We start from the raw sequence: 144,179 nt of genomic DNA, 5'->3' as shown, positions 1-144,179 counted from the left end.
TGAAAAATATCTTGTGTTCCTTGTTTTGCATGTTTGCCATCATCTTGCACACCAGGTTTTTAAGAAGAGAAGATAATGATACTTTAAAGAACACAAGATATGTACTGGTCATTACTGGTATAAATGACATACCTCAAGTATTAATACTGGAAAGAATAAAGCAAATCCATTATTGACATAGAATAATTTAGGATGGAAAAAACATTTAAGATCATCAAATCCAACTGCTAACCCAGGACTCCCAAGTCCACCAATAGACCACCTCCCTGAGCACCGCATCTATGCGTATTTTAAATATCTCCAGGGATGGTGAATCCACCACCTCCCTGGGCAGCCTGATCCAATGCTTCACCACCATTTCAGTGAAGAAATTTTTCCTAATATCCAGTCTAAACCTCCCCTGGTGCAACTTGAGGCCCTTTCCTCTTGTGCTATCACTTGTTACCTGAGAGAAGAAACCAATCCCCACCTGGCTAGAGCCTCCTTTCAGGTAGTTGTAGAGAGCAATAAGGTCCCCCCTGAGCCTCCCTTTCTCCAGGCTGAACAACCCCAGTTCCCTCAGCTGCTTCTCATAAGACTTGTGCTCCAGACCTTTCACCAGCTTCGTTGTCTTTCTCTGGGTGTCTTCATTTGAGGACTAACCTTCCTATATGGACTTGTACTAGCTCTCCACCTTCATTCCTTACTTAAAATTTACATGTTCTTTTCTCCTTTGTAATTTTTATGTTTGTGTCCTTGATCTTCTCTCTTGCTTTGGCTCTCTTTCTCCACTCCTGCTTTTTCCAAAAGTACTATCCCTTCCCGTTCCTTCTCCCTATTTTTTATCACTCCTGTTTGCCTATGGTGTAACAGTCATTATGATAAGAAACACACAACTGAAGAGCATATAGCATAAATGCCGCTTGTTGTTAGCATTGTTTACTGTATCAGGCTAACACTAAATTCTTTGAATAAAGAAAATTATTTTTTAAAAATAAAAGTACTTGATGAGAAACCTACCTATTCTGGACTATTGTCCAATTCCTTTCTCTTTCCTCATCCCTCTCTCACAAGTCATGAAACCTATTATGTGCTCAATACCTCTAAGCTCTTCTAAGCATCTAATAATGAAAACATGAATAGTAAAAAAATCTAGCTCTTGCAAGATACTGTGTACTTGCAAGGTATTGTGGGAACTGGTGGGGCTTAATTTCTTTAATTTCTTACAGCATTATGTAGAGCGATAATAAAATTATCTCTTATGTTATAAACAAATACTTTCTAGTATAATTTTGCTATGCTGCAGAATTCAGATATATTTCTTAGAAGTTATTGTTTATTAGTTTTCCATTATTTTTTTTTTTTAGTTTCCTATCCAAAATCTGAGATCCAAGTACTAAGAAATGTATAATAAAAGATCAGATTTTTTTTTTTCTTTTTATCTGGATTTACAAGGGCTACCTGAAGCAGACAGTAGATGCTCAGAATTTATTTGACATCATGAAAAATCATGGATGTTAAATTTGCCTGATCACTGAATAGGAATTATAATAGTTGTATTCTCCTGGAAATGTTCTAGACATTGGTGTATTTTTAAAGAAGTACAGTAACTGTTGACTTCAGAAGTAATGACCATTTATCTTAAGGAATACTTGTAACAGTGCTTGAATTGCATTGCCTTTGCATTCTGAAAGTATGTGACAGCATGCTTTTAAGAAATTCTTGTGTGCTGCTGGCCTTAGATCTCTATAATTGATTGAGTGGGTCACTGACATGTATCCACAAGTGTTTTTTTTTTAAAAAGTATACTGATTGTACTAGTCTGACTAATTTTCATCAGCACTTGTTAAGCTCCTGTATTCCAAGTGTCTGATTATCTATTGAGAACAAGACCATTTTCTCATAGAATATTTTCCATTTCCAGTATGCATGCTTTTCACAAACTGTATCCATATATACCTGCTCTAGAAGTGACATAGAGATTAGAACAGAACAGAGGAAAATTGTGTAAAATTGTACATAGTAGGTATTTCCCTATGTGTATTCAAGCATATAAATTAAATTTTGATCTTCCAGTGACTTCTGCAGCTTTGAACAATGAATGTCTCTTTATGTTCTACTTCTAAATGCTTTGTAGAAGCTGTCCCTTTCCAAGGAAAGGTAGCTCCCATCAAAAAAAAAACACAAAACAACTAAATGCAAGGAAGTTTCTTTTTTCATTTTTTCTTAAAAAGGAGTCACACATATTCTATTTTCATATAAATTATTTTAAGGCTTGTATACTTTTGAAATACATAGTGAAAGCAGAAAGCATCAAGTTAAGGTTGTCCTTCATTAAGGTTCAGAAACTCAATCAAATTTTGCCTTTTAGAGAGCTAACTACCTGTTTTATATCACTAAAAAAAAAAAAAAAAAAAAGGAGACAGAGCAACAGAAACAAAATTTTCACTGCATATAAATATATTATTTCTAAGAAACATTAAACAAGCTTCAGGTTTTGTGATGTAAAGCTTTATTGAATTGGATACTTCCCAAAGTTTCCAGTACTTTGGACGCAGTCTCCAGTCTTAATTGAGGCCTGTGTAAACATTTCACACTTTCTTGACAATTAGCTACCGCACACCTTGAGTTTATGTTAATAATATCCAAATTCAAGACACTCACTACCACTTAGATTGTAATACTTAACTTTTTTTTGTGTGATAACCTAACAGCTCTTTCAGGACATTGACATATATAGTAGAAATATTTCAACCTAGTCACTGTGGAACTTTTGATCCCAAGGCTTTTCACCCAGTCTATATTCAGATGTACAGGAAGATATTAATTAAGTTAGAGTTTTGGTCTAAAGTTCAGTCAATTTTGAGTACAGTTTTGATTGTATGCTGCGATGGAGAGACGGGACGCAGCTTGATGCAAGCAAATGTCAATTTATTATACAGAAGCACGAGTTTATATATACTTTCAGAAGCTGCACGTTTTAAACAGATTGGTTCTTTTAAGCTAAGCACTGCGTACTAGGCAATCCCTGACTGGTGTTAACTACCAGCAATTAACAGCAAGGTGTTACCTTTCCTTGGCGCCATCCTTGGCGCCATCCGTCCCCCACTCCCCTATGCTCTCTCAGCATGACTCATCATGTTAATTGTTGTGTCTATTCACACTCCTTGTCCTCCCAGGGTTCGTGACCTACAAACTCCAGCACATTCCCCTCAGCTGATTGCCATGCATGGTCCTAATTTCCAGCCCACTCCTGCAATTGTACAGCTTGGTCAGCATCAGGCGGCATAGTAAATTCCTGTTACATTAGATCTATCACACATTGACTTTGTTTCATGTCCTGAAATAATTAAATATATTTGGGACATACCAGATTCACTCTTGTATGTGTACTAATGTTCTGTGCATGGGCCGTGCTCATTCCCAGGGCTGTAGTAGTGCTGTAGCCCAAACAGCCAGAGCCTCGGTAGATCACTGCTAAAAGAAGCAGGCCTGTGACTAGTATTTTGCACAAGGGCAAGATAAGAAGGTATCATACTATCTTTCTCTCTTTTCCCTTACCACCATCCACCAGCATGCTAGGTTTTTGGTAATTTTGAAAGAAGTAGTAAAAATCTTGGTTTAGGCTTTGCCTGAAAACCACAGTCACCACTTTATCACTCATAACTGCCTGTTCCTCCCTGGAGTAGGGTTGTGCAAGACAGCTTTTGCCTAGTGCAAACCTGAACAATTCTGCTATAGTAAATATTCAAACAATAGCTATTCTTTCAAGAGCTCCTAAAAGCTTCGTTTTACTCTTTTGTGCCTTGCCTGTGATTCTTCTGGCAGCAAACAAGTGTTGGTCTGCAATTTTTTATGTGCTCTGAGGTGACCTTCCCTCTGAGAAGACTTGGATATGGGAGGAAATTCTGTCCTCTAGAATATGCTTCTGTGCTGCTACTTTAACTCCAGAGAGCAATGGTATAATAGTGATAATAACTCATTTTGGAGTTGTGTCTTCTCAGTAATTAAGCAAACATCCCTAATTGACATTATAACCAACAGCGCCATAAATATTAATCCCTAGGAAAGGGGGAACACAAGGACTCCAAATAACTTGTCTATGATCTCACAGCAATTAAAAGAAAGATGCTAGACTAGAACTGCTATTTTGCCTTACAGGTCACTGACAGCATTGTATCTTCAGCCTAGAGGAGAAGTCCCATTATCTAGAACCTGTGCTGTCAAATCAAGTCTGAAAATGAGTCCTGAGTGTTGCAGTGGACAAAGGAGGTCAGGTTAGCCATACATTTAACTTGAATTATATGACAATATACCTAATCGCAGCAACACCTAAATTCATGGATTAAATTCTGAAATTTAATCTCTATTCCCTGGCCATATAATCTAGGTGTGTTTCAGGAAACTGCTCCTTTTCTGGATAAATGCAAAATACTTCTTAGAAATCATAATGGCTTTCAACAGGCTAGTAGAGGAATGTTTTCTCTAAGTAAATAAGTTAATAGTTGAGGCTGCAGTCTAATCAGCTAGATGATGACTTCAAGACCTTGACTCTAGTTAACTTCTACAAAATTAGACCAGGCCTCTGTCCTTTAATATAGAAAGAATTATATTACCTGTTACTTGCAGAAGCACACAGATGTATTTTCTAAGAATGTAAGATGCCCACTGCAGGTTATACCTAAGCCCCAGCTAAGTGTCCCCTCTGTTAATGCAAATGCCCCAGGAAAAAATATACAAATCTGTGCAAGTATGTAGTGATACTCCCTGAGTGCATTCCCAATAACCAGTTATCTGAAATCCAGGGGCTCCTGGTGACAGAAGCAGGATATTCCATTGTTTACATAAAAGGCCATGGATCCTCTTTGGTGAAACTGTCCGACCCCTTTTTGAATCCTTTAGCACTGGAGAAGTTTTGTGACACAGGAGTTCCACAAGTCACCTATGCACAGTGTATGGACAAGTTTTCTGTAGTTTCTTTTGTATCTGCTGATTTGTTTGATGCCCTCTTGCTCTTGGACTAGAAAAAGCAGTGAAAAATATTTATTTTCCCCTTCTTTGCATCAGTCATGGCTTTATTATCTGAGAAACAGCCAGTCAGAACACGAAAGGAAACAAGACATTAAACACTAAACCCTTGAAACTTCCGTAATACTTAATTTATATCAGATATGGATATTTTGTTTTTGGACTTACAAAATTTGTTTTCAGTCTCATCTAACACAACAATTTCATATAGTCTAGCTAAATTTCCAAGACCAAATCAAGAGCTGAAAACACTGCTTTAAAATGGGCTGCAATATTTCTAGCACACAGCAAAAAATACTGAGAAGGCAGTTTGGTTTTACTCTGTGAAGACATCTGACAAGTTTTCTGGTATTTTTTTAGAAGGTTGACATTTGCGTCAAATGGAGAAATCTAGAAAAAAACATTTATACAAAAAGTGAACATAATAAAAGACAGACCATTTATACAAAAAGTGAACATAATAAAAGACAGACACGAGTTGATTGGAAAGAAAACAGTTTAAGCCACCCTTTACCTCACCTTTTACTAGTGTTTTGTTTTATGATGATTTGGCAAAAATATACTTAAGCAGATGGTGTCATTAACTGAGATGTAAATCTTCATGAAACTAGTAACGAAGCCTGACATTTTCCTACAAGGTTAAAACAATGTTACATTGCTGTTTGTCCACTTCTGTGAAAGAAAATGCATTTAAGAAGAATTTGCTGAACACTAGAAGCCACTTTCTTGAGATTACTGAGAGAATGACTTATCACTTTGATTATCAAGCACTTCAGGTCTGCAGTTGTGTAGCAGCGGCAGCAACATTTTGCCTAGACCAATGGACTTTAAAAACTCTGTAGTCACTATGTGGGTGCCTTTTGCTCTCTGTCAGACCTTGCAGCACTTAGCAGCTTTGCAAGAGTTTACTCAGAACACTTGTGAGCATCACGTTTTGGAAGCATTTGGGAAATACCACAAGTCTTAGTTTGCAGGAACTCTACAACAGATAATGAGCAAGATTGATTGGTGTTCAGTGGGAAAAATGACATTTTGACCACTGCATAAGGGGCATTTGCCACACAGGGTTGATGTTACATCTCAGCTTCCACTGACAATTAAGCTACTTCTGCAATAAAAGTCTCATTTAAGGCCAGATGGTGGCATGTTTATCTTTCCAGGTAATGAAATGTAACAATACCTAAGGTGAGAGGGCATGATCTCTTTCCCTTACTGTAATGTCCCATGCCTTGTTTTGATTCCAGCCAAAAGGCACAGAGCACTTCTGACCATGACTGCAGCTAATAGTCTCCTTTAATTTTATCTTTCCTTGTGAACTATACTGTAGAGGTTAACTAAAGTTTACTTTTTATTTTCTTAAATTTTCTGCATAATGTTCTGGACCTTTAATGCAATATTCATCAAGTTGATACATTCCAAAGGCGCCACTCTGTATAATTTTCTGTGCCATTTCTTTTTCCTATGGTAGCATTTATTTCTATTAGCCAGTAAAATGGAATATTTTGATATAGCAACACTGTGGACTGTGGAATTTTTTTGCTGAGTTCAAATATAGTAATTTGTTAACAATCTATGTCAATAAAATTGATCAATAAAAAAAGACAATTCAGTAGAAGATACCTCAACAACAAATTGAAATATGTTTCATACATTCACTGTTATTTAAATTCTCCTTTCCTAACAGTGTTTTACAAGGTGTAGCAATTTTGTTGGAGCAGAAATTTAATTCTCTAGAATACTGAACTTTCAAAATATCCTTATGTACCTGGAAAATTAAAAACATTTAGTCTAAAATCTGGATTACTGGTGTGAATCTGTCACACTGGATACAAATCACAATTCTGTGTAATATTACTGTGGGGCAGTTTCTAAGTTACTCGTGCTTCTTGGTCATTAGATTCAGACTAAAATTAAAACCAGGGACTAAGTCCATTTAATCTGTGATGTAAGGAACAATGTTTCTCTTTATTCCTACTCCTGGCTTTAAAATAGCTTTTATTTTTAACATCTTCTAAAATGTTACATCGTTTATTACTGTTTTTCCCTTTGCAAAAATTATTAGTCTCATATTCACTTTAAGTTTTGGGGAATTTTGTTTATCAGCCTGGAAAACATCACCTTCTTTGAGTAGCTGTCCAGCTTATTTTGGCAAGAGTTTACCTATTTCTGTCAAATCTAGTATCCTCCCAGTGAAACAAGTCTGACCACAGAAATTGTATGTGCCATTGTATCCTCTTCAGTTTGTGACTGTAGCTCATATCATTTCTCTCTAGATGTAATCCATCTTCCCATTTGTAACTGACTTGACATGAATCTCTAATTTTATCTGTTCCACTTTATTTGTTGTTATAAATGCCCATTTCGTCTTCTGGTATCAGTGTATAATTGGGATCACTGTCTTTTTGCTGGCACTTGCAGAAAAATGCTTTGGTATTTAATTCCATTATCTTTTATGTTCATGGTATTCTATGAGTCAAAATTGTCTTCTCAGTAATACTGGGGAAAGAAATGTGCCACCATCTTTGCACTGCCCATGTGCTCTCTGACCTGTCTTGTGTCTCTTCTGGAGCCTGTCTTTCAAGTGCTGAGATTTTTTAGAGAGCTGGAGTACAACAGTAAATCAGTCAATAGGACAGCACAATTTTTTCCCAAGAGTATCTTGAACAGCTTGCTTCACTTAACCCTTTGCTGCCAGACAGTGTCCAGGATGGCAGAAGCCATCATTCCTCTTGTCTTTACCATCTGAATAATTAGGTGGTTGAAACATAAAATATTAAAGGAACTTGGATCTCACTACCACTGATTTTCTGGTCTTCACTTGTCTTTGAAGGTATATGCCTAACTGCTGAGGTAGAACCAAACCTCTTTGAAAGTTTCCAACATGAATGTATTCAGTTTATCTCACTAGATCTTGGTGTTCAATGTGTGTTCTTCTTAGAAACATAGATTTCCTAACAAACTTGTTTCTGGAGCATTTTTTCAGGTTGTTCATCTTAGAAGTACTTTTGACCTTATGTAATGTTAAACTTCAGAATTTAGTTTTAGGATCCTGTCACTACTGCATTTTGAGCTGCAGAAATTAAACAATGTAATAGCAAATTGAATGTCCATATCCTTGAAGTTTGAGAGTATTTCTCTGGCATTTTTGTGGCACTTCAACAATGTTCTGGGTTTTTTCAGTAGGGGACATGGTGAGTGGCAGAGGTGGTGGTGGTGTGGGTGGGAAGGATATTTGTTTTTGTTAAAATGCTGTTTTGTTTTGTTGAAAAATGCTTTTAACATAGTTGGATGACTGGTCTTATATGCTACTGAGTTTCATCAGAAAATCTGTTACTGATGATATATGGTCCATGTTTTGATAGATACTATAATTTTGTTTTACTTCACTATGATTCTGATTCCCAGACTGATTCCCCCCACAGGGAGGGAAAGGAGGAAAGAAATAGGAGCACTGAGATGACTTTTTAAGGGTTTTTTTCAGATCACCTGGAAAAATCTTCTACTGGAAGCACTGGCATTAGCATTGGACAAAATGTAAGCTATTTAGTTTTATCTCATAGTGTATCAAGGATGTACCTAGCTTTCTACACTTCTTCTTGTATGTACAACCCTCTTCCTTTACGGCTATTGCACACTGCAGAATGTGTGCATGACACTTTGTGTTTTTCTGATATAGGGGTCATTTATGTCTCTTTTGCATCTTTTCCCATGTGTAAATGATAATGTTGGATAATGATGGTTTGGTGTGCTCTGCTGACTTTCTCCTGTCAGGAAGTGAATGAGTTCCTTTTCCAGGACAGACTGCAGACACTCACTCAGATATATAATATAGCAAAGCATAAAAACAAGGTTTCATCTCAAGCAATCTTTGTTTTTCTCTAATAATTTATTGTGATAGAAGGCTTTTAGAATTGTCTTAGTTTTAGTAATGAATAATGGATGGTGTAATTACACAGAAAGAGCATTTAATTATGTTTTTTTCTTTGCACATTATGACCTATTGGCTACAGTTATTGAGGCTCATTAAACTACAAGAGACAATAGCACTCGCATAGTGTGTCTTGGACATGCCAGAAACATTTTATACCATTCTGTACTGCTTGACATTGCCTTATTATGTTTGAGTGACTGCAAGAAAATATGAACTCTGTTATAGTTAAAATTAAAAATTCAAAACTAGTTAATATTTGAAATAAATCTTACTTCACAATCCTAGCATTGTTCCTGAATGCTAGCACTTTATGCTCTCTCAGTATAACTTTCTAAGGAAGAAATTCCTTTCTAAAAGGAATAATTATTTCTTAATGGGAAAACATATGAAATGTTAAACACATTTAGCTAATACTACTCATAAGCCATAAACCACCTTTTGCCCCAAATTAACACAACCCTCAAAAAACGTATAGGATAGCAAACAGTTAAAGAAATGTGAAAATGTAAATATGTGAATCAAGGACGATTCAGAGTGACAGGTATCAAAATTGGAAAATTAAAAGGATTTTTTTGTAGAGGGAACAACCATGTGGATATCATTACCACTGTTTCATTTTCACTAATACAGTAAGATTTTGGGAAGTGCATGCATACACACAGGAAGGTGGTTTATCTACTTGTCAAATTATTTAACCCACTAGTTATCAAGGGACCTGATCAAATATAATTAAGAGTTGGTTATATGGTCACATCCAAAAGGTAGTGGTCAATGGCTCAATGTCCAAATGGAGATGAATGATGAGTGGTGTCCCTCAGGGCTATGCATTGGGTCCAGTACTGTTTTATATCTTTATCAGTGTCATAGACAGTGGGATTGAGTACACCCTCAGTAAGCTTGCAAAGAACACCATGGTGAGTGGGGCAGTTGACACACCTGAGGGACAGGATACCACCCAGAGGGACCTGGACAGACTCCAGAAGTAGGCCCATTTGAAGCTCATGAAGTTCAACAAGGCCAAGTGCAAGGTCCTGCACCTGGGTCAGGGCACCCTTGTTATCAACACAGGCTGGGGGATGAAGAGATTGAGAGCAGCCCTGACGAGAAGGACTTGGGGGTTCTGGTGGATGAGAAAATGGATATGAGCCAAAAATGTGTGCTTGCAGCTCAGAAACCCAACTGTATAGTGGGTTGCCTCAAAAGAATCATGGCCAGCAGATTGAGGAAAGTGATTCTCCCTCTACTCTGCTCTAGTAAGACCTCACCTGGAGTACTGCATCCAGCTCTGGAGTCCTCAGTGTGTTGGAGCAGGTCCAGGGGAGGCCCAAAAAATAATCAAAGTGATGGAACACTTCTCCTCTAAGGAAGGGTTGAAAGTTGGGGTTGTTCAGCCTCAAGAAGAGAAGGCTCTGGGGACACCTGATTGTAGTTTTTCAATACTTAAAGGGGGCTTAGAAGAAAGATGGGGACAAGCTTTTTAGTAGGGCCTTTAGTGGTAGGACAAGGCATAATGGTTTTAAACTAAAAGACAGTAGATTTAGCCTAGATATAAGGAAGAAATTTTTACAACAAGGGTGGTAAAACACTGGAACAGGTTGCCCAAAGAGGTGGTAGATGCCCCAAGAGGTGGTAGATGCCCCATCCCTGGAAATGTTCAAGGTCAAGCTGGCCTGTGCTCCGAGCAACCTGATATAGCAGAAGATGTCCCTGCTTATTGTGCAAAGGGTTAGATTAGATGACTATTAAATGTCCCTTCCAACCCAAACTGTTCTATGATTCTATGGCATGAAGAATGAGAGGGGTGGGAGGAACATTCTTGTACTGGTAAATAATAATTCATTCACTCATATCAGTGAAAGTGCTGAAGGACTGATAAAAAAATAAAAAGCCTTCCGGTGAACTGAGGACCTGAAATATAATAAATGGCAAAACTATAGAAAGTCAATGACAATGAAGTGCTATGAGTAATACTCTTCACTGTCTGCCTGAGAGAATCTGATTTGATTTCTGGATTTGTTCTTTTTCCTTATCAAGCCACCAAGTGACTGCAGGATTCTAGCCAACATTCCCTTTCCCTAAAATAAGCCTGTGTCTTTGGATGTTGTCCAGCCTTTGCTGAAAGCATAGTGACAGCTTTATTTTTTAACACAGTTGGTGCCCCTTTAGTATTTAACCCATACATGATAAAATACTGAGTACCTTGAGTGTGAGAAGAGCTACACAGGAACTAAACTATGATTTTTCAGTTACTTATTGGAAAGGATGCTGGACAAAGAAATTCCATTATCAGTTAAGTTTTTATCTAATTTCTATTCTTACATTGTAAAACAAACAAACAAGAAAAAAAAAAAAAGGTGTAAATATCTTGGAGTCTAATCTTCAAATTAGACAACACAGACTGAAATCTTTCATTTGCCACTTGAATTTTTTTCATTACATACCACAGTAGTGATGGGGATAAAACAGACCATTTAGTAGGAAATGCCATTTATGTTAATATGAAACAGTAGTTTAAAGTAGTTGCTTCTAGCACTGCATGTAGATTGCATGGAGAACTACTGTTCTCTAATGTAGTGCTAAGGATATGAAGGCTGAAGGAGGATAAGAATTTCCTCCATTTCCACAAATTTGCAGATATCGAATCAGATAATTATTTTTTTTTACTTCAACATGTTCTCCTTGAGAAATAATGGTTTAAAAGAGCAAGATAGTTGTACTTACTAGTTAATTTTAGGAAAAAGCACTTTAAAAAGCCTAGGAGAATGTCTCATCTGATCACCTTTCTATTTGAAGAGCAACAAACCAAAGTCACTTGTACAAATATTTGGCAGTGATACTGGCTAAGATCATTAGAAGCTTTAAAATCCCAATGAATTCTTGGGGCTTGGCAAGCTGCCAATGTGACTTTCCAAACTCACAAGCCTAATACAGGTTATGTAAGACAAGATACAGACAGAAGACTAGATAATTCCAACTGCTTGACACAATTTACTCATACATTATTCAACTATACTGTCTAAGACACAGTTACTATTTGGGATGCGTTTAGTATGCTGCAGGTGCTTTAGTGCTAAACCACAACCTTCAAGTAATGACAGATATGATGCAATCTGGGATGCAGCAGCTGCTAATAAGTATTAATGTTGCATAGGAAAAGCAGTTCTTTTTCTTGGCCTTTCAGGCTGGATTTCATTAGAGAAATGCAGCAGAAATATTCAATTAAACAGTTCTTTCAGAAAAATGACCTGGTGCACCTTATTCTTTGAGTGTTTCCAGTGTGCAACTGGACCTGTATAATCTCCTGTCAGTCTTGCCAACTCCTGTTGAGTTTTAGCTTTTGTCTTGCTTTCTTTAAATATTTTTCTTTTGCAGGCTTTTTAACAAACTGGATTAATGTGCCATCACCATCAGCGGTGAGTGAATATCCCAGCCACACCACAAGAACCACAGCAGAAGGTAAGGAGACCACACTGGGAGCTGTTGCAGGGATCTACGTACTTTCAGTCAAATTAGTGTTGTCTTCACAGTGTGTACTTGTCTTTCAGTTTTGTGTAATTTTATAAGCAGTGGATGAAATGCCTTGTTATATTGAAGATGTAGCAATGATGACTTATAAATCTCCCCTTCTCCCATCAAGCCTTCACTATATGACTGTATTGCATTTCCTATAAATGAAGAAGGTCTTTTCTAAGGGTCTGAGACATGATGACTGACCTTAGGAACCCAGACTCCTAGTCCAGACACAACAGCTACTGTCAGGCACATTAAGCAGTCCTTTGCCAGCCCCTGCTTGCCAACTCGCTTGGGAAAAGTTCTGAAAGTGCAATTCCAGAGTGACAATACTTCAGAAATTTCTGTTATTGGGTCTTGTGAGTCTATGAGAAGCCTGTCATTTCCTCAGAGGTTTTAAACACATTTAACTCACAGCTTAGTGTCTTGGTTAAAGGAAGATTTCAGGTCAGAGACAAAACAAAACTCAGATCCTTCCTTTCTTCCTTTCTCCATTCAAAATGGAAATAGCTTCCATGTGTGGCATTCTGAAAAAAAATCCTCTGTCAATTAGTATGGCTATTCCTTTTGGAGTCTGAATTTTGTATAATATGTGTATATAACTTGTTTATTTCCTAAATAATATCTTTATCAAAATCACATGAATTATGGAATCATCTATTTTGTTCAGTTTTGCTAGCTTTGCTGAGCATGGTGGGGTGGGTGAAGGATGCTAATTTTAGCAGAGATCAGCTGATGTACATTGTTTGTTACTCCTGGATAAATCTGGTCATGTGCCTAAGCCCTTTCAAGTACTAAACATGATAAGTGATGGTAAAAAACTTGTTCCTTGTGATTTTGTGGCTGTAGAACTACTCTTTTGCTGTGTCTTTCTGCTAAATATTTTTTCTGAATCCTTTACTTACCAGTCTTCTCAGTCAAGGAAGAAAATCTAAAAAGTTGAAAAAAGTGTTCATACCTGTATTGTTTAAGTCCCCCCATATTCAACTGATACGGAGCACAACCTTGTCCAAAGCACTGCAATGTATCTATATATACAAGCAGCATTGTGCATATGGGATGGGCAGAACTAAAGTATCTCACTTTTTTTGCTTCTCTTGTAATTGAAGAGTGCCAAATAGAACACAAATTTTTGGACAGCAATTGTTCGTACCCTTTTCTAGCCAATATATTATAAAATTGGAAAATACTCTTTTTCATTTTTCAGTTACCAAAAGGCTCAGTTACCTGTAGGAGGGGAAAGTAGTAACTTAGAGTGAATCCTTTAGACAGAAGTGTATCCTAGAGGGCCATAAAAATTGGAGACTTGATGTCTTGCCATTAAAAGGTGTCAAGCCTTTTTATCTGAAAACTTTGTTTAATACAAAGTCCAAATTCTTGAATTAAAAAATAAAAAAATAAAAATCTGTCCTTCCTTAAACCTTTTAAATGCAGCTGTCTGTCATGAGATTCATTTGCTGCTAAAACTGGAAACACTTTGAGCCTGAACAGATACCCAGGATGCTCTTTCTTTCAAATGGTCTCTGTAGAGTCCTTAACTGTAGATCAATGTTTCTGAATTTTTATACAGGCTTTAAGGGAAGTATTGAAAGGAAATGCTCTGTTTCCTAGAGCTAGTCATGAGCCGTTCCATTTGGAGAGATTTTAAAAAGTAGTTTCCTTACTGGTTTGTCAGTGTCATTACCTGAATGACCTGTTAGGCTTAAGTTGATGTATCTCATTCTTTCCCATCTGTCCACACTGCTGGACAGGGATAATATCCCCAAATGCTTTGTAAATATGAAAAGAACTCCCAGTGCTAGAAAAACTGCTAGAGAGAGCAAGCAGAGCAGATACAGGTCACCAAAAATGAGGGGATTCTCAATAAAAAACGAGGAGTGTTACAGAATAGGAGGGAGTGTTCTTCATATCGTTTAAGACCACATTTGAAGGGCTTTCTTAAATCAAGGTTGAACCTCATTAGGTATAGAAATGCAAGATTTCATTGAAACTGTCATTTTCATTTTGCTTCTGGCCTGATAATTTCAGGCAAGCAACCTGAAAAAAGGGAATTGGGCAAAATACTTATTTTAGATTTTTCAAGGATTCTGAAAGTCTTAATGCTCCCAATTGTTCAACTATGATCTCATCAACCTGGTTACCAAGAGATTTATTTTCTCTTCCAGTTCTAAGAAATAAACCCTCATTCTTGTAATTTTCTTCGATGTTCTTGGAATGCTAGCATTCCAAAATGTTATTCTAGTAGCACATTACATCTTTCCTTACTGGTTCATACAATCAATTTCTGTAAAATATTTACATAGGAAATCCATAGGATGTATACAGCCAGTTTCTGAAGTCACACATCAGGTTTCAGTTAGCAACATAAATCACTGAGGAAGTTACACAGAATTAAAAACAAAAGCCTGTGTAAACGCAAATTTAAAACAGGATTCTTGAGTACACACCAGTTAAATCAGAGATTCATGCCCACTGACAGCACTGTGTAAATCTTTACCACTGTACTCCCTGATAATTAGTACTAAATTGTAGAAATTAATCTGAATTAAATCGTTGTTACAACATCCTGTCTACAGTTTAAAGTACCTGGGGTTTTGTGTGGGTTTGGCTTTTTTGTTTGTTTGTTTGTGGGTTTTTGTGGATTTTGTTTTGGATTGCTTTTTTCTGTGGGTTTTTTTTTTTTTTTTTTGTAGGTTTGGGTTGGTTATTTTGAGGGGTTTTGTTAGTGCTTCTTTTTTTTTTTTTTTTTTTTTTTTTTTTTTTGTAATATAGGCAACTTTATATTTAGGGTGTACTGAAGTAGAAGTTGATACCCAGACCTTTCTGAACTTCTGTCTTTTGCATACTTACAGCTCTGGGTGTGAATGTAACGGCTTGGGCTGATTTCTATGGCATTGAAATTTGTGAACTAGTAGAATGATTTAATTTCTTTTTATCTTGCATTTTCTTCATCTTTCCTCTCTTTTTCATCCACCTCTCCCAGCAGAAATAGAAAGAAGAAAATGTAGAAAAATATGACAATAACACTTGTGAGTACCTGGTTTTGATGGGGTTTTGCACAGTTTAAACTTCTAGAGGAGGCGTGATCAGTATCCAAAACAGAAATCTGTGTGAAATGGGAACTACAGTGAAATATCACATTACAAATAGGAAGAAATATGGTGAAGTTACTCAAAATTTTATGAGCATGTAGTCTGCTTCATGATGTGATACTTGCTACCAATCTCCAGTGAGCTCCACAGGAGAAAAAATATTTTATTTCCTCTCAAGTCTCAGTATTAACAGACCAATACCCTAATAAAGGAACAACATTCAGTGCTTGTTGTTAAGGGAGCAAGAGAAAATCTGATATGTCCTGCTGTATTGTCGCAACTGAAATCTTCATAAATAATTGCATTTGATCATTAAGAGAAATTAGCTTTGAGATAAGATCAGAGAAGTACAATGTATTTAACTTGTGCTTTAAATGCAAGCACAAATTAGTCAATTGATATTTGTTCATACAAGAAGCTTGGTGCTGACAGTTTTGTTCTGTATGACAAATATAACTGCAGATAAATGACCTTGTTTTACAGCAAAATTAACTGCAATTAAAGAACAACAAAATGTAGAAGTGTGGATCACAGCTCTCTGTTGAGTTATACTGAATAATCTGAATATATCATTACCACTGTTTCATTTTCACTAATACAGTAAGATTTTGGGAAGTGCATGCATACACACAGGAAGGTGGTTTATCTACTTGTCAAATTATTTAACCCACTAGTTATCAAGGGACTTGATCAAATATAATTAAGAAAGAAATCTCATTAGTTACAACAGACAAACAGATACACACATAAGGATGACTAAGAGGGAAATAGTTTTGACCAAGATCTCAGGGAGCTGTTAAAAAGAAAGAGAAAAATTATTTATTCTTTTTTTCTTTTCTTATTTTTGTTCCACAAAGAAGGACATGGAGATTCACTGTGGTGTTCCCAGGCTCAAATTTCCCTTCTACCTGAGCCACACACAGAACTTCAAATCTGTTCTCCTGAATTCCAACAAATGCTCTCTCTAACTTCTACATCTTGGGCTGTTCTGCTTGAATATCTCTAAATAATTAGTCTGAACAAATGGGCAAGAGTTATGTTTTCCAGTCAATTCTTTCCAGTTTAATGAATCAGCTATACACCATTTCTGAGTCTTGTCTTGTCAGCTTCCCTTAATTCTGCCCTGGAAGTACATGAAAGAACAGTTTATTCTCCTGTTAGTAACTTTTGCTAAGTGATCTCACAGGATGCTTAATATGAACAACAGTCATATTTTTTCAGCCTTGATTTACTCTCTGGGTAGATCAGTGAAACACGTTGCTGAACATATTTTCACAGAAGAACAACTTCTAATTGTAATCAGTCTGGATAAGCTTTGAACCAGGTTCTTGAAAAAGGTGAGAAACAGTTGTTCATGACCCGTTGACTGTCTTCACAAAGGGTATCCAAAGATGTCGCAAAGTTACTGTGGATTAGCCTTTCAAGTGGACTAATTAAATTACGTTAAACCTCTGTGTGGTGATGCTTAATCAGAATTACAGGATTTCAGTTCTGTTCAGTTTAGTTTAATGTATTCTGAAGTGAATTACACGAAATCAATTATTCCATTTAAATTTTGAATGAACATGTTTATATGAGTAGTAGATGAGGTTAAGTAATCTATTTCAGACTCTCACCTTTAGTTAAGTAAGTTTTTGACAATGCCCAGGTAGCCTCAGTCAATTTCAGAATTTATGTAGGCAAAAGAAAATTTAGCTCCTTTCTTTTACCTTTCTTTATTTTAGAATATTTTAGAATAACTACAGAGAATGTAGAACTCCTTTTTTTCTGAAATTACTTTCTCCCTCTGACTGCTTCATTAAATCAGATCAAGGAGTTACTGAACATATTTCACAAATTAAGAATTACAGTAATGATGTCTTAGGTGCTTGTTTTTAAAATAACTAAAGAAATATGCTTCTTACTTAGGTAAGTAACATTCACCAAAGTTGATACTCAAGGAAAAAAAACCCACCACCTTATTATTTTCTTTTTTTCCTTGCAGAAGAACTAAGTGTAGAATATTCTCTCAGGAATTTTCTCTTAGCCAAAACCAGTTTTGATTCAGGGAAATGAAATCAGTTTAATTTATTTCTAATTAGCCAACTTTTCATTACTGATTCCTGTGTTGAAAAATAAAAACAAACAAATAAACACTTAGGGTAAACAGCTTCCATCTGGACACATCTCCTCCCTGCTTCCTGGTCTCCAGTGCCCTCACTGCAGGTTACACTTGGTCCCTTTGTGGAGGCGACAGGTGGCACAGGAGATGGGTGTCAGTACATTGTGGTTCCTACTCAGCTGCTACAGCATGAGTTCTCCATCAGCTGCAGTGCATTTGTGTTCATGCGTCTTCCTGGGTCTCCTCTTTGTCCCCACTTTGTCTTTTGCTCCTGCCCTGCTCAGGGTGGTTAGCTTTGCTTTGATGTTTTTCCTGCTTTACTGATCCTCCTGCTCTGGCATTTTCTTGCTTCTCATTTGGCCCTGCCCTGACATTGTCTCTTGCATCTCCTCCATTCTCCAACATCCCTCCTTCAGCATTGTTACCTTGATGTTTACCAATGTTACTTACATCTCTTCATGGAGACACCATCAACTCATCACATTGCTTCAGTTTTGGCACACTGTGTGCCTATGCTCTCTGCTGTGGAGATGCCTGGAAGCAGATGTGTCTGGCTCAGGGCAGCAACTGGCCCCTTCCTACACAGGGTCCCCCTGTCCCTCTTCACTACTAAAACCCTGACAGTTATGTCCAGTGCAGTGATGGGCTCCTAAATTTCTTGTTTGGTTAGACTCAGACAATAAACTTGTCAAGATTGTTCCAGTGAAAGATCTTTAGAGAGCCAAAAGGTGTGCACTGTAAATAACAGATTTCCTGTTATTATTCTGCACCCTTTTATGCCTGAGGCTGTTCTGCTTCTGTCAGTGTCCAGTTTAATAACCCACTGACCATTTTTTATAGCCTTCATCAAGACAAAATTTTCTTGGCTACTAACATGCTGGTGTTTCCAAAGTGACACAGGAATGTCCCCTTACAAACAAATAATAAAGGACTCACCATGTCTGAGACATTTGCTTGCAAAAACATTATCTGCTGGGAAAACCCAGTCTATTAAGATGTCAATACAGAAATCAATTCAGATTTTTTGACTTTTTTGATTTTCACTTAGACCTTGGCAGTCCCCACCCTAAACAAAACCAACAAACAGTTCCTGAGAGGATGGTCATTGCCTACATCAGGCTTTCATTGCGAGTGGATAGTTAGCTGATGAACTAAATCAAGAAGAGAAATTACCTCTTGCATCTCATCCTTAAGTTAAATCACCTGAAATTATCATTTTCCTATTAAAAGGTGGAGGAATATAAAATTAAATTTTGACCCACCAGTCACAGAATACCTGAGTGAAATACCAAGGCAATATGCCTCAATCTTTGCAAGTAACTATCTGGCAAACCTTCTAAAATATGACAGGTCAGTAACTTACTGTGGCTATTGATTGGTAAAAATTGTGCAGGACATCCTAGGTCACTAATTTTTTTCTAGTGACACAATTCCAGCATCTCCAAATATCCTTTCTACACTTATTTAATCTATATATAAACACTTTTTTGATGTTTACTATAATAGTTCACATAGCTGTGTAATCATGAACATTTTATTTCAAATTAAGGAACATGTATGCTTAATTTAAGCATGTTTTTTACTTCACTGCACGCAAGTGCATCCAATATAGTAAGAGCTAGACTAACCGCACTAGGTATTCAGGTTTTTCACAGCTTTCAAAGACCTTTACAAAACCAGTTTTTAAAAGTTGTCTTGCCCTTCTCAGTGAGTGATTCTACCAGTTTGTAGGGCAGCAGCCAAAGACGGTTTTGCAATGAAAGCTTCCAATGTGTGAAGGAAACTAAGTATCATTATGCAGATCATCATTTAGCAGACACTCATATCTGAACAGATGGTGAAATCAATTAAAATGGATATGTAAACATATTTTCAAAGATCACAGCACCCAAAAGGAGAGTGCTAGAATTTATTTATCTTAAACAGTTTTTGATGTCTTAAAATAAGACAGAGATAAGACTACTGAGACAAAAAATTTCACTGATAATTGCCATTTTAGATGTTTAAATCTGAAGTTTAGATCCTTAAAATCTCTTCATAGCTGCAGAGATTCCAGAATTTACAAAATGCCAAATGATAATGCCAAAAGGACCCTTATAAGCTACAATTTCTTACATGGGGCATACTTCTACCTAACTAAATTTGACCGCTCTTTCATGCTTAGTTTACACTGAGGGTCCAGTGACATTCACAGCTTGCTTCAAAGCTGTGACCAGCACTACCTCTGTCTCTCTAGACAAAATTTGAGACAATGCATGCTTTTCTTACAAACTATAATCCACCTACAATCCACCTGGAGAGCTCACCTGGAACATATGAGACTCAAGACTTAACTTGTCCTTTCCTGCACTTCCCTTCTTTTCCCTACCTTTCCTCCTTGTCACCATCTTCTATGATCTTGTTTGCTAAATTCTGATCTTAAAATAATTCACAGGACATTTATGACCGACTGAAATCATAAAACTGTATTTTTCTTATGATGATAGACTTTAATTGTTGCACTCTATTTTGGAGGAAAGCAAGACCTTGGCCTTGTTAAGAACACTCAAGGTAGTTGCATGCAACTACCGTAGAATCATCTTATCATAGTATATACTAAAAATCATGTTTATTATTGCCAAGTACAGCCAGGCTGGAGTTTGATTTAAGGCAGCAGGTTTAAACATTGAATTACCTCTCTGTGTGGTAATAGCAGATGACACAAACCTAAGTCCTGTTTCAGGCTTGTACTTACCCTACTTCACTAAATGTGAAGCCACATCTATTATATCACATTAAGGGCTCTGAAGGTTCAAAGTGATTATCACAGAGGTGAAAAGTTTATAGCTTTGATGAAATCTACTATACATGGAATGAGAGATTTCATTTAGGCTGTTAATTCTTATGAATGAATGAATGAAAAAGAAAATATATTTATTAAAAAAACCCTCTTCTTATTTGAATCTGAATGACCATTAACTATTTCAAGGAATGGGATAGTTGCTCATATTTAACTAATGCTTTACATAAAGAAAAAAACATAAAACAGTATTTTCACTTAGATTTCTTGTTATTCTTGGAGAGTAAAGCAATGACATTTGTTGAAGATAGCTGTCTTGTCACTCGCTCTTGCTGGATTACAACACTTTTTTTTTACTAGTATACCAGGATTTTTGAATTAGAAGTGATGCCATTTATGGTGTGAATACAAGTTCTTACATTCTTTAAAGCCTCAAGGCCACAATATATTTTCCTGAACAAATGAAGACTCCATTCCCCTTCCATTGCTTCACTTCCTAATCCCCAGGTCCTGCCAGAGTGCCTCTGAGAAGTAAGCAAGGACCAGCTTTTATATGTATTCAAACAAAGGCACATTAAAATCATGCACAATGCTTATGTGTCGGTACAGACAATTTAGTGACCGTGAAAGTCTTTTGGAGCATAACCAACTAAAACTTCATTTCATCTGTACAATTTCATTGTCATCTGAAACATGTCTATTTAACAGGAATAGAGGTTATCCTCAAACCCATCTTGTTGTATTCTTTTCAACTCTCATTGAGCCAAGAGTCCCCATGTCAACTCAGAGCACCTTTTTTCTATTCCACCTGCTTTTTTTCCTTACTACCCTATAGTTGCGAGAACAGCAATTCAGAAGTGGGCCATACAGTTTATGTATGGAAAGACAAGGTAGACAAATAAAACCACGTTAAGTAATTTTTCCTCTTGGCAGTGGTCTGTGTCACACACACAGAGACACACAGAGACACACAGAGACACACAGAGACACACAGAGACACACAGAGACACACAGAGACACACAGACACAGACACAGACACAGACACAGACACAGACACAGACACAGACACAGACACAGACACACAGACACACAGACACAGACACAGACACAGACACAGACACAGACACAGACACAGACACAGACACAGACACAGACAGACACACACACAGACACACAGACACAGACACAGACACAGACACAGACACAGACACAGACACAGACACAGACACAGACACAGACACAGACACAGACACACACACACACACACACACACACACACACACACACACACACACACACACACACACACACACACACACACACACACACACACACACACACACACACACACACACACACACACACACACACACACACACACACACACACACACACACACACACACACACACACACACACACACACACACACACACACACACACACACACACACACACACACACACACACACACACACACACACACACACACACACACTTGTTTATATAAATGGACTGTAAACAGAAATCTTAGATTGAAGGAATAATTATGAATTAAAATAACTCAATTTATATGGCAAGTTAAACAATTTACCTTTAAAATATATTGTAGAATAGTCCATTGGAAAGAAAGGTAAACAGTGAAATCATGTTTTTCCTACTGTTCCATTATAATCAAGATTAAAATCAGGCTATACAGTTTTATCGTTTCATTTGTCACAGTATATGTTTACTGCAGTCCTCACTGTACCCTGAGGAGCTTCCAGGAATTTGCTGAGTAATGTAACTGTAATTGTCTAAGGTTAAGACTTCTCTTGATCAGATGATCAAGATGATAGGAAAGATTGCAAAGGATGAAGAATGTTAGGATTCTAGAAAAGTAGTAAGTAGTAATAGCAACTTGAAGGAATAAATCAAGAAGAACCCATTAGCTGTTAAAATCTTCCCAGTCTTAAAAAAGAAAAAGGTTATATTTTAAAGCACACTTTTCTGCTGACTTTTATATTTATTTTTCCTTTTTCTAAAGCTTCCAGGTTTCTTTTGTATCTGATTGGAAAAATGCAAATCTTTCATATCCCATATATCTACTGTAGCTCTAGCAAAGTGCTATTGCAGCTCATCTGAGAGCAGAAAATTACAAAAAAGGAAAAAGTATGTGTCTAAAAAAGAGCACTTTACTGCCTGATGTTGTGGAGAACTTACAATGTGTATTGTGATTATACTACCAAAAAATCTTTCTTTGGCATGTGCAACAATCTGACAAGATAATTATCAACATATATTTTTGGAAAAAAAAAAAAAAAAGCAAATATTTGTACATACAAACAAGAGATGGTTAAATTTTAGTTTGATTTGCCTGTAATAATCAAGGCACAGAAATGCCACTGTAAGTTTACACTTGTAGCCAAAGGCTGGAAGAGAAATAAGATTAACAACAGATAAAACATTGTCTGCTAGTATGTCTTTTTATTAGATTTATATCTGATTGGTTTGATTTCTGAAATCAGATTATGCCAAGATGTGGTGAGATCTTCGCAGCAAAAGGCTAACAGTTTTCACCAAAATAAACCTAATAATCTAAAACCCCAAAGATGTGGAATCCTTGAGACAGACTCCTCACTTACTGTCAGTATGAACTGAGCCACAACATTTGTCATGGAAAAAGGAGAGTATTTAGATGGCAAAACTACTATACAGTAGTTCCCGAACAGCAGAAGTTAAAGGAGTTCTGGTGTATTTCACCTCACCTTGTACAATACAATGAAATTATTTTTGCAATTACTGCAATGCAGCTGGAAAAAAAGTACTGAATTTTTACAGACTGAAAATCTGCTGAAACCAAATGCACTGAAAATGCAGTGAAACTAAGCAATAAATTCAATGTATATTTGAGTAATTGAACTTTGAATGTGCATGGCAGATGATTTCTCTAAATATTATGAAGTTATGTCACATAGCATCAAGACAAGTTTTCTCATTCCTCTTTCCAGTCAAGAAGTTTCTGTCTGCCTACAATTTAAGGAATTGACTTGTCTTATTTGTCTATTTAAGTATGTTCCCTGGAAAACCATAACGTATGGTTTATTTTTTCTATAAAGTTTGATGATTTGTGACAAATTTTTAAATTAGGCAATCTACAGGGATTTGTTAATGGGAAGATACCACTTCTGCTTTTCCAAAACCAGTCAGGGATAAAGTTAGTCATGCCTAGCTAGGAGACAGTAAGGTCACAAAATATTTGTAAATTTGAAGAAAAGGTTAGGATACTTAAAATACATAAACTGTGAACAAAAGGATAACAAGGTGAAGAAAAACTTATTTGTTAGTGTATTTTTGTGTATTTTTTGTTCATGTAAGCACTTTATTCATTTGTATCTTTTTATTTGTGCTGTTAAAACCTGTTGGTAAGTTCAGAAACTTCCTTTAATTGTCACTGAAAAATTACTGGACATTGTCCTGGCCATAATCGTCAGCCATTCTTCCTGACTGTCATTGGACTGAGAAAGTAAGATGGCTCAAGAAACTATGTTAAAGCCTTAAAACAGGTACCTGTACAACCTCGTACCCTTCTGAAACACGCAAAAATGCCATAAAGTTTTAAACAATTTCTATGGATGTGTTTCTTTAATAGAGTAGGCATCTTCATCTGCCTTGATTTAATGTTGATTTTCCCTTCATACTGCAATTATCCAGCTGGCAAACACAGAATGGTCTCCTTAGTTATTCCTCACCTTAAATTTATAGAGATTCTTTCAAACTCAGTCTGGCAACTGAAATGTGAAGCTGCTTTGGAAGATCAGGAAGAAAATAGCTCGTAATACTTCCACCTGTCATTTCTCAATGTGTTTCAAAATAGAACTGCATGTATGAGTAATAATTCATTTACATGAGTGAAATGCAAGTTATGGTGCATGGAGTAAAGCAATCTGGGTGTGTTCATATTGCCTTGTAGCTTGAGCTCCTGAGGAGAACTTTTGAGATCAGATTTGCTGTGCCATCATCTATCTGCACATGCAAGATACTTTCCTAGGCAGAAGTGCATACCATCGTAAATTTCCAGGAAGTAATTTGAGAATGTGAGTAGAAGCAGATTATGTAGCTGTTTCTTGGATCCTAACAAATCTCATTTACGTACTTTTAAAATTCAGTGTCCTGATTAACTAAAATCAAAATGAAAGAAAGTATAACCCTCTACTGACAGTAAACATGATCAGACTTCTTTCTCTTTGGACAATTAAACCATATGATAAAGAGCTCTTGCTTTACCACATTTGAAAGAAAAAACATTCTTGCCAGGAATCATATACTGGCTGTAACTTTTAAAGGTGTTCTGAAAGTGTTTTGATAAAAATAGATCAAAGTGGAGATTCTTAGACAAAAATGTGCTCAGAAAGAAGTACTACTTCTTACATCAGAACATTTTTTGTTGTATTGCATTTTTTCCCTATGTTAGTGAAAATGTTATCTCAGGCTGATTGCTCCATGTCCTGACCTGCAAATGTAAGAAATTTTAATTGAGATTTTTCAGTGTAGACCAAAACCTGTTTTGAATCATCATCATCTACGTGAATACCCCAACTTTTATACTTGAAAGGTGTGCACTTAAAGTATTCAAAGGCTTCTATTTTATTTTGAATCAAAAAATAAAAATAAATCATAAGAAGAATGCAATTATTATCTGCTGTTGTGTTCTATTCACAGAACTTGCAGCTTAAGGCAATGATCTGTATCAGCTTTACAAAGGATTACAGCAGTCACTTGGTGGTTCGTAAGACACCGGAAATTCAAGTGGTTGCTTATTTTCAACTTGTAATAAAAAATGCTCAAGGACCTGCTATTAATATCACTTTATCATTCATGTCACCATTATTAGTCTGCCTTTAACAATATTGTAAGTGCTATTTACCCACAAACTGGTGCTTGAACAGCTTCTATAATATGTGCCTCCCTTAAAAATAAATCACTATTAAAACTTTCATATCCCCAGACATGCAACTATACCGTTAGGAAGTCTGTTTTCCTACACGAGCTTTTTCGATATATTCACAAAGTCTTATTATTCTTGACACCACCAGCATTTAACACCATTTGAAAGATTTCAAAATGAGCATCTGCAGGTGTAATTGCTAAATGAAATCTTGTTCGACTTTTTGTTACCTCCTGGAAGAGCTACATTTTCGTTTTGCAACGGCTATCCTGTAGAAACAGAATATACTGCTCCAGGGTATTTTGCAGACAGATGGCATTTTCTGCACAGTGTTTTTACAAGATGGAATACCCTGATGATTTTGAAACTCTAATGTTACGTTAATATATCTGACAATGTAAGATGCTTTTGCAACCACATGAACATTTGTGGCAAACCTAGATATGTCTTATCATCTCATTTTTCAAGCTACTAAAGGATTCAGAGATAAATTGCCACACATCTTCTGCCCCAGGGACAGTGAACTGTAGGTGTCAAAGCAAAGAAGACTAATCAGTCACCTTTCACTACCTCAAGGTCAGAGGAACAGGGTTTCTGTAGCTTGCATAAAGTGATCATCTATGCTGTTTTATGACAGAATGTCCCTCTCCATCCCCCACACACTACCCCATATCACCAGTATGGACAGCCATGAGGAAAACACTGTGATACTGAAGTTCTATTTTTGCAAAGTGCTTTGGTCATCATCAAGTTTTTGTATTATTATTTCCTTCATGGAATCAGCTGTTCACGTAGTCATCTTTGCTGTGTTTTGGTAAGCGGACAGTTTGCCATTGAAATCTTTATCTTCACATGCATTGTGTTGTGTTTTGGATCATTTTGATGCATGTCAGGATTCTGCAACTTTGAAGGCTATAGTCATCTTGTACTTCTATGCATTTAATGTGCATGTGTGGTAAATGATTGTCCAGCCTTATTCAAACTTTCCTCTTATGATGTCTTTGAAATGGTTTAATGCTACATCAAGGCTGAAAATAAGTTCTTCATAATTTCTAATGCACTGTGTGATGTCTGTTCATTCACAGCTGTTCAAAATTTCACCCAGTGTAAGCTTTATCCCAGTTAACATTACTTTCTTCAAAGTATCCTGTAACAGTCGCATTTTGCACCACTCAGTATTTATGTAGTCACAAGTATTGCTCAAGTAAAAATTTCACAACTTAATAATTAAAAAACCCTCACAGTACCCCTGTAATTGTCACACAACTACAATGCAGAGGCACATATTCTTTTTTAAATGGGTTTATTTTACCTGTGAAAGTACCACATCTCTTCAACCTTGGCCAAGTGATTCAAAACAGATCATCCACAACGATATTATCCTTTAAGAAGGGTAGTTGGGATGAGTATGTTAGATTTTCAAGAGAGAAGGGGCTCCCTCTTGTCCTGTAGGAGAATGAAAGCAAAGTTTTGGCAAATGCTCCAAAAAGACTTCTACTTATTCTGGAATATGGCCAAACCTTATTAATACAGTTCTCAAAAATATCATCATGGAGCCAACACTCCCTTTCATCTATGACATCTGTGAGGTACGTAACAAATTAAACCTACTAGCTGACACCTTCATAATTTTTGGTACTATTTTGTTCTCTCTTCATTTAGTCACTCATACAAACAGTGTCTAAAACCCATCCAAACTGCAGTGTCCAAACCTAAAGTAGTTTAAAAGAAGAATCCAGTAAATCTGTAATTAAGCACAGAAGAAAATGTGAATATGTTATGGATCCATGTTAAATCAAGAAAAGAAAGGAAATTCAGACAGTGATTAAGGATGAGACTGGCTTGGAAACCAAGAATTTAAATAGCTTTTTTCCTAACATGTGGTTAGGATTATTTCATTGTATACTGTGGTTGTAACAAGATTTTGGGACCATCATTCACTCAGTGCATTCGAAACACACATAAAAGCATAGTACATTGTGGACTAAGTAACAGCAAAACTTCTGAATTAATTGCATTTTTTTCCTTTTGCACCTTGAGTCATACAAGGCAAGTGAATTTCATTTGTTCTTTTTAAAATATGGCTTTTTAATGTGACATTATGAAAAGAGACAAAAAATAAAAGAGCTCTATTTTCCTCAGGACTGTGAAAAAGAGAAAATACTTGACTCAAAATGCTGCTTTTATTATTGTCCAACTTCTGAATTCTCTGTAAAAGTTCTGTAAAAGGTGTTGAGGTTTGTTTGGTTGGGTAAGGTTTCTCTGCACTCCTCAAGCAGTCTGTGGCAGACCTGAGCTGTAGAATGAAGAGGTCGATGCCTGTATTGATTAAATTTAAACTGAAATTTTGCCTCTGGGAATGTAAATTAATCAGATCAAATAACTGATTATATATTTCAAGCATTAAAGCTATGCAACTGGCTACAGGATTTTAGCCAAATTGTAGAATAAGCACAGGCTGTAACACATTACTGGTGTATTGACAGTGAATCTGAGAGTCAGGATTTCTAGACTCTGTAGCTGCTCGGTGTTAAATTAGGGACTCTAGACATCCCAGGAAGGATGTTTGGCCAGGAGAGGACCTTCCTGCTCATACCCAGAGTAGGAAGAACCTGAAAACTCTAGACTCTTAATCTCATTCAAGGACACTTAGGAAGACTCAGAGGCCTTGGGACTTCCAAGCACCTTGAGGAGCCTTGGATATTGCAAGAGCTCTGTGGCTATCAAGGCAGAGGAAGGTTGCTTGGCAGGACTCCCTTAGAGCTTGAGAATCTGAATATCTTCAAGTCCTTGTGATCTGCTTGAGAATGCACAGGTTAAAAAAAAGAAGAATCTTTCAGGCCTTTTGTAGTTGGTGTAACTAGGTACCTGCCAGGGAAACAGCGAGCTTTGAAAGAACCAGTACGTCCTGTTTTCAGCTGGGATAGTGTTAATTTTCTACTTAGTAGCTGGTGCAGCGCTGTGTTTTGGATGTGGTGTGAGAACAACATTGACAGCATACTGATGGTTTTGGTTGTTGCTGGGGAATGTTTATACTAAGTCAAGGACTTCTTGGGCCCTGCCAGAAGAGGCCTGGGGGGACACAAGAAATTGGGACACAGCCAGGACAGGTGATCCAAACTGACAAAAGGGATATTCCATACCATATGATGTCATGCTGAGTATATAAACTGTGGGAAGAAGAAGGAAAGGGGGGGATGTCCAGCATTATGGAATTTGTCTTCCCAAGTAACCGTTACACATGATGGAGCCCTGCTCTTCTGGGGATGGACGAACACCTGCCTGCCCATGGGAAGTGGTGAATAAATTCCTTGCTTTGCTTTGCTTGTGTGTGCAGCTTTTGCTTTACCTATTAAATTGCTCTTATCTCAACCTTAGAGTTTTACATTCCTTTCCGATTGTCCTCCCCATCCTCTGGGTGAGGGGGAGTGAGCAAGCTGCTGTGTGATGCTTGGTTGCTGGCCAGGGTTAAACCACAACACAGTATCACCCAACAGAAGTCTGTACCAGCACAGCACATACTAGTACTGGGCCAGCAATTCTTATCACACAGATTGCATGCATATAATGCTTTGACACGCATATTTTTGAAACAGAGCCCAAAAAGCATGCCAATAAGAATGTATTAAAAAAATATGCATTACGTCAACCAAAATCTTGTTCAATGTCCTGTCCCACACAATGAACAAAAGTCAATTAAAGGAGAAAAAGTAATAAGATATTTACCCTCCAGCTTCCCCAGTTCAACCACTTCATGTCACTAATAATTCTGTGGGCTCCCCATCATATCTGGTTGTCAGTAGTCTCTCTCTAAACCTACAGAAGTGATGAAATTTCTTTCAACATACTGTCTATCTTTTGAACCATATTTTTTCATTTTAATGTAATTTTTTGAGATGAGTTGAACAGGACTGTAGGCAGCATGTGAGAACATGCATTCTAAAGAAATTGCCTATTTTGTTCTTTTTTTCTATTCCTGGTCATGGTTAACACATATTTTACCTTTTTGCCTGCTGAAAATTCTGATATTTTCAAAGAGCTACCTACAAAAGCTTCAAGAGATCCTTCATTCATCATAATAAAGCAGAGTCCGTTATTGTGACTGGGTGTTGCTGTTTTTTCTTTTAATAATTACCTTCTATTATCTCATTTGAGTTAATTGAGTTAAACTTTATCTTCCAGTTTCTTGAGGCTTCATCCAAATGTTATAAGGTTCTTCTGCAATACTTCACATTCAGCTTTGACTCTTCTGCATGATTTTGTATTCTCAGCAAACTGTATCACATTGTTGCTCATATAATCTTCAGATTTATCTGTGAACATATTTAACAACAGAGACCCAAAAAGATTTCTCTAAGAAGTCCCTGTAACTGGGAAAACTGACCATCTATTCCCACTTTTTGTTTCTTACCATGGGAAAATCTTATGTAGTATTTCTGATGTCTTAGTTTATTTAAGAACTTTTGTGTAGAATACACTGAAAAACCAAGAATAGTCTATTAACCAAATTACCTTTTATTTTCTTAGCACTTTATTGTTGTCTTCGGGAATTGTAGTGCATGTATTAGACATGTCTTTCTTCTACAAAAGCTGTGATTACTCTTTGTAGCATTGAGTATTTATCTTAGGTCATCTTTTCCTCTTGTTTCTACTGCTTTGCCCACTGCGGAGCTCAGGCTGATGTACAGTTATCCAGATCATTATCCAGCTTTCTTTCACAAGCTGGTATTGCTAATGTCACCTTTTATCCCTCTAGCACCAATTCCAGTTTAAGCAATACCTTTAACTCACTCATAAAAAATAGTTCCAGAAAGGGAACATGCTCACCTTCTCTGTGATGAAAATCAATACACAGAATGCATTTATTTCTTTTTCTAGCAAAACTTTAGTTTTCCTGCATATTGTCTATATATTTTTCTGTATCTGCCTTATGTATATGCCTTATATATCTGCCCTGTCAGGTTTTCATTAAACTGTGAAACAATGGAAATTAAAATGAACATATTCCCCTTTCCCACTACATCATGTATTTCTGATTCTGGAAGTGGTATGAAATCCAATGCTAATCCCATTAAAATTTTAATCTTGTAACTCAGAATGTGAATGTGGCTTGTGGTGGACTTTTTAGGCAAATACAGCATTTCCTTAAATGAAATTAATGATATGTTGATTTGGTTCAGATCTACTGTGGAAATTAAACCTGATCAACAAGACTTTTTAAATTGAAATGGTTTATTTTGCAAGGGTAAAGACAACCTAGCGATGAATTTGGGTCCATTTTTTAAAGTACATTTCAAAGTACATTTAAGGACAGTATCAATTTTATAACGCAATTGTCACCACACAAAAGGATGAGCAGACTGTAACTCTCAAAGCATTCTTGAATTAACTTTTGAATGATCTCAGAAATGTTATCACCTTTAATTTCTCCCTTTCTGTATGGCAGGTGAGTTTCTGAACATTTTGAAAGTAAACTGGTATGATTTATGAAGATTGTTGTTTTATTATTTCCACAAATGCCATCATCTGACTGTTCCTTAGATTAATTACAAAATTTAGGGATTATCTGGAAATTATTTACGTTCCAGCAAGCATGTTCTGATCACAGGCACTTGTGCTTGGTACCTTAATATCATATGCTGTGGACAAAGCACAAAAACCTTTGTGCTTACTTTGCAATTTATCTTTCTTCTTACTTATTAAAGCTTTATGCAGGAGTGGGCTATGAGAACAAAATGACGACTAGAAGGAGCAGCCAAAATGGGCAAGGTGAGCACTAGTGAGGGGCATTGCCTCATGTGCTGCACTAGGCAGCCAGGAAGGACATCTCCAGGAAGGAATGCCTGACGCCCCAAATGTCTCAGGTATGTGGTGTCATATTATATCCCACACCACAAACAGCATAAATGGTATAACAGAACTAGAACTGCAATACTTTCCATAAACCACTAAGAAATCACTTAAAGTATCTCATATAAGCTCACAAGTGCAGCAGTTTGGCAGAGTTCCTCTACAAGTAGTTGAGAGGAAGGAACTATGAGCATTAAACTCGCAGTTTATGTTTTGGGATATCTCTTTTTTTTGTAGTCTTCTTTTGTGATCTCTGTTTAAGCCACAGACTAGACTGATTATAATGTTAAAGCGCAAAATCTAGTTCGCTTGATGGGGAGTAAGCTTGAACTGAGCAGCACCGCTACATCCAGAGAGAGCATCGTAAGCCTAAAATCTCGTGATGCTGGCCTGTGGTATTTTGTTAGTATATGGTGGATTTGCATCCAGAAAGATTCAGGTTGGATAGCATAACTGTTTGTAATAATAGGGTTGCTGAAGCATGGAAAGAAATTGCCCATTGAGACTTTGCTATCTCCTTCACTAAAGAATTTGAGGACTGGCTACACAAACATGTATCAGGAATGGCAAAGATATCTTGCCTTGTGCCAGAGAACTCAGTGACCTCTTGAAGTCCCTCTCAGCTTTATTTTCCTATGATTCTATGAAGATTTGAAAATAAATATAATAAAAGCTTTGAGAACCTCACAGATTGCAGTAAAGGAGCCACATAATGTTTTGAATAGATGACACCAATGCTGTCTTCCTGGGACTTTTGCCAAGTAAGTGACTTTGAACGACATCGTTTCTGAACACTTATACTACTGAATCCCTCAATTTATTTCCAGTGAAGCCTTTATTCGTAAATCCATATAAATAAATAAAGCATCTGAACAGAAGGGAACACATTCTGATTGTTAAGAATTGATCAGTAAGTTATAAATGTTAATACATGTAAATAGCTTTATAAAGAACATTTATCTGATTTAGTCCATTTCCTTTTTGACTTTGGAGACCTCTTTCAATTCTGATTGCTGTGCTGATCATCTGATTAGTAACATGTATGCACAGATCTCAGAGAACTGTGTGAGTCTTTTGGGGCTTTCAAGCTTTTTAATATTGTTAATGGAAAAAGGCAAGTTTTCTGTGGTCAAAAGCTCATTTTGGTATAAATTTTAAAGAATAAATCTAATCAATAGTGTCAATTACTGCAATGTAATTTAGTTATGGTAATACGTATAACATTGAAAATTACCTTTTAAAGTACCTGAAAATATAAATATAATATACATTCAGAAGTTAGGTGTGCTATATGTAAGGTTATTTGTTATCCTAATAATATCCCTTGTTTGTATAACAATAGTACAGACCTTAATTAAATTATCACAATCTGCTTTTTTCCTAAAAAGATTTTTTTTTTCCACAAGAGCAAAGCAATAGCACCATCTAGAAGAAGTATACTTTCAGTTGTGTGTTAGTCTTTTTATATTTATCTTTTTCCTCTTTCTTTCCTGCTGGGCGGAAGATAGCCCTAATGTGCTTCTCAGTGTCTTAATTTAGTCAAGTATTGATAGACCTTTATTACTTTTATTATTTGTATAAAGTATTAGAAAATTAATTTAAATTCAAGTCCTTCTGTTTAAAATAAGATCTCTATAAAACTTTTCAGTGATATAATCATCATAAAGAACTAATTAGCAGAATGTTTTTCCTTTAAATCAGACTGAGAAATAGCTGAACCATTCTTGACATTTTTCTCAAGTATGAAGATAGAAGGCAGAAAAAGCCTGCAAATAGATAAAGCTTAGAAAAGTAAAAGAAACTAAGAATGGACCTTAAAATTGAAATTGCTGAAAAACTTGGGATAAACCTTGATGCACCATACAGGATTTGCGCTCATCAGTAATGCTGGGCCAGTATTAACATGTCACAAGACAACAGTGCAGCTTGTAAAAAATTCTGTCTCATATAATACCATGATAATCCTGGTAAAATTTTCTCCCATAATAAAGATGATAACAAAATTTTATCTGTAGGCAAAGAACAGTCACTCAAGTGTGCAGTATATCAAAAGCAAGTTTCACTGATCCTGGATCAGTGAATGGTCAAATCATTGAATGCTTAAACTCATTCTTTGAGCAGAGAATGACTGACTGAACATCCCTCTCTGGGTATCTGCTGATAATACAAATTAAGGAGCCAAATTCAATAATGATTTTAGTATGGACATGTATGCTTCACATTTGGAGTTTCAGTCTCTATTTCTGCATCTGATCCTACCTAACACATGAGATGAAGAAGCTCCATAGACCGTCCAACACAGTTTTTGTGTTGCGCTAATTACTGTGACTAACTCAATTGAGTATTTGATATCTCATTATCTTCAGTATGCAGTGGAATGATTTGCTTTCTTTTTTTTTTTTTTTTTTGTCTAGCTTGCAAACATTTTATCTTGTATTTTAGAAGGGCTAGGATTTTTTCAGTACAGCAGTTTGATGGAAAAGGGTTGTTTGGTTTTTTTGTAATTAAAATATATTGACTTGTTGGAGTGAAACTTATGGCAAAGAGCTAGTTTCAAGAAAACATATTTTGGGAAAGGTTTCTTGTGTCCAGCATTGTTTTTTCCAGGAAAGTAAGTAAAACTTAAGTAAAAAAAAAAAAAGGCCATGGTCAACATCTTGATAATTACTTAGGGTACAGCACCCCTAGATTAAATCTATAGTCTGAATCAGGAAAATAACAATACTTGAACCAAGGTTTTCCAGATTCAAGATACAGGTTTCCTGTCTAACTCTTTCAAAGTGTGTTAGAAAAGACAAGGTTAAAGAGATGAATGTTGTAGCTGGGAAGAAAGGGGAGTATTTTTCTGTCCTTTCCTTCATAGCGGTGATAAAATCTTCCATCAGTTTCTTAAATTTTATCTGATGCTTTTACAGGCTAGACCTATAATCTACAGCAAACTTTTGATTTTTACTTATTTAATTACTTAATTCTTTTACAAGAAAAGTAAGCCTGTTGTCTATGTCTTCCTTCCTAAAATTTGAATTGATCTTTTAGTTCTCCTGGGCCCTGGCCATAAAGTAGCAACTGAATTTGAAATTATAGGGAAAGTCATGTACCATGGAGAGAGAAGGAGAATCCTAGTCTGTTGTTTTTGTCAAAAATATGTGCCTTTTATGTGCTCTTGCACAAACTGGAATTTTTTCCACATGGGAAGTTTTGTGGTGATACTTATTGCATTACTGCAGTTCAGCTACAAGGTAGGATAAGCATGATAGGCATAAGTGACATGGCAGATCTATGTTGTGCAGATGAACTTTCCACAAAGATACCTGTGCTGATACAACCATGTGGCACATACAGCGTCTTATTCTAGAAAATAAACCATGTTTCTCATGGGCGCCTTGTAGAACAAGCTTCTTCAGGCCATGGTGATTAACTTGATGGAGATTCCTCCTTGGCAGCGAGCAGGATCAGTGCTAGTTTGGGAGCAGCCATGCTATCCACCATGGCACGCTGCAGACATACCTGCTGAGACTTTCACTGCTTGATGGAAAGACAGAATCACCAAATGGGAGACGCTAAAATTGTAGTAGAAACCAAGTTGCCTAAAACTTTAGTTTCTTCACATGTACAGTGCCTTCCTTGTAAATTTCAGACAAGCTGGAGAAGTTGTAAATTAACAAAGCACAGAAAGCACTGCTCGACAGTTTCAGAGGAGAAGTGTTCTGGACCTCCCATCTTCTGTCAACCTATAAGTGGCAATTGTCATAACTGCACAACTGAGGTCTGGCATCTTATGTAATATGAATATGGTGAAAAATGCTATTATGTATCAATTGATTTTCATACTCAGCACAAGTTTGAAGATAAGAGAATCAATAAGAAAAATGGCACAGCATAAATAAGAAATATAGTATATAATTGCTCTAACTTCTGATTTTTTCTTTTGAGTCTGTACAAATAGCAGGAATAGGTATTTGTTATTTTATTTTTATTTTATTATATTTCAACTTACATTTAAAATATATTAAATGTAACTGATTTAGATTCTTTTTACTCTAAGTACAAAGAAGCAGGACAATAGTATTTAGTGTTCTTTTAATTAAAATAACAGTTTATTCTAACCACTAGAATTAATTACTTTTTGAACTGCTTCTCTTCCTTGCTAATAATGTGTGATAGTTTTAAAACAGAATACCTAAACTTATCATAGAATCACAGAATCATATAATCGTTTATGTTGGAGAAGTCCTTTGAGATCACCAAGTCCAACTGCTAACCCAGGACTCCCAAGTCCACCAATAGACCACCTCCCTGAGCACCGCATCTATGTGTATTTTAAATATCTCCAGGGATGGTGAATCCACCACCTCCCTGGGCAGCCTGTTCCAATGCTTCACCACCATTTCAGTGAAGAAATCTTTCCTAATATCCAGTCTAAACCTCCCCTGGTGCAACCTGAGGCTCTTTCCTCTTGTGCTATCACTTGTTATCTGGGAGAAGAGACCAATCCCCACCTGGCTAGAGCCTCCTTTCAGGCAGCTGCAGAGAGCAATAAGGTCCCCATGAGCCTCCTCCTCTCCAGACTAAACAACCCCAGTTCCCTCAGCCACTCCTCACAAGACTTGTGCTCCAGACCCTTCACCAGCTTCACTGCCCTTCTCTGAACACGCTCCAGCACCTCAATGTCCCTCTTGCAGTGAGGGGCCCAGAACTGAACACAACATTCAAGGTGCAGCCTCACTAGTGGCCAAGTACAGGGGGATGATCCGTTCCCTTGTCCTGTTGGCCACACTCTTTCAGATACAAGCCAGGATGCTATTGGCCTTCTTGGCCACCTGGGCACACTGCTGGCTCATGTTCAGCCAGCTGTCAACCCCCACCCCCAGGCCCTTTCCCCCCAGGCAGCTTTCCAGGCACTCTTCACCAGGCCTGTAGCACTGTGTGGAGTTGTTTTGACTCAAGTGCAGGACTCGATACTTCTTGTTGAACCTCATACAATTGGCCCCAGCCCATCGGTCCAACCTGTCCAGATCCTTCTGTAAAAAACCTTCCTGCCCTCCAGCAGATCAACACTCCCATCCACCTTGGTGTTGTCTGCAAACTTACTGAGGGTGCACTTGATCCCCTCATCCAGATCATTGATAAAGATCTTAAACAGAATGAGCCCCAGTACTGAGCCCTGGGGAACACCACTTGTGAACGTTTGCCAGCTGGGTATAACTCCATTTATTATCACTGTTTGGGCTTGACAACCCAGCCAGCTTTTAACCCAGTGTGGAGTACACCCATCCAAGCCATCAGCAGCCAGTTTCTCCAGGAGAATGCTGTGGGAGATGGTGTCAAAGGCTTTACTAAGGTCCAGGTAGACAACATGTACAGCCTTTCCCTCATCCACTAGGTGGGTCATCTTGTCATAGAAGGCGATCAGATTCATCAAGCAGGACCTGCCTTTCCTAACCCCATGCTGGCTAGGCCTGATTCTCTGGGTGTCCTGCACATGCTGTGTGATGGCACTCAGGGTGATCTGCTCCACAACCTTCCCCAGCACTGAGGTCAGGGTGACAGGCCCATAGTTCCCCATATCTTCTTTCCTGCCCTTCTTGTAGATGGGTGTCACGTTGGCTAACCTCCAGTCTTCTGGGATCCCTCCAGTTTGCCAGGACTGTTGATAAATGATAGAGAGTGGCTTGGCAAGCTCCTCTACCAGCTCCATCAGTACCCTCGGGGGATATTATCCAGATCTTATCCAGCCCCATAGACTGTGTGTGCCTAAGTGGAGCAACAGGTCACTAACTCTTTCCTCCTGGACTGCTGGGACTTCATTCTGCTCCTCCTTATCCCTGTTTTCCAGCTCAGGGGGCTGAGTACCCAGAGGGGAGCTGGTCTTGCTATTAAAGACTGAGGCAAAGAAAGTATTAAGTACCTCAGCCTTTTCCTCATCCTTTGATAAGGATATTGTTCATTGTAGAAAGCTGATGCAGACTACACTGAGTAAGCTGAACTGTAATCTAAAATCCTGTCGTGTCCCAGTGCATACTATTTATTTAACCATGAAGACCTCTGTGAAAATTTGCATATGCGCACTGTGAATGAAAGGGAATTCAAAGGATGTACATCAAAGCTAATTTTAACATTATTGACCTAATGATACTAGATTTTGTCCTAGCTATGACTTTAAAGACAGCTGATTATTTTTCCATGAGCCCAACCTTTGGAAAGAAATAGTTTGCATTTTACAGAATATATGTACTGAAAATCTTGGGGTTTAACATATTTTTCTTAACTGTGAAAAAATGTTATAGGACTTAAATGACAGGACTTGCATTTTATACTAGAAATAAAGAAAATTTTTCACCTGGTAACAACTTACTGATGACAATAATAGTCAAGGAAGGACTCTGTATTTATAATTATCTTCTTGGAGAAATTACAACCTTAACACCTATTAACACTTTAACCCAAAGAGTAATACAATCATTTTGCCTCATTTAGAATATTTTGATGCCAGTCACCTGAAACTAAAACCTCCTTTTATGCAGAACAAGAAAAATACCCCAGATAACTTCAGGCATTAATAAAGTAGACTATAAGGCAACTGACTTCTGGAAGCAGTAAAAAGACCTAAGTAGAGGACAGATGTGGCATCAGTGTGCCCTGTGCCATCATAGACAGGGACTGGTCTGAACCACATGCAATACTGTGGTGTTGTAACCCCAGCCCGCAGCTCAGCCCCACTGAAAGCCACTCACTCACTCTCCCCATAGTGGGATGGGAGACACAACTGGAAGAGTCAAAGTGAGAAAACTTGTGGGTTGAGATAGACAGTCTAACAGGTAAATCAAAAGCTGCTTATACAAGGAAAACAAAACAAGGGATTCATTCACCACTTCCCATTGGCAGGCGGGTGTTCAGCCATCCCCAGGAAAACAGAGCTCCAGCACGTGAGTGTTGTGGTTATGTGGGAAGACAAATGCTGTAACTCTGAACATCCCTCCCTTCCTCTTTCTTCTTCCCCACAGTATTTATTGCTCAGCACAATGCCATATGGTAGGGGATGTCCTTTTGGTCAGCTGGGGTCATCTATCCCAGTTGTGTCCCCTCTCAGTTTCTTGTGCCCCCCCAGCCTGCTTGTTGGTGGAGTGGGGTGTGACACAGAAATGCCTTGACTCTGTGTAAGTGCTGCTCAGCGATAACAAAAATATATGTGTGTTATCAACACTGTTTTAGTCACAAATCCAAAACATAGTACCATACAAGCTATTATGAAGAAAATAACTCTATCCCACCCAAAACTAGTACAGATACACAGGCAACAGTCTCCTCCAGACATTCAGAGTGCTAATGAACACTCCCTGCATCAGCAGTTGCCAGCTCCACTTGTGTAGGTGTTGCTGGTAACGTGACTCTTTGGAGTGTTTTTTATGTTCTCCCCAGGTCAACTGTCCCTGTTTGCGGGATGTTACCACTTGAATTTGCTTGTATGGCTGAGGACCTCAGTGTGATTCTTTTTCCACTCACGGTCACTGTGTTTAAACCCAAACACCTCCTGGAGGGTGTAAGCTGGGTGGTATGTATGATCCTGAATGAATCCTACCCTGGTGGAGGTTGCCTCTGAGTACTTCTGTCACATGAACTCAGGTCCTCAGAAATATTTAGGTTTCTACTGACAGATGTTGATCTGATATTTAATAGTGAAGATTCCTAGATTTTTAAGTATTTTTAATTAAGCAGGTTTACGTAAGTTTTACCTATAATGTTATCCATTAATATTCAAGTATCTCCATTAGGAGTATGTCACACTTACCTTTATATATGTACTCTTCCCATCCCCTGCCAACCTTACCTTTTCTCCCCACCTGAAGATGAAAAATAGAACAATACAATGAAAGTTAATATATGTGTTAATCTAGAAGTAATTAAAATAGGACTTCATTTGGACTGATAAATGTATATACATCTTCAGTGAAATTCTGTTGATTTACACCTGTTGACCAAGCTAGGCTTCTGTTTCTAATTCAGTGTACCTGTATAACTCTTCCTTTTTTACTGTCATCTCAATCTAGTTTTCAGTACATCATTTATTTACTTGTAATTTTGCTGTATGCTACATATATAACTCATACTAGATATAGAAAAGATGCTGACTTGACAGTTAGCAAATTGCATGCAGCTTTCAAATTCCTTTTCTCTAAAAGATTATAAATAAGTGCCCTTTTTGAACTAGGTCTACAGTAATGAATATTTTCATCTTATCTAACAATAACTAATTTGAATCCAAAAATGTGTGACATGCCACTGCCTCTCTCACAATCTGACAAGGATGAAAAGTTTGGTAAGATGGCACAATTCATGCTCTTCTTTCCATGGCACGATCTTACAAAAATGCCACTTAAAAAATAAAGATGACCTACCCTGCCTCCCTAGTGTAAAAAAGAGTATTTGTCTTAAAATGTAAATTGAGTCTTATTAACAATCCCCTGGAAAAATGCATTTAATCAGTGTTCCACTGGAACACTAATGAAATAAAAATCAGTTGAACTTCCTAACTAATCCTTTTAAGATTCCATACTATTAGGTAGGAGAAACAGTGCTGTTTTGTCTTAATAAGGAGGTAATTTCTTTTGTCAGTGCCAAAGAGAATATTTAATGAGCTTCAGGAAAACATGCAAGTATCTTTATAACTAAATTAAATTTTTCTTTAAGGTGCCATGAAGAACAAGTACATACAGTCCCTACATATGTCACATTATTTTTAAATACAGTTTTCAGGTGGGACCTCCATTTAGTATTTGGATACATTTACCCTAAATACAGCTATAGGAAAAGGAGCACAGGGAAAGCTGCAATGGGGTTGCTCAGCATAAGTGCAGGTGAATTAGCTAATAGCTGATGTCGCCAGAACAAGGCTATACAGTCTACTTCATCTGCATATTGTGCTAAGGTCCCAATGGCATCGATCATTAGGCTATAATTTATTACCACAATACTTGTCTACCTTATTTCCAGACATTTTCTATTCATGCATGGCAGACTAACAGGCAAATGAATGGTCTGTTATTGTATCTGCATATGACTAAAGATGATACAAGAGGAATTTTCTATTCTCCTGTGACTCAAAAGGGAAAGTTCTTCAGAAAAGCAACAGAAGCAAGGCCCAGAACTGTCTCACTTGTGTGAGCAGAAACTTCCTGCAGTTCATCAGCAACTTCTGTTGGCTGTCTACGGGCACTGGACTCCTCCTATGGAGTATGCAGTCACTTGATTTTATTGAGAAAACCATCCTACAACTCACAATTCACTCCTCCACTTTGGAGCCTTGCAGTTTATCAGATGCTTTCATTTTGGATTTACATTTTCTTCAGATAACATCATGTAGGGAAGATTTTTTCCCTCCTTTTTAGGATTAAGCAAAATTTCTGCATGTAACTCCTTTTAATTCCAGTAAATATGGAAATTAATGCTCTGACTTGTGTAAGTATTCATACTTGCAGTGGCATAGTTCAAAAAAGATGAAGTTAGAAACCTCAAAGTTGACTTATTTCTAACCTTCATTACACAAGATAAAGCAGTGCTGTTATGAATACCAAGTTCTGAAATTCTGCACATGCATGTTTATGCATATATGTAACATTTGATTTTAGAAAGCTTTGAAAGTGAAAATACAGTTTAGGATATAAAAGTGAAAGCATAGATATTTTACATTTGAGAGATTCACAAACTTTTGTTTGTGTAAGTATGAATCATAGGACAGTATATTTTCCCATCCAAGGGATTACTTTCAGGATTTAAAGACAGGTATATGAGCATTTTGAACTGTTCTCAATAATTCTTTAAATCCTTTAATATTATATTGTTCTTGAATGTAACAGTCTTTCTTAGTATTACATTGCTGATTTAATAATAAAGTAATTACAGAAGAACGGTTAAAATATTTACCATAAATACATAATGCTGTATTTGTAATTTATTACTTCATAATAGATTTCAGATAGTTTTAATTCTTTAATGCATTTGCCCAATGTAACGTTCTGATGAAAACAGTGTTGTGTTTGATTTTGCAATAGATCTTAATTTATTATACTGATTAATGATTGTATGGTGGTTATCAAGTTTGAAGGGTCACCCCTAACTGTAATATCAAGATCTGAGTCTTCTATCTCAAACATGGACCAGTCAATATTATGTGGTACCCAAATCTAGTAGCATTTTCTTCCTATAATATTAATGATTTGATTTACACTGATCTAAGTAAAACAGATTTTGTCTTTCATGCAACATGCCCATTGTGTGGAAACTAGCTGGAAGTTATCCTTTAGAAAAAAATGCAAGTAACAAGTTCTAAATAAGTTTTCATTGTGTGGTAACTTAGAGAAATTACCTATTTTAAAATTAATTTTAGCTTCTGCCAGTTTGGTTTTCAATTTTCCATTGAGGATATTCCAATGGTTTATCTTCCACGGTTCTCTAGAAATTCTTAGTTTGTGATGGATGATTCAGAATATAACATTGGGAAGGGTTTACCATGAGATTCCTGTACTCTTGCAGTTGTTTCTTTGAAAACTGATTATTTCTCATTTTTTCGTGTTCATTCTTTTTTGTTTGTTTTGGGGGTTTTTGTTTTTGTTTGGGGTTTTTTGTTTGTTTAAATAGCATTAGTGATTTTGACCAGAGAGTAGTAATCACAAAATTCCTACTGGATGATTTGGAAAGAAGAAAATATTTTCAATTATTTCTGCTTAACATCTTCCTTCCAGAATATGCCAATAATAAGCATGGAATTTCTTCACCTCTTTCAGATAGCAACGTCTATGTTTAATTCATAAACCAACTCACCAACATGTGAATTACAAAAAAAAAAAAAAAAAAAAAAAAAATCCCATAGCTGGTACTAAGAAATTCCATTTGGAATTACCCTTATTCTTGAGGTGGTAAAATCAAAGGTTCTTGAAACCCTTAATTTAAATGCCAAATATATCTAAGACTAAAAATTGGAATACTGGCTAGCACTTTGCAAGAATCATTTGCTCCAGAGAGGACAGTTGGCAGTGGTTTTCTTGGTCAGTGGTCTCCAAACTTTTTGGATTGTGAGCCCATTTCAGTAAAAGATTTTTAAGCATGCACTCCCAAATATATGTATATGTATTTATTTATAAATTATACACATGTACTATTGAATTAGTTTATTTTGTACATTATAAAACCTATACAAAAACTCAAAACTAAAAAGAATGAGATAAAGGTGAAATAAACACTATTTTAAAAATATTTGTACGTTGCAGCACTCTCCAAATTAGCTGGCTGCAACAAGGTCTTTTACAATCTCATACCATTACACTCTTCATACCAGTCCCTCTGCTGCTTTCTCCTAATCTCTCCTCACCTAGGGCACTCATTATCTCTGCTTCTTCCTCCTCTCTCTTCCCCAGCTGCTCCCTCTTCATTGGCTGCCCAACCCCTTAACAGAACCAGCCACAGCTGCACCTTACCTACATCGGCCAACCCACCACCCCTGAAGCCAACCCACAGCTGCATATTATCAATGATAATTAACCTAGCTTCATTCTTCTACATTTATATTTTGTTTATTAATGGTACAAAAAATATTGTCTTCCTAACATGCCAATGGGTTGTGTTGTGCTACCTATGAGTGCACAGTCTCCCCCCATTTTGGAGTCCACTGTTCTAGATAAAGCAAAGAAAAGTGAGTACAGCAGGCAACCTTGCCAATTCCTGTACTGTGCAACAAATATTTTTTTAATTCATTCCATTTCAGAGTAAGACTAATCAAACAGGAAGAGGGGGAGAAAAAAAAAAAAAAAAAAGGTAAGCATCCTGTAGAGTAGTCTGTTATCTTATTGACATTGTCAGATATCATGTAAATCAAAACTGCACTTAGTAAATTTTAGGCTAGTTATAAGTAACTCTGCAGATCAGATTTTCCTTCTTGTTTAATCTTCTTCTTTCTCATATTTAGGTATCGCCACCCTGACTGGCTTGTAGAAGGGAAACAAACTTCAGTTTCCAAGTAAAGTTTGTGAGAAGAGGTGTTCTAACCCTGCTGTGCTCAGGAAAGCCTTTGCTGGAAGAGTGCAGACCCAGAGTCCTCCTGCACTTAGAGGACAGAAGTCTGCAACTGACCAGAAAATGGATAATGAGAGAACAGATTTTATTTTTAGCAACCAAAAGGTGCCATTATCCTGATATCAAGTAGGGATATATATATTATGGCTCTCAGTAGGTGTTTCATCACAAAAAGAATGGAGTATATTTCAGTTTCTCTTATTTCAGCCTCTATCTCAGTTGAAAGAAATATTGGGTAAGTCCACATTAATAAGTAACTCAGTGCAAAAGGAGCTTATCTGAAAGGTGAAATGGTTGGTACTGAGATCTCCATGTCTTCTCTGTATCTGATTTAAGATATGTTTGAAGATACTCTGTATCTGTTTTATGGGGTATTTATTCAGCATTAGTTTTACTCTGTTCCTGTGGTCTGCATGGCCTTTAGAAGTTGGAAAACAGGCTCTGCTTCTGGAACACATCTCTCAGCTTAGTTTCATCCATAAGTAAAACAGCTCACACACTCAAAGACTGCTCCAATTTGCAACCAAAAATGTGTGAAGTGCGGGCAATTGGCAGCTTCACTTCAAAACCGCATTCCTAATCTGAACTAAAACACAAACGTAGATGTGCTGATAGGCTTGGTGATTCATTTCAGTGATTCCAAATGTCACGCTGTGTATAGCTATATTATTCCGAGCTTCTGGTTTGGATTCGCTACATCCAAGCAAGAAAAACCATTCACAAAGAGATTGTGAGAGAAAGTACATCTACGATAATATACGTCAGCACAGACTTCACACTGTTTTTAAAGACAGTGTAGAGAAGTGAAATATCACTCTGTTATTTCTTTTTTCCCACCCTCAGATGGGTAGACTGTGCTACATGTATCAGGAAGCCAATGTCTCCTCCATTTCATAACTTCACTGCTTCTTTCAGTTCAAGGAGTCTTTTGGTAGGGATGTTGGAGTAACTCATGGCTACTTTGAATCCTTTGAGTCTTTTATCCATACAAAGAGGAATTAATTCACTTAGTTATTAAGGGGCAGAGCAGGGATAGGACAAGACTATCCAAAATGGCCAAGAAAAGGTATAAATGCTGGACAGATTTTGTTTTTACAAGAAAGATTTAAATTGAGAAAGGTACAGGGACAATTTACCTAGGATGCCTCCATGTTGGGGAATTTTTAACTAAGGCTGAATAATCTCCTCTGCTTCAAGGAGAAAATAATGCAGATATATTGCTTAATTCTATTCTATGTTACAAAAGAAAGCAAACTAATTCAGACCTGAATATGAAAGAGTTTCTTTCTCTCACTAACCATCAAAAGAAAACTGTTCCCCTCTTTGATGCTCCATTGTCCCCCATTGCTTACCAAATCACAGAATCATGGAATGGCTGAGGTGGGAAGGGTCCTCTGGATGTCATCCGATCCAACACCCCAGTTCAGGCAGGGCCACCTTACAGGCAAGTTGCCCAGGACTTACCTTCTGCTATTTGTCATATAGACACACAGACTAACCACAGAAGGGGAAAAACAAGGCAGACTTTTTTTTTTTTCCTTTTCTTGTGTTTGAAACACCAGTATAGCACAGTTCAGAGGCAAAAGCCTTTCTTCTGTCTGTTAAAGTGTCCGCTCCTTCACTTAGGTCTCAATAGGAGACTGTACACTACTGTTTCTGACAAAACTGTTAGGAATAGTTTTGTACTTATTTGCCTTTTTTCATTTTTTAGTCTCCATTTGACAGTGTTCCATAGTGTTTAAATCAGTCTCCAAATGGCTGATCTCCTTTCTGCCATGCTAACCATCCTCAGGCTGATCAATGTCTTAGGTTAGCCTAAAGACATTAGACCACAGGAAGGGAGCGTCTCATATCTTGCTAAATAAAATATTCTGGGTTCAAACAGACTCCCATAAAAATCAATAGAAAAACTCTGCTGTGAAAGTGAAAGAAAGAATCTGACAGAATGTGCTATATGAAGAGATTACGATGTAATGGGTGGTTTAAAACAACAAAACATAACGTTGTGTGTACTGAATCAAAGAACATGATTGTGTTTCGTTGTTCTTGCTTATTTTTAAAAATAAGATTTCAGCTGACATCCAATAAAGAACTAATAAAATTACTTTTATAATCTAAAAGTGTAGCTGTCATTCCATGTAATAAAATAAGGCAATGTTCTTACTCTAAGGAGAATGCAAAACTTAAAACTTCCAAAAAACTTAAACCCATTTAAAAATCGATAGGATCCTTACTAAGTAAAATTCTAAGGATTCCAAACAATACTAAGATGTCATCTGAGACAATCACTTAAAGTCATTGGTTTTTTCCATTGTTGGTTTTTGGGTTGTTTTTTTTTTAACATTTCATGTTTTATTAAATATGAATCTCTTTCTCCCTTTTTTGGTTTACAGCCTAGTAGAAGTATAAGGGTATAGTTATTGGCTAATAAAGGATGTAAAAGATACATGTTAAGTGTATAAATATTTACCCATACAAAACCAGGGTAGTGAAAGGTGCGTGCTGGCTGGTGATCTACTGGCTTTGTAGAAAGAGTACTTACCAAAACTCATATAAAGAGATTTTGGAACACAATGAGACATGAGCGAAAAAAAGACAGTGATGAAGACTTCAGTAGTTGTATGAAGTTCAAAATTTCAGGCCTTCTACGGGAGGGAGATCTAATGAGGTAGAAAGTGATTTTGGCCAGTCTCTAACTTAGAACCCTGTGTGATTGCTTATAAACCTATTTGAAGCAATTTTTAGCATCCAGCTATGTAGATCCTGAGATATCCTCTTAAGGTCTCAGTAGCAGGACATGCAAGGGACACTGTGGCCATTTCTGAGTTATTTTGTGGATGTCTCACTCCACAATGATGGTGACTGATTACATTTTAACATATCTTAAACAAATCTGGTTTGTTTACATTGTACCAAATGCTATTTGTCAATATTATTGCAATGGTGTCCTTAAAATTAAGAGTGCCAATCAAAAGAGATCAAAGATCTTTAACAATGAAAACAGCCTATTTCAGAAAAGGGAAAATGTTGAACATCACTGTTACATGATGTGACACAGCACATTTTCCCAGAACAGCAAAATCAGCTGTTTTGTGCCTACTTGTTCTATAACCTTTTTTTTTTTTTTTAAGTAACTATAGATTGAAACTTAGCCATATGGATGTCTGCATCATCCTGCAGGAGAAAAGTCTGACTGTCTACAAACACTCCTGTGACTGTTTTCAACACTAGTCTTTTTTGGTTACTATACTGTTGCTTGACTAAGGCAGAATGCACATCTGTATTACAGAAGTTTATCCTGTGGATAAATCAGGTGACTTTCTATTACTGCAGAAATAAAATTCTTTAACTTGAAGCGGGAGAGAATAGGGAAGGTCACAGAAAGTGCTGAGAGGGTTAGAAAGCACAGTAGGACAGTTTATTAGATTAACAGCTGCTTGCTTGATGTTGCTAATGGCAAGACAGATTACACAAAATATAGGTGAATACTTTCATGAAGTTTTTCTATATTCCTTATTACAAGGAGCTTACTGCAGAACCCTGTAGCTGAATCCCATTCCCTTCTGACCCAGCAGGATTTTTAAATGCTTAAAGTCAGGCTGGCTGGGGTGATGGCTGGCCGACTTGTTGAATTCTGCTAGCCCAGATCACCTCGGGTTTACCCTAATGGGCATGCCGCTATTGCTGACTGCATTCACAAGCATCGATGGCAGATGCATTACTGCTTTCAGAGTACAGACTGGACAATTCACAGGCTAAAAAAAGTCCTGAGATTCTTTTTTAGAACACAGCGATTTACCGAAAAAAACAGAAGAGTCTCCCTCGTCAGTCACCTGGAACAGCAGCTGTGCCGTTCAGTGCATCCCAAAGGGAATAAAGGTACCCGCCTCATTAAAAAGCTGCCCTAAAACCAACAGGTCACCCGACTACCTTATTGTTGCCCACCAGGCAGCCGGCAGACCCCGGGCCGGGGGGGGAAAGGCCCCGAGCTGGGGGACCTCCCCGCGCCCGGCCACGGGGGCCGCCTGCAAACGGCGATCGCTGCCGTCTGAACCGCGCTCACCCCCCGCTCGCCTTTCCTCATCCGCGCAAAGGTGGATCCTGGACCGCATTTTATTTTTAATTGATTTACAGCCTCCTCCCCAACACCCTTCAGACACACACCCCCACCCCGCCCCAGCTGCGCGCGTCCAGATACACTTTTCTGTTTGCAAACGGCGAGAGCATCAGGTGCGGGCAAGGAGGAGCGGGGCCACTCCTGCCTCCGAGGTGCGGGCTGCGGCGTGGGGAGATGGGGCAGGGAAGGGGCTGGGTGTGCCCCGGGTCCCCAGGCTCTGTCCCCAACCCCCGCAGGGGACGGCGGCGGCTCTCCCGCGCCGGCTCTTCCCCAGCCTCGCCGCCGCAGCAGCGGTGCAGAGGGGGCGGGGGATCCCATCCTGCTCCCCTCGCACTCCTGTGGCACAGACCTTCCCTTCTCCTCACCCCCCGCGGCCCCAGCGGTGCGCTCCCCCCATCCCCCCCGCCGCCCTCCCCTCGCCCGGGCCGGGGGGGCCGGGGCGCGGCGCTGCGGGAGGCAGCTGCCGGCTGCCGCGGCCCTGCAGAGCCAGCTCCCGGGGCCAGTGGGGGACACTGCCCGTTCTGCGTTCTGGTCACCCACGCCTCCTTCTCTCTTGTTTTTCTCTGAGATAGTTTTAGCTTCTCTCAGTACTCTTATTATTAATATGTTTTCCCTGCTCTGCGCTCCCCCCTCCCTTCCCGCCCTGGCCACTAGCCCTCTGCAACCTCGTCAAAGGGATGGGCGTTTGGGGTGGCATGTAGCTGTTGAGGGAGATAAGCCTGGGGGAGCGAAAGGGAGAGATTTTGCTGTCGTCTGTGGGCTGATTGAAAGAGGCAATCATTGCATCTGCGGCCGGAGGATTAGCAGCTAAACTTTTATTGCTCCCTTTTGTGCGTGTGTGTCTGTGTGTGGATGTGTAAATGGAAAAGTCACCTCTCAAAGGGGGAAATCTTTTAAATTTCCCTTTGGCAGGTGCAGTTCAAGGAAGAACTCGTGAGCATTTTGTCTGATCCATGAACTGATTAGGGGAGGGGAAAAAGATCCCTCTCCCCTTACTCTTCCTTTCCCAGTTTTGAAATCCTTCTTTCCCCCGCACCGCCACCCTCCCGCCCTTCCCCTCCCCTTCCCCTGCACTGAATGAATGGAAGAGTCTCCAGGGTTTTCTTCTGCTTCTCGCCCCGGACTGGAGAAGTGAGGGGACATCTCTCTATCCTAATCCACCTCTGTCTCGCTCCGTCCATTACCGAGAGGATTTCAGACGGTGCAATGTGTTTTCAGCCTCTTGCCGCTGCTACCACTTGATATCATGCTTACGCGCAGAGAGACGGTTTTGCAAAAATGGATTTGTTCGATTTTAAAGGATTTCTTCTCTAATAAGGATCGCATTGCACACAAATATGACTAAATCCCCTATTTGGTAAATCTTTCTTTCCCCACCCCTCCTCTTTGGGTTCCCTCCCGCCCGCCCCCACTCCTTCAGAGGAGCAAGCACAGGGAGCTGATGACGGACCCATTAATCCCTTCTTCAATGCATCAAAAGAAGCCGAAGGGCTGGAAGTCGCTGGGCTCGGAGTCCTGCAGGAAATGCTTCGATCTGCTTTTGGTTTTGTATGAAACTGGTGACTAGGGGCTCGGCTCGGCTCGCCCCGCCGCCGCCTCCCGCCGGCACCTGGATGCGCGGGCCGCCGCCGCCTTGCCCGCCGCCGCGATGCAACGCTCATGGTGGTGCTGGTGATAGCTCGGGTGTGATGGGATTGAGCCGGCGGTGATTATTTGAAGGCGGTGAGGGAGAGCGAGTGAGAGGAAGGGCTGCTCCGCTCTGCTGTGTGTGGGCTTCAGGATATTTTTTTTTTCTTCTTCTTCTTTTCCTACTTCCATCCTCTCCCCGCCACTGGAAGTCCTCCCGTATCTAAATGGAATTAGTGGAGACCGAAGCCCCTTGTGTAAGGAACAGACATGACCCATGGGCGCAGCTTCTTTCACAGTGAGTATCTCCTCCTTCCCGCCGCCCCCCCGGCCGAGCTCCGCCGCCGCGCACGGGCTCCTGCCCTCCGCTGCCTCCACAACTAGCGCAACGGGACGCCCAGACCTCCGCGGGGCGGGGGCGAGCTGCCCCCCAGCACACACAACACCCCCTTCCCCACCACTCTGCGGTGCAGCGGAGGGGAGCCGCTGTCTGTTCGGCGCTGCGGGGCGGGGGGGGTACGCTCCTGCGGACTGGAGGTTTTCACCTGGGCGCGACGCATCTGATTGCTTTCGGCGTGCCGGGGGAGAGAGGGGAGACGGCTCCCACCGCCCGCGGCGGTGCGGTGCAGCCCCCAGACGGGGCTCGAACCGGCGGCAGACGGGCGAGGGGGCGCGGGGCAGTGCCGAGCGCCGCGGCGGCGGGGAGGCACCATGGGCGCGGACTCCGGAGGGCTGCGGGGCGGGGGCGGCTCCCTCGGGCGAAATCCTCGAGGAGCAGCAGGGAGGAACTGAAATGTAACAATTACTCGTCGAAGACCCACAGGGGCTTCAGGCTGCGTGGATGAGACCGCCTCTCCCGCCTCAGTTTTGCTGAGGGTCCGCTCTGCTGAAGGGCTTGACTGGCCACAGTTCCTCCAGCACCTCTCTGTGCCCACACCTGTAAAGCAGCAGCGCTATGGCCAGGCATTGCTGGTCCAACAACTCTTTTGCTAGGCTAAGCCATGTCTATGCCAAATCACAGCCTCCAAAAAGCTGTCTGGCCAAGAGATAAATCTCTTAATGTACAGCTTGTAACGGAAACTGCACAGATCCAAAAAGATGCAGACGCGTAATCAGAGTGGCACTAGAAAGCACGATTATAATTATACCCATGATTAGGTGGGAAAGGGGGAGGAGGAAAGCAGAATGCAACAAGAAATTTGGTGGAAACTTCTTTAAAATAATTCCCAAACCCAGATAATCACAATATTGTTGCTGTACTGTTAAACCTTCCCAAGTGACAGTTTTCAGCGAGTGAAGATTGGTCTCTTTGGGGTCTTTTTTTGTTTCTTCTTCTCTGTGAGAAGCACTGTTCTTTTCCTGTAGCTTGAGAAAGCAAAAAGGCAAGGGGTCAGAGAATAAATTGGTCTGTCCTGGCTGCTTAAATAGAAATTGTTGTGTTCTCTTTTCCCATAAAGTCCATAATTTTAAGTATTTTCTGGCATTATACAGGTTTTGGTGATGCTGGTGTTAATGCCACTAAATCAAGAGGCTTTCTCTCTCTTTTTTTTTTTTTTTTTTTTTTTTTTTTAAAATACGGGAGAGCACTTAAGCTATCCTTAATCTATCCGAATGTTAGGTATGGTATGTCCAGAAAGACTTAGTCTTTTAGTCTCTTCTTGTCTATTACATTTTATTTTCAACACTATTTTTACTCATTAATAATTGATACTGGCATGATGATATGTAAGTACAGCTCCCTGCTTTGGAATAACATAGCTCTGTGACTTGGAAGCATCCTTTCTACCAGTTACAGCTGGAATCAAAAAGACCTGTGTTTTTTCTGTCATCTTGGTAATAGTATCTCTGCCACTTGGACCAACTCTTTTTGCTTCTCTGAACTTCAATTTTTACCATATAGGAAAAGAGGGGAGAGCCAATAGATAAAGGTACTTGAAAGGAACCTGTAAGAATCAGATATGAAATGTTGTTAATTGCCTAAGGAGAAACATTTCTGACATGGGGTTTGTTTGGCTGTTGTGCATCCTGTTCTAGCTTCCATAAATATGTGGGCAGAAAGAATGCCAGCAGCTGGCTCAATATTCTAACAGCGATCCACTTTACACTGTTGCAAAATTAGGTTTTGACTGGTGAGGATTACAAGCATAGATGCAGTATGTTCACTGCACGAAACACAGCTAAAGTAAACAAGTAACTTAGCAAATGGGCAAATCCTGTGTTGCCTTCAGATTCTGACACAGCTGGCAGGCAGTCCCAGCTACCATGTCTTTCCAGAATCCATCCCTAGCAAGGGTAAGGGAATGAATGGTTGGGTAGCATTCAGATCCAAGTAGAAGATGTAGTGTTCTCGCTGAATGCCCATGACACAGAAGAGTTTCAACTACCAGCTCTGCCAACATCCGTCTCTGTTAGCTGTGGGATTCAAAAAGACACAGGGGCTGTGAGCCTGACCAAGAGATAGTGAATATGCTGCCAAGCCTTCATTTTCCCAGAACTTCAGCCTTTCCCTGCTTAATAATGTAGCCATCATCCACGACTCAAACCCTCCATCACATATATGACATGACACATAGAGATGTCAATGCCACCAGAATGGAAATATGGATATATGGAGACTGGCTTCCTTTGGGATAAATATTGCACACAGTTTGCAGTACAGAAACCAAAAATGATGAAAGCACCATCTTTGAAAAGACCATTTAGGTAGCTAGTTACTGGCCTGTGGTGACTTTTGATGTCTCTTGGGCATAAGAAAAGGAAAGTGTGCCATTCGATTACATTTGTTAAAGATTGCAAGTCCATCAGTCCCTTATCGTAGTCAACAATACAAATCACAGCTGATCAATCCAAAATACTCAGAATAAACATGCAACTTCATCTCCACTTTAACTTCAGCGCTTTAACTGGCACTATGTCCAGGCTTAATGCCAAACTAGCTGGGGTCAAACCCCTGAGCAGTCCAAGAAAATGGTCGATATGTTCTGTTATGCTCTTGCTATCCCACCTTCTCCAATACCCAAAGAAGATAGGGGCGATGACAAGAAAAGGCACTGATCAGTGCATGACTTCTTCATCAGGTACCTAGCTAGTCACTTTGATCTTCCAAATCAGTCTCATTATGACTGGTGTGTTTGCCTCTTAGCCTTTATTAGTTAAAATGTTATATTTGGAAACTCCCAGAAACATAGGAGCTATCACCAGGTTGAAGTTCACCTCAGAAACATCACATTCATTCTCAAGAGGCATAGCTATCCTGTTGAGGTTGGAGATAGGAGATTTCTATTTGTAAACTGCGCTGCAGATTCACTGCAGCACAAAGCAACATCCTCTTGACAAGTCAAACAAACTAGATTAATGAGACTGTTAAGTACACACAATAATTTACTCCACTGGGGATTTTCAAATGCTTTGATGGATGTGAAGAACCCAACCCCTCATTTCTTTCATACTCCCAGTACTCATTTTCAAATTTTATTATGCCATAGCAAGAGACATTAGTGAGTCCAGTTGCACTGAAACTTAGCAGGCCTTTGTCTCCCTTTGTTAAAATCAGCCATTTTTCTATTACTAGCCCAAGCTATGAATATATAAATAAATATTGCTAATTTTTTTTCCTCTAACATTAAAAAAAAAGAAAAGAATGGGAGAGAAACATCAGTGCCTGGAGATTTTGTTTTAAACCCCAAAGATCTCCTCTTTGTTTGGATACATTTACAAAGATAAATACTTATAAGGACAAATGACAAAGAAACTTGTTTATACAAAATGTGCAATTGAAAGATGCAAATAAATGTTAAACTTTTGTTTTTACAGTAATTCTATTTAATTTGTATTCTTCTAAGATAGTTGTTTACAGTTGATTTGATTACAGGCACTGTGATATCTAATGCATATTTCTCTTTCAGTTGTAGCAAGTCTAATCATCCTACATTTGTCTGGGGCAACCAAAAAAGGAGCAGGTATGTAAACTTCAGATTTTTTTTCAGACATGATATTAGAATCCGAAGTATGAATTTTAGTTATTAATTTAGTTCTTGAAATTTTTAGTAGTTCACCTACTTCCAGTGTCTGTCCTTTGTTCATTTGTTTTGAGTATTAGTGTGCCTGTACACACACAAAAATCCAGTGGTGCTTTTTTTTAACAAGTTAGCGACCTGATCCACAGCTAGATCTAAAAGACAGCCTGACTCTAACTAAAGACTGTAAAACACCCCCGCTTTAAAATTGGGAAGTCCAGTTTGGGAAAAGAACTATCTACACGTAAGATCTTTTTGCTTGTTGAAGTAGAATTCCAAATCTGAAATTGCATATCATGGGTGCATTTGTGCAGGGTGGGGATAGAAAGAGGTTCTTAAATGCCCTGGATGCGAAGTGTGATGAGAGCCAAGTAGAGAGAGTTGCTAAGCACAGTGGGTGTCAGATCTTGTGACTGAAAGCTCAGTCCCTGCAGGATGGAATTCATTTCAGGAAATTAGGATCTGTGTCATACTTAGCTTGGATAAAGACCAGAAAGAAAAATAAATGCTTGCAGAGCATAAGGCAGGCCTCAGGTAGTTAAAATCATCCTTGGGAGATGCCTATCTCCCTCCACTGATCATAAAAGGGAGTCTCGGACAACTTGGCCCTACACATCAGAGGCTTAAGTTAGATGGAACACTCCTTGGATATAGATACATCATTCAGAGCAGCATTCACACAGACATCTGTGTGACATCTAGAATCTACTAGCCTTCCTTTTAATACCAGCCTAAGTTTTTTTCCCTCGGAAGAATCCATCTTATTTTAGCTTACTTGTTAAAGCCTGATGCCCAGGAAGTGATCTTTCCTGTTCTTCAGCCTGAATAGTCACACCTTTGCCTCCAGGCTCTGCCACTGTGCAGAAAGGAGTGCAAGAGTTTCAGGGCTGGGAAGAAAGCAAATAAGAAGGCCTGACTCTGCTTTATGATGATTAACCTAGAAGGAGGAAAGTTCTGGGCTGTGACTCCTGGCCTCAGAGTGATTTATTAATTTTACAGCAAACAGCAAGATAAAAATAATCATAGCATCATAAAATCATGTAGGTTGGAAAAGACCTTTGAGATCACCAAGTCCAACTGTTAACCCAGGACTCCCAAGTCCACCAATAAACCAAGTCATTAAGCACCACATCTACAGGTTTTTTAAATACCTCCAGGGATGGTGAATCCACCACTTCCCTGGGCAGCCTGTTTCAATGTTTCATCACCCTTTCAATGAATAATTTTTTCCTAATATCCAGTCTAAACCTCCCCTGGAATAACCTGAGGCCATCTCTTCTTGTCCTGTTGCTTGTTATCTAGGAGAAGGACCTACCTCCACCTGCCTACAGCCTCCTTTCAGGCTGTAGAGAGCAAAAAGGTCCCCCCTTAGTCTCCTCCTCTCCAGACTAAACAACTCCAGTTGCCTCAGCCGCTGCTCATAAGAATTGTGCTCCAGATCCTTCACCAGCTTCACTGCCCTTCTCTGGACACGCTCCAGCACCTCAATTTCTCTCTTGAAGCGAAGGGCCCAAAACTTAACACAACATTCAAGGTGCAGCCTCACCAGTGCCAAGTACAGGGGGACAAGCACTTCCCTTGCCTTGCTGGCCACACTTTCAGATACAAGCCAGGATATTGGCCTTCTTGGCCACCTGGGCACACTGCTGGCTCATGTTCAGCCAGCTGTCCACCCCCACCCCCAGGCCCTTTCCGCCCAGGCAGCTTTCCAGGCACTCTTCACCAGGCCTGTAGCACTGTGTGGGGTTGTTGTGACTCAAGTGCAGGACTCGATACTTCTTGTTGAACCTCATACAATTGGCCCCAGCCCATCGGTCCAGTCTTCCAGATCCCTCTGCAGAGCCTTCCTGCCCTCCAGCAGATCAACACTTCTGCCCAGCTTGGTGTCATCTGCAAACTTACTGACGGTGCACTTGATCCCTTCATCTAGACCATCAATAAAGATCTTAAATAGAACTGACCTATGAACCAGAATCAAAGAATTCCCCCATCTATCTCTTTCTGGTGAATACAGGGTCAAGTTGTTGCAAATTTTAAACAGTTTCTGTATTCTAACATAATTCTGCAGTTTTTTTCCTGATTTTTCCACTCTGATAGATTACTGTATTATGGCATGTAGGTTGCTGATACAGCACATGCTTGAGCCTTTTTGACATGTACGATGGGGAAACTCATGTCTCCCATTTCTTAAGCATGTGCTTTCCCTACAAGGTTATTATTTAAAGAACAATATAATTATGTCTTCTCCTATATATCCAAGCCTCTTCTCTGCTTTGAAAAAAGGTTTTCAGTAAGAATTATATGTTTGTACCCCTAAAGAACAGCCTCATTTTCCCCCAGGTCAGTGATCACACTCTTAGTCTCAACAGAAAAAAGCTGAGGTCACTTATAGAAAGGACTGTTTTATTCTGTAAGAGAGTTCTATGTGTCATAGTGACATAACAATTTGTAAGCTAATTATATAATGCTTGATGTAATCATTTCACAGAAAAGCAAACTACTTCCGAAGGACAGAAACCAGTGCAGTGTGGAACTTGGACAAAATATGCAGAAGGAGGCATATTCACTTCTCCCAATTACCCCAACAAGTATCCTCCTGACAGAGAGTGCGTCTACATTATAGAAGGTGACCAGCTGAAGAATCTTTATATTCTATCATGAACTGTAAAAAAAATAAATAAATTATTATCTGTGAAGAGTAGTTAAAGCCTATATGATCATGATAAATCTTTTCAAGATATAAGATTTAGAGAAGCTTTATACTTGCACTTTTTTTTTTTTAATGTAAAAACTTTGTGGAGCAAACCAAGTAATACTAGAAAATACTTGATTTATTTCCTGACATGACTCATAAATTAGTTCAGGTGGTAAGTATGCATGAGTCACTTAATAATAAACACGGTATAATTTATTTCTGGATATTCAGAGAATGAACATAACCTAAAATACTGTAACATGACAGAAGAAAGAATATTTTAAAATGAGTGAAAGACACAGTTTTTAATGAGTAGACAGTTTCAGGCTTGGAGGTGATGTAAGAAGGGCTAGAGGTGTATTACTAGCAGGTTACGCAGTTTCTTTTCATCAGTCTTAGCACAATGGATGCTGAAGAGATTGTTGTAAAAATGAATCTGTGGAAAGTAATAGAGATCAGATATTGTCAGAGCTGAGTAGTAGAAAAGATTAATCAAGTACAAAATGGTAAGTCACTGGAACCAAGAATATTCATTCATGAGTTGTGAACACATGCAGAATACAGCAATGATGCTGCTTCCGTCCATTCTTGGTTGGAAAGAATTAATAACTACAAATGATGGAGCCAGGAGTTATAGAAATATTTATTATATTAAAGATGCAGGTAGTACCAATAGAGATTTCCAAAGCTGTATAGCTGATTCAAATTAAGTTAGCTGCTTTAGAACCACCTACCAGGCTCTATTAGAAACTAATCTGTCTTTCCCAGTCTGGTGTTGAGTTACTACAAGAAATATATATCATAAAAACCTTCCAGGGAAATGATGGATAGTAAATGTGGTATGTACTGTTTAGGAAAAAAAACCCCACAGCAAAATGACTGAAATCTCTGAATTTGACTTTAGTGCTAGGTAACCTCACTGAAGTCAGAAGAGGTGTTTATAAATCATATAATATAATAATAAACAAGCCCTTTAAAGAAAATTTATGCTTGTCCAGTGTTCCCACTTGATTGCAAAATTTAAGCAGATGTACGGTAAACATCTAAGTTCTTTCATAGTTTAGTAACTGGTTTTAAATAAAGCAAAATTAAAAATAAGAATAGGTTCAATATGTACTACTTAGTTTTGTATTTTTTGTTACACTTAGGTTGCTAGATCCAGGTCTTTTACATCTATTGATCAAATTATCTTTCTAACACGCCTGTGAAGCCAGGAAGTAAGCCTATTTTATCTTCAAGGATCTGAAACACAGATATGTGTTTTATCATTAAAGAGAAAGAGTGTGGGGGAAAAAAAAATCCCCAACATTTTTGTAAACCCTAGTCCAGTATCTTGGGCCGTAAGGTGTTCTTCTTACTAAGAAGGTGCCTGAAAGCCCTTTATTGGAAAGATTTTTGTCTTTTTTATAGTAATTAAGTACTTAAAAGTGACAAAATACATGGTTGAAATAACCCTATTTAGAAGAGGTCAAACTGGAAATTCTAAGAATGATTTAGGCATGAAAGATTTAATCAATCAACTTCTATGATAAAGATGAAATTCCACGTTGAGAAGTCTGGAGCAATTTATAGTTAAAAAAGTAATCCTAAATCAGTAGACATCTTGTTATATTTTAAGGGAAAAATCAATCTGGCAAAAAACACTTGCACATAATTTCTTATGGCACTGATATTTTATGCTTCCTGCCCAGCCATAATCAACAGTTTGGATTACAACTGGGTATTTTAAAACCCATGATAATAGCAGCTCTATCAGTATATAATTTGATGAGAACTGTGCATATTGCACACCTTCCATCCTGATCTCCCCATGTCTATTTCTATCTTCTGAAAAGATCAGGTATAGTCATGTGTGAAAACTGTCACAAAAATAAACAGAGATGTAGTAAAAAGTCTGAGAAATTATATTTTTGGAAGTGGCTGTTTTCAAGCAAGGCAAAGGAGAAACACTGAAGCACAACAAAAATTTTGTAATTACGGTCAATTATTTTTCCATATTTATACTTTTTACAACATATAAAATGGCAGGAAATGATAAAGAAGGCTAGAACATAAAAACTTTTCCCCATATCTGTTATATCCTGTGGAACTCATTGGCATAAGGTACTGAAGTAAACGACTGAAAAAAAAAAAAAGAAAATAAAAGAAAAGGATTGTTTTAATAGCAATATCTTTGAGGAAAGATAATCTATGGAGTGGATAATCCTTGCTAACCCAGGACATAAATATCCATTCAAGTTTAGAGGAAGAAAGAAACATCTCCATATGCATCTTATTCCTGTATTTATTACTGAGATTCCGATATGCTTCTGGCTGTTGTTGAATACCAAGTACTAGGGGGACTCGATACGATCTGTAATAGCATTCCCACATTGCTATCTCCCCTTTATATGTCTGAGAGAGTTCAGCATACCAGGATTGTTTATACCATACTGACAACTGTATGATGTAGGTTAAATACCTATATGAATCACCAGATTCCTTCTTGCCTACTCGCTTTTTTTATTTTATTTTTTGCTATCACACACAATCTAGGGCAAATTCTGATGGCTTTGCCCAAGCACAATTCCTACTGACTTTAGCAGACTTGAGTGAGGACTCCAGCATGTAGTGTGTTGTAATAAAATTGCATTTCGTCTTACAATACAATATTTACCCCACATTGTAGCTCATCTTGAATATATGCAAGCTTTTTATCATTTCAAAATTACTTTGGTAAGTAAAGTAAAGGAGCTGGCAAAAATTGCCATGATCATAGACTGTGCGTTTCTAAGAGAGAAGAGGATTTCTGACTGCAGAGGCTTCTATCCTAGCAGTCAAAGCCATAAGCAGATCAAACAGCTAGAAGTTTCTTTTTTCTTTTTTTTTTTCCTTTCCTTCTATTTTAGTAGTAATGATAATTAACTATTGGAACAACTGGGAATTTTAAAGTCCATATTGGATGCCTTTCTAAAAGAAATCCTTTAGGTCATCCAAAGTCATGGACTCAGTACAAAAAATATTATGCTGTAGAGGAGCTTCTGGTGAATCCCATCTGCCTTTCAAAATGCATTGAGAATGTGTTCTTTTTTTGTTTGGTTTTTTTTTTTCTTTCAGTCTTATTTGGCATCTAGAAAACAGGAAATATCTGAGCGTACACATTATGTTCCCTGTTGGACTCAATTTCACCCTTATTTTGCATATTCATGACTCTGACCTGGCAAAATTCACAGCTGCCCAGAACAACCACAGCAGTAGCAGTGTTAGCTTTTGCCAGACTGCAGATAATTTGGCATGTGTGCTCCAAAGGGAAATTTGCACAGGAGATTTTGTAGGAGCAAAGGATTTGTTTGCCTTGAAAATATTTGGGGAGTGGGATAGTGCCACTTTACACAATATGTCTTAAGAATTGGTTTGGAAATCCTGTAAGTGAAATACTTTTAAGAATTTATCCATTCTTCAGTTTTTTAATAACTAAATGCTTATTTTTAAATACTGGTATGGACTAGAATTGCTTTACGGAGATCTGAGATAAATCTTCCACTTTATGTGTTTGTGGACATTTAGAGTTAGCCGTTTTGAGGGTTTTCCATGTTTTCACCAAAGACCATTAAACTCTTTAATCCGAGATATTTCACGAGTGTTAGAAAATGGTCACGTATCACTGTACGAAAAATCTCTACTCAAAGTCCTTCTGTATTTCACAGTGATTTTTCTGTTCAAAAAGTTTTCATCAAAACAAGAAAAAAATCTTTTAAAAGGAGGATATAAGTGTCTTTCTTATCAATAATAGCTGGACAACTAGAAAGACCAAGGATTATTGAAAACTATTAGTAATGTAGCAGCTCTGATAGATGGGGGTAGGTGTTGAGTTCAATTTCTCATTTCCATGCAGTCTGGTAAATTGAAACAGATTTTTTACTTAACTTCAGCTGTCAGTTATGCGGACTTAGAGGCTGATAAGAATTAAAACCCTTACTGTGTGTTTTTGCTGCTACTGTTCCACTGCAAGTTGGAACCCAATGCCCTTTTTTTATTGAACGTAAAATCTCAAGACAGTACTTGTTCAAGATAATTAGAAGAAAAATATGACAAGACATGCAAGCATTAAGTAGTCTTTCAGTGGTATTAAACATTTTTGAAGAAAGATAATTGGAAGCTAAATATGGCAGATTTTTAAGACTTGAAGTAAAATAATTTTATGAGACAGCTTCAGCTTCAATATATTTCATTCGGACTTGACAACAACTTTTCCTGACACTGTAGGCACAGAAAAAGATCTGAAAATGTGAATAGGCTTTACCTGTGAATAAGGATACCAGTGATGACCACTCCATCCCTCATTTCTGATTAGATGGCCAGATTCCAATCCAGTCTGGACTAGTTGAATATTCAGGGCTTTTTAGTTTGGTTTGGTTTTTTGTACCTACACATACACTATTATTAGTCATTACTCTGGATTTATTCTCACTGTATTTCTGTAAGTTTTACTGTGACCACACTTACGCAGACTTTGCTGCAAAAGCTGTGGCACAAGATGTGCATTTATGCAATATCTGCTTCTTTTAGCTTGTGGTTGGCAAAGAAACCCTTTTCTAAAGCCAGAGTATAAACTTGCAACAATACCTTTTTCACTAAAGGGAAGTTAAAGTTGGGAGTTTGAATTGTATGTTTTCATCCTTTATGGTTATTTCTAGGAAGATTTGAGTAATTTTGCTTCTTAGTAGTTTATTGCAAATAAAACATTTAACCTTAAAATATCATACAAGATGAAGCACAGAAGTGCATTTCAAAGCATGTGATGACAAGGTGCATGGATACACGTATAGCACCCCTTCTTCCCTTTGCCCAATCTTTTGTGATCAGTTACACAAACACAAAGCTTTTCTCAGGAGAGTTAGGAGAAAGGACCTCATCCTGTTTGGACTAGCTTGCAAAGCATGCTGGGACACAGGCAATACCTATACTAATACCCAGAACAGGTCAGGAAATGTTCACTTGCCTTAAGGCTGATAGGTACCATCACACATGTACAGATAACTTTTTTCACCTTCCCAGACAAGAGTACAGAAACAAATTACTTATGTGAATGGTCCTTGACTGGTGTGAGGCAGCGCATCATGCCTAAGAATGGGGTTTGGCAGGCCAAAATGATGCCAGAAGGTGATTTTAACATTTAAGGAGTATGAACGGTTAGTGGTCCAGCCCCCAAACTCATTCCCCAGCCTTGTTTTATTTAGCAGTATTGAATAAGTAAGAGATACAGTGCTAACAAATAGTCGATGCTCCATTCTTAAAGTGGAGCAGCCCCTACACATGGGAGCATTGGGGAAAGGCAAAAACTCTTTCCTGAGCACTCCTTGAGCTGATGTGATTCCCTCTGATCCTCTAGCAAGAACTGAGCTTCACCAGGAAAAGTCTCATCTTGACTGTTGAAAAATAAATAAAAGCAGAGAAGAGTAAACTATAGCAATAATCTGATCATAAGGCTAGTTTGCAATGTGAGATTCAGAGCTACATGGATGTTGTGGAAACCGTGCAGTTTTTTCTCAGACTGAGCTTTCACCAAGTCAATAGATACCCGACTCTGCAGTCCCTAGGTGAATGATGAGTAGTTCTCAACAAATGTATTTAAATGGAATAAGAGCATACAAACTATGATCCCAGATTGAAAGGTGCTGATTGCTTTCTTCTGTCCTAGTATTGCTTAGTTAAGTTTAAATTAATATCTGGTATAAATATGCAAAGCCAAGGGTAGAAACCTCTGAATAAAATTAATCAATGATATCTTCTAGTTATTCTGTGTTTTACTATAATCTAAAGGATCTATTTGGTATTCAAACCTCAGCAAGGGTAACATTAGTAAGGTCCTTACAAGCTTTATTACCTGCATTTAATTTTCCAAGGTTTTTTTCATACTTTCAAAGTAATTTCACTTCCATGGACTGTGAATTTGGTGCAATTATATGTAAAGTTTTAGGGTTTGATTTTTCTATTGGATTTCTATGGGCATAACAATGTCCTGTAAGCTGGTATAAATAGCAACAAGCCAATAGTCAGTATTTCCCTAAATGTTAATTTCTTCAAACTGAGAACAGTAGATAAGGTTTCTTTCTTATGTTCGATTAAATATTTAAATTAAAAATCACCCATTTATATTAAAATTGAAAGTAAAGCTATTAAACTTTCAGATATCGTGTTTATTAACTTACTTCTTCAATGCTTCTTACAAAATGATGCTGTATTTACTTACATGAAATAGTTGTAAATGGGATCTGACTGCATGCTTTTGTGTACAGTTTGTAAGATTTACCTAACATCATCTTATTTAGTTAATTTTAAATAGTGTCCCTTCTTACGTGAGTAATGAGCTCATTCCCAAAAGCTCCGATTAAAAATGTTTCAAAATATATAGAAGATGTGGGTCTGGTCGCACTAATAGTTTTCCTATTATTCCTGAGGAAAGAAATGGAAGGAGACCGCTGGAGTGGCAGCAGTTTTCACGTTAAGCTTACGCACTTGGCTTGGAGTTTGATCTTGCATATTTTCATGTGAAAAGAATGGTAACTCAGGCAAAGCTCATGGCAATTTCAACATCTTCTGTGTAAAGTGTAGGACACAGTCCCATGGGAGGCACAGCAGGCAGTGAGACAACAAACCCTTGTCTTAGCAGAAGGCTTTGTCAGCAAAAGACTGTATTGCACTGTGATCTAGGCACGGGAGGCATACATTTTTTGTTACGGATAGGATTAAGTGTAGGAACAGTGCATCCCAGGGATGCTACGTCTCTTAACATTTGTTGGCAAAACCATGATATTTTTTTTCCTCCTTTTAAGAGAATACTTTAGTTCAACCAGTAACTATTTTGCTTTATACAGGAGATGTGAGAGAATATTTGTTGTAGAGATCACTCTGACTGTGACTAGTGTTAGTATCTTTGAATAAAGATGTTTTTTATGTCTAATTAAGTGACCATTATAAAGGTCCTTCAAGGTTTTCATTAGAATATTGTTTGCTCTTAGTTAGACGTTATTTTTGCTTCATCCTTATCTAGTTTAAGTGACAATTCACTACACTTGTCCTTATGTTTCAAATGAGATTATAAGTAATTCTAAATATAAGCAGTTACGCTCAAGCTTGTCATTGACTGCAATATGTACAGGAACAGAATTTGTCCTTTCTATAGCACAGTTCTGATCTGTTCGTTTGTTTTTTTCATCTTTGTGAGCACTAGGTAAAAAAGTATTCTGATTAACATTCCCACCCAACAATAAGAAAACACTGGTTTTCTAGGTACAGAAGTTTCTTAGAAAAAAATTGTGTTTGAACAAATTGTTCCTAAAGTGTATTTTGCTTTACATCATAGATATCTCTCTTAATTTTGCTAAGAAGTGCTGTCTTAAGCACTTTTTAAAAGGAAAAGAATAGACAAGTAAGGTAATGGTGTAAAATGTGTAAGAATATAGATTTTCAAACAAGTTTTTATGCAAAACATTAAGATGCATACCAAAGTCATAAATTTGATTTTATTTAATTTTGGTTTAGGTTTGAGGGTTCTTGGTTTAGAAAATAATGCAATAATTTTCTTTTCATCTTTAGCTGCACCTAGACAATGCATTGAACTACACTTTGATGAAAAATATTCCATAGAGCCTTCTTGGGAATGTAAATTTGACCATATTGAAGTACGAGATGGACCTTTTGGCTTTTCCCCAATCATTGGACGTTTCTGTGGACAGCAAAATCCACCTATGATAAAATCCAGTGGCAGATTCCTATGGATTAAATTTTTTGCTGATGGTGAGCTGGAATCTATGGGGTTTTCTGCTCGGTATAATTTTACACCTGGTGAGTACAAACCATCACACTTTTTGATAGAAAAATCTTAGCATAGTAGCTTTGCTAATGATGTATAATTGTGCTGTTGAATAATATGTTTAACTGGGACTATGTTTATTATTAAGGAAAGTAATAACAGATAGGAAAATGATAGAAGGTACAGATATATCTTTTGCATAGCATAAGTAAGACTTATTCAAGGAAGAAATTTTCAGTACAGTTTTGTCCAAGATGCATATATTCAGCCTCTGCAGTTTTTAAAATAATTGTTTTCAATCTAATTCTATTGTAGAAAATAATACAGAATGTTTCATAGGAAGTTATGCATTTTATGCTTGATTGTTACCCTGTGCTGCTTTTCTTTCAAAATGATCATTGATAAAGTATTCTAATAAAAAACTGTACTTATCTCAGAAATTTCCATCATTGCTTTTCCACTTCACCAATCATATCCCAGGTGAGGAGTGGAATAGTTCTCCCTTTTTGATAAAGCAAACTATTACAAGTATTGCCAGAGGAAGTGTGAGGTTCAAATAGTAAAATATATTAAAAAAATTCCTAAAAAAGATGTTGTAACTATACAATTATTCCTTGTCACTTTTTAAACTTAGTTCACCAACTAAAACAAAATTAATAATTATACTTTCCATTAATTCCCCTCCTCACACACACTTATTAACAAAATATTGCTGATTTTAAATTTCAGTTTTAGCTGCAGCTACACTGTCTTGCCCTGCACTGCTGGATTTGACGTAGTTCTGTACCTTCTTATGTATTGGGTGATGAGTCATACCTTAATATAGCTCTCTCTAAAGCACTGTAATTATTATGTAATTTTGTCAATTAGGTCACTATTGTTTCAGCTAAATTGTTGTGTTAGGTAGAGCAATATTCTTTAGAATATCTGCTAAAATTAACAGGTCCCAAGTTGTGCTTGCTTAATTATTCCAGTAGTATCATAGGAGATAGCAGGAATATTTGAATGTTCCTCTATGCGGTTTTCTTCCCTAATGCAAGGAAAATAGTTATAAAATTACCCAGCGTATTTCACTTTTCTTTTAAGTCAAAGATACTGTCTTGCAAAGGATAAACATATTTAGAAGGTTTAAACAGCAACAGAACACAGAAGAATTTCTGTAGCAAATAACCTGATATCCATATATATGTCTATTGTAAATGCAAAGACAATGAAGTATTACTGTATCCACACATATTTGTCTGTGAACAGTGAGTTAAATGTATATCTCTCATTTACCATGGCTCTGTGGGCTTTTGCCATTTTCCTCCCACCTCCACCAAAAGTTCTTTGCTTTAGATTTCATGTCCATCTTGTTTCAAAAGGTTATGTATTATGGTTGAAAAGATGTTCATAGCACAATCTGCAGCTTATTCTGTCTAAAAAACTCTCAAGTGAAAAGCAGTTTCAAGGACTATGTTTTATCTTCGTTCTTTTTCTACTGATGTAAGGTGAAATTCTGCACAGAGATCAATGCTGGTAAATTGTTATAGCAGCATAAATTATTCCGGACTTCAAATGGAATAGCTATGTCTTTTCTTTTTTCTTTCTTTCCTTTTTTTTTTTCCTCCTCTTTTCCTCCATGGATTTCAATAGGAAGCGCTATAAATGATAGAAGTTTTCTAGGAATATTGGCCAAACTGAGAATAAGATTAAGCCGACAAGTGCAAAACAGCACTGCTGCCTCCTTGATCACCATAACAGGAAGCAGTTCTCATTCCGCTTGGTTACTTTACCAGTTATTTATTTTTTAGGCATGGATAAGGCTTGACATTTTGAGATCAGTTGTCCAAATGCAAGCAGTGGGAGGGGTCACTGTCAACTTATCAAAAAGAGTGATGGCTTTCAAGAGTGTATAAAAGAGTAGCATAGAGAGGAATTGCCTCCATATATTACCACTTAAACGATCTAGATCCATCTTGGGTACTGACAACTTATGAAAATAAATTATGAACAAAGGAGAGATCAGAAGAAAAAAATCAGCTTACCTGTCTTTAAAGATCCTCAAGAAAATGATCTGAGACAAAGACTTGTTTGGAAACTATTGGTGTCTAGAGCAGCTGGACACTCAGGGAAGATGAAGTTTGTTGCACCCATCACTATGGGCACAAGCAGCACACTCTGCCTAACTGCAGCCTGCATAGGAGACTTTCTCCATTACAAGGAGGTGGCAAGCACAGCAGAGCTATGTCTTTAGTACCAGCAATCTTTGATGTTCCCCACTTGTGTGGTCCCCACCCACTCCTGACATGTTGCTCGGCTGCCACTTTTGCATTTGATATCTCGATAGGGGCTCTGGATTGTTGATAAAGACAAACGTGATGTTGAATGTATGGGTGTGTGGCAAGATTTTTAAAAAAATAAGTAAGTAAATTTGACTAAATTGGAGCTGCAACTATTTATTAGTATTTGAATAGTACCTAGAGAAGTAGGCAAAGAAATTATTTACTGTGTCTCCAAGGTGTACAAAAACAGTTAGCTGGATGAAGTTGAAAACAATATCAGTTAGGGTATCAGGAAAAATACTCCAATTAAGATCTATTAGTCTGTGTAAATGGAAAGAACCCTGTCATCTGAACCATTTTAAAAGCAGTTTGGATGAAGTCCTAAAAAAAGAAATTATTTAGAACAATCCTAAGGAACAGACTAATATTTTGTAATTACTATAACTTTTCTGTTTAATGATTTCTTTGACTCCTTGGTGTTGAAATGGTTGGAATGTCATCCACCAAGGCCAAAGCCCAGTGGCACCAAGACCAAAGCCCAGTAGAGTCTCAACAGTCTCTCAACAGGTTGGGGCTCCAGGCATCTTGAAACAAACACAAATCTCTTGCCATAAACTCTGTTCCATTTAAAGAGATATTTTTTTCAGAGCACTTTTCAGCACTCTAAAAAGTGCAGTCTTGCAGAAGAAACAACTTTAATGACAAATCCAGAACTACACACAAAAACAACATAAACACACCCAATAAGTGGAAAAACTACTGAAAATTTGGCATAAAGTTCCTTGGTAAGGGGATAATTTAGGATTTCATTTTTGTAATTTTATGAGTTATAAGGTAAAGCAAGATGTGATTGGATGAAGATGTACGTATGGTGTAAGGATCAACTACTTTGCGTATCAAAACTCTGTGTTAAGGGGAGAAGTTGCCTTTTCCTTTTGTATTATTACAGCTGAATACCAGTAATAACCAGACCCAACCTGCATGTAAAATAAATTTTCAACCATATTGTACATGAGAGTTGAGAAGAAAAATAAAACATATTTACTCTTTATGTACTATTTTAATTTATTTTTTTATTGTTAAATGCTAATGAACTGCACCATTTCTAAATGGAACTATTTGAACCTATGAAACCTTCATAGATTTATATAAGCATTTTAATGTCTTTATGCAAATCTCATATAAAAGAAATAATGTATCAGACTACAGTATTTTCAGGTTGCTCTGCTTCATTTTGAATGCAAATATGATTGATGAAGGAAAGCCACACCAGACAAGTCACATGATGAATCTTTCTTGCTCGTGTTTCAGCATTCTTTGGGCCATTGAAAGGCCTATGCTTGAAATTTCTTTTCACATCTCTGGGTCCTCAGACTCAATCTGTTACCCTCATTTTTCCTAAAATGTTATGTCTCAAGAGGATTTTTTGAAATGGTGTTGAGTCACTGTTTTGTGTAGAAAAAGTCAAGTATTACTTCAAGGGGACTTACTCTTGACAATCATTCGTTAAAATGAGTCAATTTTTTAGTGTAGACAGGGATTCAAACAGAGAGAGGATATGTTTATTTGAGCTTTCTTAGTCAGCTAGAATAATCAGATTTCTCTTTATCCTGGTCCCTGATTTTGCAGGACAGTGGCTTAAGATAGCACATCATTACTTTCAGTTCCTTCACTTAGTAGAAGCCATCTGTGTTTTTATTTAGCCTCATTAATATAAAGGTCAGTCAGTAATGTTTTCTGTTCAGCTGCCTGATAATGGAAAAAGATAAAGCCCTTTATATTCTTATGTTCTGAAAAGTGGAGTGTAAACCACTGTCTAATCAGAATAACAGTACTTTTACATCCACATTGCAGTAGTACAAGTAGCTGTGGAATGTCAGAGTAATAGAATAATAACATCATTAATCTGAAGACAACAACCCAGATTCTTTCTGATTGGGGAATTTCTATATTTTATGGGCTGGTGAAAAATTTAATGTGAATTTATTAAATTAAATCACAGTTCTGAAGAATGTAGATAAGATTTTGTCAAATCATTTTGCCATCTAACGTCCATGTCTTGCCTTGTGTATATTTAAGAAAGGGGTATTTCCTAGGCATCTGGGACAGCTGAATACTTGTGGGAGCTTGCTCACTTGCTTTTCTAAATTTATTTATTTATTTTCCTGTTCTCTTCTGAACTTGTTCTGGTTGTTTCTAAGTTAACATCAGCAACAACAACTTTTAACCAACTTGTAATCCAGTTAAATTTTTTGTGAAACAATAATCTCAGAACCAAGCAAATTTGAATGAGTCAATCTTTTTCCTTAGGGATCGGAGTTGATTTGAAATTATGAGAAATTACTCATTATAACTAGTCATTTACACTTTTGAGTCAGAACCCTCTCATATTTTTTTTTTTTAAATGTGATTTATTTTATTTGTTGAGATATCTACCCTCAGCACTTCAGATCATTATAAGCAGTCTTCTTGAGCTATGACATTTTAATGTCTTCATACAAGTGCACAGTCGGGCACTTCATTGCTGTTTACAATGTATTAGGGCATCTGGTCTTGTGAATGAGGAGTTTCACTGTAATGTCTAGGATGATACATTTAGATGTTACATTGAAAATCGTGATCAGCTACATGAATATTGTCTTTTCAAGGGGATTTGATTTGTATTGTGCTGTTCTATAGATTCTATTAACTTACAGGAACCACAGGATTAGTCCCAGAGTATTTCAGTACAATAAATCTGAGAATGTAATGGGATAATATGTTTATTTTAAATGTCAAGTGAAAAAAAATTCCTTATGTGGAGCAAATTAGTATCTAAAAAATCTCATGGGATTCTCAGGTCCCATATTACCTCTTGTGATCACATACTTATATTTTTCTTTCTACAATACCTGAAAGGCAACTACAGAACTCCCTGGTTTAGAAATCCCTGCAAGCTGGGAGTATCATACTACTAAAAGAAAGAATTTGAACCCTTGGTTCCTACCCTGGTGATGTTTGCTGTAAAAATAAGGGCAATAGAAAGATAAAATATAGTTTTAAGTATTCTAACATTGGAGGAAAGAGAGAAAAAAAAAAAAAGGAGCTGCATAAACTAGGGATATTAGAGTTGCATTTGCATTGACTGTGTATGTATATTGGAGTGAAAGGGTTTCCCAAATCATGTAGTGTTACCTCTCACACCGGGACTGCAAAGAGCCAGTTTCCAACTCATAGAGTAAATGTTTAAATCCATATCCCTCTATTGGTAGATCTTAAGAGACTTTCAGAGTTGACTTTATTTGGGCATTTTCTGCTTCAGCCGTTTTTATGGAGGACCTGTTCCAGGACACACATTATTAGGAATGTTCTTTTGATTTCTTACCTAAAATCATTCAGAGCCAGCTTATCTCTTTGCCTTCTTATACCAACATTACTTGTTAGCTTTGAAGCCTCTTTTCTCACCAGGACTATACGCCACCATGTAACGAACTTGGGATAGTAGTCATGTGTTATGTCAGTTTCCTTGTCTGCAAAAGCCAAATCCTTGTACTGTCTTTTTATGCCATAGGCTCTTTGTTTCCCCTGATATCAGTACCACCCCTCCTCTCTCCAAGAATCTCTTCTCTGTATCCATTCCACAAGTTGAACACAGACTTCTAGAGGAGGTTTACTAGGATATTGTACTGCAGTACAGGTACAAATAATTATTTTCTACCTCCACAGGAAATACTTCTCTTGGTATGTAGGTGATCTCACCAATAAAGGTGATTATGCTGTTGCATTGCTAAATATTATTTAAAGAGGAAGCACCACATTTCTCTGACAAACGTCTATCTTTTCACAAGCACCTGGGAGGAATCTTTAGCAAACTTAGATGTGCACTCAAGAATGATACTAGGGACCCAACATTTTTAGATTAATATGTTGAGTCTGGCTGAGCTCCACAACAGCTCTCCCAGTGCTGTGCTTGCACTGGTGGCTGGAAAGGTGGTGATAACACACCAGTGCCCTGACTGCTCCTGAGCAGTGCTCACACGGCATCAAGGCTGCCTCTCCAACCTCCCCCCCTCCTCTCACCAGCAGGCTGGGGGTGGGCAAGATCTTGGAAGGGGACATAGCCAGGACAGCTGACGCAAAGTGACTGATGGGATATTCCATACCATATGATATTCTGCTCAGATATAAAAGCTAAGAGAAAGGAGGAGGAAGTGGGGGCATTTATTATTTTCAGCATTTGTCTTCAGGAGTAACCACTGGGTGTACTGAATCCCCGCTTACTGGGAAGTGGCTGAACATCACCTGCTGGTGGGAAGTAGAGAAAAACATCCTTTGTTTTTCTTCAATTATGCATGCATGACTTTTGCTATTGCTTCATTAAACTGCCTATATCTTGACCAAAAAGGGATTTTTTTTCCATCTTATTTTCTCCCTTCTCCCTGTTCTGGTGAGGAGGGTACTGGTAGAGCAGCTTGTTGGGCACCTGGTGTCCAGCCAAGGTCACCCACCACAATTAAGTTGTGTTTTTACACGACCATTGTAATTGTTCTCAAAATAGTTTATATTATTACTTGTTACAGAACAATTAAAACTAAATCTTAGAGGCAGGAGACCTTTTTCCTTCAATATGGTCCTTATGCTCTTTCCCTTAAGGATACAGTTTTGGCTTTATGCAAATACTATACTGAATTATCTTAACTTTAGGTCTGATATAGAGTGATTACTCTTTGCTTTAAACGCTTGCAAAATGTGGAAAAAAACACTGAGTCCTGGGCATTCGTTTTCCCTATTAATCATTGATTTATCTGTAATGTTTATGCAGCACTTAGAAATGACAGAGCAGGGAAGATAATATGGAATTTGTACTGAACAGAAAGCCTGAGTCTTGCACAATTCTTTGGTAACAACTTGTTTACAATGAGTATTTTCACTACTAACATGCATATTCAGAATAGCACCTCCAAAATGTAAGTATCTTACTTGGTAGTTCTCATTCAAACATTTTAACACCTATTTCTTCAGGGAAAAAATGGGAAACCATGCCTTGTATGTAGTGAGTAAGGAGGTTTTGAATGCTCTTCAAAGTTGTTCCAGATCATTGGACTTCCCTATCAGGCAGATTTTCTAATAGCTTGTACTGGGATGCACTACTGGCCAATTGTTGTGGCCTCATCCTGGCAACACCGTTGTCTGTAATAGTTTGTCTTAGTGACCTTGGCAATGTGCATGTCTGCAGAGATTCTGATGACATTGAAGCAATTCTTTTTCTTTACTTATCTACTCCTTAAGCCGTTGAGTTTTCATCTTCATGTATTGTATCTACAGGTTTCCATATAGCAAATAAATCTTGACAATCACCTCAGTGCTTTTGTCTGATCAGCATGACTGTGGCCCTTGTTTAGGCAGAGAAACTATTTTTTATTCTAGCCACAGCACTGCTAGGCTGATTCTTTAGCTGTCCATATAGTAAATTAAGTTTTACATTAGATACAAACCCCATGTCTATAGCTCTTTTCAGTCACTCTTATTTGTTAATCTGATATTTGCATATGTTCAGCTTCCTGTGTTAGTTGATTTTTTATCATCTGTTCATTTAATGAAGTAATTCTCAGTTATAGCAGCAATAAGTAAGGATCTCTACTGACATATTTAGATTTCCATAACTGATTTTTTTTCCCCTTGAATAGTGCTTCTAGCTAATTCTCCTTACAGGAATGCAGAAAAACCCTTGTTAGAAAGCTCCCAGTTTTCTGTAACTAATAAAAAGTGTTCTTGCCCAATAATTAGTAGCTCTGATTCTGCCACAGTAGTGTTTGGAAAAGTCAGTCATGTTCATGTTTGTAGAATTAAGTATTTTTGCAATGCTTAGCAAATTAGTAAATGTGTCAAATTCAAAATATATCCTCTCTCAGCCTTTGTTCTGTATAGTCATCAACTGCTCAACAACAGTTCATTTTCTGAGGGTAGTATTCGTATTTTTTGTAAAGACATCAATCCAGAGAGTCTCTTGCTTACCAATACTGAGGTGGATGTTACTGAATATTGTTTTGTATATTTGTAGTTCTAGTAGGTGCATGTTGTCACCTTAATACATCTCCTGTGATATTGATGGCTATGACCAATGTTGATTTGTTTACTGTCTGTTAAGAAATGCAGGCTACATAATTCATCTCAGATACCTCTTTTGAGCTTCTTTGCTGGTCAGGTCCAAAAGTAAGATCATGTTTCCATCAACGCTGATAGAAATTTTGTCCTAACTATTTTGTAAATAAACTTTTCACTGGCTTGTTAGAGTATCTATGCCTTTGATCTGTTTTCTTTTTCTCTCATATTATGTAATATCAAGAAGCCTGTAATCTTTAGTATCATACTGCTCTCATGGAGTAGACAGATACTATCATGATTAGTCTTTCCCATGTAAGAAAAAGAAATACAAAGATTTCTGTGAGAGGTAGATATCATCTGTATGTAGTCAATATATGTAGCGCGAGACACAAACCTTGTGGAAAATCAAGACCTTGCATCAAGCCTCTGAACACCTGGACTTCCTGCTATCTGTTTTTCCCCTTTCTTTCACTCTTTCTCTGTACGTTTATAACCTACCTCAAGTTAATGAAAAGCTCCTGTTACAATATATAACTATAACTTATACAGACATAAGGAGTTATGAACAAACCTCATCCCAGCAATGTTGACTGATGTTATGTATACAATAAATGCAGATATGTTATCCTAAAAATGATCATGACAAATTGAGGAAGCAAGAAGTTGAATTTTTAGGTCAATTCTTAAAAGAATCAAAACTTTAAGATATGAAAATCTATAATGAAGAGATGGATAACGCTAATAATGTGTTCATGCAAGAGTCATCTGCTTATTGTGAGTGTTGTTTAATGTTTGTGAATGATGAATATTGATTAAAGGGGGTTTTCCCCATATAATATTAATTCACATTATGTAGAGATATTCCTTTAAAATCTTGTCGGTAGCATATTCTTCTGGCCAATGGTGTAAGGTTGACAAAAATTTCAGCCATCAAATACAGGATGTCACAAGTGCCTGACATACCTATTTAAAGTTTCAGAATTCGCTAGCCTCCTATGGTCTGTTTCTATAATGCCAGATGTATCACAGTATCTTGTAGATGCTTTATTAGTTTGGTTTGAAATAAATACAAAATTGTCACATAATTTTTGTCCTGCAAATCTTTGATATTATTTTTACATGCAGAATGCCACTAACCAGCTAATGTTTTTGTTTTGTTTGTGAAAGCCAGTAAATAATTTTTGTTCAATTTATGCTCAATGTGTAGGCATTTTCAATTTGCATGTTTTTTATTGTGGCAAGTCCAAATGCTAGGTGTCTGTATTTTATTCTCTGCAAAATCTGTTCATTTCACTAAGGTCTTTGAGCCAAATAAGAATAACAGCTACTATAATTTAACACTGTAATCCATCAAAAATCTCTGAAATTACTTTTTGGTATGCCCAAGAACAATTCCAAAGAACAGTTGCTTAAGCTTACTACACTCAAATGCTGCACTGACAAGCCACTAAATCTAGTCCCAATTTAGTAAAGAACGTCAGGAAGCCTACATTTAAGCATGTGCTTAAATCTGGGCAATCTTTGTGCTTGGGTACTTATTTAAAGGTAAGCGCATTTAAATATGTCCTCTACCTTTTCATCTATTGAACTAAGTAAAAATGAAATATTTATTTATTTTGGAGACCTGAACTACTATTTCTTCAAGTCTTTTTATAATTTAAAAACTAGTTTTCTACCTTTACAAAAATTATGTGGTAGATATATATTGATTGAGTGTTTGTCTATTTGATCAATATCACCTTATATCACCTAATATAACCTTAAGCAGGCTCAACTTACTCACCAACTCCTAGTTTTCACTTGTTTTTATATTCTGTTACAGTAAGCTAAGTTTTTGTTGGAGTTACGACATCACAATTAGTGATTTGTCTGTCTTCCTGTGTTGTTCTTCCTCTAGATATCCTTGTCCCTAAAAAATCACCTTGGAATTGTCTGAAATGAAATTATTTTCTACATGTAAAAATGTATAATTTTCTTCAGCCATGCTTAGAATTGAGTTTATGCAGATACATTTTTCTGTCCAACTCAGTTTGTCAGTCAGGTTTCGAAGTTGTAAAAATAAGTGATACCAGTTCTGCAACCGTAAGCAATGACTAGTGGTTCTACTCCGTAGATTTTACACTTTAAAATTAAAGTGAAGTTTCCAGTAGATTTTTACTACATTCCTATGACTTAAAGTTGTGGTAGTGCATCCATTGCCAAATGGGCTTTTAAAAATAAAAATGGAGCCATGTTTAAGGATAATGTTTTGAAAGGGACAATTATTTATTGATAGGAAAAGAGGTTTGTGATTTTTTGTGTTATCATGTGTTCTTTTCTCTAAACCTGGAAATTAAGCTCCCCAAAAAATCTCCACAACAAGAGGTACCTAGGGAAAACCAAAATGATCTTTAGTATCTTGCTTTTTGTGCAAAATCTCCTGTTCTCACTCCAGCTGATTTTGGAACTCAGTAGAATTCAGGACTGAGGAGTAGTTGCCTTTATCACATGCCTTTCCAATATCAAAGAAATTCAGATCTCTTGAGCCTGAGCTAGCTCAGCTGCAGATCTGCCAAAGAATGGTGTCCCATGCTGTATGTTGTTGGCAGCTATGACTATTGATCACTGGTTTATTTACTTTTTACTCAATTCACTTATTAAACAATCTACAGACACCTAAAAGTGCCTACATTCTCTGCTCATTTATTTTATCAATTCGTTTAGGATCAAGCATAAAGACATTTAGGTAGTGAGATGTCTGTTGAAATAATAGTTTAAGTGAAATCACTGGATTTAGGAAGATTAAAAATTAAGTAGTTTATTTTCTTTGTGGACATGGCACTGTTATCTTTCAGTTACATTATTCATATTTGTATTGTTTGCCTTTTCTTTCCCATTTAGCTAAAAAAACCCCACATACCCAAACTTGATTGTTTGCTAGAAATTACATTCCATTAATAAAAATGTAATTTTAATTTTATTACTATAAGAAATTATATTATTATATATAAGTATTTAAAATTACTTTCAATACTTGCATTTATAATTACTGAATGAAGTCTACAGGATTCCTTAACTCCTTTTGTCTTCCTACTTTTTAAAATTTTTTTGCAAATCAGTGTTGCTGCAATCCAGTGTTTATTTAACTAGTATAGTCTGATAAAAGCATCATCTACAACTTCATATAATACAGAAGAGATTTCAGATGAACAGACCAAATTCTCCTCTGGTTTAACAATGAGACTTCTGTTCATATCAGTGAAGTTGGGTGCATAGTCAGGCACGTGAGGTTTAGTCTTGTATTCAAGTTGGCCGTGGTATATCCAATCTGATTTAAGAGTGTTTTGCAATTATGTGGACATATAGTCTAATTGAGATCCTTTCATTAAAAAAGATGCAAATCATTTATAATCAAATCAGGTTAACATTACTGTTATCAAAATTACTTCTGCCCTTTGAGAGAAATTATCAAGACAGACATTTTCTATTTCTTATTAAAAATGCATGATACAAAAAATACCAGAAATATTCAAGTACACAAATGTCTTTCACAATTAGAGTGCCCTCAAGTTATTTTTGCTCTGAAGACTCTTCTCGACTATGATGAATGCCCATTGTTTACATGATCACAACATAGTCTGCAATTCACTAGGTAAATGAGTGTCTGACATTAGTGTTTCCTCAAATAGATTTGCAGAGGGGAATTTAACTTCAGTGAGACAAAATGTTTTGGTCTGTGCTACACAGTCTAAAATAGACTTTCAATTTTTGTAATTTTTTTTTTTTATGTTTAGGGTGATTAGATCTACCAAATGATAATGCCATTGAAAGCAATAAATTAATGGCAAAATTGTGAAAATTGTAAGAAAATACTTTTGATCAACACTTAAACATACTGCTTCAGAGATCATTACACATTAGGAATGCAGAAAGTTTATTTAAATACTTTGATGTCAAAAGACTACATCTAATATCCAGCAATTTCTGTTAAGAAAGATTGCTTGAGCGTTGAGTAAGACGGTTACAGAATCACCAAATATTTTCTGAGAATTCAGTTTCAAATAAACTGATATCTGTAGCACATCCATTATTAATAATTTGTACTAGCATGACAGAAGCAGGCAGTGTGAAATGTGTTATTCTAGTCACATATAGATGACACTGAGAAGCCAGAAGATGTTGTGTAACAGGACTTACAAACATCATTTGCCAGATGTTATCTGATAGTTGAAGCTCAAGAGACAATGTTATCAAATCTGCTGGTTGCAGTATGTGGGTTAATAAAAGATTGTATGATACTGCTTCTTCTGCCCCCCCCCCCCCCCTTTCTTTTCTTTCCTGTAGCTCATTTATCAACTTTATGTGAAAATCGATATTAAAAAAGAATGCAGAAAATTATTGTTAAAATTATTTTGTTCTTTAATGCTGATTTCATTATGTGGATTAGACAGTTGGTTATTAACTGCTACCATGGGTCACATGGACTACAAAGTCCATACTGAAATTATATAAAATATAAAATAAATTTATAAGTTTGGGTGTTTTTTGATAAAATGCATACTGGCTTAGTAGTTTAAAAATCAGATTTGTGTAATTTGAGCTTCTGTAATTGCATTTGCTCTCTCCACAAGAATAATTTATATTAATATAACTGTTTGTATTCCAGAATATTGCGTATCAGTGATATTCCAATATACATATAGATCAATGATTTGCCAAGTACTTTTAAATGAAAGGTTTTATTTATATTTGATTATTTTTATATATATATATATATATATATATATATATATATATATATATATATATATATATATATCACTGGAGCTTTAAATGACTCTTTCAAATCAAGCTGGAAAAATTCCTGGTGTTTTACAGTCAAAAACTTGATCTGGTCAAATTAAATTTAATTATTGCCTGCTTGTTGGATTAACGGCTGACCCATACTTAAAAATCACACACAAGTGCTGTGACTGACCATCATGTTTGACCTGCTGCTGCTGCAAGTGAAAACTGTCCTGATTCCTCATTTCTTCTAAATATTACCACACCAGCAAAAGAACTGGACAATCTCTAATCAGTACCCACTTTGCTGTTCTTTCCCAGTCTGTTCAGCCAGTTAATGGCAATATTTGATTTAGCCAGTTAATGACAATATTGGATATTGAATAAAGTAGACATAAGGACTTATGAACACTCCCTTCCCAAACTGATACAATGAATGACAATGGCTTTTTCATGGTGAATGTGATGCAAAAGACCAGTTTTTATTCTCCGTATGAGACTGAGCCAGTCAATCAGTGTAGCACTCAATAAATCAGTTGCTAAATTCTGCTCAGATTGTGGGCCTAAACCTGTTTCTGTGGGAATCAATACTGAAACTGTGAGTAAATCCAGTGGAAATCAGACTGTTGCTTCAGACTGGTAGCTTTTGAATAGAGGAGAAAAACTGCAAATCTGTTAAACTGTTAAATGGAAACTATCTTTTTTTAATCTAAATTCCTCAGTTATGATAATAGAATTAAAAATTATTGATCTATACTGATTATATATAATCACTGTTTAGGGATAGCTGGATCTGGAGTTTCTGGGTGAGGAAAAGTCAGTGGTAAATGAGCTTTTAAGGACATGAATCTGACTCTTTTCAAGCTCTAGGTTACAGGTCTCCAGTTATCCACAGACCCAGTTGTTTGCAGATGTTCATGACAAACCACTTTGAGAATTTAGTGAACACAGAGCATGTGGCACAGAGCATGTGGCATAAATGATACTCAAAGAGGACTGAAGATTATTAGAAGGATCTTGTTTAAAGTAGAAGTTAAAAAGGTTGAAGATGATACCCTTTGATTTAGAATTTAGCATCCGGTTGATTTTTTTGTGTGGGCATATAGCAAAACATGGCTTAACTGCTACTAAGGAACAAAAATCTTTATCCATTAGTCTAAGTGGAAACGATTTGAGGCTAGTTGGTAAGAACTGTTTGTTTTAGTCAAATACATAGTAAAACATTCTATAGGGCCATCCTCATCAAAATAATAAAAGTCCCAGCTGACCTAGTGTCTTCTTTCTAACAGATTATGTCTATGCTAGGTCAGTATTAGCAATTGATCATAGTTTGGACTGTTCTCTGGCACTTTAATTGCATGAAATTAGAGAATGATCTATTTGAACAAAAGGGAATGTCATTCTCATGAAGTTGTAAGCAATAGGAAGCAGATGGGCTGTAAGGCCAAAGACCTAGCTGTAAATCCTTACTTAACCAAAAATGTATCAAAATGTTTTCCTCCTATAATCTCAGAAGTTAAATTTCATAATACTAGAAAGAGTGGAAGGGTTATTGGTCCCTTCCCATATATTATTTATGTCCCTTAAATATCTGAATATTATCTTGTATAATAAAATGTAAAATTCACAAGTTTGTGGGTAATTTAGGTAGGAATTCACAGTTTAACACACAGAGTTATCTTCTTTCTGTAACAGTTCCTCAAAGAAAGCTGCTACCCTGTGCCGTTAAAAAAAAAGAAGAAACAAAAAAGGTGCAATAATATCTCCAGGGAAGCTCCACAGTATATTCTGTAGCTAAAGCTGAAGAAAACCCATCTTCTCATTCTGTAGAGAGGGCTTTGTACATTTGGGAAAACTACTGGGGTCAATAGCTCAGTGCTCCCTGAAAAGGCAATTGCTAGGCAGGAAACCTCCTAAAAGTAGCAGCAGCAGAAGTAAAGCTCTGGTGTCACTGAAAGCTCTACTGCTATGGATGCTAAAGGGACAGGAAAGAAGACTTATTTTTCCCACAGTTGTTTCTGGGACTTCATGTTGATATGCCTTCCTCAGCAATTCATTGAGGTATGTGGCTTTTAGAGTTTCTCTTCTTGCTCACTGAAGTGTCTGTGGTGGGCACATGTAATTACAATTAGAGTTGACAAATGTTGTTTAATGAATGAATTCCACTTTTGCTTTGATAAGTTCTAGAGCAGGGGTCCTCAAACTATGGCCCCCCAGGGTCCTCAATCCGTCCCCCGGTATTTACAGAACCCCCCTGCCTCCCCCTGCCGGGGGTTGGGTGGGGAAACCAAGCAGCCGCAGATGACTGCCTGCCACTTCATCCGCGTGCTGGCCCCCTGTTTAAAAAGTTTGAGGACCCCTGTTCTAAGGTTTTTTATTTCTTCTTCAGGAAAAGAGCATTCAGGCTCCAGTGGGGATGAAAACCTAGAATTCTCCTTTTGATCCTAAGCACCAACAGCTTTCTACTCTGGACATGGAATACATTTTAAAAACATCCTGTGACATTGGATTTTAGAATCATTCAAAGACTGTTACTGGACAGCAGTACAGCATAATTCACCCAATGACTTCCAAAAATCTAGCAGTTGTACAGTAAACTAATGAATGGGTTTTTTGTATAGGTATTTCACTTGCTTCCTCTCTAAGGATCATATTTTCTGGACTATTGTGTGTGCTTCATCTCCTTCTGGTATCTTATACATCCAGATGATTAAGCAATCAGTTGTTTTTACAAACAGAACTCAGTTCCCTTCCAGTGCTCTCTGACATGGTTATTCACTTTAGTGAAAGTCCACATAGTGCTTTGCTAAGCTGTAAGAGAAAAATATTTGGAGACAGTGCAAGAAATCTCTTGTTAAAGTGAATGGTGAACTATTCACATGTGGAACCTAGAAGAGATCTTTGAGCTTCTCATGTGAGATGCAGTTATCTTTACAAAGATGCCAATAGCATACATGCCATAGCTGGGGTAATATTAGTAGATGTAAACACTATGCTAACTTTTCTGTTTGTTTTAGTAATGTGACTTAATATGCAGTCAACTACAGATTATTCAATACTATTTGAAGTAGCACAAGTAATGTGTTCTGTTGAGTATAATAGCTGAAAAAGATGTAGCACTTCAAAAGAATTGCAAACATTGCAGTGAATATATTCATTCTGTTGAACGTTCTGAGCTAAAAGTGGGAGAAAGCATTTGTTCTATGATAAAAACCCAAAGGTTTCTTTATACCACTAGATTATTTCCACAAGTTCCCTCTGTCCTGGCAAACCCACTCTATGGACCGATACAGCGTGAATGGCCTCTCTGAAAAGGCTATGCAGATTGAGCACTGAATGGTATAGCAAGCAATAACCATGTATAACTGGTTTCAATCTGCAGCAGTAATGCCTAGCAACCAGTGGTGGCTAAATCCTCTGAATCATTTTTCCATATACTTCTGCCACGAACATAAAGTGTTATTTCCTTGGGTTAGGCTAGGAGTCATCTGTAACAAACGAATGACAAATAGCAAGCCTTAGCAGTACTACGTTGAAATTGCGTGACTAGGCCATACTTAGTATTCACCATAATTCAGGAAAAGCTCCATAACGCTTTTATGTTGCACATGTTTCTTCCTAGTCAAGTTAGAGACTGTTAGTCAATCACAGGAAGCTACTGGGATATTATCTTGGGGAGACGCATATGAGGCGCTGCCCTTGACTGATGGCCGAGTCAGCCGCACTGTGGCAGCAAGGCTGCGCAGGTCAGATAAAGTGGGCCCCTGCCCTCATTCAGTCTTGTTCCACATGCTTCTGGGCAACAGAAAGATATGAGCAGTCTCTGAAATACACATCATAGGATCATTTTTTCCCTGTGTTTCTACACACAATGTGCTGCATAAGGGGAATATGACGCCTAATTGGAGCACGCAGCTGCTAGTGTAAATATTTAACATAATAGAAATGATCTGCCAAATAATACCACACATATCATCAAAGCTCCCAGACTTCCTCTTTCTACTCAGGAGCCTTGGTAGCACTGTTGCCCATTCTTGCTCTCTCACTAGGTCAGTTCAAAGAAGTACTTCTCACTTCTGGGGTTTAGGTGCACTTACCAAATAGTCCAAACACCATTTGAGGATGAAATCCAGGCTCTCATGAGTTCTCTTACCTTCTGACATGTTTCCTACCCATATGAAATTTAGACTGGAGAAAGAACCTACTCTAAATGGTTTACAGAGTAGACAAGGAAGGCAAGCAGGCTAAGGTCTCAAAACCTTAAAGCTCATTTGTGTACATGAAAAGAAAAATCTGGGTGTGACCTCTGTAATCATGTGGCTTGTGGCAGTGGAGTTCATTCAGGCACTTCCTGTCTGCTCAGTTTGACCAATCTTAGCAAAAAGTTAAGCAAAGACATGGATTTTCTTTCCTCATCATACTGCCTTTTCATTTCCAAATACTTGTTAAAGAAACAAGTATTACCTTTTGGTATACAAATGTCTGTCTATTGCTAACACATGCAGTATCTCATCTTAATGAGGTCGCCATAGCCGTGCAGTTTGTAAATCAGTATATTAAATACACTATAAAGATGTTTTGTTTGTGAATATGAGCTAAGAATAGTAAATGTGAGAAAAAAAGCCCTAAAAAATAATAAAAAAATAATAAAATAATAATTTAGAAATAAAACTTCCGCAAGGCAGTTTGTGTTATTTCAACAATATAAGGAGTCTGGTAAAAGTAACCAGAGCAGGTTGATTGTATTTTTCTAAATATGATTTTACTTCACCTACTGCTCACAGCATTCATTTATAAAATTTCTTCCAAAGACAAATAGTAGCTTTAGTGTACTTTACAGTGAGTCAGATCACAAAGTTCAAGACAAAGTAGTGTTTCCTTATGCAGCTGCATCTCAAAAACAGTGTCTCAAACTTCTCTAGAGTACAAATCTTTTTTGGCTTATTTGTCTTCATATGACTTCTTGCTGATCTAATAGCAGGTAGAACTTCAAGGTGAAATAGCAAGAGTCATATTCACTTCTACATTTGCACTTACCACCTTTGAGTTCTTTCATGACTGTGCTAAGGAGTGAAAAATTTGAGAAGCATTTTTTTAGATTATAAATATGTAGACTCCAGAATAGCTGCCTCATTGCTCACAATATTGTTCTTGAAGGAAAGAACACAGAAAACAAAAAGCACATACTATTGCCAGCTATAATTATTACAGAACTCGTTTTCAAGGTGCCTAGTAAACTACAGGTTTTATTTGAAGATCCTTTGCTATATTTAATACAGGTACAGACAGATATTTAATACAGATATGGAAGTTTCAAGAAGACTACAGAGCTGAAAAAAAATAATCACAACAAATTTTATTTTTTGTTAACAAGACAATAATTTGTGCATTTTTGCATATCTATTTCACTTCATTTTGTTTTTTTAACTTAGTACTTTCACTTTCCCCAGTGGAATAGTTAGGTTCCCTTTCTTTGTACACCTCACAAAAAATGTTTACTTTTAGAAATGCTGTTCTATTTTAGAATTGCTTAAGTGATTCTTTAAGCGTATTTTTATGCTTTTAAAATCTCTTGGTCATCATCTTCTGGTATTTTTACTGTATCATCAAATACTAGGAGGCAACCATATAAAATACCTTAGAATAATCCTGCTGTTCTGTACAGAGTTCTGCAAGCTCTGCTTTTACATAGAACTATATTTCAAGAGGACAGAACTTGTTTAGGCTCCCAGAAATCATGGTAAAAGAACCTGACTTCATAATCTTGAAAATAAATAACTGGTGTCTTGCTCAATAGTGCAATTCTCTTTACTTTTACATGAGCATTTACATGTAAAATCAGGTCTCTAGTAAGTTCTATGATGGAGAACCATGGGGATGTGTTAAAATGTCTTAAATATTGGTAGATAAAAATTGAATGTCTATAGTCATTCAAAGACAGGAAAGTGGAAAGATGTATCTACAGCTGTCTGCTCAATGAGTAAAAATGAAGCTTCCCTGTTTATCATTGGAAATATGGATTCTACATACTGTAACTACTTGTGTATACATCTCTAAAAAAAGAGGGGTTTGTATTCACAAACAGCAAAATCTCCTTTATGTTTTAAACATCAATCCTTTGTAGTTTATAGTTTGATCATTATTTTCTCATTTATAGAAGAAAAGCAAGCAAAATACCTCAACAGTTTATCATATCTGCACCAGGATTTTGTGGTGCTTACTTCGTCTGGACTTCTGACCATACAGTAATTTCTCGTATTCTTTAATACATATACTGTAATTCAGACATACAAAATTGTGCATAATTAAGCATAACATACCAGCTCAATCTTCCATTATTTTCAGAAGAGATATTGAAACACCTGTTTACTTAAATCAAAAGAGTGAGATTTCTACTATTTCGATCAGTACAAGCAACAAGTTTGATGCTCAGTGTAAGACAATGTCCAAATGAATGTTAGATGAAAAAGTAAAGAAACTGATAAACAGAGTGTGAGAGCTTTACCCACAAATTTGTGCACTTGCAAGAAAGAAATCCTGTAACTGTTCTGTGTGACTTAAAATTACTTTTAAGAGCCTTGTGGAATCTGTCTTTGAAAACAAGTTGAACAGGTTTGATAACTGTGGGTATTTTATTCAAAATTTGGTCTTTTAAAGTAGAATTGTAATAATACTTACCAAAAGAATATCTTGTTGCTAGTAATTAGTTTGAACTTTATGTATTTTCCCTCTTTCTGTTACATACAATTTACCTGTCTTTTACAGAAATAACTGAAGTAATAGAATTTTAAACAATTTCACTTTCTGTGCAAGTGACTTACACGTGTATGCATAAGTGGGTAAATGTTTCTGTGTGGATATGCCACAGCTGGGCAACCACATAAGATGCTGCAGTTTACTTGTAAACAAAGTAATTTACTTTTTTTTTAAGAGTTGATCTAGTTAACCTAAAATTGTTTTATACTTTACAATTTTCTTTATTTCACAAGTTTTTTGAGCAATCAGGTGCCCTAACTCATTAGAATTGTCCTCCTGGTTTCGTATTTAAATTCCATGCTTGCCAGCTGCTCAGAAAAGTCAGCCTTGTTGCATATTAACAGTGAAATGAAAAATAAAGGAAAGTAGCATGGTTTCCATGGGCCACATATAGAACAGATCCCAGAGTCAGCATCCAAAACCCTTAGAGGCTCCCATGAAGACCTAGTGGATCTATTTGAAACCAGTCCTAAACATTACAGATTTCTCAGGTTGGGGATATATGCTCCTATGACTCAAAGCAAATTCCATCAAAACAAGTCTGCATTGTGATAGGGATTTGTCTAACCTCTGCTATTACCTTAGATTTGTCATTCGACTAGTTATTTCAATATTAGCCTATTCTGGTGTTTAGTTGTTACAGAATCAGAGGATCACAAAATGGTTGGGGTTAGAAGGGACCTCTGGAGGTCATCTTGTCCAACCCCGTTTTCAAGCAGTGCCACCTGGAGCTGGGTCTCCAGGACCATGTCCGGATGACTTTTGAATATTTCCAAGGTTGGAGACTACACAACCTCTCTGGGCAGCCCGTGCCAGTGCTCAGTTACCCTTGCAGTGGAAAAGCGTTTCCTGATGTTCAGACAGAACCTCCTGTGTTTCAGTGTGTGCCCATTGTCTCTTGTTCCATCACGGGATACCACTGAGAAAGCCTGGCTCCATCTTCTTTGTACCCTTCATTCAGACATCTATACCCACTGGTAGGATCCCCTCTGGCCCTTCTCTTCTCCAGGCTGACCAGTCCCAGCTCTCTCAATCCTTCCTCATAGAAGAGATGCTTCAGTCCCTTAATCAGCTTCATGACCCTTTGCTGGACTGTCTCCAGTAGCTCCATATCACCTTTGTACTGAGGAGCTTAGAACTGGGCACAGCACTACAGGTATGGCCTTACCAGTGCCAAGCAGAGGGGAAGGATCACATCCCTCCTCAGCTGTTGGCAGTATTCTTCCTAATGCAGCCCAGGATACTGGTGGCCTTGTTTGCCAGGCCCATGTTCAAGTTGGTGTCCACCAGGCCCCCCTGGTCCTTTTCTGCAAAGCTGCTTTCCAGTTGGGTGGACTCAGCATACAGTGGTACATGGGGTTATTCCTCTCCATACGAAGGATTTTGCACTTCCCCTTGTTGAACTTCGGAAGGTTGCTGTCAGCCTATTTCTCCAGCCTGCTGAAGCTGCTCTGGATGGCAGCATGGCCTTCTGGTGTATCAGCCACTCCTCCCAGTACTGTGTCATCAGCAAACTTGCTGAGGGTTCACTCTGCCTCATCCTCCAGATCATTAATGATGTTAAACAGGATCGGACTAGTGTTGGCCCCTTGGTTATACCTACCACTCAATAATGGCCTCCAATTAGACTTTTTACTACTGAACACCACCATCATGGGTCTGATTGTTCAGCCAGTTTCCAGTCCACTTCACTGTCTGCTCATCTACCACATTTTTTTACCAGTTAAGGAAATTACAGATTATCACCATATTCTCCTTTGGGCTACTTTACAATTTCTCATTCTTCTTGTTTGCCAGTAACTCTAAATAGCCTTGTAAAGATTTTTGCATCTCGTAAGTTTCAAATGTAATTCTCTGTTTCACAGAGACATTACAGAAAAGCTTAGAGTAACTAAACCATTCCAGGAATCTGTTATTTGTGGAATAGGTTGTAATATATCACCAAAGGAGATTTCTGGATTATTTTTTTTTTTGTATTGGTAGGTTTTAAAAGAGACATTCAATGCTTCAGGAAAAACCCACAGAACTTGTTTTGGATGCCAGGTCTGCCATTTATATAACCTTTACACATTTTCACATTTCTTATGACAGTTCCTGGTTTTCTCTTTGCATACTTCATTTCTCCATTAAGGAGATCCCCATGAAAAATAAATAAATAAATTACATGTATTGCATACCCCTCAAGGCCTATTGCATCCTACTTTTTTATTATAAGTGATCAATCTTATTTTTCACAGCAAAATTCTCCTGTCTTGGGAAGTTTTCCTAATGGGAACATAATTTTCATCAGGACTATCTGTCTATTGGAAGATCTAGTCAGTCAGTGTTTAGATATCATTAAAAGGGTTCTGACTCAGCCAGACTGATAATAACAGTTTGATTGAATTACATACAGAAGAGCTGCTAAAGAATAATCTGTTTAATGGTAGACTATTTAAAAAACCAAACATTTGCTGGGTAATTATGCTTAAACATAGCTGAATTTCCAGCATGTCTGATGATACCTTATTTACAGATTTTTAAAATTATAGTATTGATATCCTGTTAATGTTTAATGAAGTGTATTACCTCAGGTGTCACAGATTTTGGTTTACTATCACTTGAGATGTTGAAAGGTTGCAAAAAGATTATTCTTCATAACTGAGCAAGATCTACCATATTCCTAGAATTTTAACAGATTGTGCACTTCTATGTGCATTGTTACCAGTGTTACTGTATTGTTAACAAATAAGAACATAATTTTAGAATTGTTTTGTTGGTCAAATTTCATGGTCTAGATTACACTTCAGCCTGGATTCTTGCTACTATCACTCCTTTATATGAAAACTCCTTCATATGGGAGAAATCCTGTCAGGATGTTTCTCTCCTTTTTTCCTCCTCTGTACTTTGCTAATGTGGTAGAGTGTTTTTAGTATATCAGAGTGGTCCTTGCGAACTCAGCAAAAGGAATAAACGTAATGGTTACACTGGACATGATTTGGATGTTAATTTGAGGCAGTAGTCAAAGTAATTTTCCTTCAAGTATCTTGCTTTCAGCACTAGGTATAAACATCCAAGTACATTAACTGAAATATTTAATTATATTTAGTGTTGTTGGCTATCATATCTATCTACTGACCTATAAAACTGCTCAACAATTAATACTAATTGCCTACTCAGTTATACTGGCAGTCCCTTAAGTTCATAAGTATTCACTCATGGTTTATATTGTGCAACTGTAAAAGATAACTGGGAAGAACAACCGCAGCCTGGTTATAGAGGGACAATTTAAAAAAGTGACTTTACATCTCTGATTTTTGAAGTCAACACATTCTGACTGTTCAGGTTAAAAATGGCTGATCTTGCTTATAGAGCACTAGACTTTTTCAGGATATTATTTGGTTATGATTCTACTGTCCCAACTTGACTAAGGCTAGAGGAGAACAGCAGTTTTAGTAGTGGGTTGGGTTGGTGGTGGTTTTTTTTTTTTCATTTGAAACATTTCTTCCAAACCTTCTCTTCACGGTTTCATTTATAGTTTTTACTGCACTGACCTGATCCTGAAAAAGTAAGATCAATTGCATGAGTAGACTACCTCTCAAACTCTACCTCAGTTTTTCTCTTATGCAATCTTTTTGAGACCTGGACACTATGTATGTGACTCAGGAGAAGCTTAATGCAGTGTTTATATAGAAGTGTTTATCGTTGGTTCATTGGTTTCAATATAGCAGATCCTTTCAACTTTCCAGAGAAAAAGAAAGGACAGTGGATGTATTTGTTGGGGTTTGTTGTTGGTTTTTTTTGTTTGGGTTTTTTTTTTTTTTTTTTGGTGAGTTTTTTTGGTTAATTGGTTGCTTTATGTTTGTTTGGTTTATGTTTTCTTCTGAAAATAAGAAAGACAGTGCAGAACATTCACTTTAGGTAGAAAAGCAGTGCAAGTGATAAAAATCTCTGAGACAAGACCAGTCTATTCTGAAGAAATAGTTTTCTCTTGAAATACTTTAGTTTGTTTAACATTTCTGGTTTTGGACAGTATCTTCAAAATGGGCCAAATTTTGTGAAATGATGATTTGGCTATGGATAGTTGTCTATTGAAGCATAGGCTTAAGACCAAACTCATTGCATCTATGTGTTATACCTGGCTGTAAAAGCATAATAAAAACCATCTCAGATGGTTAATATAATCATGTTTACCTGATTTAAGATAGCACATGTGTTAGACATTACTTTGTTAGCACAATGAAATCCATGGTAAATACTTATGGTATTTATTCCAGGAAGGCCAAGTGGATGTTGCTGACACAGAAAGTGTCTCCTCTTTGTTGGTAGGGATGGCAGAGTATTCATAAACACAGAATGAAGTTTAGAATTCTCTAGTTAAACTGAGTGTTATACTGAAAAATAGGCAAAAGGGTTCTGAATGGATCTGTAAATATATCCTCTTTCATTAACTGTATTAAAGTGTCATGTGGTTAGTTGTGTGATATTCTTGCTTGCTAGTGTATGAAGAAATATTTTTTTAACTCAACCTTCTGAAAGAGACAGACAGGGAAGAGCAGGATTTCGTACCAGAAAAAAACTAGTCTTGCATTATGTGTTGCCATAGTTTTGGAACACTTCTTATTTCCAAGAAACATATGTATAATTATATCACTGAAGTGCATTGTCAAATTTTAGCACATTGACGTTATAGCCAAGATATTGAACAAAACTAATTTTGTCTTTCTCAATTTTTAAGATCCAGATTTTAAGGACCTTGGCGTTTTGAAGCCATTGCCAGGTTGGTATGTTGTTTTGTTTATTTATTTTTTTTAACTTGGAGGCCTTTGCACTCTGCTGTAGAAAATATTTTTGTTTGCTGTTCAGGTTTCATTTTTTCTGGTATTTTGTTATTCAGTTTGTGAGTTTGAGATGGGAGGACCTGAAGGAATTGTGGAATCTGTACAAATTGTCAAAGAAGGAAAAGCTTCTGAAACTGAAGCAGTAGACTGTAAATGGTACATCCGAGCACCACCCCGATCCAAGGTCAGTCCTTCATCCACTTGCTGATTTGCCATTTAATTTAAGAAATTGACTTATCTGATAACTTGTGCATTTCTTAGTACAGTCAGATCTTGTTTAATAACTTTACAGCTTGAACTTGTAAACCATTTTTTTGCCTTCTGCCGTGGAAGGGCAATTTGTCACCTCAGCCAAAATAACCTCCCTTCTCTATAAATAATGATGTGGGCAGTGTTAATGTGCTTTTTGTGCCATAAATAATTTTCTTAAATTCATCTTTAATTTTGCTCATATTTTTAAAGAATCAATGTGTTTTCCTAAGCAGGAGGTAATCTTATCACCTTAATTTTCAATATATTTCAAATACTTAATATAGGGACTACTAAGGAAACACTGCTGGCTCCCTGAGGTCATTATTGTTTCTTATCTGGGAACTGTGAAAATGGAGCCAAGGTAAATTCACATTCCTCTGTATAAGACCTTTATTTCCTTTGGTTTAGAGCCACAGAAAAAAACAGAGAGTGTTCCCATTTCTCTCCCACCACAGCCAGCAAGCCAGGCATTTGTAACGAACAGGAGAGGACTGCAATGAATTTAACAATTCTTGGATTCTGTTTGAGTTCCTCCCTTATTCAGTTCCTATCTTATCGGTTACTATATGGATTGATTGTTGCTGGCTACACTACTGTTTCTCCTCTCTTTGCAACTGGAACAGCTTTGTGCCTCCCACCTACTTTCACTCTGTTAAAGACAACTCATTATTTTATTTTTTCTAGTGTGTTTTATTTGACAGGAAATATTTTAAAAGCTAGAATTTATAATCCACTACTCTCTGCCATCTTTAAACAAATAAGTTGGTTTTATTATATATATAATCTCAGAACAGAGTGTCCTGGATATATTTAACTGTTTCAGCATTTGGTATTGAATAAGCAGGAGGAAGGCTTTCCAGAATAGAAAAAGTCATTAATATCAGCATTGTGAAGGTTTAGGAGAGGAGTTGAACATTTGGCTCATAAAGACTACAGATAAATTATTTCCAGAATATACTTTAATCTCTCTCTCTTTTTACTTTTGGATAAATTCAATATTCATAGAGGTTTTCGATTAAGTAGATGAGCTTCGCGCTTTGCTACAGTAAGTAGCTATAGACATGAAATGACTGGACTGATGAGTTATTATTGTATACATTATATACTTATGTATTAGTAGAAAACAGGTAAACACAACATTAGAGTTGTGCTTATTAGAATCAGCACAATTAAATCAGCCAATAAAATTGTTCTATAGTCTTAATTACAGTTTATGCTTGGTCGGACAGATAATGTCGCGATAATCTTACCTGTTCTAACTCTAAAGTTCTATATGATTCAAAGCCCTGATAGAAGTCCTATGTTTAGTTACCTGTAGGATTTATCCAGACTTCAGTCCTGATGTAAAAATACAAATTGTGTAGCTACATAGCCATACACACAGTGTGTATCAGAAGAATGCCACAGTACCACTGTTAATAGAGGATTAAAAATAGTTTAGCTCTTCATGAACTTCTATACTTGCATTAAGTTGTGTTGCATTTCAAGAAATGTATAGCAGCTGAAGAGCATCTGGAAGGGAGAGCAATGAGAGAGTTCTAGGAAACCTGAGGAAAAACGGAAAGTTATTCAATGTCATCTAGAAGATTTTTTTGAAGGAGCATGATGCCAGATAATAAAAGGCTTTTACAATGAGGAAGGAGAGCTCTGATGTCGATAGGATAAGTCATGGTCCTTCATGCCAAAAGAAAGATTCAGGTTAGATACTAGGGAAGCAAATTTCAAATACCAGGGAGGGCATTATGAATGATTGGTGTGGTGGGTTGACCCTGGCTGGACACCAGGTGTCCACCAACCTGTTCTATCACTCCCCTCCCCAGCAGAAAGGGAGGGGGGAGAAAATAAGATGGGAAAAAACATGTGGGTCAAGATATCGGCAGTTTGATGAAATAATAGCAAAAGCTGTACACGCAGAAGCGAGGAAAGGATGTTTTTCTCTGCTTCCCATTAGCAGGTGATATTTGGCCACTTCCTGGGAAGCAGGGCTTCAGTTACCCCAGTGGTTGCTCTGGAAGACAAACATAAATACCAAATACTACCCCTTCCTCCTTTCTTTTAGCTATTATATCTGAGCAGACATCATATGGCATGGAATACCCCATTGGTCACTTTGCATCAGCTGTCCTGGCTATGTCCCTTCCCAAGCTCTTGCCCACCCCCAGCCTTCTGGTAAGAGGAGGGGGGAGGTTGGAGAGGCAGCCTTGATGCCCTGTGAGCACTGCTCAGGAGCAGTCAGGGCACTGGTGTGTTATCACCACCTTTCCAGCCACCAGTACAAGCACAGCGCTGTGAGGGCTGCTGGAGGGCTCAGCCAGACCAGATACAACTGGTTAAGCAAGTTTGTTTGGACAGCATTGCTAGTGGTCTTAGGGTGCAGGTTAGGTAACAACCTATGAAAACGGAAAGAAACATCCCTAATCCTACCTTTAGGCAGAGGGCTGGGTACTCTCCATGAATCTTGCTGTTCCCATCTTACCAAATTCTCTGAGTAGAGAGACAGGGCAATATACAAGCACATAAATCAGTGTTTCCCAACGTGTGGGGCTGACAGCTTTTCCAGCAAGCTATAAAAAAACCCCAGTTTTCAAGGTTAGATTAATCTTAGAGGGGTAAGTCCAATTTAGCACTTGAACATTCTTAGTGTGATTTTCACATATATACACAAATATATATCTGTATGTATACACACATATACATGCATATACACACATATGGTTATGGTATTGCCATACTGGCACAAGTTGAAAATTTTTCAGATATTAAGGAAGAAATTAGTGGATAAAATTTAAAAAAAACCTTGTATGAAGTAAGATTTACAGTAAGAATGTTTATGGGCCTGATTCAAGTGAACTGGAATCTATTGTCATATTTTGCAGTCAGCTTCCTTTGTGCTTATCCAACCTTGAACTAATGACATATTCAGTATAACAATCTAGTGACATCATTCTAAGTTATGGCATCTTGCACCTATGAAAACAGGCTCTCCTGCTAAGAACAGTAAGAACTCAGCAGATGTCTTTAAATCCACATGTTCCTGTACTCTGGGCTGCACAGTTTGTTACTGGGAATTATGCCTAAAAGGCCAGTTACTCAGACAGAATTTGGGTTGGATCTTTACATCTTTAGTTTCTTAATTAAACTGTGCCAGAATGTGGGCTGCTTGCAATTTCATTTGGCTTAAGCTCATCCAATCTAAACTGTCTGCAGTAGCAAGATGCAAGTCTTTTCCTTGGTTTCCAATTCCAGTTTCAAGCCAAGTCTGAGCTCAACACAGGAGCAATGAGATCAGTCAGGGAGAATGAACTTGAGATCTCTAAGCCTGAGCTTCAAACAGACAGTCTGGGTGTAATATTGCTCCTATCATCAGCAAGTGGAAATAGGACAAAGGACAGCAAATTTCTTGCACACATTTAAAATAGAGCAATCACTGATTACCTTATAAACACAAAAAATAAAATGCTGAAAATGCATGCAGAACTGAAACTTTCTGGAAGTTCAGAAGACAGCAGAAGGCAGATTAAACACAACTTCAAACTATACGTAGACCTGGAGCCTTCTATTTAACAGTGACTCATTGCAACACGTGTGTTTCTTATAAACATTCAAAGCCAGTTCTGGCTGAGTAAGATGGCTGTGAGTCTAGAGTTCAAAAATACTGGGGGTTCTGCACATTGTGTAGAAGCTGACTTCATACACTAATCAGAGCAAGAATGGAAAATGAAGATGGGAGCTGCTGACTGAATGTGCCAACCTGCCCAAAACAGTAAAGAGCTGGAGGAACCTCCCCATCCCAAAATACTTTACTGTACAACAAAGCCCGGAGAAAGAATGGACAGGTTATTGCACTGGGATTTGAAAAACTTCAGAGATATCATTAGCTACAGCAGTGGATAAGCAAAGAATCTCTATTTATGAATGGCAGAGAAGAAAATTAAAAGAATTAGTCTTTTCTTGCTTTCTGTTAAGGGTGAATGTTGGAGGATGATATCAACAACAAGCCTTTTTTTATATTGGATGTGTCAGCAGAGTTTGACAAGGCCCCCCAGGAAGACAGGACACATGTTCGTGCTCAGGTAGCGCTGCCTTTGGTGGGTGAATTCCCCATCAAGACACTATTGTGTCGTGCTTGTTACTTGAGAGGTTTTGTAGGGGCGGGGGGGGGGGGGAGCAAAAAACCCCCAGAATTTGACAGTAAGAGCAATAAAAGTTTTACAAAGATGATGTTCTGATGCTGGGAAACAACCATTAAGCAATACTTATAATTGGAAACTCTGGGTAGCTTGGGAAAGAGCACCCAAACTACAGACAGATAAGCATTAATTTCAATCTGGTTCAGTGGACCAGTCATCTGTTCAGGAGGAATGATCAAGAGGTATGCTTAGACTAAGCAAAAGAGATGCTACCCTCTGTGTGTACACCACGAGAAATGAAATTAAGTTGTAAATTAGTTAGTCAAAGCTATAACTAATTCTCCCACCCCACTTGAGCATGCTACTGGGCAAAGAATGTACCTTTACAGGTTATAGGATGCAAGACTTAACAAAAATCTTAAGAAACTGAAGACTTTAATAACAAGTATCTAGTTTTGACATATTACTGCAATATTCTTAAACCTGAGCTGCCTGTGAGTGGTGACATTTGTTTCCAGCAGAGCTATGGGGGAGAGGCGGGAGCAGGATGCACAGCACACAGGATGGGGCCAGGGTGAGGCCCGTGAGGAGAACTGGGCAGGCCGAGCCATGGCGGACAGGGTGCGGTGGTGGCTGGGCTCGCCTGTGGCAATGGGACCAGCCCCAGCTCAAGCTGGGCAGAAGCTCACTGATAAACAAGGCTGGGGGCAGGACGTGCTAGGCCAGGCATGGCCGACAGGCCCAAGTGGGACCAAGCCAGTTGCATATTTACAAGGGATAGGTATTGCTCCCTGGTAAAGTCTCTGTATCACTTGTCACTGCTTTCATGGTGGATCTTGTATCCATGTACCTGACCATATAGAGAGATGATACTGTCAGTTCCAGGTGCCTGACTTTGAATTAAATGGAGTCTGGAGAGAGACTGGGTTGTTAGCACGTGCGTTTCCTGCACAGTTAGGAGGAAACACACGGTAAAGCAAATTGCAGGGCTACAAGTCTGTATAAACCAATCTGACCAAACGAAAACATTTTCTGTTCTTACATGTGAAGTGGAAACGTGTGCTCTTGGATGACACCTGCAAAAAAACCCAGTTTAAGCTGTCAGTACTGGCAGACTAGCATAACTTTTGGAGGCTTCTTAATCAGGTGTAGAAGAGAAGCTTTAAGCTTTACACTAAAATTTAATAGGAGCCATTTGAGTGGTGGTTCCTGAAATGTTACAGAAAAATGAAATTTAGAGAGTGAAAAACCTAATAGCCAGAGACACTTTTACAGGCTTCAAATGAGCTCCATCTCTGACAAAGCTCTGAACCTTGCTAACATAATGATAATAATATTATGAATGAAAAAAACCCAACACACTTATACAGCATTCCTGGAACAAGGTGAACAAATAAGAAGTAGAAAATATTGATTACCTATGTTAAACCATTAAAATCACTTCTTTGAAACAGTTTTGTTAGATAAAGATGTAAGACAAGCGTGTGTGTAGAATCATGTCTGCAGAATCTCTTCTAGCAGGCATGGTAATACACGTGCCACGGTAGCACTGACAAAAAAACCACTTTTAGCTTAGCATTAATCTATTCCACTCAGGTATAGAAATATAATCAACCTCAGCACCCTCAAATCAAATAATTGTTAGGAAAAGTGATAAAAAACCTTACTGATTAAAGTAATAAAACATATGCCAAAGAGAACAGCAGAATCAGGATGTGATCTACGGTTTTCAGTGTTAGAACAGCACCAAGGAGCTGTAAAGGTTGTCACTTGCAAGCATTTTGCCACTGTAGGAGAGAAAAATGAGGATAGCTTGACAGTTAGAATTAATGTCAGTTATTGGGCACTCACAGAAGTCTGAAGAAACAAATAGGACAAAGCAAAGAAATCCAGAGATCTTCACTTGTTCAGGAAAATGGTATTTTGATGTCTGAGCCTGGCTGTGAATCACAGGGTGTTAGAAGAAGTACCATATAAGACTGTCGCCCTTGACAGACAGTATTCTCCAAGCCCCAGGAGAGGAAAATATGAGGTATGGAGTTCTCTGCAAAGCATCTTTCCAGACTAGCAACTACAGGCCAAAAAATGTCAACCCCCACCCCCCCAAAATGAACAAAAAAACCAAAAAGAACATATACTTTTAACATTTTTGGGCTGAAGTAACATTGATTAAAAAAAACAACAACACATGTTTAGGATCTAAGCAACAGGAGAGGCTGCTTTAGGAGACAAATTCTAAACATTGTTAATGCTGCTTAGGCTGGTATACTTGTCTTCTTGCCTTGAAGGAGATTATTTAATGTTGCAAAATCTGCTTTAACAAACTGGGTTTCAAACTGAGCTTCTCTGGTGCTGGAGGTATCATCTTGAAAGTCCTTTGTTAGTCACATAGGGTTGAATGAGATGCAGAATAAAGCAGGCACTGTAACTGATCACTGAGCGACAGGGAAAGACATCGCACCATTTAGCCCAGTCCCTGTGCTTACAAGAGAATTGACTGAACTTAGAAGCTGAATATGTGAAAACTAAATGTTACGCCCTGATGAAGAGGAGGTTTTTGTCTTACATCTAAATTACTTTTGGCAATTGAACGATGGCTTTTTGTTTGTTTGGTTTGGTTTTAGGGGACTGAATGTCTGTGCACCTATATTAAGTCTGATACGCTGGGATATGGTTTGAAGTTTTTCCTGACTGCCCTGATCAATCATGTTGTCAGCCCTAACCTTCATTGACTGATTAAAAAGCAGAACTCATCAAAATTATTCACTCTGAAGAGATTATAATCTGACCATTTTACTGAGGTGATATATTATTCATAGTTTACAATCATTTTTTTTCCTAATATATACAGAAAATTCTGTTTTCAAATTTAAATTAAAAAAATAGTAAAACTTAGACAGCATTTCCTTTTTCATTCTTATGATGGCAATAAAAACCTTAAAGGTGACAAGACTATTATTTAAAATATAATGTGACTGGGTGTAAATTACATATGTCAAATTTGCAGTGAGGCTTTATCAGTTTTGTTGTTAATGGCATTGGCATTTGCAGCGACATCTCAAAGCTCAGCAAAAGCTAATACTTGTGCACTAGCAACTTGTTCTAAATAATGTGGAACTGATCATTTGAGGAAATTGTTTTATTAAAACTTTACAACAAAAAATGTGAAAGAAGAGGATATGTTGCTTCTTTCAAATAAGATGTACTCTTCAACAAGAATGTCCCAGTTGTGCTAAAATAATGTGTCCATATCTACAGAAATGTTAATTCCAGAAATTCCCATTGGCATCAATGAAAAAATGCTTAATGAATGCAGATAGTGGCATTTGAGTTTGTGACCTCTTTTTTTGTTCATTTGTTTTCTTTAGGGGAAACAATGTTTCTTATCCATTGCTGGTAGAAGTAATGACTAAGATCTCAGTAAATGAAATAACTAGAAAAACTGATAATTTTTCTCTCACTTTGTGCTTAATTTCTTTTAGGGAGATCCACACACCAGTGAAAGTAATGAGAATATTGCCACTGAATTCAGAAAACCATGTATCAGGAACATTTTGCCTTAGATAACAGTTTGTCATAAAATCAGTTTTATTCTTTCCCTGGGGAACTCAATTTATTAGTCATTTTCTTCTGCCAGTGTGGGTCTTACAGCCAGTGACAGGAACAATGGCAAATATATAGTAATAAAACCATAAAAATTGGCATAGGCGTGCAGATACAATTAAATTATTCCAGCTATTTAAAATAAAATCTGATCCAATATCAGGTTGTCAGTTTGTGCAATCAGTTTCCAGTTTTTAAAAATGCACTGCAGTCTGAATGCATAGGTCTGATCCAAATAAGTAAATGGAAAGATACCCACTGATTTCGGAGAGGTTTTTATCAAGTCCTCATTACTTTATATAAAGTTCTAATAATAGTCATCTCCAAAGGAGACTATGAAAATGAAACTCCAAGTCATCTCAGAATATCAGGAATTTATTTTCTCTAATTTATGAAACTTCATGCCATTGAAGAAGGTGCTATTATTCTTATGAAGGGTGAACATAGAATTTTAAGTCAAATATTCTTTCCAGTGGTTCCCATACCTATCAAGTCTATATATGTTATGATCTTAGCTGAATTTATCACACACAGGAATGAACTGGTATGGCCAACAGCAGAATTCATGCTTGAGAAAAACTGAAAGTTGGCTTCTTCACTGAAAGAGTCAAAGTGAAATGCTAAGTTATTGTTCTCTTGATTCCTTCTCAGCATTTATAACTGCTACTCTAAGAAATATTTCATTATTTTATAAGGCTAGCATGCCACCGGAAACTAGAGAATGTCAAATGATAAGCTCAGAGAAATAAGACTTTGGCTGTATTGTTATATGAACAATTTATTTGAAGAGATCAGGAATAATTGATGAATGCTGGAAATGGCTGTGAGAGCTGGCATTTTGTAACCACAGTTAGCATTAGAACATTTCTGGTAAGAATGGAAAATACATTACTTCTCAATGCTGAAATGGGATACCCTATTACAAGATAAATGTTTGCCTATATATATTTATACATGCATACATATGTATAGGTAATTGTATATCTATAAGACAGCAGGGTAGAAATAGAGAACAAGTGAGCAAGCATAAGAGGTTGTTCCCCCACTATGTCAAGTATAGTTTTAACATTGTTCTGCAGTTAGACTAAGGCTTTTTTTTTTTTTTTTTTTTTTTTCCTGGAGTAGGTAAGAATTCTCCTGAAAGAGTGGAATAAGATAAAAAGGTTATATATGTACATGGCATTATATCTGCACAGTCTGTCATATCTATATATGATATCTTGCAACATACAGATGGTATACATATGATAGGCATTCATGTTGGAAGCCTTCTGTGCTTCTCTGTAACACATTTATCTGACATGCTTTGTTTTCTGGAAAACAGTTCAGTCATGTGTATACAACATTTCGTATAATCAGCTGCAGAAGGTTTTTATTGCATTACCTGTGACAAAGCTGGCAAGCGCCCATCTGAAGCAGGCTGCTTCCGTTAGTGGAGGAAAGAAAAGCAATGTGTACCTTTCTCCCCATTCTAAGTGAAATTTTATGCAGAGATGGACAATGGACTATCTCAGCAGCTTTACAGGAGAAGCTGTGTATCAGGATTTCACAGTGCCTGTTTCGCTCTGTTTTGAGCAGGAGCAACTGTTCTCTAGCACACAGAAGCAGCTGTCTGATGAGTGCCAGCTATAGCCAGTTGCTAGATGTGGGTATCGTGGTGCTACCTCTTCCCATACCTCCATCCCTCATGCATAGTCTTGCTCTGGCAGGACAGTAGTGTGCTTGTGCCAGCTGGACCCAAGGAGCTGCTAATAAAAGAGGTCTTATCAAACCATGAGAGTGAGGAGTAAGAGCCCATCACACATTGGCCACCCCAGTTCTGCATTTGAGTCACTGACTCATCCAAAGTTCTTGTCTGTATTTTTCTCACTGGCCTTTTGCTGCTGGTTTTTGTTTGGTTCCAGTTAATTTCTGCACATTTTCATACACTTCCTATCAGAAGTGTAACAGTTAGTAGGAAGTAGCTGGCAGTGAATGTCAGCAGTTCGGCCTTCTGGCCATGGAAGTGGCTGATGCTATATAAACAGAAAAAAGCAGGAGCCACACTGAAGATGAGGTTTACCTGGGAAACTAAAGTAGTCAGATATCAGCAAAGCAGAAATTATCTGAACAGCTGAAGAACACCAAGAACAAAGATTTGGAGCTCAGGGAGTTAAGGGTCAGGTACCTGAGCAGCTGGGGAAGGGAGGAAGAGTGTAGAGAATGAAACAGAGACTTGGTAAAGGGATGTAGCCAGTGCAGAGGGACTTCAGAAATCCATTTTCTGAAGTCAACAAATCTTCAGAGTTCAAAACAAGCCTTTAAATATGACTTCACCAAGGAAGTAGGTGACCTGCTTTATCAGGAATGGAAACTGCATGTCCCCCAGTAGAAGAGGAAATAGCAAGACTTTTCAAGACAACTTGTTTATAAAAAGTGGTGGTTACTATGAGAAAATTTCAGCAATGCTAGGTGACTGAACTCTAGTAACTTTTCATTCCAGTGCAGGGGTGGAGCAACCAGTAAATGAAATTGTAACCACTATAGAAAGTATTCCTATTACTTTGTGTGTTGCTGTTAATGTTCCATTTTGTGGAGAATACAAACAGCTTCCTTGATTTATAATATTTAAAAAACATGGTGAAAGTAGAATTCACTTAACAGCAATTTCATTGAAATATATTCCTCTGAGTTCTGGAAGATGGGAATGTTGGAACATAAGTAAGGATTACTGTAAGAAATAACATTAGAAAAAGGTGAGGCAAGCAAAATGAAGCTTACTTACTATAACAAATTTCATGTTAGTAAGAATTGTTTTACAAACATTCTTTTCAGAGAGACCAGTTGCAAAGTGTAACAAGGAATCAAAATGTATCATAATGCACTATCTGAAAAGGTTCATTTAAAGATATGAGCTATTAGTAAAAGTGTCAGACTGCTTAATAGCACATAATTCTCAAACTATATGAGCTTTAATATTTTAATGAGGTGAAGTGGTGAGTCCTGTTGCTACTACAATATGCTATGTTTGTGTACTTTGTGCAAATGCAGAGAAGGTTTTTAAGCAATTGTTCTGTCATGTAAAAACCTACCTGAAGTTAAGATTATTTGTAAAGAAGTATATCTGGTGTCTAATACAGTAGTTTCTTTTTGCTTATGTTTTCAAATGAAGATGCGTATAGCTGGATGCTGGCTATGTTTACTGGCTTTTTGTGCTATTTCTGCCCTACTTCACCTTTCCGTATCATTCTCCTGAAGTCTTCTGGGTATGCTTGGCAGTTTGATTATGTCTCACGTGTCTATTGAAAATATTACTTGCCTTCTCTGTTACTGGAATATTTGATGTTGCTTGTATTATCAATTGCTTTTAAAATGAGTGGTTTTCCCTATTAAAGACCATTTAGAGTTTTATATCAAATAATAGCATTTTCTTCTCACCCCTGCTACTTTATGAGTAGATTTAAAGACTTCTTTGCAAAGAGAAATACATCTATTACTTTTTGAGAGAACTTAGCTTGTATGTAAGAGACATTTCCTAAAAAAAATTCTAGGTTTCAAGCAGTTTCCATGAAGTATGCTTGATTTCAGCCCTGTTAAATTATGAAGATATATACCATAAAGCTTTGTTTAGAAAAGCTGAGATGGTGGCCAAATTGCTTGAGGAAACATGAAAAGATTAATGACTGAGTTTTGCCTGGCTCCCAGATTCTTACTTCCTGAATCAGTGTAGCTGAGACATATCATAAAGATGACACATATTGACTCTGGGGAGGAAGCAGCAATTATTTGCCTTATTATTTTCCATGTCAGGCAAGTAATAGAGTAATATTGTGCCAGCCAGCAAAAGAAGAAATGTCTAGCTTGTCTGTCCTTCAGCTTGAAGGACTGCTGTACATACTTCTCAAACACGGGTATGTATTTGGAGATTAGGACTTTACTGCAACAAATAATAATAATAATTAGAAAATCTAGATCTTCTGCTAGATTCTACTTTGAAGCAAGACAAAATACCAGGAAGTATAAACACAGTATTCAGTTTCAACATTAGTGTCCTTCCAGGGAAGTGGCCTATGGATCACAAGTTCCAGAAAAATAATTTTGGTAGTAGTGTTGTGTAGTCTTTCTCCCACAAGGTAGAACAAAGGTGTTTAATGTTTGTTTAGTCATTCTCAAATGTCTTTACACGTTGCCTTTGTTGTTTCATAGATCTATTTGCGATTCTTGGACTACGAGATGCAGAATTCCAATGAATGCAAAAGGAATTTTGTAGCTGTCTATGATGGAAGCAGCTCTGTGGAGGATTTGAAAGCAAAGTTTTGCAGCACTGTTGCTAATGATGTAATGCTGCGGACAGGTCTCGGAGTGATCCGCATGTGGGCAGATGAAGGCAGTCGAAACAGCCGATTCCAAATGCTCTTCACATCTTTCCAAGAACGTAAGAACCTAATCAATGCATCTGCCTTTCAGTTTGTTGAATGGTCCCAAAAACTGTTAATGTTTTCTTTATGCAGAGTAGTCACTGAAAAATGTTCCCAAACAAGCTATGTAAATTTTCAGAACAGTTTTTTATGCCAAGCATTTGTAGTGTGCAATAATTTGTAGTGCAGTAGACAGAGCTCAGGATTCAGAGAGAGCACAGGATTCAAAGACAGGAAGACAGCTATGAGTAGTCACGACCTGCCCTGTCATAAGACTGTGACTTTTGTCTGATCCCCAAGCTACTGGGCTGCTGTGTCTTTTTCCTTACACAGTGCAGAAAATAATACAGCTGTGAAGGTTTTTATCAAGCCTAATCCTTTTCTATTAATGTTAGTTTTTAGGTCTCATTGTGATGGGCATTTGAAAAATACCTTATGATTGTTTTATCACAGCTGGTGGGTGTATTTGTGCATATCCCAGAATGCATATATCAATAAACATATAAGTCAGATACTTTTAAGCAAAGAATTTAGTTGTTGGGTTGGGTTTTTTTTATAGTAACAGGAGCTTTCTAAAAGTCTTACATGTTGTTTTGGTTAATACTCTTTCTATGCACCTTGCCTACATTCATACGTTTATATGATTTCTGGACCCAGATAATAAGGAAAACAGCCTTTCAAAGAAACAAAAGGTAGTTCTACCCAGTTAAGAAAAAAAAAAAAAAACAACCACCAAACAACCAAAAAACCCCAATCAAACAAATAAACCACAAAACCCACTCAACAAAATGCAATAATCTCATTAGCTTAAAATAACTGACTCAGGTAATCACTTGTGAAAGATATTGATTTGTTTTCTTTGATGGAAATAATACCGGTCCCTTGAGGAAGGAGAATATGCATTTATTTTCACATGCTGATTCATGTCTGTTTTTAATGTATTTTTTGGTTTGTGCATCACATGTCTGACAGGAAGATTCCTGTGTGGCTGTCAGTGGTTGGAATGAAGGTGCACTTCTACCAAACACTTTCTTCATCTGTATTCTGTGTGTGTGTACCCTGCAATGAGGCAATGAGACTCTGTTGAAAGCAACCTCTGTAATTCCTTAATTATGGCTCTGATTAAAAATTTCTGACAGTCCATGTGCCTGAAACTGCATACGCCACTGTATTCTCACATTTCAGCCTTAGGGTGGATTATATTTTTCTTGTCTGTAAATCAGGCCAGGGTCTAAAAGATATTCAGAACCCTCAGCTGAGATGATACTGCCCTTCTGTCATTTCTGCAACTGGAGATGTCTTGAATATTCAAGATCTGATTCATTTTTTTCACAAGGCATCCTGATCTGTTACCTTAGAAACAACTGCATAGACATTGGAGGTTCATAGCGTATAAAGAACTGGAGAGTGAAGTGCTATGATGACTAACTTGAAATGAAGGTTTGAATAAGTGTGTGTTTGCAAGGCTTTCATATTTTAAAGGAAAATAAGGAAAAATGTGGGCTTTTCTCTTATAATATTCCAAGACATTTACCTGACATGCTACATCTTATGAGCTACTCCATTCTTGTAAACAGACGATAGTTTATACTGCATGGTATTCTGACTGGGAAGTTGAAAATATTAACATGATGTGTTTTCTCTAAATTTATTCTGAATAACCATTGTGCACTAAAAGCTGAAAATTTATTAAGGGCTAAATTGTGCTTTGAGATATGTATACACAGCCTGTTCATAAATAGTAGAAGAAGCTGCATCTGTATTTTTAATGGTGTAAATTGACTTTAAAGATTTAAAGGTGATGCAAACTGTACTTTCTGTGCCATGTCAGTTGTCTGTAAGTGCTGCCTTATGCCTCAGACAGAGCTGGCTGTCAGGAGTCAGCTAGAGCAGATGTCCGGTGTGCGCACTGGCGAGACACAGCTCATAGAATGTAAACTGCAATGTCTTTCAGCAGCGTGTGGGAATAATTAGATCATCTGCATGGAAGAGAAGGAATGTCAGACCTCATTCAGGGAGATGTACATCAGGGAACAGACACCTGTGTCTCTGCTCGGGGGCAAAGAAAGAGGAAAAAAGCTATTTTGTTCACCTAGAGATGAGAAAGAAACAAAATAGAAAATGAAATTTATGTTGTGGCCATGTGCATCGGAAAAAGTGACAAAGTAAAATTCCTGCATTTACTGTTGCTGTGGGAATGACCAGGAGGTGTCATGATCTGTAGCTCCCCAAATTCCTCTCCTTAGTGTGGAGTTAAGTTGTTGAGATTGTGAGTCTTCCCTTACACAAGGCTCTGTAAACTGGAAGTGGTTTGGGTTTTTTGTGAAAACAGGCTACTTAGCCTGAGGAATGTTTTCTTTCTGTGTGAGTCTGTTCAGTGTTCATTCTTGTTATAGAGCTGTTTCCTGAGGTCTTGACATTTGTGTAGAGCAGAGAAGTCTTAAAGAAATTTTTTACATTATTATTTTCATACAGTTTGATCAGTGTGGTCCAATTACATTTGAAATATGTCTCTCTTTTGTTGGTGTCTAAAGGTGGTCTTACAAGTTTCCAAAGCTCTAGCAGTGATGTTTTGTAGAGCAGCAGTACTATAAATATGTCTGAAGGAAAGGCATACAATGACAGAGGTTGTTAAATTTCCGGTGCCAGAAAACCCGTAATGATTCTCACATCATGAAAATAGTAGAGCTCTAAGTAACACTTAAAAACCAATTAATTTTTAATAGCTGATAATTTAGAGTGATGATCTGATATTTTGTGATCAGCATTATTAGCTATTCCAACTGTCATTATGGGCTTTGTCTGCTTATGTCCTTACCTTTTTAATCCTTAATATGTCTTCTAAACATATATATATATATATATATAAAATCATATTTTGTGTATGGTAGTCACTTGTATAACAGATTTTAAATATCCAATAAATAAATTTAAGAATCATAAAAAGAAAAACAAGAAAGCTGGTATCATCAAAAAGTGTCTGTTGATCTAGTAAGAAGTCTTGAAAAATGGAGTCTTTTGTTTCAGCCACTGACTAACTGTTCATTTCATTTTCCATGACTGTGAGAGTGATCTCCAGCCTGATTAATGACAGACGTGCTACACCTACAGCTTCTTCAAAGAGCTGCTCCTGAGCAGACACACCTACACTTTAACCAAAAAGCAGATTCGTAGAACCAAGGCATATGGGATAAGAGAAAATCCCTCTGTATGCACAGCAGGCAAGATGTTCTTTCACCTCTGACTGCTATTTGGTAGCACTGCTTCCTTCTCCATCCCTGCATCAGAAACCCCAGACCTGAAAAATATCATTCCTTCTCTTATTTTGTTCTCCTTTTCAGCTCTAAGTGTTTTTAAAGCCCTGTCACACATGGTTTTCCTATAGCAGCATAAGTTCTATTGTTCTTATTTTCCTTTTATTGACAAAATATTTGGCTAGAAATCTAGGGCCATGTTTAAAATAGTGCACAGCTTTATGAAGTATCAACACTCAAGTCCTTGTTTACAGCCAGAACCCTTGAAGATGATCACACCAGCACGGGCAATTTTCTAATAGGGAAAATACTGCAGGTATGCAGTAGTAACAATGACTGTTATTGTTGTAATGCAAAGGGAACTACTGAGGAAGGGAACAACAAACCAATAAGTGTAACACGTGAAAAGATGGTTTCCCATTGCAAGGACTTAGTAGTGTAAATAGGCTGCAGCTTTACTGGTTTTGCTCTGTGCTTCCACACTAACACTTAAAAAAGAAAACACTGGTGTTGCTTTCTTGCTGGTGAGCACTCATCTGTGATTTTCTTCCCCTCTGTGCTATTTGCAGCTACCTCTACTGAAAAGCCCTCACTGGCTAAGCATCCCAAAGACTCTCTGACCCTGAACAAAATAACAGTTTGTGGTGCATAGTGTATAAACTGAACACAGAATGGAGCTCTGAGCATGTGCTCCTGAGTTGCCATTCTCTGGTGAGTTCATATATCAAAAAAACCCATGAAACCACATATAAGTGTTTTTTAAAGACTAGATTACTGATATGTATCTGGTATTAACTATCTGTAAAAGTTACATTTATCTTGAACAGAGCTGACTGAAGGTGGCTGAGAAAGAAAATTCAGTATTAAACACATTTCATTTTCAAGTTTCTAACAGATATATTTTAATAAGATTTTTTTCATTAGTGTCAAATGAAAAAATAAGTAATTACTTAATATTAATAATTAAGATTACTTGCTTTTAACCATCTTCATAATTTTATAATCTTAATAAAGTGGAACAGTCTCTCAGCATGACTGAAGTACTTTTCCTCAGAGAAGCTGAGAAAAGAAGTCTTCCTCTGTTTCAAGGATGATCTATACTTCACGTACTCAAGAATTCTTGTGCAGAGCATGATGCAATGAGCTATCTTGAGTATATGAGGAGTAGGTGTGAAATGTCTAACAAGTGGAGCAGAAAATATTTCTCACATCTAACCATTGTTAAGATTTCAGAAATTTCCTGTTCACCCTCAGGAGAAAGCAAGATCTCTCCAAAAGGTCATGACAAGAAGGGGGGAAAAGAAAGAAGCCTAAAAATACCTAAAGTAGGGTAGGACATTCATCTAAGATTAGTGAGTCCTGGACTGAAATCCCTGTCTTGAAACAAGCTCAAAGGGTAAATCTACATGGTTCAATGAAGTATGACATAGACACCCAAGGTAGCTTGCTCAGAACTACTTCACTCCCTAGAAGCAAAGAAGTTGCGCTAACCCTGCATCGTGCTTAGAAACAGTGCAAATGCACAGGGAAGGCACTGCACTGAAGTGGAACAGCCAGGCTTCACAGCAGGTCCATGATAAATCAGCTTTTGGCCTCACCTTGTAAAAATGTTTTGACTTGGCCGTGTCTGCATTTTATACCCAAAGTATCTTGTAATGTCCAGCAAAACAATGCCCAACAAACAAAGATATTTTTATTATTATTATTAATGTCATAACATCACAACAGTATAATAATTATTAATAACACAGAGAATATTTAATTGCTATAGTGCTTTATAAATATTGTTATTTTATAGTATAAATGTGCATGCATTACTTGTGATTATTTTATTGTCTCAGTGGAAGCAGGTGGGGTTTTTTTAGGTATAAAATAGAACTGCTTTTGTTTCACGTTACTTTGTAAACATGGCATATGGAAGAACTATAAACGTTCTTTATGTTTCTCTGCCTTAGAGCTATTCAGGATTAAAAGAATTTACTATCACCTTGCATTAATAAATGAAAAAGTATAGATTATTTGTCCCATCTGCACCCCCAAAACCTTCCAACAGTAAGAAAATAAAGTCAATTCCATTGGCTCAATTTTTATGAGTTTTGAAAGCAGTAACTTTCAAATACTAAACTCAGGGGTTTTTTAATATTGTGATGGTAACCTTCTGGAAATATGATCATTATTGCAACCTCCTAAGTTGTACTATGAACAAAATATATTTACATGCCAGATAACAGAAAAAAGGTTATTATTATAGGATTTTTTAAAGTATGTTTCCTAAACGTGTAAAAGATTCTGGGATATCATGTCCATTTCTGTTAACTCACTTGCTTATATATCTTCTAGGATAAGTGCACCATCTTGTGTTGAGTATAAATACTTGTAAAGCAGAAGATGTTACATTATAATTAATTCAATAACTACAGGTTTTTAACTTTATGTAAATAAAAATGTTTGCATATTAAGATACAAGATATCCCTACACATACCACAAAATTCTTAAAAAGAAGATATTACCATTAAAAATAATGTAGAATGAAAGTGTTTAAAACTTTTTGTTTAATACATATTATTTTATATAAGCTATAATTTTACATCAAAACAATATATTGGTTCACATAAAAACTAGAAAAATAACCTTTATTAATATTCTTTAAAATGTGATTTAATTTAAATTATAGTGTTTCCATGCTGCAAAAATCCAACAATTTATCAAAGACTTGAAGTTATTAAAATATATCAGATTGAATTATACATATAGTTCTAATTTGCTCGCTTACATTATAATCATTATGAATTGTTCATTATGCTGAACAGGCTGTTTCACTTATTTCTTGACAGAGCTTGACTCCAGGCAGCTTTGGGACACAGGAGAAATAACATATCTGCATGTTCCCGACTTACTTTTAACCTAATTATGAAACCATCTTTTCAGGGAGTCAGAAGGGTTGAAGTTGGAAGGGACTCCAGGATATGATCTAGTCCAATCCTTCTGCTCAAAGCAGGGTCAGCTACAGCAGGTTGCTCAGGGCTGTGCCCAGTTGGGTTGTGAATATCTTCAGTGATGGAGACTCCACAGCCTTTTTGGGAAACCAGCTACTACACAGTGTTTGACCAGCTTCAAAGTAGAAGTTTGTTCTTGCATTCAAGAGGAATTTCCTGTATTTCATTCAGTGCTCATTGCTTCTTGACATATCACCAGGCACCACTAAGAGCCGGTTCTGTCTTCTTTACTCCCTCCCATCAGGTATTCATACACACTGATGAGAACCCCTCTGAGCTTTCCCTTCTCCAGGCTGAACAATCCCAACTCTCTCAGCTTCTCCTTAGGTCAGATGATCCAAGCAAGCCTTTAACAGACTTTTTGGCCTTTTGCTGGACTCACTCCAGTATGTCTTGCTGAGAAGGCAAGAACTGGACACAGCACCGCAGATGTGGCCTCACCAGTGCTGAGTAGAGAGGAAGGATCATGTCCCTCAACTGGCTGATGAGACTCTTTCTAATGCAGCCAAGAATACTGATGGTCTCCTTTGCCACAAGGGTACATTGCTAGCTTGTGGTCAACTTATTGTGTGCACCAGCACCTTTTCTGCTAACTTGCTTTCCAGATGGTCAGTCCCCAGCATGTACTGGTACATGAGGTTATTCCTCCCCAGACACAGGACTTTGCATTTCTTTTTGTTGATCTGTTTGAAGTTCCTGTTTCTTCATCCTGCCAAGACCCATCTGCACAGCTGCCCAACCACTTGGTCCATCAATAAGTCCTCCCAGTTTTGCACTGCCTGTGAACTTGCTGAGGATACACTGTCCCATCATCCAATATATTAATGAAGAGGTTAAAGAGTATTGGCCTCAGTACTGACCCCTAGGGTATATCACTAGTGAATGGCCTCCAGCTTGACTTCATGCTACTTAACAGAACTTCTTGAGCTTGGCAGTTCAGCTAGTTTCAGCCCGACTCATTGTCTGTATCTAGCGCATATCCACCAGTTTATTTATGAGGCTGCTATGGGAAACAGGGTTTAAAGTAAAGAAACATAACATCTACTGCTCTCTCCTCACTCACCAAGATAGTAATCTAATTGTAGAAGGCTGTCATGTTGGTCAAGCATAGTTTCCCTTTCATAAGTCCATGCAGACAACACTCTTCTTGTCCTACATATGTTTGGAAATGGTTTTCAGGATTATTTCCTCTGTCACCTTTTGAGGGATCAAGATGAGGCTGACTGAACCTTAGATCTCAGGATTCTCCTTGCTTTTCTTTAGGATGGGGGGACATTTAGCTTTCTTCCAGTCCTCAGAAACCTCCCCTAATCATCATGACCTTTCAGAGATAATCGTGAGTAGCCTTGCAATGACATGAGACAACTACTTGGGGTATTGTATCAGGGCTCATGTCTGTCTGTCGTGTTTGTTTAAATATTCCCTAACCTGTTCCTCTTCCACTGAGGGTAAGTCTTCCCTGCTCTAGTCTTTCTCTCTCATCTCAAGTGCTTGGAACTCCAAAAGGCAAATCCCACCAAAAAAAAGATGGAGAAGAAGGCATTCAGTAGCTCAGCCTTTTCCATGTCCTTTGTCACAAAGTCCCCTGCCTCAGTCAGCCTCACACTCACATTTTCCCCCATCTTACTTTGGCAGCTGACAAACCTGTAGAAGTCCTTTTTGTTGCCCTTGACAGCCCTCACCAGATTCAACTCTAGGTGGGCTTCAGCTTTCCTGAGTGTATCACTGCATCTTTGGTCAGTGCCCCTGTATTTTTACTGGAGTCATCTGAACTTTCTATGTGTCTTGTTTACGTTTGAGCTTAGTCAGGAGCTCACTGTTCATTTGTGCAGGCTATCTGCTGCCTTCACTTGATTTTCTGCTTGTTCAGATAGACAGATATAGAGCTTAGAGAAAGCAACTTACAGAATCAACCAATTCTTCTGCAACCCTTATCTTTCTCGGACCACCCCCCATGCCATTCTTGCAAGCAGACTCCTCAACAGTGAAATTTTGCTCTCCTGAGGCCCAGAGTTGTGATCCTGCTTTTTGCTTTATTCCCTCTTTGCAGCATCCTGAACTCCACCATCTCATGATCACTGCAGCCAGGGCTGTACCTGACATTCACATCCCTGACTCATTTTTCCTTATTTATAAAATTATGAGGCCCAGCAGAGCTCCCCTCATCAGCTCCTTGATTATCTGTATCAGGAAATTATCATTAGTTCATTCTGGAAACCTCCTGGATTGCTTGTGCCCTGTGTGTTGCCCTTCACAGATATCAGGTGGTTAAATGAGGTGGTGAAACCCCCCTATAAGGACCAGAGCCTGCAAACATGAGGCTTCTTCCAGCTGCCTGAAGAAGGCTTCATCTACTTCTACTCCTTGATCAGGTAGTCTGTAGCAGACAGACAGCAACTACAATATCGATAGCTGTCAGCCAACACTGGGCTGCCCACTAATCCTGACTCAAAAACTTTCATTTGGCTCCTTGCTCCATCCAAGGCAGAGCTCTGAACATTCCTGCTGCTCTCTCATATAAAGGACATTTGTGTAGTCTTAGGGAAGACCACAGACTGACAACACAGGTCTTCTGCTGGGTGGGGTGGAGAGACCTGTGCTGCTCTATCTAGTTGAAGCTAAGGACAGCAGTAGCTTCCTTTTGTGAAAACATCCACAGCCTTTCCTCAGGTTAAAATGTTAATGTATTGAGGCATTGTCGCAGATGACATTCAAAAATTAAGCTATCAAGCGCTGCTGTCACATACCTTTTCTGCTTGATTCCATGCCCACCTGGGTAACAAGTTCAGGGAAGCATCAGGACCAGATCCACCTTGCTGTAAAAGAATCCTGTTTACTACCAATTAATTTAACTTTTTTAAAATTAGTAGAATGTCCTAGATGCAGCATCCCAAGATATGTCTTTTCAAGGGCAAAAAACCTAATTCCTCCAATGTGCAATGGGACTGACAAGTTTTCGGCTTCCCTTGATGCTTTCATTCGTTCCAGCTAAAAGCCCTCATTAGAATGGGAAAAATATATTGATTTCTTGTCCAGCTTAATCGCTCCAGGTTCAAGGGACCACAGGGAGGACCTGACTATACTAATTTTATAAACATGAACAAGATGAGGCTGTTTGTCATTAGGTTTAGGAATCTTACATTTGGGGGTTTCTCATGCTAAGTTTGCTGTTCTTAATCTGAAATTGCTCTGCCTTGCTATTCATGTAAGTTTTGATGTTTATTCACATACATCTCCTTCCTCCATAGTTTAACAGCACAATTTAGAGAAACTTAGATTTTCTTTTTTCTTCCTTTTTCTTGCCTTTCATTTCCAGAACTCCCTGCCATCACTTTGCATAATAATCCCTTCTTATATCTGCAGAAAATGTCTTTTGTACTGCTCTATTTTTTCTGTTATTTCTGAAACATTTCCTAATATTTTTCATTTGCTATAAAATATCTTGTCATTCCTTTCTGTGCAGAATGTCTTAAGTGTCATCTGTTTCTGATATACAGTTCTCTCTTTCTTCCTCTTCCTTTCACTTCCTTTACTACCTTCCTCTAGTTCTCCTTTTTGACTTCTGTCACTATACTTCTGAATTCCTTTACTTCTGCCTTGCACAACTGTCCTTCCCTCCCTTAAATTGTTCTCTTTTGGGGGTTGTTTTTCCACTATTAATCCTTTCTTTGCTGTTGTGTTCAGGGTTAAATCAGACCGGTTTTAAAGTGGCAAGAGCAAGTCATAGACATCTAGGAGGTCTGCCTGCTCAAACACAGCAGTCTGTCATCAGCAGTTTACTTCTAAAGCCTTTCATGGCACTCTGCATGTTTTCTGGTTTTTTTGGTGGTTTTGTTCGGGTTTTTTTCTTCTTCTTTATGGCTTTATTAGCATAAACTTTCCTAATCTCGGACTTCTTTTTTTTTCCCCTTGTTCTCCTGTCACTCCCTGTGCTTTCTCCATTTGTCATTTGGGTCTTCTTTTCTTCTGCACTTTCTAATTATTATCATGTATTTTGAATGTGTGGCTGCCTAGGTCTTCGTAGGTGACCCTTTCATAAATTTTCTCCCTCTCTGTTTCACATTTTTCTTCAGAGCAGGCAGTGAGACTCTTTCTGTGTGTTGGAAAGACCCAGTTCCAAAAGCTGCTCACCTTGCCAGAAACAGATTGTAGCTAGCATGTGAAAGGGTGATAGTGCCTCTAATGGGCTCCCTATATGATGTGTCACATCATGATGTGACACAGTATCCTCCAGGCTCAGCCCTCACTGTCCCCAGATGACAGCAACAGATAGATAAGGACTGTCCTAAAACACCCTCCCTTGCTAATACGCATGTGTGCTGTTCAGTTCTTTCTGTCCAGTTTAAAGTAAAATCCTCCCTGTAACAAATTTAACACCTGACCAGGGTCACTGCAGCTTAGGAGATGGCATACCAGATCTTTCCAAAGATTGAACAGTGGGCAGAACCAGTGTGGCTGAACAGTCAGAATTCTGAGTTGGCTGAAAGACACAGTATATGTATACTGTTATATCCAAGTTGATGGTTGCATATTTGGGTGTGTGAAAAACTTTTGATGACATTTATTATTTGTTTAACAGACCGTAACTGCTCTGAAGAAGCCGTTGTAGTCAGTTATGGATATCTGAACTTAAGTGTTTATTGAGAAGTGGATTTCTTAACATGATATATGGGGTCATTAAGTCTTACTATATAAATCCTTTGTACTGTTCTTAGCAAAACACTGCAACAAATTTCTCCTCTGAGCCAGTCTCTGTGCTATGCATATATGTTGTCACAGGAACTACTTTTAAAGTCGCAGAGGAGAAAATAGCCGTGAAGCATCAAATTCAAAGCATCAATAATGTGAGCGTCATAACTCCTTTCTGATTAGTTAAAGGTCTTTCTTTAAGAGTTATTTTTTACCTTTCCCTTAAAAATAATTATAATAATGCTTTTGGGTTGTTTGAGCTAAAAAAATACACAAAGAGTTCAGGTTTAACTGTTTTAACACTGATAAAAGTTTGTAGCTCTTTTTCTAAATGGACAAAGATCTGGTTTGGTTTTAATAATGGAATTATGAGGAGTAATTTATCTTTACTATGTTACATAATTTTGGAGTAGTAACTTTACAACCCTAACACATAATGATCTCCCAACACTTGAGTAAGTAGCACAGTTTAGCAATGTGTACAGTTCCTTCTGATGGCTTCCAAGCTGCTTTTTTACAGTAATAAGATAAGGCCTTCAGTAAAGCCTTCATCCCGCAGCTTTAATCTGAATGATTCTCCTAGATCATGGGTTTCAGAGACACTGAAGACTTGCTTTTTTTAATCATCACACTTGTGATCAAAGGGGCACTTCTTTACTGTAGTCTTTCTTGTGAACATAAGGTTCTAAAAATAATTTTATACTCTGTGTATAAATGTTCAGTCACTGTTGACATGGGCACTAAAGTACATATCTTCTTTGAGTCACAGGAGTTTTCTTATAAAATTGGAGTTTCAACGATAAACTTTAAAGTATTTCCCATACACTGGATCTGGCTGGGATACAGTTAATTTTTTTCATAGCAGCCCATAGGGTTCTGTGTTTTGGATCTGCGGCTAAAACATGTAATAACACATCAATGACCCCCAGGCAGTGTATGGGGGGCTAACCCATTACAGCCATGAGAATCAGGCTTTGGGAGAGTCCATCTTTCTCAGAAAGAACTGAAAATCTCTTGCCACAGAATAATAGACAGTGTGTGACTTGAGTGCTCTCAATGCTACATGTTAAATATTATACTCAAGGAACCTGTGTTGTATAGCTTTTTCCTTTTACAGGTTACATGATCACTCCTAGATGTGTGTGTTGCAGAAAGCTACATGATTTACTACTTAATGCCAGTTTTTTCTCTCTTGTTTTTAGCCCCTTGTGAAGCCAACACATTCTTTTGCCACAGTAATATGTGTATTAATAATACATTGGTCTGCAACGGACTCCAGAATTGTGTGTATCCTTGGGATGAAAACCACTGCAAAGGTAATGTGTACAACTGAAAATGTCAAGTCATTTAGACTGCATGTGATACAGAATATTATCTGTAGTTTATTCTTAAATATGTGCCAGATGGGTCAAAGCTTAGAAAAAGTAATTCACGGAGAGCATACATCAAGTAATAGAAAAAATGAAGAGACATGAAAATACTGATGGATTTTACTTTCAGTGTTTGCATTTGTTTTGCTTGGTGTTGATCTGTGTTGGTTACGTCCTTCTGGCTGGTTATGTCTTACTGGCTAGCTCTGTGATCACTTGGTCTCTGTTTCCTGTACAATCTAAATTGTAATTGGAAGTTGTATTTTGGTTCTTTTGTCATAGTTACCTTTGTTGTGGAGTAACATATGGGTAGCAGGTGTCTTTCAGCTGCATGCAATGTCCATAAGAGCCCAGGTAGACTAAAAAGCCCAGGTGAAGTGGAATTAATGCTGTAGGAAAACAACTAAATTACCTATAATCAAGTGAAATTGAAGAGCAAGGAACAAATAGGAAATCAGGCATAATGTCTAGTTTGTAGGTAGGGGCTAATGTTCCCAACCAGGTGCTGACAATGGTTTCTAAATATTCCTCTGTGTTTCTGGAAAAAAAAAAAAATCACCATCTGTGTTGTCTTCAGGGAAAAGAATGTAAGTAACTTACATCGTAGGCTCGGGAGAGTGCTTCCCCCCACCCCCGTTAATGCAGATTTTTTCCTGGAAACATAGGATATGCCAAATTTAGTAACCAATCAAGAAAAAAATCAGAATGAGGTGGATTAGCAGTCAACCCATAAGTCTGCTGAAGCCTGTAAAATCCTGACAAGCAGTGCAATAGGATAAAACACAAATGAAAACTTACTACAAGAGAACAGAGCAAAACTGTGGCATGGCATAATATTCTTCAAAGAAACTAAACATATGATTGGGAAATAATTATCTGTTCTCTACTTCTTCAGCACAGAGAAAACCAGAAAACTTACCTCATTCTTTACTCATTCTTTAATTTCCAGAATGATTTTCATCTTTCATTTGCCAAGTACTTTTCTATTGGGTGTTGTGCATTTATCCTCTCTTGTTTTTCTGACTAGAAGGAGTTTTGCTGATTCTAGCAAAAGGGTTTTTTTGCTGCTGTATTGTTTTTTCTAACTCTACTACTTCCCCAGAGTCTGTGTCAGTCAGAGAAACCCCAGGTGAATCTACAAGAGTAGGCAATGGGGAGTACTGAAAATTTAATCTTTGGTATCTAGATTATAGAGATGGATGTTATTGTTTTGGTGCCAATAACTTTCATTTCAAAGGCTTTTTATTAAGCCCTTTGATATGTTTTAGGTTGCCAGGAAAAATTACATGAAACTGGGTGTTGAAACTTAATTATAGTTGTCAAGTCTTGCTATGCCTGTGAGAGACTGATGTGCTTTCAGCTTGCATTTCCACAAGGTTCAGTCACCATCTCATGTGTCTGCAGCCAGCTGAAAGCAAATCACAGAGAAATAAATACAGCAATAGGACAAAACTGGTTTTCTTTTTATTATTTTACTGTATATTTTCTGTTTTTCTTAATTCAAATGCTGAATTTTCTGGCTAACTTCCTACAAGACCCTAAGTAAAGGATAGTGGGTAGGATCAGCTTCTGGATTTTTATGGGTATTTAGAAAAGTTGCGGTAATGAATAGGTCAGGAACAAAAGGAATAACTTGCACACATCTTTTTTTCCTTTCTAAAGCCTCAGTTTGAATAACTTTTCTATTTTCTCCTGACTTAGATTTTTCATTGAACACTGTCAACAGTCCCAGGCAGCTCATAAATATTAGGACTTCACTGAAGTTCCCAATACTGAGGAGAATTTCTTTTTAAATCCTGTAAAGTCCTGCTCTTTCATTGGTCCTAATATCCTAGTTGCATGTATTTACTGGAAAAGACAGAAAATAATGAAGAGAACATCTGTAACAGTCTTAGGGGCTTTAGCAGGCAAATAGAGTTCAGAGGTGACACTAAAGCCATCTGCTTGTTATGGTGGTTGCTTTTTCTAAAAAATGCAAATAATTCTTTGATCTCATGAAGCTTGTAATATAACCTGAATATATCACTTTCCAAATGAATAGGTACACAGAAGACCTGTGTGTTGCTTACTTGGCTTTCAGGAATACTGGATTTCTTCCTTTTTTCTTTCTGTCAGTGAAATTGATTAAGTGAACTCATAGACAAGGCTCAGCTTTGCAGTAATCTGTGAACCGATCACGGTCGGGTTTATTCTTGAACTGCAATTAATGTTGTTTTTTTGGTGTTTGTTTTTGTTTTTTTCTTTTTGTGTGTGGTTTTTTTTGTTTGTTTTTGTTTTTTTCTCCTGTCACACAGAAAAAAGAAAAGCTAACCTATTGGACCAACTTACCAATACCAGTGGGACTATAATTGGGGTGACTTCTTGCATTGTGATCATCCTCATTGTTATCTCTGTTATAGTACAGATAAAGCAGCCTCGTAAAAAATTTGTCCAAAGGAAAACAGACTTTGATCAAACTGTGTTCCAGGAGGTGTTTGAGCCTCCTCATTATGAGTTATGCACCCTCAGAGGGACAGGGCCTACAGCTGACCTTGCTGACGTTGCAGATGACTTTGAAAATTATCATAAACTGCGGAGATCATCTTCAAAATGCATTCATGACCATCACTGTGGATCACAAGTGTCTAGCATTAAGGGCAGCCGTAGTAACCTCAGCACAAGAGATGCTTCTGTCTTGACAGAAATACAACCCCAGCCTGTAAAACCACTCATTCAGCCCATGAACAGGAGAAATATCCTTGTCATGAAGCATAGCTACTCACAAGATGCTGCAGATGCGTGTGAGATAGACGAAATTGAAGAGGTACCGACCACAAGCCACAGGCTGTCCAGACATGATAAAGCTGTTCAGCGGTCAGTATCAATAGATTTTTGATGAAGACTATTGTGTAAGGACCTGATTGCCCAAACATATTCACTCTTTATTCAGTAAAGACACATTTTCTTTCTTCTTTATTTATTGTTTAAATTTCTGTTTCCTGATGGCACATACCATTATATTATCTCTCTCTTCCTGTCTCTCTTTCTCTTATCTCTGCTTCTGTTTCCTGAGGGATCTTGTATCTCAGTCTTACCTTTCTACTATATATTTTTTTTTTCTTTTACTATTTTACACATACCCACATACACACACATATAGGTCAACAGAGAAAAGGTACAAATTTTAAATACCAAAGATTTTATGTGAATCTAGTTTTTGAAAGAATCACATACATGTGGTTTCCTTGCAACTGAGGTGGCCTTGAGTATCATCTACTGTTGGTCTAGCACCTCTAAATCAACACATTAATAAATATAAAATACATGTATCCATTTTGATGCATGGCATAATAATGAGAAACACAATCCTGGGGTAAGAAAACTACTTTTCTCATGAAACATTATATTTTATATAATGAATGACAATATTTGAAAAACTTTACTGTATCTGTTTCATTATTAAACACAGCATCTTGGCTATTATTAACACATCTATATATATGTATCTCAATTAGAACATAAGATAGCATAGTGAATAGAGATTACCCATATATTTACATAGAAAAATGCAGTTAAAAGGAATCTTTCTAATCAATAAAAAAGGAGTCAAGCATGATATTTTTAATAAAAGAGATATTTCTACTGTATATCGCACTTTGAATGACTGTAAATATGAATGATTAAAAGTTTACAAGTAAAAGAAAAAGCAAAAACATTTATGAAAATTTATTTAAAGAAGAACACAGAAACTTTAAATATATATTTGTTTCCTCTCTCATGTGTTATTTATGCACTCCTTGTGACTGTTTACATACCCTCCACATTTTCTTTACACATTAAGATATTGCTGTCTCTTAAAAAATAAGTTATTTGTTTATTTTAATCTAATTGCATGCCAGTGTAAATTACTTCATGAATGTTGATTAGATTATCAAGGATGTACTGTTTATTAAGTATCTATGTGCATATATTTCTTTTTTTCTATGCAAACATTATTATTTTGAATGAAATAGCCATAACATTCCAGGTTCTGCCTCATTGGGTCTCTAAGCAAACATGAGTCTGAGTACAACACAACTAGGGTCTAAGACACAAACGAGGTAAGTAAACATAATGCAACAATTGAACCATCTCTTGCTTTCTATTTTAGATGTTATATTGCTATAATGCATGTTAGTTCTCAAGTTATATGTCAGCTTGTATGGAGAAAGCCAGGTTTGAATACTGAGAACACTGAAAGACAGATGACCAGTTTAGCATTGTGAACTAAGTAAAATCTATTAATTCCTTATTCTTGACAGCACTATAATTATCCCCTAGCTAAATATAATCTCGATTCCAAACACATTATAAAGACAGATGCTTTGCATGGCTCTGGTGTTTCATTTAATTTTTATTTATGAAAACAAAAATTAGAGTCCCAGCATATGAAACAGTATGCAAAACTTGGCAATCTAACCCAAGGCAGGAATATGAACTATCTGTTTTCAGATAATTTTATTCATTCAACCTTGTGAAATGTTGGGGGAAGGGTATGTGGTAGTACTGACAAGTTTGGAGTAGTTCTACTGTTAATGTTTGCAAATTAGACTTCCTTTTTTGAGTCTTTTCTTAGGCGTTTCATTTTATATAATTTGTCATCAACACTTAATCTCAATAAACTTAATTTCAGATGTTTATAATGAAGTTATAGATAGCTGCTAGTCTGTTAAATTTTATATGTATATGTGTATATATATATAAAAGCATAGTTATGTGTATATTCATGTTTATATGTGTGTGTATATATGTATACAGCAATTTTACTGGGAAAGAATTCACTAATGCTTTTGTTGCTTCTAGATAGTTTAGGTAAATATTTTTCTTTATTTTTCCTTATAGAGAGAACATATTTTAACTGTTTTCAGACAACTACTCATGCAGTCATACGAACTCTGAATGGAAGAATCTCTAGTGAATTATTTCAGCTGTCTGAAAGACAGTGGACATCTTTCTAATTTCATTTCATTGCCTTTATCCAAACCCAAAAAGTACAGACTTATCTTACTTCCTTAGCAAGATATTCCCATTGCACAATAGCATGTTTCATTTGTAATTTGGTTGCTGGCCACCAAGTGCTCCTTAGTTTTTAAATATGTTTGGAGATTTGCTGCAAACTTGAAGAAATTAGCTCATAACCAAGACTCCCCCTTTTTTCTTCTTTTTCTAATCTTAGTTTTATTTCAGTTGATATGGTTTATGTCTGTTATTTACTTGTATGTTGTGTGATATGTGGAAAAGATTTACATTGAAATTTTGTTATATGTACATTGTTTTCATTATATAGACTGCTTGAGAATAGTGCGCTCCTGGGTGATTTTGAACATGCTACAATGAAATATGAAACTATCGTCCTTGGAAACACCAGCTAGAGGTTTTATGGACCCTCTGACCAACTATTCTCATATCATGACAAAATTCAGCAAGCAGTGTTAAGTAAAATTACTAGAAGGCAATAAGACTTTGGTTATTATGCTTATCGGTCATTTCTCTTTTTCTTTTTTCTCTCTTCTTTTCGTTGCAAGTTAAATTCCCAATTTCAGGAACAATTTATTGAAATCAGGTATTTAGCCATTCATAATCACTTCAATAGAAATGTTTGTTGGATAAGCATCTAGCAATATGACTGAATTTGACATTAAGAAAATAATCTGCATGTATGTTACTGAATATTTGAGTTGGCAAAAATCCCTTTGTTAGATGCATTGTAAAAAGCATGCATTCACAATTATTGCTGTTACTATTCCATTTCTGTGTCATATGCTTGCTACTTGTAACTTTTTATATAAAGATACATAAAATGATGTATAATAATTTCTTACCTTGAGTTTAATGGCAACGTTTTCTTTTACCAAATTATCAAACCTTGTGTAATTTGGAAGATTAAGCTCAAAATGTAGCTTCTAGGAACTTGAAACCCTGATACATCGCAGAATCAGCTGTCTCTCGCCCCTCACTTATTTAAAAGCAAAATACACTATTTTTTTAAGATCTAAATGAATTCATAACACATAAAGTTGATCACCTAAACCCAATTAAAAGGTTTATGGTAAACTTTTTGTTCAATTCTGTACTTGTAACTAGTTTATTTCCATGGCAATTATTAGGAAGTTTGCTTCAGTATAGTAGAGCAGCAGATTTTTTTCAGGTATACAAATGTTATGGCTGGGCTCCAGTTTTAGAGATAGAAATACAAACAACTTCCTTATGCAAGATAAAATTACATTCATAATTCAAGCTATAAACATGAGTAACCAACACCAAAATCAAACCCGAGAGGTTAAGTTAGTAAGGAATTATTGTAAGTGGAAAAGCCACAATTATGTAAAGTTGAAAACCCCCTCATTTAACAACTCAATAAAAATGCATAAAATCATAGATTCATTATCTATTTAAAGTGTTATCTTCCCAAATTCTGTTTCTAAACAAATTCCAGTTCCTTCTTAAACATGCTGTGTTGTTCATGGTTGTTAGGTTTTTCTGTATATAAATTGTACTGGTTATATTGAAAAAGTGGGAAGAATTCCATGTATCTTCCCAAAGCATATATAGATGGCAAAAGAGAAAACCTGAGAGACTGACATAAAAAATAAGGTGATCTATATCAGCTGTTGATTGAAATACGTAGTATATAATTTACATAATTAAAAATATAGGAAATCTGATTTCTACAAAACAATTTCTACAAATTTGATTTAGGAATGACATGAGAAGAAGAAAGGTTTCAGATATTTTCCTCCTTTTATGTACAGTATATTTGCAATGTGGTTTACATAATTTGATTTGAACTTAATTTGTTATCACATATTAGCTGCAAAAACCAGTCTTCTGTCTTCTGCAGTCATCGAAATTCATTGAGTCAGTGCTGTTACATGGATTTTTAGCATGCACTAATAGTTCATTTCCAGATCAGTATCTCTTTCCAAGTCCATATACTTTACCATTTTTTTTTCCTTAATCATTCCAAGTCCTATTTCATGATCTTTTCTTCAGTATATCATGTTAAGATATTTGCCACATCCATGCATCCATTATAAAATCAAGGAAGAATGAAAGGCTTGCTGAAAGAAATGCATATACATGCACACACATTTATGTATATTTATAAATATTTCCTAATGGAGATAGTGTATAAAAATATATATATGAGAACTCTGAATATGTAAATTTAGCTTCAAATGAATTATATTGGTCACCTAGAAAAATGCTGAAGCCTTGGATTTTAAAGTTGCTACATATTTAAGTGCCTAAAACTCACTGAAGCATAGAGTTGGTCTAGTCCCTCCTAGACAAGCACACAATGAAATCCATTTTTATGATATTTCCAGTGAAAGTGTTGACTGAGAGAATGTAAATGGTGAAGACATGGCTATTAATAACTATGTGGCATGCACATCCTTTCTTAAAACACTAATTGCATCAGGGAAAATGAGTGAGAAACATAAAAATCTGTGTAAATAAAGCATGTCAAACAAAGTGACAATGCTAATGCTTACTTGATCTTGGAAACTCCTTAAGAAACATGTTGTCTAGTAGCTAGATATAACCTTTAACAAAAACTCCAGTGTGTGAGAAAATGTGAATACTGGGGGAACAGGGTCAAATTATAAAATTATCTATTAAAAACTAAACAACAACAAACTCAAACCCAAATAAACATTCTAGCTGAAATATTTAATTTTAAGAAATTATATGCTGTATATAGTCAGTGTAAATAATAGCCTAGTTCACTATACTGCAAACGGTAAAGATAACTTTGGTTGGTATCACACAACAGTAAGATATCTTAATGTGATCTCTAAAATTCAAAATATTAAAATAGAAAGAGTTGCTGCTGAAAACAGTTTGCCTTTCCTATGAGTATTTTGTGTTATTATGAAGCCACTTTTTAAAAAACAGAAAACATTTCAAGCAAGCTAGTTCAAACAGACAAGCTAGTTCAAACAACTTCAAGTTCACCCAAGTTCAATTAGCTATAGAGATAATACTCAAAACCAGTATTTGACCACAAATTATAAGTGAAATTTAACCTATTTATTATACCTTTTCCATTTTATGGAAAGAAGGTTTAGTTTGTTAAATAACACAGCTACACGTATTCTGTATAACAATATAGCAAATTACTGTGGCTTATCTGAGCTGGTATTGTTAGCTTCATGCATTTTACCTCATGTTTGCCTTAAACTAAAACTAAGATGGTAGTTAGTAGGCGATTTTTGTGCAATGTGTGTGATGTATAGCCATGTTGCCAGTACGCTTATGGGTTTTTTTTCATTTTTTTCAGATGAGATTTTATTATCACAATGCATTGCCATATTGTTCATAGTTTTTCTTTTTTCTTGTTCTTTTTCCCGTGAGTGTAGTGTTATGTATATGCTTTTCTTTTTAGATGATTGTATGAACAACCATTTTTCTCCACACTAGGAAATAAGGCCTTTTCAGTTTGTCAAGTCTTCTTTGCAGCATCATTTAAAAATCTCAGGAAGTCCATTTTGTAAACCATTCCAGTGTAAATCTTTCCTATCTTCCTAATTCTAAAAATAGCTTGAAGAAAAGAAAAAAAAAAAAAAGAAAAAAAGGAAAAAAAAAAAAAAGCTCTGAGAAATTATAGTACCTTATCCTTCTATTTTTCTCCATTCTTATACTGGAGATATTCTCCTGAACCTAGCAACAATGTAACCAATGGGAGGGAATTAAGAGAAAGTAGAAAGGTTGCCTGACCAAAAGAAACTGCTAGCACAAAAAGAAAAAAAAAAGGCAGACAAAAGAAACAGAGAAGTGTATGCTAATTAGAAGAAGAGTATGAAGGATTATTGCTCATACCCATCCACAAATTCACAGAAACATTTAGCACATGTAAGTTCTTTAGCCACCAAATAAAAATGTACTGTCCGTGTCCAGCTCCAAAAGACACCCCTAACACCTGTGCTTTATGTAACACTGTCTTGCAAACAAGAAGTTGGCCTTTTCTGTTTTCTTGTCTTCTACTTCATGTGCAACCTCCTTGCTACCAGAAAGATATTCCAGCTGAGGGAGCAGAGCTGAAGGGCTAAGTGATACAAAGGACAAAACCTGCATCATTCAAAAATCTTTTTAACACAGAAGTCTGCATCTGATCTGGAAGTCTCTTATCTCCTCACTCCTGACTCAACATTTGATGTGACGTTCTGGACCCATGGCTCCACTGCTCTTTCTCGTCATTACCTTAGCATTATCACTCTTTACTCTGATGATCATTTTACATCTTTGTCACTGCTGCCTTTCATTTCTGTCCACAGTGACTTCAGTTCTGTTTCCTCCTCCAAATTCACTGAAAATGCTGAATTCCTATCAGCTTACTGAGCTTGTGTCACCCTTGCATCCACCTGGCTCTTTTCCATCTATCACTTCAGAGCCATCTTAAGCTTACCTTGTCTGTAAACAGCAAAATGAAAACATGTGATTGCAGTATATTTTAATTGCCTTTAATTTATGCAGCACCACAAAAGCTATGAAGATGCATTGGAATGGATTGGAATATGGGCTTACTAGGGATGCTGGATTTGTATTTTAGTGACTGTGCATCAGTGTTGTCTGTGCCATCTACCTCTGAGTTGGCATGCCTACTCCTACTATAGTCATACTTCAATGTGCTGCAAAGAGAAACTCACCTCCACACCTTTTTCTCTCCCAGTGACACCTGCACCATTGTCAAGCCAAGTTTTGTTTCAAGTGCTTCTATGTTTTCTCCTCTGATGCATTTATATTAGTATGCCCCTCCACACAACATAAATCCCTGTCCTAGCCTCCTTGACATGCCTATTAAAACACGTTTGAGCTGCATAGCCTGGCAAACACTTGCCAGTGGTGCGGCAGAGCTACCATCAGCAAGGTAAGAACATCAGCTACCAGGAGAAGCAGGAGTTGCTGCTTCCCTCCATTTTCTTTCCCAGGAAAAGGAGTCGTGCTGATCCACAATCAAGCCATCTTGGTCACTATGGGAAAAAAAGAGAAGCTGCCATCCCCTTCAAGCAACAAACCATAACTAGGAGTAGAGAGACCATTTAAGCAGCCCATGATGAAAAACGGAAAGGACAAGATTGTTAGATTTCATTACCAAAGTAGCAGGCCTCACCAACACCGTGCTGCAGAATTGTATCTCTTCATTCTCAGATAAGGAGGGAAGACTGAAGTGCAATCCTTCTTTATTCCAGGGAGCAGGATACCACAACTGTGAGTACCGATTCTGTTCAGGGATCTGGAAGGACTTAACAGCTGCTTGCATAAATGTAGGCAGAGAAGGACTCACTTGGGCTATGGGGCAGTCTTGTGCTGCTGCATGCGGTGGACAGCTCTGCAATATTTAGTTACTTAGACCTTTTAAGTTCACAGTTCTTCAGTCTGTCCTCCTCAGCTCCAGTGAGAGACACAGTAAACACACTCAAATATTTCTAAAACAGTGGCTTCATTGAAAAATGATTATTTAACATTTAATTTAGTTGGGTGTGAAAGGCATCCATGGCACTTGCTGCAGCTATTGTAAAAAAAAGAAAAAAAAAATATTTTTGCAGAGATCCTAAGTACATGTATCTGGTTAAATGAACCGTTCATCTGTATCAACTGCATCAGTAAATGAAGACACCTTCATTGCTTATAAAACTGCAGGGCCTGATTCAAGCTCTACTCACATCATCCCTCTAGGTCCTGCTTTTTTCTGAGTTCAGTGAAAATTTTAATTAGGAAAAATCAGTTTGTTGGAAGCAAATGGCTTTCACCATCTTTAGGGAAGAAATGAATACAATTTACATTGGTGAAGGAGAGCTTCATTCCTCATTTCTTGCTTAGTGCTAGAGGGGCTTTCAACATCAGTGAAAATACAGGTGAGCTGCTTTTTCCCTTTGTTTGACAAATCAGTGATTCAAAGCAAACTTAATGCTCCATGCTTAACTGACTTATGTAATTTAGAAAAGGAAGTAAGACAATGAAAGAGAATACCAGAAATCTAAGGCATATTTTTCCAATGATCAATGCAGCAACAGTATTTTTAATAGTTAGAAGACTAACAGCTGAACATTTGGTTACTTATACAAACCCAGTCCAAGCCCCCATTTATATTATCATAAAATGGAGTTCAACTGAGAAATATGAATTATTTTATATTTGTATACCAGTTTAAGATTATAAGTCTAATATTTAAAAATCTGTAACAAGGAGCTGTTTTCCTTTATTTGGGAACAGAAATTTTAAATACAACTGATTTTTGTGGCCAGAAGGAATTGTCTTTTTTTTCAGAGCCAAGACTCTGCATTTTCAATTTTTCTTGCCAAATGGAAGAAATTTTTAATTCCTTTCCAGCTTTTTTAGTCCCATAATCTACTGACTGCTTTGGTGTAGTAAACACCCTTGGGGTGGTTTTTTTTGATATTCTGAGTGTATCTGGCACCTCTTTAGTAATGACACAGTACAATACAGCTTTTCCTTCAGGAGGACTTTCTTCAACTGTAAGTTGCATGGCAAAGATCCAGGCCCAGAGACTTGTGCTGTCATTTGAGAGTAACTTTAGTGACATAAAGGATCTTGTTAATTTTCAGTGTGTTGGTGGAAAGTCTACACCAATGTAGGGAAATACTGAGTGTTAGCTGGCTAGCAATAACTTAAATCTGAAATTATTAGAAATAATATAACTATGATATCTCCAGTAATAACACCATCACATTGGTGATTGAAAAAGAGAATTATATTAACATGGAAAACTTTCAGATAATAGCAGAAGAGGGCAAAGATAATGTGACATTATTGTTACATATGCTGGGGTTTTCAAATCTGTGATTCTTCTCCTTAAATTTAGCTAGAATTCTTGGGTTTACTCCTCTTCCCTTTTTGTAAAGCAAACTTTGTACTCTGTATGTCTATGGGATGAACAAATCTTTTGCAATTAGCTTATCTTGGTGGGGAATCAAAAGGAATAATATTTGCTGTGATAATATACAAGATACAGCTTTTTTAAAAAAGGCTTTCAGATATTACTCTTTTAGCTGAATGACTTAATGTCCTGCTGGAAAATGATTCAAGATGCATAAAAATAAAAATAGGAATGTAATCCGGAAGCTCTGCATGACTTGAGCTCTCTAAGACTTTATTATTCAACTGGCTTTGATCAAAAGACAGAGACCTTACCAGGCATAAACTTTTACGGAAATCTCAACAGGGACATAAACTTTATATAGCATAAAGTTTTAAACACACATCTGTTTGGAGTATATGGAGAGAAGAAAGGGAACATTTGGGAACATTTTTAGTGGTTTGAAAAAATTAGTGGTTCTTCTAGCTCAGACTTAGTCAAAGAGACATTGCACAGGCTCCTTTTTGTAGAATCTTGTGCATCATGATGAACAAAATATTTAAATAGGAGGTATTAAATGCAATCTTTAAGAAGCAACAGAAGTAGGTGATGGTAGTGAAAGTGTTTAGAAGTATGGTGTCTGATTCTGAACCTAGTAAATACTACCCTGAAATACTGCAAAACCTAACATCTCCTTTGGTTTCCTTACTATAAGGCCTGTAGTTTCAAGCTACTATTTACCATGGGTGTAATATCCAATGAAGTCACTAGGAAACTTCATATTGAGGCTCTTGTCTAGTTGCTGAATTGGGATCTTGTCATCCAGTCTGTGAGGGTGGCCTCACCACTCTCTGTTGCTGATTGATTACTCAGAGATGATGCTCTTTGTGAGAGACCTATTGTCATTTTTGTTAGCACTGCAAATCCCACCTCCAGCTATGATGGTAATAATAGAAGTTTGTGGGTAACGGAGATCTTGGTCTAGTTAAGCCTTAAATATTTATCTATGTTGTCTGTATCTGTCTATATTTTAGCAGTCATAGTAGAAATAACAGGGTAGCTAATTTAATTTAAAATACATTGTGTCATTGTTTGGATTTTCTTTAGCATTTCTGAGACATGTTTATTGATAAATATCTATCTGTCTGAAGTATTTCTTGTTGAACATCATGGCTTAAACATTTAGCTTGAACATAAAGCTCTGAAGATCTAAATTTTTGTATCCCACTCTCCCCTGATATTTATTAACATTTTAAAGCTCTTCAAGCCTTTTGGGAACTGTTACCACTTTGGAGCTGACTTTTGTCAGTGATGAGTACCATCTGGATCAGAAGAAAATCTTTGCATCTGAAGATCGCTCATATATTTTCTCAATGTTAAGAATAATCTCAGTACTATAGCCACATGGATCCTTCTGCTGTTAGGGGAAAAAAAAAACCCCTAAACTTCCAACTAACTAGTTTTATGCCATACCACGGAGTGGAGCCACTTCTGTTCCTATTGGACAATTTGCAAATCCTGTAATGAATTTACAAGGATTGTTTTTAGACATGGATCAAGCGTTGTCTACTAACATTCTAGTTACTTTTGCTTCATCTAGTTCTGAGAATTATGAACTCTACATTCCTAAATACTTTTGAAAGGTGTTAGCCAGACAGTTCCAACACCTTCCTCTATTCTACTTATTTTATAGAACATTTAGAAACAGGAACTACACTATTGGACTCCTTTTGAGCCTAGAAAAACATTGCATAGCTATGGCATCTAGCCAGTATTGTAATCATAGTGCATTTTTTGAAAAATGGGGCAAAATTCAATGATGTAATATAAGGTCATATTCAAGTACCCAATTCACAGAACCCTGGAAAAGGACCTTTTAGTGAAAAGACAGTGTAGAGCTACTTCTGAGGAGCTTGAATTTGTCCTTTTTCATATGATGATGTCTAAAATGATAAAAAGCGTTGTGAAGGAGCAAAGGAGAACAAAAGCATAATCCAGAATTTTTTCTTTAATGATAATAGTAATGCTTATCTGCACATCTGCTGCTTGGGTGATGTATTGTTTAGGGAGAATTCTGTGCTGATACAGGCTTTCAATCTCAACATGTAATGCTGATGCTTATGCAAGCCTCCCCCAAGCTTGTTATTGAAGTTTCATAAAATTCATAAATCCAATAAACATGATATGAGAATATTACAGCATTTTGCCTTTGCTGTTTTCAACAGGAAATACATTGTAGATTAAAAATTTGCAGGAAGCTCAAGTTTGAACAAAAGTCATGAATCTCTCCCCTCCCTCCATTCATGCATATAGTGGAGTTTAACCTAGATTAATTTGTAAAACTGTGCTGCATATGTTGACATATGCAATCAGTTTTCTAATATGGCATGCTTTCCATCACTTATTATGCCTATCTCCCAGGTACATGGATACTCCATTATGAACACAAGAGCTTATATGTCCCCAGACATCAATAAGCAGTCATCAGATTGCTGAGAACTGCCGTTGTGCCCAATCTAATGCTGCAAGTATTTGGACTGATACTGCACAAAGAACCTGGACAGAGAAATACAAAGCAATGCTTTCATCCATTTCTAGAATATTTCATGCTTGGACTTACGAAATGTATTTCAATTGCTATGATGATGAACATAAATTAAAAAGATTTATCAGTTTGGTTTCTGAAGATGCTGGTAATGTTTTGTTTTGGCGGAAAAAAAGATGCAGATAAAATGTCATGATGCTTAGAAAACATCTGTTCTACTAGATCATGACTAAAGAAACTCCATGCTTACTTTATTTCTGTTTTGTTACTGGGTTTTATGTCTTTCAATCACTCTTAATGAATGTTAAAAGCTGTTAGTCAAAGATATGTAATGTCTCAAAGCCGGATCTTGCTTCAGGAAGATCTTGGGTGGGCTGTACCCTTCCTGGGATAAATGCAGCAGGAGCCAAAGGGAACGATGGGTACTTGGCACTTCCCCAGGTCTGTGCCACTGCAAAGAGAGTAGGGAAGGAAAAAGTCTTGTCTGCAAATTTCTAGAGGTTTGTGTGACTCCTTAACCTTACTGTATGTCATAAACCATAACTTAAACACTGTAAATAAAGTCTCTCTTTTGTAAAAGTACTGCTTCTGCTACCATCAAAAAGAATATGAGAGGCAGATTCAAGATGTCTGACATTCTAATTTATTACTATGTGATTGTTCACCTGCATTAGTTTTTGTGAAATAGAATTGGTCTCTCCTGAAACCGATCTGGGAGGTTTCAAGCTTAGTCTCCCACACGAAAGAAAATGGCCTTTAACCACTGGGTCAAGGAATTGGACTCTTCCTTACTCCTCCTCCTTCAGTTTCCCTCTTGTTCTAATGAATGGTTGTCCTTATACAGAAAAAGAATAGTTCTCACAAGACTAACGTAACAAAGACCTATGCAAGAACAGCTAGAGTGTTGCACTTGCAGGCGATTAGTTTTAGAATTATTTCTGTTAAGTTACTTGAATTCACAGTTTTAGGTAACACTATATGAAACCTGCTGGTAGAAGGAAGACTCTGATATCTGTCTTTCCATGTTTCAGTTCTACTATTCCAGTAGCATTTGGAAGCTCCTGCTTGTGAAGGCTGGAAGAAAATCGCTAGAGAAGGGCTGCTCCCCAACAGATGCCTTAGATAGCTGAGTCTCCCCACCTGTCAGCTAAGTCACTCACACCGATGACCAAGGTCAAAGAGATGGCAGCCACCAGTAGCAGCTGGAGAAATGAGACCCTGAGGTAGTGCTCTTGGTAAAGGGAAATGGAGGTCTTTCCCTGCTCCATTATTACTGTTCTTTCACCATTAACAACTGATAAATTGTCTTGCATGCAGTAAAAGGGAGTGAAGGGTTCTTCTGTGAACTTAGAGCAAGTGCTGACTGGCAGAGGGACCTGTAAGCACAAGGGGATATGCCTTTTCCCCTCAACTAATTCTGCATAGTTTTTTTCAGAGAAAGGTTCAATTTTTATTGTGTTTAAGTAGAGTTACCCTATCAGCAAGGTGTTTAGACACCTCAGATTTTAGTGCAGTACAGGTTTTAGACACTTCAGTAGGACAGTCATCTTCTATCGGAAGGATCAGTGTCCAGCACTGTTATTTCAATGAATTAATAGTCAAAGTTACTTTCTTCATGAGTACTTTTTTCTTTCTTTTTTTAACCAGGTCAAACCAAACTCAGTTACCTGCCTCTGTGACAGATTTCAATAAATCTGTCTTATTTCTTTCTGCTAAAACGGGATGATGAAGGGAAGAAAACATATTTTATCTGAAGTCAGTTCCTAATTCAACTAGAGCTTCATTTTGGCCCCATTGAACTCACCAGGCTTTTTGCCACTGACTTTAATAAGGTTAGAATCAGACTCACAACATGCAGTTTCTTATTTCTTCCAGATAACCTATTAAAATAATAAATATCTCAGGGTGAATGCTTCCTTCTCATCTACCTGTCCCTTGATATTTTGTTATTGCTTTTTCTTCTGTCTTTCATTAACTTTTAATTAAGTGTTCCTTTGTGTGTAGGTAAAGGGAGGCTGTCTTATTTTAAAACTTTTCAGGCTATGCTTCAGTTTTGATGGTTTCTAAAGAGAGAAAAAATATGAATATGATTTTTTTAGTGGATGCCTAATCTACCAGATAGGCTTGCCTGAGGATGAGTTTGGAAATGACATGACAAATAATGGATATGAGACCAAGAATTCACTCTCTTTCCTTTTTTAATTAAAAAACAGAATGCATTTGATTAATAAGAATCCTGGTTTTCATCAAGGCTCTCCAGAGAAAATAAACCTCCTTTCTATTTCATAGAATGTCCATTGTGACAACAAGATTATAATTACTGATAGTTGGTTTCATTTCAAAACTGCAATACATTTAAATCCGTTCATTCTTTTTAAATCTGTCAGATCAGTGCTTATTATTTTACATCAGTGACAACTAAAGTAATGCCAGTAATGTATTGTTCAGTATACATTGTACAGTTCATGGCACTCGTTGCTATGCTTGGCAATGCAGGTGAAAAGACTGTGATACCAGGGACTACAGAGTCAGATAAGAACATGAAGGAAGAGATGCGGGCAAAGCAAAACCTCTAAAAACATACTTAAATGCTGGTATGTTCTTCTGTAAAGAAGGAAGATTTTTCTTTGAGTGGTCGAGAGAAAGGAAAGAGAAAGGGAATTATTTAGCTTGATCTTCATTCAGATTTGTTCTAGTGACCATGTGCTTGTTGGGTTGTAGTGTGCATGCTTAATGCTTGGATGAATGTATATTGCACTCCCTTCAGGTAAATATTTGAAAATCATAACTTTGGTGTAAGTTTGCACTACAGTTACTGACTTAAGCCTTATGTGCAAGGCCAAAAAGATACTAGCTGTCTTCTGTGCAGGTAAACACAGCATATTGGTATATGCAAGATGATAGTTACAGACCTTTGTAAGGTATCTAAAATTTTTACTTGGATGTAATAACTGTCAGGGGATAGAAGGAGAGAAAGCAAAATCCCACCCAATCTACCGACTTGCTGAGTCAGTCAGAATTTATTGCTAATGGTGTGCAATGTAATTAAGTCTACTAACTTTCTTTATTCTAAAAACCTAAATTACACAGTCTACGGTGTTAAATGCATAATAGTGACTCCCACTTCTTGTAGGAATTACTGTTGGCTGCTTACAAGGTTTTGTGATGACAGAACAGTATTGTGAATTCATTATGGCCTTGTTTATCGATTTTTCTAGGTCTCCAGGGAACATTACAGGCTGATTTGAAATTTCACTCTCAAATGTATATTGTAAGATTAGAACTGCTGAAAATAATCCATTTACTGTACAAATACCTTTGTCTAATTGTTGATTTTAAAACTAGTTTAAACGATGTATTGGATGACATCGTGGCATTATTTTTTTTCCCTGTGATGAGGGTTCTTGAGTTCCTCCTGCACACTTAAAGTTCCTTGCTGTAGATGTAAAGGGCAAGAAAGAATTTTTCTCAATACAGCATTGTGCTGTGAAATCCTCTCCAGCAAAGTATTTTATCTTGACTAATAATTTTTCCTTCTGTCTTAAAATCAATGTAAGGAACATTTTTTATGTGCTGTACATCTTGGACATCTTTCAGGATTTGCATTTTGGCCAGTGTCACTGTGAGACTCTAGGGGCAGGAATTTAACCGATGATCCAGGCTCATTTTAGTAGCAAACTATATATGCCTCGAGCAAGCAGTTTGTAAACCTTGCTTGAAAAGCTTTGATGTCTATTTAAATTTCTGATAATAGGCATACTTTTAGTCTGGAAAGTGATAAATGGACATCCTCGGAGAAGTTTGAAACCACATCAAAGCAAATAAATGCCTTTTATTTAAAAATGCTTTTTATTTATTGAAACTTTATTTTGTCCATATTGGCTCCAGCCAACGGCATATAAACTGCATTAATTTTCTTCTTTTTCACCTGATCCAGGTGGTGGGAGGCTTTCATTTTCTCCATCAAGTTGAAGAAACTATGGTCTGAATGAAACAGTACTGGCTAGATATTAATTTGAACAAGAATGAAGGGATAGAAAAAGATAGAGTCAAACTGAAAACAGGCCTTGTACCTCATTTGTTCAACAAGCTTGCAATTGGGTTAGCTGTTGTGTTACTGAATACTAGTTTCTAAGCTGAACTGGCCAGAACTTGTTAGATGAAGAATAAAAAGAAATAAATGTCACAGTCATTTATCTCAAATCAGGTGTTCCTTGATGTCATTCATGACTATGTGAGTTTTAGATGTGACTAAAGTTATGCTGCAGAGCAAGAGAAATTTTCCTTTTCCAGATACTGGCAAGATTTGTAAAATGACAGTTTATTTTACAGCAAAATAATCACTTGATCATTGTTTTTTCATTAAATAAGAAAAAGAAAGAGAGCCAAAACACACCATTTTCTAATAATATTCAGGTGTTTTGGAGAGAAATACATGAGTCTGACATGATTCATACCATAGATCCAAATCTGAAGTTTTTCTGTATTTTGGGAATGTCCTTGGATGATCAAGTTTGTACTTATGTATACAGTAAATAAATCTGTTCCCCTGGAAAACAGGCATATTTTGATGTAAAGATTTAAGATCTGCTTCCTTTGTCTCTAAAATTAATTTGTATAAATGTCATCAGCAGATTTTTGAGTTGCTTAAAGCTAAATCTGAGTGGTTAAACACTATTGAAGAAATGGCTCTCGTAGAATATCTGTAGTGAAGGAATAAACAGTTCTTCTTCTGCTCAAATCTTAGTTTAGTTTGACCTATTTCCCGGACTTAGTGGGAGGATGGTGACATGTCTGCAAACATTTATAGACCAGTTAATGTGCTCATCTGTTAATAGTATATCCTATTGCAATTATAGTAAACTTTCAATACTACAAAGTCAAAAGTCAAACTACATTGACTTTTTTTTATTTTGTTTTTAAGCACTAGAATGTAACTTTAGAAAGATATTTATTATAAAGTGCATAGCAGCCTGCATGATATTTTTTAGTGGAGCAATTAGTTATCAATTAAAAAGAGAAAATGCTTCAACTTTTGAGCCATTCTTGTCAGTATGAATATTCGAGGTAAAATAATAAGTACTACTAATGGTAATTTAATTTTGAATGTGAGCAACGGATAACACTAGAGATCTTTTGGAATTGTTGATATGCCCAGTGGTTTGTCAGAAATACAAATTTTAAACAGCAAAAGCACAAACTATGTTTGTTTCAGATTTTTATTTTATATAAAACTGATCACAATACAGATATATTTTTATATCTGATTTAATAACACTATAGTAATTCTATCCATTTACTGTCTGTCAGTCAAAGCTTGTACTAATATAACATTCACAATTCACAAGTTCCAAGAACTTAAGGATGTTATTACTATTTGTAATGTTAATATCTTTCTGCCACTTTTCATTATTTATGAACTGATTGTGCTTTGTTGTGCAAACAGAGAAAACACTTTGAGAAACCTTGTACCTCACTTTGTCTGTTAGTTTAAGGAGAAATACAACCAAAAACTTTACACAGTTGACTGCTATAATCTTTTAATTTGTCCTGTGTAGTCAGGTTCAATGTTGATCTCTCTAAAAGCATCAATATGCATCTGTTCTTTGTTCAAATCAGAGCCTACACTGTGTTTCAGAAGCGTGCACTGAACAACACATATTTCTTTGGCTTCACTTGTTCTTGCTGTTTTCTCATTAGGATGCCTAAGGATTTTGACTGAACTGGTGGGATTGAATATAACTAGGAACTGAAAATGCCCACACTTAAGGCTTTTTTTATCCCTGAAAAAGACCTTGGTTTCACCTTTCAAATTCCGGTGGATGGCAATCTAAAATGAAATTGTTCAGCTGAAATCGCCAGGACCTTAGGCACTCCAAGCTACTGGAAAGACATCTTGTTATTAATCCTGCATTAATGAAGAGATCGGACTTAGGGCATGATCCAGAGCCCATTGTAGTCAATGGGAGTCTTTTTCCATTGACTTCAGCGGGGTTTGGATCAGGCCTTTACTTCCTAAAATGAATAAACTTCAGTAGAAGCCTGCTATAAGAAAGTGGCATCCTTTCCTGAGATCTCAGAAGATAATGAAGACAATGGTATACTCATACTTCGCTCATTAGTATGGCTATATGTATGGTTCACTGCTCATGGGGAGCACCCAATGTACCTTAAAAGTAAAACAACCCTTGAAGTTCAAGTGTTGCTGGTCACATTCAGAATACTTGATCTAGAAAGCAGAGATTTAGCTTCATATAATAAATTGGTAAATTATGAGAAACAATGCAGATAAACTTCTTGAGTATTTCTTAGTTCCCAAGGGAAAGGGGAGAATTTAAGTTTAAAACTCCCAGAACACTAGTATGTGAATCCTTGACATTCAGAAATAAAAAACAATGATATCACTAGAGATTTCACTTTCTGTCTCAATGACTGTAATGAAAACTAACGTGCCAACACGAATGATTTTTGTATGAGGAGTGACCATTTGCAAAATTTCTATTTCTATAAAAAGGATCTAAATATGCTAAAAATTGAAGGAAATGAAAGGATTTCTTTAAAAAGAATAAATAGTAGGGGGTTACAAAGTCCATATTTTGTTGTTGGTGTTGCTGTTGTTGTTTTTCCTGAATAAGTTTAAAGAATTTTCCTAAATTGAAGAGCAAGTAGAAGTTTAAATCCTCCCCTACCTCTTGAACCCATGTACATTCCAAGGAAAATGTTCAAGTCATGTAAATGTCTGAAATCCTGAATGCCTGAGAACACAGGCTGAACAATGACTTCAAGGCTTTTGGCTTCATAATCTTGATTACTTACATGATGTCTGACTTAAATATCTGCAGGAATGTCTCTTTGCCTGAGCTTTTTGCTCAGGATTTCCTTTACAGACAGGACTTTTGTAGCAGAAATCTTATCTTGCTCATGCGGTTGTTTAAAATTGATCTGGTGAACTATGGCCCCAAACGACTTCTCTTTCTCCACTCATTATGAAAGGTATAAATATCACAACTCAAAATTACATGTTTACATTTGAGCACATGATTTGCTTCTGCCTCCCTTCTTAATTGATACAAACTTAGAACCTTAAAGCCTTGTGATCAGTATCAACAAAAGCTTGTAATCAAAGCTAGAGGGTCAAAAGTGAAGTGGCTGAGAAAGCCTTTGGACTTCCATCAGTCCTTATTGAAACAGTGAGAGGACTTGGACACTGTCAATTGCAATTTCCAAAGCTTTATAACAAGTGATTTGCAAAGGGAAGAAAAGGTAGGTTGAACGATTTCTGCCAGATGTTCAGAGACATCTTAAGTCCAGACACTCCTGATACATTCTTCTCCTTTTCCTCCTTCCAAGTGAGGTTGCTTATGCCTTCCATTTCTGGCCAGCAGCCTGAAGCAATTGCTTTCTGGTGCCTTCTAGAAAATTCAGTTTAAAATTGTCATTTTTTTAACTGAGAGTTTGGTCCTCTATCCTAGGCATAATGATATGCATAGAGAGAAATAAAATTACTCTGAAACATTTGTTCTATCTGGCATCTCTGGAGTTATCTGTAGTGTTAAATTAGCACAACCTTTGACAAATCTAGTCATTTCTAGTGAACAAATCGTATGGGGCAGATTGTTGGTGCTTCTGAGGCGGTTCCATCCTCTGCCACAATTCCATAAAGATGGGGTCCCCTGGCTGCAGCGGAACATAAATGGAAATGGACATGCTTGAAAATTCTGTTTTGGAAATAAAATTATATAGTGGAACTCCTCAAGAAACTTGCTTTTGTATCTAATTCAAATTTATTTTCCCATTACAAATTAAATACATTAATCTTGTCAGTCAATGCAAATTTTGCAGGAAACTTTATAGTCAAAGTATGTACCCTCATTGGGATCTATATTTCACCTGATAATTTGTTTTCTTATCAAAAGTTACTAGGTGACTCTTGTCATAATACATATCTTCCTTGATTGATGTGATATATGACCCTTTTTGTGCAGTTTATAATGTTGTGTAGGTCGAAAATTCTCTTTGAAAACTGGAAAGGTGCACGATTAAATTTTGGAAAGTTATATTCTGAGTGGCAGATTGACGTGACTGTAGTTTATAATGCAACCAAACTGTAAATCTGTATACGTAAATTGTAACTACAGTCTTGAGGTTGACTTTGGGCTACTGGGTTTTGAAGGTTGTTGTTATATTGTATAGTTTCCTAAAAAATATTACGCTCATATGTTCTTTTATTTTATATAGTCTCCTCACTTGAGTGTATAATTTTCTTATTGCAAGTTCTTAGCCTTCATGCAAGAACGCTAATTAAAATTGTGACTATATCGACTGCTGTAATGTAACTCTTTTCCTAACTTGCAAGAGAACGTTGTTACTATGCCCCATCATACTCTTGAAAAAATATTGTGATACCACTGCCAAAAAGTTTTGAAATTGTTTTCCTTTATACTATGTAAATTATTCCTGTCATCTATGTTATTAGATTTTAATTCAGTAAAGATGAGCTAACAGACTGTGAAGGGCACAGACTATAAACCTTTCAACAGCTTTGGCAAGAAAAGTCATGCAAGGAAAATATGTGTGTAAATATGAACGAGGATTTGGAGGATCATCTGTGTGAAGTGAGTGATGCTATAAAAAAGGATTGTATTTAGTATTATGGATGATGATTTACATCTTCAGCTTGAAAAAGAATCTGCATGTGTTTTACAGAGTGTGATAATTCAAAGTAACCAAATTACAGGGATATCAATAAACTTCTTTTCCTGTTGTCTACCTAAAAAAAAACTTTTTATTTTTCTTTTCTTCTTCTTTGAAATAACAGAAATATGAAGTGCAAGAAATCATTCATGTATGCCACTGTTGCAAAGTAAATTGTATATTGTCCCAGCTCACAGTGTTCTGCAGAAAATTTACATGCTATTGCTAGAACTTTACGTTATTTACAGACCACCTAAGAGTTGCCACAGTCTTATTTTTAAAGAATCTTTTAAGTGATGTAGCTATTAAACTATCACTTTTTCAAATACATCAGGAGTATCATTGCTAGCTTCCTGTATAAAATCAATGTGTGTGCATTAGCTGAGAGCAGAGGTGAATGGTTGAACATTAGAAAACCGTTCTGATGGCAAAGATGAACTAAAAACTATGGGGAACTGAATGTCTATATAGGTTTGTTTTCTCATTGGCTAAGGTTTATCTAGGACAATAACTCAAAAGCATACAGAAAAATAGTTCATCCTCTCATATACAAAAAAAAGAAAATAAAGGTCCATATATGAAAATTAGTTAAATAGCTATTACACACAGGGATATTGGATGAAGCATTGTTGTTGGCAAACTATTGATTTCATTATACTGCATGTAATGATGAAATAAAGCTATAAAATAATCCATTAATGTTGAGAGACATCTTTTAAAAGTTCTAGAGAGTGACAATGTTGATTTTGTACAGAAGCAATGCATGTTAGAAGAGAAACCATACCAAAGCTTCTTAACCTGGGAGTTTACACCCAGAAAGCCCAATAACCATTTTGATTCACAGTTGATAGTCTCAAATAGATTTCTGTCATTGGAAATTAATTACATTGCTCAGAGTTGGTATGTACCACAGTACTAGTATATAAGGAATCCTGAGTCTTGAGCTTGAAAGAAAGTCTCTGTTGCCATAGCCACCTATGCAAGCAGAAAATACTGCTCCTTAACTGAGCTGTGCAAATGTGCTGCACAGGGACACAAACACCCAGGAATTCAGACGCATGGCTGATGCAGGCCATTCACTGGTTTGATGACTCAGCTTCAGTACTTCTGGTGTGTTTTATTTTTGAGAGGTTTTTGAAAGATCTTCCATGAATTATATGAACAGCTAACAGAGATACGGTTTTGGCACATATAAGTTATAGGACTCATTTCGGTTTCTATACTATATAGTCCCAGAAAAACAGTTGTGTGATGTTACAGCCTCTAAAATGCAGAATCTGCAGAAGATGTTTATTCAGTCTGGCAAGCTGCATTGCTAGCTGTCAAATCTTTCCCATGCAAGCTGCTCAGAACCACTGTGAATCAACGACCACCTCTTTATTTTGACAGACACACAGACCTCAATTTTCAATAGTTTCACTGTGCATAAAAATTGCATCCTTTGCATGACTACAGTGGGCCTCTCCTATTACTCCTCTAACTATGGAAAGTCCTAAACTATCTTAATATTACTTTCCTCCATATCCTTTATAAATGGTTATTACTAATAAATTCTGGAGCTGAAGTTCTGTATTGTTGTCAACTGTTACAAACTGCCAAACAAAGCTGAAAATTGTAAATGCCATGTGAATATGATATTGAAGAAAATTACTGCAACTATGAATTTAAATTTTTAATTACCTGTTGTCGGTATTCAACTATTACTTAATCTCCCAGACTAGCACTGAACGTGTAATGCTATTTTTATCTTTTTCTTTGTTGTTGTTGTTGTTGTTTGTTGGTTTGTTTGTTTGTTTGTTTGTTGTTTGTTAATATAAAATAAACTACCCATATATCGTCTAGGGTATATTAGCTTGGAAATTGAGACAATGAAGGGTGGTTTAGGTTTAGACTGACAAACTGGAATTTTTCATTTCAGTCCCTGCAATATTACAATCCTAAACTCTGAGCTTCTAAGAGACAGAGAAGAAAGAGGTTTTAGATAAATTAGTTTATTTTGAATCCACTTCTACACACCACACATTGAAACTACAGAATATCATTTTGTTAGGAGATCTGACAGATGAGCTATCAAACTTATCTTTTGCTTTCATAAACTTGCCAGGTAAAAAGGAGGTAAAGGTTCCAACAAAGCCTCTTCAGTTTTTCAGGTACTTGTCTGTTTGTGTGTGTTGTCCTTAAATTTCCTCTTCGTAGTTTATGGCACTCTTCCTTCCAGGCTTCTAATTTATTTATTTTCCAGGAGTCACCCAGAGGAAAAATAACAAGATGTATCCGATTTTGCATATTGTCACAGCTCTGACACATAAGCATAGGTGTTTCTGTTATTGTAGGAGATAAAATGCATCCTTTTGCAAAGCCTGTGGAAATACTGAAAATATTGTATGCTTTCATAGTACCAGATGGTTTCTAATTACTAAGGCCACTGCCTGGAAGACTGTTTTTAGTCACTGACAAACTCACATACTATTTGCATTTAAATGGCTCTCAGATGTACCTAATAGCTTCACAATACGCTGTCAGTAGGGAAGCAATTCTACACTCCAATTCTATATAGTAGCTTCACTGAAGTAGCTACTAGTGCACTGCCTGTCTAGGAAATGAACATTTGAGATTGGGGTAAATATCTGTGGCTCTAGTGTGATGACCAGTTACCTTTTGCTTCATTCTACAGAACAGGGCTCCCCCTACCTTAATAAACAAACATTTCTCTGTAACATGACAACCTCTTACATCTCTTTCATTATAATTTTTCCCTGGCTAATACAGTCTTCCCTAACAAAGTGAATTACTTACAAGTACTAAAGATACTGTGCCTAAAAGTCTTCATTGTACTTAGAAAAACAAAATCATTTGTTTATATAAAGATTTCATCATAGCACTGCCAATGCAAAATCATTACGGCATTTCATCTAAAGTTAACTAAAATTTGGTTCCAAACTAAATTCTATTCAGTGAAGATTAATTTCATGGAATAGATTGCACAAAACTGCACTTCGCTTCAAAGGCAAAAACTTTGCTATGTTTTTTGTGAATCCTGCATTGGCAAAAATTTGTTTGGAGAATGGTGTAACATAAAAATGCAGGAATCTAAAAGTTTAGGCAACAACTGAGTTAACCCCAAACTTGTACACGGCCGATAACTGACATACAGCAACTATTCTTTGAGTATTGTTTCAAAGATTATGCTTCTGAATTTGAGTATTCTAACAAATTGTAAGAGATAATTGTTTTCTTATTTCTATAGGTTAATGAAGGTGATAGGTTTCTATTAATTGATTATGTAACTCTACATCCATTATATTAACCCAAACGTAATCCTTACAATTTTTCTACATATAGCAGTTTTACTTGTTCACAAATTTATCATATTTTTTTTAAAGTAGTTAATTTTATTATTAGAATTCATAAAGAAGAGAAAAACACTAACTCCTTACAGTTCTATTATCCCAGTTAATGGTACATACTATCAATTTCTGCAAGCTTTTTAAAATTTCCAGTGATAGACCAATGTATCTATCTATATTGCTGTAGCAGGCCTACATATTGTTACTGTTGAACAACTGCAATGTCAGCAAACTGAAGGGCCATACCATCATTGTTTCAAACCTAATGGAAAGACATGTATTATGGACAGTTTTTGCGAGCTGTCAAATGAGGTGAGCAAGTACGGATGTTAAAGGAACTGTAAGATGCACAGTTAATTGTTTGCACATAATGTATAGTTACTCTATGTATTTTTTGTAGTTTAGGGTTTTAGCCCTGAGAAAGAGGAGCTTCTCTGGGACAAAACCTCAGTCCTGCTGAAGTCAATGTTACAAGGCTCACCGAGCCCAACAGGTCAGATCTCACCTCTGGTATTTACATTCACTGTAGACCAATGTAAAATTTAGCAACAGCTCTTCTGTATTTCTCTGTTTGTTTTGGTGGTGGGGGTGTGAAATTAGCCATATCTGAAAGCAGACACTTGGGATGGGATTTTTTTTTATGAGTGAATAAGCATGGATCATATTGTGGATCAGGAAAACCAGCTGCTAGAATTTCCACCACTCACACCTTTAAAAGAAATACATGCTTTGAGAGGCACATTATTACTGTATAGCTGATGGCAGTAGTCCTACATCTGGCAGTTCACATGACACACGATGGAGGCCTGATCACAACTGACAGTGATGGGGTTTTTTTCTCTGACTTCAATATGATTCTGGAATCAAAGGCTGGCCCTATCTATAGTTTATCTACATCTTGTTTTGCTTGGTTCCCCTTGCAGTCAGCAGGAAGGCATAGGCCTCTCTAGAGAGTGATTCATTCCATCCAAAAGCAAGTGCGAGGAACTGTGTGGAGGGTGATTCACCTGAATTATTTCTGTCCATCTACTCAGAGGGGAATGAAAAACATGACTCATAGAGGCAAGTCAAATATCTCTAATGAATCTTCTATATAGGATCTTCAAAATATCATGTTGAAAACCTTGACATGACTCAATATAACAGACAGAAATAAGTTTAAATTTAGTTTCAAGACCCATACTCAAATTGTGCTCAAGTTTTCTAGCTGAGCAGGAGAGAACGATGAAAACAGTTTTCCTTAAGTCTTGCCTCCTAAATAAGGTGCTTCCTACAGTGCAGGCTGTTTTGTCTTCCAGTTGCACTTTTAAAGCCATCTGTATAAACAGCAACTGTGAAGAGCAAAACTCCATTGGTGTCTGCCAGCCAAACTGGGCAGGCATATGCTCTATATTGCTGGAAGGGTATAAGAGCAGGCATGATCCCTCCCTGCTGTCTGGAAAGCAAACCGACCTAAGAATCTACATAAAAACATTGTTTACCCAACATGTCGGTATGAGTTGGTTGGTTCTAATAAAAAACTAATTTTCAAAGAAGTATTGTGATGGCTGCCTTTAGGGAGATATACTTCTGTAGCAATGCTGTGGTAGACAATATATGGGATTGATCCTGACTTGAATAAATAATGTCAGAATCTGTGAAGGTTTCATCTAGTTTCTGGCACTCCTGCTGTTGCAAAACCCTCTGCCCAGGGAAGGAGAAGACATTCTGGTAGGTATTAAATATGGTATAGTGAGCAAATAGAGAAAAGGAAGGGAACAGTAGACCTCAGATCCCGGTCCCATATCAGGAAAATATCTCTGTCCAGCAACATAAGCTTAGTGTATGTCTTTCATCTGCATGCACCCTTGGCAGGGCTGGGTGCTTAGAAGACATTCAGAGGAGTGGAGCAGCTCATTTTTGGGGAACTTTCAGCAAAGAAGAGCATTTACTGGGGTTGTTCTTCTGAAAAAGAATGAAACAGTTGTTTCCACACATTAAACTTGTTTCCTGATCAGGGCAATGGAAATATTATATGAAAAGTTGTAGAGTAACAATTGCCTTTATATTTTTTGGCCATATAACTTCTATTAGTTTCTTCTGGATTATTATTAATGGCCATATCAGACCAAAGAGAAGTTATATGAATTCAACAGAGTCCTAAAGCAACACCCCAATTAGGCATGCATGCTTGAAATTTTGAAATCTGTAAAGCATATCAGTAAAAGAACTCCAAACTTCTGGAAAATCTTTACCAAAACTATGCCTTGAACTACTTAAGGCTGAGTTGCATAGAGAAGAGTAGAAAATTGTCATTCTTGGGAGGTTCTGGTTGGTTGATTGGTTGGTTTTGTTTGGGGTTTTTTGTGGGGTTTTTTTGTTTGTTTGTTTCTTTCCCACTTGATTAGTTCATTCCACGCTACCTGAGCCACTGGTATTCATAAATTTTGAAGGATTTTGAGATTTACCTGTTCAGGAACAGCAACACAATAAATGCTAGCAGAACCTCCATGGAATTATTAGCTTTATAACAAATAGCTTAAGCCAAGGAGTATAAAAAGAAATCTTATCTTTAAAGGTTAAAAGAAATCACTAATTAATGGAAAAGAATGGCTGTTATCTCAGTTTTAAATACAACCTGTATTAATGGCAGACAAAATGAAAGCTAAGGCTCATGTCTTCCTCATTATGGTCTACAAAACCTACTTCTGATACCTTTATATAGATCTATCTCTCATACAGAAAAATATTATAGAATATTACTGTAGATTGCAATAAAACAAACCAATGCATACCAAACATTTTTGAGATATCAAATGTTTTTGAAATAACGGGACTGTAACAGGCACAGATTTACAGACCCATAAGACAGCTTTTGGTGATATTTTACCTTTGATCCACAGCAGAAGATGTAAGGATCTGAAAATCTTGATAGTCTAACTGAGTAGAGAACTGTTTGACTTGCAGTTTAAAAACAGTAAAAAAAACATCCTTGGCACTACTTGGCATCGATATTAAATCAAATCAAGGAAATGCGTTACACTCAGTAATCCTGAATATGACTATGGGAGAAGTGGCATGATCACTACGACAATTCTCTAACTGAACTAAATTTGAAGTGTTTGAAAAAGTTTTTGGCTAGGCTTATGTTTTAGTTGGTGTACACATAAGGGACCTTGAAAAGAAAGAGTCAAGAAGTTGTTTGCCAGTAGGGCAAGGAATATACTTGAATGAAATGTAATAAATTTGGTGACACTCTGGGCAAAGTAATTTGCCAGCTAGGGAAGACCTATGAATAGCATGAATTACAATCAAGAAGGGAAAAAATACGCCCTTGGTTCAATACTGTAGCCATGAGTGAAGTAACTGACCACTGGGGCTATGACCCTGCCATGTGGGTCACAGCACTTTACAGCAAAGCAAGTACTGTGTTGAAGAAGAAAGAAATAACAGGAGTTGAGAAGTTATTGCTGGGTTTGAGAGCAACAGCAGTAGTTCTTGGCTCTGTTCTTACACCCTTTTGAGCAGAAAGCGTGAATCTACAGGGTCTTTACTACTCTTCAGCCCCTTTCATGCTCAGCATCTCACTTTTAGGGCAGGAAAATTCAGTTCTGGTTTTATAATCTTCATTGCCACCTTCTTTCTTAGGAAGAAGCAGGGTTAAATTGTGAAAGCAACCAAGGAACTTTTGGATATCTAGATCCATAAGCATTTGCAAATATTTACTAAATGGCAAGTTTTCTGCCAGGTCTGCTCTCTATAAATTAGAAAATTGTTTAAAATGTATTTGCCTGGTATGCCGTTCTTCTACATTTCTTTGCTAATAAAATGGCTGTCATTCTTTAATCTTGTAATCTCAAGCAGTCTGGTGTATTAAAAAAAAAAAAAAGAAAAAAAAAGAAAAGTGTATCTACTAGAACTATTTTGCTATTTTAAATCAAGCTAGTAGAACAGTGTTATCAGCTGAACCTATTAATTTCATTTTTATTATATCAGCCTACCTGAACCTGTTTTTTTCATTATCATTTTTTCCTAGTCATCTGTCAATACTTTCTAAATTTTAGAAATTTCTTCTAACCAACAGAACAATATCACATTTTTTCTATAATGAAGAAGGAACTGTGTCTCTATATGAAGTATGAAAGGGTGTGGTTGGTGTGTAAACTAACCAACAAGCAGACCACAGGCTAATCCACTTATTCCTTCAAGTACCATTTACTTCTGGACTTGTTTTGCATCAACAGCAATTGTTACTGTCTTATATAATTAAAAGAATAAATCTTTTTCCTTTATAACATTGTTCACAAAATTCAAAGCCACTTTCAAAGCTGAAGGATGATTTCACTTGTTCTAAGGAATCACTTCCCAGCAGAATTTAGTATGTATGTGTGTGCATGTTTGAGCTAGCCTGTTGCAGAATTTCTCTGTTGCCTTTGTCTTAGTTACTGCTTTAGTGAGATACATGTCTGAGTGTAGCACTATGGCCTGGAGAGAAGATCAAAAAACCCTTGTGCATATCTGGTAACTGAATTTATGGAGTCCTTTCCGTATGATTTTTAAAAGCTTGTGGAATGCAACGAACACACCAAAATTACTATTCCTCAATAAACACTCAAAAAAAACCCCCTCCAAAAAAACCCAACCAAAAAAGCACTCAATAAATTGTATCTGTATAAAACTGGAATCTAAAAATCATCCACAGTTATCAGCTAAGGAAATGTCTTTAGGTCTGAAATATCATGAACAAACTTTTTATCACCTAAAGCAGCAGTTCTGAAAGGAATCCAAATACCTGAATTTAAACAAACACAGAATCCAGGTACTATTAACAGAGTTCTGGGCAGGTTGATTTGCTTTTAGTAATTTGTTTTCCTTTTGATATG

The 144,179-nt window shown here is 37.1% G+C and overlaps 1 protein-coding gene across 3 annotated transcripts; it reads left to right on the top strand.

The window, feature by feature from the left end:
* The first annotated feature begins 48,144 nt into the window (after positions 1 to 48,144).
* Positions 48,145 to 122,975, top strand: NETO1 (neuropilin and tolloid like 1). Of its 3 annotated transcripts, none has more exons than XM_027781753.2 (11): positions 48,145 to 49,304; positions 52,912 to 52,965; positions 55,511 to 55,648; positions 63,296 to 63,544; positions 88,098 to 88,139; positions 88,257 to 88,384; positions 100,371 to 100,599; positions 112,725 to 112,838; positions 115,187 to 115,745; positions 116,923 to 116,971; positions 118,198 to 122,975. In XM_027781753.2, the coding sequence occupies exons 1-10, from the start codon at positions 49,277 to 49,279 to the stop codon at positions 116,957 to 116,959; spliced, it is 1,578 nt and encodes a 525-aa protein (XP_027637554.1). In that variant the 5' UTR covers positions 48,145 to 49,276; the 3' UTR covers positions 116,960 to 116,971; positions 118,198 to 122,975. The 3 variants fall into 3 exon arrangements, with proteins under 3 accessions (XP_027637554.1, XP_027637550.1, XP_005233922.1); XM_027781749.2 differs by having other exon boundaries at positions 116,899 to 116,971; positions 118,436 to 122,975; XM_005233865.3 differs by having other exon boundaries at positions 116,899 to 116,971.
* The last annotated feature ends 21,204 nt before the right edge of the window (positions 122,976 to 144,179 follow it).

This window comes from Falco peregrinus, chromosome 3 (assembly GCF_023634155.1).
Source record: "Falco peregrinus isolate bFalPer1 chromosome 3, bFalPer1.pri, whole genome shotgun sequence".
Taxonomy (NCBI): domain Eukaryota; kingdom Metazoa; phylum Chordata; class Aves; order Falconiformes; family Falconidae; genus Falco; species Falco peregrinus.
This window is presented reverse-complemented; position numbering and strand designations above follow the sequence as displayed.

Excerpts from the sequence above, each read along its gene's own strand:
- NETO1 (XM_027781749.2), top strand. The coding sequence starts at position 49,277 with ATGACCCATGGGCGCAGCTTCTTTCACA. Across the intron at positions 88,385-100,370 it reads GAGCACCACCCCGATCCAAG|ATCTATTTGCGATTCTTGGA; the intron begins GTCAGTCCTTCA and ends GTTGTTTCATAG. Across the intron at positions 100,600-112,724 it reads CTTCACATCTTTCCAAGAAC|CCCCTTGTGAAGCCAACACA; the intron begins GTAAGAACCTAA and ends TCTTGTTTTTAG.